Raw genomic sequence first — 144,179 nt, 5'->3', positions numbered from 1 at the left:
TGCACCTTCAGAGTCAGACGCCAGCAGCAGTAAGAGGGGGAGTGAGTGACATGGCCAACGGGGCTGTCACAGGAAGATTTTCAGGAGGATTTTGAAGGCAGGGTAGAGATGTACCAATGTGGATGGGTTTTTTGGGGGGGGGGGGGGGGCGCATGGGGTTATGGGTTCCAGAGCGGGTATAAAATGGCTGAAGGATCCATAGAGAGGGTGCGAGCAGGGAGGTAGAGCTGGAAGAGATTGCAGAAGGTGGGGTGGAGTGAGGGTATGAAGGAATTGTAGACCAGGCTGACCGCTGTGAAGTTGATAGTCCAGGTGAGCAGTGATCAGCGTGATAGGTGAATGGTGCAGGAGAGAATGGGGTCAGTGGGGTTCTGCATAAGTGGAATAGAGTAGGTGAGAGGACAGAGGGAGAAGGCTGCAGAGTGTAATGGGCTTAATGGCATGAATTAAGGTTTTAGTGACAGTGGGATGGGGAAAAGGTGGCCATTGTCTAAGAGGCAAACAACATTGACAATGGAGAGGACATATTTCAGCTCATGGCCAAACAGGACACCCAAGCTGTTTGATTGAGCTGGAGTGAGAATTCAGGAAAGGGGATGGAATTGGCAGCTGAGGTGCAGAGTTTCTGGTGGACACTGCACAAGATGGCTTCAGTCTCGACAGGGCTGAGCTGCAGGAAGTTTGGGTTCAGCCGCACTCCAGCAGGAGGTTGTGCACAGTAATTTGTTCAGGATAAATCCTGCTGAAAGGACAGGGCTCTTGCTGTCATGGTTGAAAGGTCAAGGGCCTTGGTGTCATGGTTGAAAAGTCAAGGGCCTTGGTGTCATGGTTGAAAGGTCAAGGGCCTTGGTGTCATGGTTGAAAGGTCAAGGGCTTTGGTGTCATGGTTGAAAGGTCAAGGGCTTTGGTGTCATGGTTGAAAGGTCAAAGGCTTTTGTGTCATGGTTGAAAGGTCAAGGACCTTGGTGTCATGGTTGAAAGGTCAAAGGCCTTGGTGTCATGGTTGAAGGGCCAAACCCTGCGGTGTCCCAGTGATTAAGCAGAAGATAAGGTAAGTAAGGACACAAATTTGAACCTTTTAAGAGCCTGTGATTGTAGGGAAGACTTATTAAGACTGGGTTAACATTAAGTCCTAATTTAATGTGAATTATTCAATAGAAGTCACTGATATATAAAGGGGTCACAGGTGGCACTGAGTGTTGGTGAAGAATTGTGTGGAGTTGGATCAAAGAAATGACGATATTTTATGTAGAAGCAGAACTCGTGTCTCCTTTACAGCAGCCGAGAGGCTCAAACAAGACTCAGAGAGGTGAAGTGTTCCACAGTGTAGAGAATTGGTATGAGTAGGCACTGCTAATGATTGCAGGACACTGAGCGTTGGTCATTCCTTTCACATGATGGAATTGAATGGGTAGAAAAAATATGGAGGCATGTGTTATGAGGTCCAAGGAGAGCGCTCTTTTACATTGCATGGACGAATAGCCATGATGTGGAGATGTCGGTGTTGGACTGGGGTAAGCACAGTAAGAAGTCTCACATCAGGCTAAAGTCCAACAGGTTTATTTGGTATCACGAGCTTCTGGAGCGCTGCTCCTTCATCAGGTGACTGGAGAGGAAGGAGCAGCACTCCGAAAGCTCGTGATACCAAATAAACCTGTTGGACTTTAACCTGGCGTTGTGAGACTACTTACCATGGACTAATAGGACAGAGATTTGCAGCATCAGTTCCCCAAGCGCTGATTGCAATGCAAACAAAACTGGAACATGATGCCATAGGTTAGGTACTGTGAATGTTTCAAGCTTTGTTCTTGCAGGATGCACGATCCCCAGAACACACTCGCTGACTTCCCTTGTATGTCCACACGATCACTGAGCGATGCCTTTGATTTGCACAGGGCTGGACCAGTCCAGACACTGACTCCACTCGAGACGACCTGGTGTATTTTGATCAGCAGTGGCTCATCTCGGGTGGCGGGAAAGTGAAAGGCGAGGAGGAAATGGAGTTAATGCGGCAGAACAACAACCCTCTGGATTTGGCTGTAACGCGCTTGGCAACATTAGAGTTAAACCTCGAGCGGAGATATTTGAAAGAACCGCTGTGCGTCCCGCTCTCGGGGAAACTGGAGAATGCAGGAACAGTGAATGGTGCCCAGGCAGACGGTGTTAATGATGGAAAACAGCACAGGTAATTTACATTGTCTGTATTCATCACAATATCTAGTTACATTCTCGGCTAAATTTCCTGAGTACGTGTTGGCAGTTTGGGACCCTTTGTGTTGCTAGTCTGTATGAAACGAGAGCCTGGCTGGCAGTTTCTCATAGAATCCCTACAGCACAGAGGGAGGCCATTCAGCCCGTCAAGTCTGGACCGACCACAATCCCACTCAGGCCCTATTCCCGTAACTCCACACATTCACCCTGCTAATGCCCTGACACTAAGGGCAATTTTATCAAGGCCAATCCACCTAACCCGCACATCTTTCGGACTGTGGGAGGAAACCGGAGCACCCGGAGGAAACCCACGGGGAGAACGTGCAAATTCCACACAGACAGTCACCTGAGGCCGGAATTGAACCCGGGTCCCTGGCGCTGTGAGGTCGCAGTGCTAACCACCGTGCCACCGTCCAATAACATCTTTGGAGTGGGGGGGATCATTAACCTGCGTGACCCGTGGATTCTCTGGGTTGGGTCTGTGGCCATTGGCGGTGTTGTGGGCAGCTTTCAGTGAAACTGTTTCTGAGTGGGTAACTTTGTGTCTCTCGCACAGTGATGAAGGTCACATCTCTCCTGGGCTGAGTGTGTGGCGTGAAACTTTACTGAAATGTACAAACGCTGCACAGGTATTCATGTGCATCCAGCAGCTCGAGAGGGCCATTGCCTGGGAGAAATCCATCATGAAAGTGGTAAGTGTGAATCTTCAGTCTTTGGTAAGTGCAGCTTCTAATATCAATCGAATGACACTCTGTATCTATCTTGAATGCTCTGTCATCCGCATGTCTGTCTCTCGCCATTTCGTCTATTGTCTCTCGAACTTGCATCTCTTCATAGAATCATAGACTCCCTGCAGTGCAGAAGGAGGCCATTCGGCCCAGAGTCTACACCGATGACAATCCCACCCAGGCCCTATCCCCATAACCCCGTGCATTTCCCCTAGCTAGTCCCCCTGATACTAAGGGGCAATTTACCATGGCCAATCCACCTAACTCACACGTCTTTCAGACTGTGGGGGGAAACCGGAGCATCCGGAGGAAACCCACGCAGACGGGGAGAACGTGCAAACTCCACACAGTGACCCAAGCCGGGAATCGAACCCGGGTCCCTGGAGCTGTGAGGCAGCCACCGTGCCGCCCTTCACATTCACATCAGCTGGCAACTTATTTTCAGGTCTTTGCCAAGAACAAATACGTGAGCTTTACTTGCTAACCACCCCTCCCTCCACCACCCAAAGAACAATACAGCACAGGAACAGTCCCTTCGGCCCTCCAAGCCCGCGCCGCTCCCTGGTCCAAACTAGACCATTCTTTTGTATCCCTCCATTCCCACTCCGTTCATATGGCTGTCTAGATAAGTCTTAAACGTTCCCAGTGTGTCCGCCTCCACCACCTTGCCCGGCAGCGCATTCCAGGCCCCCACCACCCTCTGTGTAAAATACATCCTTCTGATATCTGTGTTAAACCTCCCCCCCTTCACCTTGAACCTATGACCTCTCGTGAACGTCACCACCGACCTGGGGAAAAGCTTCCCACCGTTCACCCTATCTATGCCTTTCATAATTTTATACACCTCTATTAAGTCTCCCCTCATCCTCCATCTTTCCAGGGACAACAACCCCAGTTTACCCAATCTCTCCTCATAACCAAGCCCCTCCATACCAGGCAACATCCTGGTAAACCTCCTCTGTACTCTCTCCAAAGCCTCCACGTCCTTCTGGTAGTGCGGCGACCAGAACTGGACACAGTATTCCAAATGCGGCCGAACCAACGTTCTATACATCTGCAACATCAGACCCCAACTTTTATACTCTATGTCCCGTCCTATAAAGGCAAGCATGCCATATGCCTTCTTCACCACCATCTCCACCTGTGACATCACCTTCAAGGATCTGTGGACTTGCACACCCAGGTCCCTCTGCGTATCTACACCCTTTATGGTTCTGCCATTTATCGTATAGCTCCTCCCTACATTATTTCTACCAAAATGCATCACTTCGCATTTATCAGGATTGAACTCCATCTGCCATTTCTTTGCCCAAATTTCCAGCCTATCTATATCCTTCTGTAGCTTCTGACAATGCTCCTCACTATCTGCAAGTCCTGCCAATTTTGTGTCGTCCGCAAACTTCCTGATCACCCCAGTTACACCTTCCTCCTGATCGTTTATATAAATCACAAACAGCAGAGGTCCCAATACAGAGCCCTGCGGAACACCACTAGTTCTCTTCCTGTTGGGGAGCACTTCAGCGGTCACGGGCATTCGGCCTCTGATATTCGGGTAAGCGTTCTCCAAGGCGGCCTTCGCGACACACGACAGCGCAGAGTCGCTGAGCAGAAACTGATAGCCAAGTTCCGCACACACGAGGACGGCCTCAACCGGGATATTGGGTTCATGTCACACTATCTGTAACTCCCACAGTTGCGTGGACCTGCAGAGTTTCACTGACTGTCTTGTTTGGAGACAATACACATCTTTTTAGCCTGTCTTGATGCTCTCTCCACTCACATTGTTTTGTTTCTTAAAGACTTGATTAGTTGTAAGTATTCGCATTCCAACCATTATTCATGTAAATTGAGTTTGTGTCTTTATAAGCTCTGTTTGTGAACAGAATTCCCACTCACCTGAAGAAGGGGCTAAGAGCTCCGAAAGCTTGTGTGGCTTTTGCTACCAAATGAACCTGTTGGACTTTAACCTGGTGTTGTTAAACTTCTTACTGTGTTTACCCCAGTCCAACGCCGGCATCTCCACATCATGAACACCACTAGTCACCGGCCTCCAGCCGGAAAAAGACCCTTCCACTACCACCCTCTGTCTTCTGTGACCAAGCCAGTTCTCCACCCATCTAGCCACCTCCCCCTTTATCCCATGAGATCCAACCTTTTTCACCAGCTAACCATGAGGGACCCCCTCTGCCCTCCAAGGCCACACTTCCATTTGGCACCCCCTTCAGCCTGGCTGATAGTTGAGACTGAGTATGCTGGGTACTTGTGACTGGCTGCGATCCCATTACTGTCTACGGGCAGCGAGTCCATATTACCCGTATGGTCACTGCTGCTGTGAATCTGAGTGGTCAGCTGACTGTCCAGTGCAGTGAATGACTTCTCATCATGTGTCATCTGTTGAGAGGTGGGTCTGTTCAGTTGCCTCTTCTGCTGAAGGCTGGAGTATTGTTCTACAGGCACATCCTTCACAGAACCATTGTTTTAAAGTTTATTTATTAGTGTCACAAGTAGGCTTACATTAACACTGCAATGAAGTTACTGTGAAAATCCCTCCAGTCGCCACACTCCGGTGCCTGTTCAGGTACACTGAGGGAGAATTTAGCACGGCCAATGCACCCTAACCAGCACGTCTTTCAGACTGTGGGAGGAAACCGGAGCACCCGGAGGAAACCCACGGAGACACGGGGAGAACGTGCAGACTCCGCACCGACAGTGACCCAAGCCGGGAATCGAACCTGGGTCTCTGGCGTTGTGAGGCAGCAGTGCTAACCACCGTGCCGCCTTTTGTATGTGACTTTGGACACAGAGTGATGGTTCTGGGTGGGGGGGTGGGCATTAAATCTGCACCCAATCCTTCTCCCACCCAACACTAATACCTTGTGTTGAGGCTGCAATTGCGACTGGATTGAAGCAGTGAAACTCTATCACGGTGCTATCCTGTCTTTGTCTTGCAGTCATGTCAGATCTGTCGAAAGGGGGACAAAGATGAGTTTTTGCTGCTGTGCGATAATTGTGACCAAGGATGTCACACCTACTGCCTCAAGCCCAAGATTGTTGAGATCCCAGAGGGAGACTGGTTCTGCCCGATCTGCACTGCCGCGGTAAGGAGCTTCTCGTTTGACGGGATTGAGATTCTGAATCAGTTCTTGGTCAGACACAGTCTCTTACTAAATTCCTTTGAAAAAAACACAACGTTACAATGCTCCTCTATTGCAGACAATCCAGTCTGACCCTCCCAACAAGCACGTATTTCTTGCTGGTTTTCTCTCCCTGCCCTCTCCCGAACGTAATGCCCTTTCCCTGTTCCATGGACCCATAATCATCTCCAGTCCCTTGAGCAAGGACCCATTCTTCCATCAGAAAAATGGACAGTGAGAGTCAGTGGGCAGTGTGGGCACAGAGGCCTCACACTGTCCTCTTCCAAAACATCACATGCACATTTTCCAACGGGAGCCAGAGGGCTAGGGAGGAAGAGGGCCGTCCGATTGTGTTCCAGCTAAACCACCCCAAACAACTGTAACGGGGCTGCGGGGGCTCTGTAACGGGGCTGCGGGGGCTCTGTAACGGGGCTGCGGGGGCTCTGTAACGGGGCTGCGGGGGCTCTGTAACGGGGCTGCGGGGACAGTGTAACGGGGCTGCGGGGGCTCTGTAACGGGGCTGCGGGGGCTCTGTAACGGGGCTGCGGGGGCTCTGTAACGGGGCTGCGGGGGCTCTGTAACGGGGCTGCGGGGGCTCTGTAACGGGGCTGCGGGGGCTCTGTAACGGGGCTGCGGGGGCTCTGTAACGGGGCTGCGGGGGCTCTGTAACGGGGCTGCGGGGGCTCTGTAACGGGGCTGCAGAGACTGTGACCAGGTTTGTTTCTGTTTCTAGGCAAGCAGCCAGTCGGGCAGGAGTGGAGCACCCCAGAGACAAAGCAAACGCAGGAGAGACAGAAGGCATTTCATTAATAAAGCCAGTGACTTTGAGTATTTTGACCCGCACTGTCCCAGAAAATACCTGAAAAAACGGAGAAGGAAGTGCCCAATGCGAGGAGGATCGCCGGGTGTCAAAAGGAAGAAATTATCAAGCAGAGACCAATCCAGTGACCTCATGCTGTGCGAGTAAGGGCCAGGAGAGTGTGTCCCTGTTTCATTACTGACACTTTGAATCAATCCCATCATTCTGTTCCTGAGTAGCTGTGAAAGCATGTTAATTTGGCCGTCTTTGTTGGCCCTCAGGTCCATAGCAGCTCACATCCTCCATTGCCTGACTTGATGGTCATTCTTCATGGGCTCAGACCACAAAGGCCACTGGCCTATTGAACTGTGGGAGGCATCATCACCATGTCCCAGCTGCCACCAGTAAGTAGTCTCACAACACCAGGTTAAAGTCCAACAGGTTTATTTGGTAGCAAACGCCACTAGCTTTCGGAGCACTGCTCCTTCATCAGGTGGAGTGGGAATCTGCAGATATCCACTCCATCTGACGAAGGGGCAGCGCTCCGAAAGCTAATGGTATTTGCTACCAAATAAACCTGTTGGACTTTAACCTGGTGTTGTGAGACTCCTTGCTGTGATTCATTCAGCCCATGTCAGGACTGAACTGATAATTTCAAGTGCTGATCTTTTATGAAGATTTTACCAAAGTCATGGACTGGCCGACCCCCCACTGCCAAGATCTCGAATTGACTGTTGTATGCCTGCCTCTCATTGTCACGCTGTGTGTCTAGTCGGGGGCAAATCCAACTCCCCAATTTGAGATTAAAGTAAAGTTTATGTATTCGTGTCAACGCTTACATTAACACTGCAATGAAATTACTGTGAAAATCCCCTAGTCGCCCACATATTCACCCTGCTAATCTCCCTGACACTAAGGGTTAATTTAGCATAGCCAATCAACCTAACCAGCACGTCTTTCAGACTGTGGGAGAAAACCGGAGCACCCGGAGGAAACCCACGCAGACACGGGGAGAATGTGCAGACTCCGCACAGACAGTGACCCAAGGCCGGAATTGAACCCGGGCCCCTGGCGCTGTGAGGCAGCAGTGCTAACCACTGTGCCACCGTGCCGTCCCATTAATGGTGAAAATTGTTTTCCGCAGGGTTATCCTTATGGAAATGGAAGCTCACAATGATGCCTGGCCGTTCCTGCATCCTGTGAACCCACGGCTGGTGCCTGGCTACAGGAAGATCATCAAGAGGCCTATGGACTTCTCCACCATCAGGGGAAAGCTGATTAGTGGGAAGTAAGTGTCATCGCCTCATTGATCGCTGGAGGTTAAAGGGAGAAACAGTCAAATATAACAGAGTCTGGGTGGTGTTTAACAGGACAAAGCCTCCTGCCTCCTGCCGCCTGTGTTTGTGGGTGGGAATTGATCAGGAGGTGAGGAGCAGCCCCAATCGTGAAATGTCATTCGGAGTCCTCAAGGTTTCCGTTCCCATCGTCAAACCGGCCCCAGAAAAACAGGAGTAAAAATCCCGACCTGTGTGTGTGTGTGAACCGGTCTGTGGGTGTGTGTGAGTGTGCGTGTCCGTGTGGACCAGTCTGTGCGTGTCCGTGTGTGTCAGTGTGAACCGATCACTGTGCGTGCATTAACCGATCTGTGCGTGTCCGTGTGTGTCAGTATGAACCGGTCTGTGTGTGTGAGAGCGTTAACTGGTCTGTGCGTGTCTGTGTGAACCAGTCTGTGTGCGTGCATGTGTGTGTGTGTGTGAGCGTTAACTGGTCTGTGCGGTGTCTGTGTGAACTGGTCTGTGTGTGTGTGTCTGTGTGAACTGATCTGTGTCTGTGTGAACCGGTCTGTGTGCGTGCGTGTGTGTGTGTGTGAGCGTTAACTGGTCTGTGCGGTGTCCGTGTGAACTGGTCTGTGTGTGTGTGTCTGTGTGAACTGATCTGTGTCTGTGTGAACTGGTCTGTGTGCGTGCGTGTGTGAGCATTAACCGATCTGTGCGTGTCTGTGTCAACCAGTCTGTGTGTGTGTGTGTCTGTGTGAACTGATCTATGTCTGTGTGAACCGGTCTGTGTGTGTGTGCGTGTGTGTGTGAGCATTAACCGGTCTGTCCGTGTGTGTGTGAACCGGTCTGTGTCTGTGTGAACCAGCCCCATTGAACCAATATATGAGCGGCGCTGTCTCAAAGGCTTGTTCCTCAATGTCTGCTATCTTTGCTAATCTCAGCTGTCCTCTTGCATTTGGCGTTGGCATTTCTGTACGAGCAAAGGGTTAAAATCCACTGCCAATCTCACTCCATGATGTGGAGATGTCGGCGTTGGACTGGGCTGGGCACAGTAAGAAGTCTCACAACACCAGGTTAAAGTCCAACAGGTTTATTTGGAATCACGAGCTTTCGGAGCACTGCTCCTTCATCAGGTGAGTGACTCACTCACCTGGTGTGGTGAGACTTCTTACTATTCTCACTCTAGATCACTACACAACTCTCCAGAATTTCTTGTGCGTCGCCATCCGATGCGGACATGATTATGTTTGATGTGATGCCTCTGTGGTCGACTGGCCATCTGCTGCTCACTGTCTCGGTCTAGACATGAATGGTCCTATGGGTACAGTACACATACAGCAGATTCCAGCAGGGATTATTGAACATAGATCTCACTTTTCCTTCTCTCCCTGACTTGGTGACCTTGAGGCGAGCCTTTCTTTCAGGATGCAGCTAACCCCGGCTTTGACCAGGGTTTGAACTGCTGCTCTCCTGGTCTGTGTGGCTCTTGGTACCACACTGGGCAGTGGTCTCGCCAGCTGAGCTGCAAAATACACAGCGCCGTCGAGAGGAATATCAAGATCAATTCACTAAACCTTTTTGAAATTGTTTCCCTGGACAGATACTTGAGCTGTGAGGAGTTTGCTGAAGACACTACCTTGGTATTCGATAACTGCATGACCTTTAATGAGGACGAATCAGAGGTCGGACGGGCCGGACACACGATGAGGAAATTCTTTGAGAGTCGATGGGCCGAGTTTTACCATTCCAGCTAGAGAATCACCAGGAAACTGGGGCAAAAAAAAAGAATTCAAGATGAGACCCAGCAACATTGCCCCTCACCGCTGGAGCTCAGTCACAATCTGAGCTTGGTGTGAATTGATAAAACTCACCTCCGGCTGTTGGCTGCTCAGCACTGAAAACGTAATAAGTTTTGGCAGTTTCCAATGGCTGGATGGTGGATCTGAATCCACAGTATTTAAAAAAAAAAATAACCCTATCCTTAATGTGTCAGTCTTAGCTTTTAGATGCCAAGGTTGAATATGTGGGGAATGGACATCACAACCAAGAGGTGCTCTATAGACTGCTTGATACCATTAGAATTTGCTGCCAATCACTGCACTTCATCATTCATTTCAAGAGGGGTGGAGGTAAGCCATTTCAAACTGGGAAAGGCACAGGTTAATTATCTCCCATCAATTTGTGGAGAGTGGGATTTAAACCTGCATTCTCATGCTCCCACTGTGACACCTTGAGAGCTTTCACTGAATTATTTTAAGTACTCATGTGCCCCCCTCCCCCGCACCCCAAGAGAGTCACTTATTTCCCCATCGTAACGTTTGCTATGCTGCCTCGTGACGTGTCTATATTAGGAACATGGCAGCTCAGCACTTGTCTGACCGGGCTTTTCAATTGGCTGGGACGAAGCTTTCTCCTTTCAGTAAATGCTGGGGCTGAGAGAGGCGAGGGCTACATGCCACAGACTTGACTCTGACCTGGTGTTGCCCAAGGTCGTGCAGGAAGCATTCCATCTCTGTGGAACGGAGTAGCTGCAGAAACCCATCTTCAATCCAGCATTCCAGACATTCTCTGAATCTTTCTTGTGCTCTGACCCTCTCTCCTGGCCCCAGCCTCCCTCCCTCCAACGCAGCGAACATCAGCACACACAAGTGATGTCAACAGTACAAAGAGCTGTGCCTGTCAAGGACATAGTTACCTATCATGTCCAAATTTCACTAATATCTATTTATATGTGACATTTAGTAAATATTATTTATGTTTTTTAATTTTGCACTGAGCTACAGTACTGTACTACATGCTCAAGGTGTTGGAGGGGGTTGTATCTGGAGTGATAAATTTCCAGTACAGACATTACAATGACCACCAATAATTCCAGTTCTATTGAAATCCTGGGCCAACCGTAACCATTCCTGGAAAGGTAGTTACAGATTTAACAAAGTGTCATCTGCAGCAATATAGCAATAATTTTTTTTTTGCCAGGGATGCATATGAATGTCATAGCTCATTGCTCAAAGTTGGATACATACAGTCAGAGTGAAATCCATATGGTCTTTCGCTACATCTCCAATTCTCCTCCCCTACCCCCATCCCACTTACAAAATGAAACAAAAGCAAGCCGGATGAGAGAATGATGCAGTAACGCAGCAGTGGGACCCATCTACCGAGTCGCAACACAGGTTGCGGTAAAGTTCAAACTGGCTACATTCCGAACACAGCATTCAGATGGTGGGGTCTCAGCCAGAGTATCATTTGCTGGCAATCACATCGTGTGGGACTTAACTGGATGTCGGGAATAGTGAACATGCGTAGTAAACTTCAAACCAGTTTTACAGACTGCTCTGGGTATGGTTAAACACTGCCTGACATATGTTACAAAATAGATGTGATTGTGCTTTCTGCTTTTGAGTAGGTGTGTTTTTAGTGAACAATTCTATGATTCTATCTGAATTATGCTCGTGTCTGACACACTTGTGACAATAGATGGTGATTGAAACTGGTTTAAGACGGGGACAAGGAAAACAATCATCTTTGCGGTTGTACGTGCTGTACTGCAACTGATAAATATTTTTTTAAAGTGCCAAGTCATTCTAAGAGCTAAGATCAGCTTTCTGCAGCAGTGATTGATCTGGGTTAAAGGAAGAGAGCAGTCTGGTCAACCTCTAGCTTTCCACCTCTCATGTGCAAACCTGGACAAAGATACCTGCTGGAAAGATCCAGGGGGAAAAAAATGAGTTTCCATCGCTTCAGCTGAGTTTCCAACAGATAAGGGCCCGGAATTGGCAATCTCATTGCAAAAGGCCACAATAGCCTGTGTGGACAATGGGAAAAAAACCCTCCTGGGGCAGTATGGAGTATTCCTCTGAGGTTGGGTTAAGATGCGTTGGCCAGGATTTTCCATGTTCCCACTGGAAATCTAGCCCGATCTTAGTGGATAATGATGGAATATTCTGTTGGTGGGATGGACCATCACTGCACCATCCTAACTGGGATTTCAGTCCTTTCCACCCACCGCACACACACGCTGAACTAAGGTCCCTGTCTCCATTGAATTTCCCTCCCATCTGCTTACCTCTTCCCAGAGGTGCCATAGGGAGTGCCGATGGGCCCTAGGAAATATCGGTAACACCCTTATGGATGGATCCAGCCTGGTTTCCCTCCGGTCTGACTCCAAACACTTATCAGCTAATGGGCCCCATCTCAGCTGAGATCTGCAGTGGTTCCAATCTTTGGAGTACTCATGACGTTGCTGACACTCGTACAGTCCTGAAGGAGAGCTGCATATTCAGACATTTAGCTAAAGCACGATGTAGTTATTCCTTTCTTTCTCTGTGAGGTCAGAGTAGAAGGGACTGGCAGAGTGTTTCATTTTTCAGAACTACAATCCCTCAACTTGATGGGCACAGAATTCACCAAAAATAAGTGCGGTTACGAACAGTTTTTAGAATTTATGAATTATTTGTCAAGGAGGAAACTTTACCCGGTGTGATACAGCCCTAGAAAGGCCAAAATAATTTGAAATGTTAAACCGGACATAGCGTTGTAAGATGTATGCGCAGTAACAGTGGAAGCTTTATTCCCATTCTAGAGCAGGTATTATGGACAATGAGAGTACAGCCTCCAGAAACACTGTCTCGAATTTTAAGAAGAGTACAAGGAACATTCTCTTCGCCTCCCACTCCCATATGTGTATGTAGCTATTGATGAAAGCTCAGAATTTTATAAGTAGTATCAGGTAGTATACAAGAAGCATTAAAACCCTGCTCCAGAGTATTGTTGGAAGTGGCAGTCATGGACAGGGCCCCCAGATGAACTTATCAACGTGTGTAAAACTTTGGGATCTGTTGAATCCTTGACTAGTGTTTTCAGGAATAGAAGTACACCACACATAGACCCACCTCTACACATATATATACATATTACACACACACACACACACTGGGCGGAATTTTACCGCCACACCCGCCCCGGAATTGGGGCAGGCGAGGCTCGCAGAACGGATTTTGTGAGCCTCTCCTGAGCGAGATCGTAAAATACCAGCCACTTTCTCACACAATCAGCCACCTCTGAACGTACACAACACTTGTTAAACACAGAGTGGGAGGGGGCAAGAGAAGGGAGGGAAAATATCCCATCATCAAACACTACCAACCTTCACAAAAAAAAACTCATCAGAAAACAATATTCGAAAACAATAATTTGATTCAATGTGGAAATGAGGTCAGAGGATCAGTCCCACAGAAACTGGATTGGTCCGCATATGGAAGAACCCATTCCTTATTCCTTTTACATAAAGGAACACCCTTTTATATGACCACCTTTGCCGTTGAGAACTGTTTTATAATGTACAGTTTTTTTTGTGACTGAAAGTTCATTTGTTTCTATATATTTTTAGGACCAACAACCTTTCTAAAAAGAAGCTATTAAAAGAGATGACCTCTCTGAATCATGCTGTGACGGGTGTTGTAATGCAAGTGCAACTGTAGAATATATTGTGAGTTCAATAAAGGCACATTATACTGAGAAACACGTGGAATCTGAGACTCAACGTTTTGAATGTTATTCTCATCATTTATTCATTTATCTCTGTAATCTACACAGGTATAAATCGCTTTGACAAAGGGTCATCTGGACTTGAAACATCAGCTCTTTTCTCTCCTTACAGATGCTGCCAGACCTGCTGAGATTATCCAGCATTTTCTCTTTTGGTTATAAATCGATTGTTTTTGGTGGGGAAGGTTGGTTGGCACATTAGGTTTGGATGTGTCAGTGGATAGCACTGACACAGCTTCATCATTAGGGTAGCATTAAAACTAAGTATTCTTTTTGTAAAATAATTGTAAAAGGGGTTCTTGAGCCTTTCTGCCCTGTCATCTTTATAAACCACAACTTGTCCTATACATTTCTCAGGGCTGACCCTGTTCTTTTCTAATTACTGAGTGGATGTGCAAAGCAGTTGATGTGTGTGTGTTGCTGCCAGCTTAAAAAAACACTGACTGATGATAAATCATTCTCAAGCTCATTGGAATTCCCTTTTCGGTGTCTGAAAAGCAGGATATGTGAACTTCAAATTAAATCCTATTCTGAAGGAAGGCTCTGAGGTGGGTTTTGTTAAAATTCATTTAAGGGATATGGGTGTCCCTGGCTAGGCCAGCCTTTATTGCCCATTCCCATTTGCCCTTGAAAAAGTGGTGGTGAGCCGCCTTCTTGAACCGCTGCTGCCCATGTGGTGTAGGTACACACACGGTGCTGTTAGGAAGGGAGTTCCAGGGTTTTGCGATTGAGAAAACTCACGAATGTGTGTGAATGAGGTGCCAATCAAGCGGACTGCTGTGTCCTGGATGGTGTTGAGCTTCTTAAGTGTTCTTGGAGCCACACCCAGGCAACTGGAGAGTATTTCATTACACTCCTGACTTGTGCCTTCCAAAAGGTGGACAGGCTGGTGGGTGGGGGTGGGGGGGGTGGTGGTCAGGAGGTGAGTTACTCGCCACAGTATTCCTAGCCTCTGACTTACTCTTGTAGCAAGTGTTTTAACAACACCAGGTTAAAGTCCAACAGGTTTATTTGGTAGCAAATACCATTAGCAAATATCATGCTACCAAATAAACCTGTTGGACTTTAACCTGGTGTTGTTAAAACTCTTACTGTGTTCACCCCAGTCCAACGCCGGCATCTCCACATCATGGATACTCTTGTAGCCACAGCATTTATACAGCTAGTTAGTCCAGTTCAATTTCAGGTCAATGGTAACCCCCCCCCAGGATGTTGATAGTGGGAGATTCAGCGATGGTAACTTCATGGGCAATAGTTAGATTCTCTCATATAGAGATGGTTATTGCCTGGCACTTGGTGTGGCATTAATGTTACTTGCCACTTGTCAGCCCAAGCCTGGATATTGTCCGGATCTTGCTGCATCTGGACATGGACTGCTTCAGTATCTGAGATGATTCCTGCTATTGTTCTCCAAGACCATTGTTACTTCTTTCTCCCTTGTCCAGAGCAACTTTTAGGAATCTGACATGAGCACAATCCATACCACTAATTAAATGTCAAAAAATGTAGGCCAGAATTCTCCAATGTCATTCGCCCTGTCACCGCTGCCAGTGAGAATGGAGAATTTGGCACTCAGCCTAAACAACATTCACAGCAGCGGGACAAGAGAATCCCGGCCGTAGTATATTTCTCTCCACAGAACTAATTCATTTAAAGCCTATCTGTGTAGCACATTCTTTTCCAACCAGCTTTTCCAAACATCTGTTAGGTCAAACCTTAACAATCGCACCATGGGTTTGTTCCTAGCTGGACTAATCTGTCATTGGTAACAACCCTTCTAACCATGACTGATAAGAGGCCTTGGCAAATAGAAAAATTATTTAGAAGCATTTTCGAACATTAGCATGGAAATAAATTGATTAAAAAACATTTAAAGTATTCTTTACACTGTTGATCCTGAAAACAAAGACTTTATTTATCAGAAATGCCCCCATCTCTCATTTGGGATTATCATCTGTCAGAGTGTGTTTCGATATAGCTGGAGATAAGTTTTCATTTATATAGTGCTTTTAACATAAGAAAATGGCACGGTAGCACAGTGGTTAGCACTGCTACTTCACAGCTCTAAGGACCTGGGTTCGATTCCCGGCTTGGGTCACTGTCTGTGTGGAGTTTGCACATTCTCCTCGTGTCTGTGTGGGTTTTCTCCGGGTGCTCCGGTTTCCTCCCACAGTCCAAAGATGTGCGGGTTAGGTTGATTGGCCATGCTAAAAATTGCCCCTTAGTGTCCTGAGATGCGTAGGTTAGAGGGATTAGCGGGTAAAATATGTAGGGATATGGGGGTAGGGCCTGGGTGGGATTGTGGTCGGTGCAGACTCGATGGGCCAAATGGCCTCTTTTTGCCCTGTAGGGTTTCTGTGATATGAAAATGTTTCACAGCAGTTATATTGTGAAATAGTTGTAATCTCTTTAACCAGTTAAAGAGATTACAGCTATTTCACAGTATATATAGTTTGGCCACCTCAGAATGGAAGTGACAATTGCACAGAAACAGGCTATTCGGCCCCTCAGATTATGCCTGTGTTTAAGAACCTTCTTCCACCCCTACTTCAATTAACCCTATCAGCATAGCCAATATCTGTTGTGTTATTTTGTACTTTTCAGAGAGATATCATGGACAGGCTGGTGAGAGTGTGAAGAGACTCTTTATCAGAATCATAGAATCCCTACAGTGCAGAAGGAGGCCATTTGGCCCATCGAGTCTTCATGCACTGACTCTGACAGAGCATCTTACCCTACTGCACTATCCTCATTACCCATGTATTTACCCCACGAATTCCCCAAACCTGCACATCCTTGGACACTAAGGGGCAATTTTTAGCATGGCCAATTCATCTAACCCGACATCTTTGGAGCGTGGGAGGAAACCCACACGGACACGGGGAGAATGTGCAGACTCCGCACAGATGGTGACCCGAGGCCGGAACTGAACCCGGGTCCCTGGCGCTGTGAGGCAGCTGTGCTAGCCACCGTGGGATGTGGGCATCACTGGCTGGGCCCCGCATTTATTGCCCGTTCTAATTGCCCCTTGAGGTGGTGAGCCGCTGCCATCTGGAAGCTGCTGCGGTCTGTGTGCTTTATCTGAGATAAAGAAAAACACACAGAAAATGCTGGAAAAGCAGTGGAGAAGAACCCCTGGAGTTAACTTTGGGGAGAGAGTTGGAGAGCGTTAAAATTGGGCCTTAGGCCCGTGACCTTTACCCCGTGACCTTTGCCCCCTGAGCCTGTTGTTCGCTTTACCTCAGCGGGAAGTCGGTGAGTAATGGCGGAGCTTCTCCTCTTTCTGAAGCGGAATCCGGGTTAAAGCCGATACTTTCCCGGCTCCGGGCCGCAGGAGCAGCGGCTGCCAGCTGTCCTAGTGCCGGGGAAGCGGGGCCTGGAACCGGCCCCAAGCCCGGGGCTCGGCTCAGAAACGTCGCCCGTTTATCCAGAGAGATCGGAGCGGCTTTCATCTGCTGCCGGGCCTCGCTCAGAGTGACTTTATAAAAAAAACCCTCCACCGGGCCTAGCAGGCCCGGAAAAGCCCCGGCCCGGGTTAGACACTCGGCCCCGGGTCAGACACTCCGGGCCCGGGTCAGACACTCCGCTCAGCACTGCATTGGCCTCAGTGCCCCTCACTGAATAGTCTGGCTTTGCTGATGCTCCCTCGCCGTTACAATGAGGTGATGGTGGGGAAGGGAATGTTCGGCTCAGGCTGCCCTGGTTTTGATTCGAGATTTTTGGTTTGATTTGATTTATTATTGTCACACGTATTGGGATACAGTGAAAAGTATTGTTTCCTGCGCGCTATACAGACCAAAGCATACCGTTCATAGAGAAGGAAAGGAGAGGGTGCAGAATGGAGTGTTACAGTCACAGCTAGGGTGTAGAGAAAGATCAACTTAATATTTGATTTGATTATTGTCACACGTATTGGGATACAGTGAAAAGTATTGTTTCTTGCGCGCTATATAGACAAAGCATACCGTTCATAGAGAAGGAAAGGAGAGGGTGCAGAATGGAGTGTTACAGTCACAGCTAGGGTGTAGAGAAAGATCAACTTAATATTTGATTTGATTATTGTCACACGTATTGGGATACAGTGAAAAGTATTGTTTCTTGCGCGCTATATAGACAAAGCATACCGTTCATAGAGAAGGAAAGGAGAGGGTGCAGAATGGAGTGTTACAGTCACAGCTAGGGTGTAGAGATTACCCCAAATAGATCATAGAATCATAGAAACCCTACAGTGCAGAAGGAGGCCATTCGGCCCATCGAGTCTGCACCGACCACAATCCCACCCAGGCCCTACCCCCACATATTTTCCCTCTAACCTACACATCTCAGGACTCTAAGGGGCAATTTTTTTTTTTTAACCTGGCCAATCAACCTAACCCGCACATCTTTGGACTGTGGGAGGAAACCGGAGCACCTGGAGGAAACCCATGCAGACACGAGGAGAATGTGCAAACTCCACACAGACAGTGATCCGAGCCGGGAATCGAACCCAGGACCCTGGAGCTGTGAAGCAGCAGTGCTAACCACTGTGCTACCGTGCCGCCCCACGGAGCAGGAGGAGACCATTCGGCCCCTCGAGCCTGCTCTGCCGTTCAATATGATCACGGCTGATCGTCCAACTCAATATTCCTGATCCCCACCCATATCTGTTGATCCCCTTCACTTCAAGAGCAATGTCTAACTCCTCCTTGTAATCGGACAATGTTTTGGCCTCAACTGTTTTCTGTGGTCGTGAATTCCACACTGTGAAGAAATTTCTTCTCACCTCTGTCCTAAACGGTTTACTCCTTATCCTCAGACTGTAACCCCTGGTTCTGGTCACCCCCACCATCGGGAACATCCTTCCTGCATCTACCCTGTCTAGTCCTGTTAGAATTTTATAGGTTTCTGTGAGACCACTTTCTCTTTCACCCCCCCCCCCCCCCCCCCCCCCCCCCCCCCCCCGCCCGCCTTTCTTCTAAACTCCAGCAAATATAATCCTACCTGGCTCGATCTCTCCTCATACATCAGTCCTGCCATCCCAAGAAACAGTCTGGTGAACCTTCTCTGCACTCCCTCTAGAGCAAGAACATCCTTCCTCAGATAAGAAGACCAAAACTGCACACACTATTCCAGGTGTGGCCTCACCAAGGCCCTGTATAATTGCATCAAGACATCCCCGTTTCTGTTGAAACCTCTCGCTATGAAGGCCAACATACCATTTGCCTTTTTTACCGCCTGTTGCACCTGCATGCTCAGCTTCAGCGACTGATGTACGAGGACATCCAGGTCTCATTGCACATTCCCCTTTCTCAATCTATAGCCATTCAGATAATCTGCCTTCCTGCTTTTGCTATCAAAGTCGATAACCTCACACTTATCCACTCAAGAACAGCTTCGTCCCTGCTGCTATCACTTTTGAATGGGCCTACCTCATATTAAGTTGATCTTTCTCTACACCCTAGCTATGACTGTAACACTACATTCTGCATTCTCTCCTTTCCTTCTCTATGTACGGTATGCTTTGTGTGTATGGCATGCAAGAAACAATACTTTTCACTATACTAATATTTGTGACAAATCAAATCAAAAACATTATACTGCATCTGCCATGCATTTGCCCACTCAGCTTATCCAAATCACACTTGAAGCATCTTTGCATCCTCCTCACAGCTCACCCTCCCACCCAGCTTTGTGTCATCTGCAAATTTGGATCCATTTCATTTGGCTTAATCATTAATTATAATGTGAAAAGCTGGGGTCCTAACACTGATCCTGACAGTACCTCACTAGTCTCTGCTTGGGCTTTTGGAAAAAGACCTGTTTATTCCGACTCTTTATTTCCTGTCTGACAACCATTTTTCTATCCATCTCAATACACTACCCCCAATGCCATGCTCTTTAATTTTACACGTTAATCTCTTATGTGGGACTTTGTCCAAAGCCACCTGAAAGTCCAAATAAACTACATCCACTGGCTCCCCCTCTTCAACTCTAATAGTTACATCCTCAAAGAATTCCAGTAGATTTGTCAAGCATTATTTCCCTTTTGTAAATCCATGCTGAATCGGTCTGATCCTGCCATTGTTTTCCAAGTTCTCTGCAATAAAATCCTTGATAATTGACTCTAGAATTTTCCCCACTACTGATGTCAGGCTGACTGATCAATAATTCTGTTTTCTCGCTACCTCCCTTTTTAAATAGTGGGGCTACATTTGCTACCCTCCAATGCGTAGGAACTGTTCCAGAATCTATAGAATCTTGGAAGATGAGCACCAATGCATCCACAATTTCTAGGGCCATTTCCTTAAGTACTCTGATGTTGATTATCAGGCACTGCGGCTTTATCAGCCTTCAATCCCACAATTTCCCAATATAACTTCTCTACTAATACTGATTTCCTTCAGTTCCTCCCTCTCACTAAATCCTGTGTTCCCCAACGTTTCTGATACATGTTATCATTATTAAAGTCAAGATTAATTTTAGATATCCATCCTCGCCAGTGTGTGTGGGTTTTATCATTGCACTGTAGATTTATATGTACAATTTCTTACTTGGGATACGGTGGTATTCAGTGGACTTAGGCGGCCCGGTGGCACAGTGGTTAGCACTGCTGTCTCACAGACCAGGGACCCGGGTTCAATTCCTGGCTTGGATCACTGTCTGCGCAGAGTTTGCATGTTCTCCCCGTGTCTGCGTGCGTTTCCTCCCACAGTCCGAAAGACGTACTGGTTAGGTGGATTGGCCATGCTAAATTCTCCCTCGGTGTACCCGAACAGGTGCCAGAGTGTGGCGACTAGGGGATTTTCATAGTAACTTCATTGCAGTGTTAATGTAAGCCTACTTGTGACACTAATAAACTTTAAAACATGAAGTGCAGTCCCGATAAGGAGCAGACAATTGAAAAAAGAAATGAATATACCAGCAACTCTTACCCACCTGAAAAAAATATTCCTTGAGCAAGCAGGAGAGTAATAAGGTTGGATATGGGACGGTGTGAGGTGGGTGGTGGTGGTAACAGCTTTGTCCTAGTTTGCTTCTAGTGCTTTTTCTCCACAGTAGTGTCAATCATGGCTCAGTTTGTTGCACTGTTGCCCAAGTCAGAAATCTGTGGGTTCATGTACTAGGACCTGAACAGAAAGATCAAGGCTGAACCTCCAGTACAGTACTGACGGAGTGCGACATTGTTAAAGGTGCCAACTCTTGGATGAGATATTAAACCAAGGCTCCATCTGCCTTTCCTGAATGTCAAGGATCCCATGGCACTATTTCAAAGAAGGGCAGGAGAATTATCCCTATTGACCTAGCAATTTTTATTGTAGAATTGTTAACAGTGCGGAGGAGGCCAGTTGGCCCTTCATGTCTGCATTGGCTCTCCAAATGAGCAATTCACCGAGTGCCGCTCCCACGCCTTCTCCCTGTAACCCAGTACAATCTTCCTTTTCAGGTAACAGTCTATCCATCACACTCTCAGGCAGCATATTCCAGAACTCAACTACTTGCTGTGTGTAAAAAAAAAAAAATCCTCATAGCATCATTGCTTCACCAATGGGAATAGTTTCTCCATTGACTCTATCTAGATCCCTCATGACCATCTCAAAGAACAATACAGCACAGGAACAGGCCCTTCGGCCCTCCAAGCCAGTGCCGCTCCCTGGTCCAAACTAGACCACTCTTTTGTATCCCTCCATTCCCACTCCGTTCATGTGGCTATCTAGATAAGTCTTAAACGTTCCCAGTGTGTCCGCCTCCACCACCTTGCCCGGCAGCGCATTCCAGGCCCCCACCACCCTCTGTGTAAAATATGTCCTTCTGATATCTGTGTTAAATCTCCCCCCTTTCACCTATGACCCCTCGTGAACGTCACCACCGATCTGGGAAAAAGCTTCCCACCGTTCACCCTGTCTATGCCTTTCATAATTTTATACACCTCTATTAAGTCTCCCCTCATCCTCCGTCTTTCCAGGGACAACAACCCCAGTTTACCCAATCTCTCCTCATAACTAAGCCCCTCCATACCAGGCAACATCCTGGTAAACCTCCTCTGTACTCTCTCCAAAGCCTCCACGTCCTTCTGGTAGTGTGGCGACCAGAACTGGACGCAGTATTCCAAATGCGGCCGAACCAACGTTCTATACATCTGCAACATCAGACCCCAACTTTTATACTCTATGCCCCGTCCTATAAAGGCAAGCATGCCATATGCCTTCTTCACCACCTTCTCCACCTGTGACGTCACCTTCAAGGATCTGTGGACTTGCACCCCCAGGTCCCTCTGCGTATCTACACCCTTTATGGTTCTGCCATTTATCGTATAGCTCCTCCCTACATTATTTCTACCAAAATGCATCACTTCGCATTTATCAGGATTGAACTCCATCTGCCATTTCTTTGCCCAAATTTCCAGCCTATCTATATCCTTCTGTAGCCTCTGACAATGTTCCTCACTATCTGCAAGTCCTGCCAATTTTGTGTCGTCCACAAACTTACTGATCACCCCAGTTACTCCTTCTTCCAGATCATTTATATAAATCACAAACAGCAGAGGTCCCAATACAGAGCCCTGCGGAATAACCACTAGTCACAGGCCTCCAGCCGGAAAAAGACCCTTCCACTACCACCCTCTGTCTTCTGTGACCAAGCCAGTTCTCCACCCATCTAGCCACCTCCCCCTTTATCCCATGAGATCCAACCTTTTGCACCAGCTAACCATGAGGGACTTTGTCAAACGCTTTACTAAAGTCCATATAGACAACATCCACGGCCCTTCCCTCGTCAACCATTTTGGTCACTTCTTCAAAAAACTCCACCAGGTTAGTGAGGCATGACCTCCCTCTCACAAAACCATGCTGACTATCGTTAATGAGTTTATTCCTTTCTAAATGCGCATACATCCTATTTCTAAGAATCTTCTCCAACAACTTCCCCACCACGGACGTCAAGTTCACCGGCCTATAATTACCCGGGTTATCCTTCCTACCCTTCTTAAATAACGGGACCACATTAGCTATCCTCCAATCCTCTGGGACCTTACCTGTGTCCAGTGACGAGACAAAGATTTGCATCAGAGGCCCAGCGATTTCATCTCTCGTCTCCCTGAGTAGCCTTGGATAGATTCCATCAGGCCCTGGGGATTTGTCAGTCTTTATATTCTCTAACAAACCTAACACTTCCTCCCTTGTAATGAAGATTTTCTCCAACGGTTCAACACTCCCCTCCGAGACACTCCCAGTCAACACATCCCTCTCCTTTGTGAATACTGACGCAAAGTATTCATTTAGGATCTCCCCTACTTCTTTGGGCTCCAAGCATAATTCCCCACTTTTGTCCCTGAGAGGTCCGATTTTTTAAAATCCTGTCTGCCAAGGACATTTCGTGACCCCTTTTTGCCCTTCGAATTCCCCGTTTGAGTTCTTTCCTGCTTTCTTTGTACTCCTCCAGAGCTCCCTCCGTTTTTAGCTGCCTGGACCTAACATACGCCTCTCTTTTCTTTTTGACCAGTCCCTCAATTTCCCTGGTTATCCACGGTTCTCGAATCCTACCCTTCCTATCCCTTTTTACAGGCACATGCCTGTCCTGTAGCCCTAACAGCTGTTCCTTAAAAGACTCCCACATGCCAGATGTGGATTTACCCTCAAACAGCCTCTCCCAATCAAGAGCTGCCAATTTCTGCCTAATCCCACTAAAGTTAGCCTTCCCCCAATCCAACACCTTACCCTTGGGACACCACTCATCCTTTTCCATCACTATCCTAAAGCTAACAGAATTGTGGTCACTATTTGCCACATGTTCCTCTACCGAAACTTTGAAGACCTGACCGGGCTCATTCCCCAGTACGAGGTCCAGTATAGCCCCCTCTCTAGTCGGGCTATCTACATATTGTTCCAAAGAACCCTCCTGTACGCATTTTACAAATTCCTCCCCATTCAGAGTCCCAGCTCTCAGCGATTTCCAGTCTATACCAGGGAAATTGAAGTCTCCCACTACAACAACCCTATTTTTCCTGCACCTATCCAGTATCTCCTGACATATCCGTTCTTCCACTTCCCTTGGGCTGTTGGGGGGCCTGTAGTATACCCCCAACATAGTGACTGCGCCCTTCCTGTTTCTAAGCTCCACCCAGAGTGACTCGTTACACGACCCCTCTGAATTGTCCTCTCTCTGCACCGCTGTAATATCCTCTCCAACTAATACTGCTACTCCCCCACCTCTTTTGGCCCCTCCTCTGTCTCGCCTAAAACACTTGTACCCCGGAATATTCAGCTGCCAGTCCTGTCCCTCTTTCAACCAAGTCTCTGTCACCGCAACCACCTCCAAATTCCTCGTGAGCATTAAGAACATAAGAAATAGGAGCAGGAGTAGGCCATCTGGCCCTTCGAGCCTGCCCCGCCATTCAACAAGATCATGGCTGATCTGAAGCGAATCAGTCCCACTTACCCGCCTGCTCCCCATATCCCCTAATTCCCTTATCGATCAGAAAACTATCTACCCGTGATTTAAACATATTCAACGAGGAAGCCTCCACCACTTCAATGGGCAGAGAATTCCAGAGATTCACTACCCTCTGAGAGAAGAAGTTCCCCCTCAACTCTGTTCTGAACCGGCCCCCCCTTATTTTGAGACTGTGCCCTCTAGTTCTGGTTTCCCTTCTAAGTGGAAAGAATCTCTCCACCTCTACCCTATCCAGCCCCTTCATTATCTTATATGTCTCTATAAGATCACCCCTCAGCCTTCTAAACTCCAACGAGTACAGACCCAATCTGTTTAATCTCTCCTCATAAGCTACACCCCTCATCTCCGGTATCAACCTGGTGAACCTTCTCTGCACTCCCTCCAAGGCCAATATATCCTTTCGCAAATAAGGGGACCAAAACTGCACACAGTACTCCAGTTGCGGCCTCACCAGTGCCTTCTACAGTTGCAGCAAGACCTCCCTGCTTTTATATTCTATCCTCCTCGCAATAAAGACCAACATTCCATTCGCCTTCTTGATCACCTGCTGCACCTGCAGACTGAGCTTTTGCGATTCGTGCACAAGGACCCCCAGGTCCCTCTGCACAGTCGCACGATGTAATTTTTCTCCATTTAAATAATATTCCAATTTACTATTATTTCTTCCAAAGTGGATAACCTCACATTTGCTAACGTTATATTCCATCTGCCAGATCCTCGCCCACTCGCTCAGCCTATCCAAATCTCTCTGCAGACTTTCCGCGTCCTCCACGCAATTCGCTTTCCCACTCACCTTCGTGTCATCAGCAAACTTGAATACCCTACACTCAGTCCCCTCCTCCAGATCATCTATGTAAATGGTAAACAATTGAGGCCCCAGCACCGATCCCTGCGGCACGCCACTGGTCACCAACTGCCAACCAGAAAAGCACCCATTTATCCCAACTCTCTGCTTCCTGTTAGATAGCCAATCCCCAATCCACGCCAACACCTTACCCCTAACTCCGTGTACCCCAATCTTCTGCAGCAACCTTTTGTGAGGCACCTTATCGAACGCCTCCTGGAAATCTAAAAACACCACATCCACCGGTTCCCCTCTGTCAACCGCACTAGTCACATCTTCATAAAAATCCAGTAAATTCGTCAAACACGACTTTCCCTTCATGAATCCATGCTGCGTCTGCTTGATCGAACCATTCTTATTCAGGTGCTCTGTAATTTCCTCTTTAATAATGGACTCTAGCATCTTCCCAACTACGGACGTTAAGCTAACCGGCCTGTAGTTACCCGCCTTTTGTCTACTTCCTTTTTTAAACAGTGGCGTAACAGTAGCTGTTTTCCAGTCAGCCGGCACTACCCCAGAGTCCAGCGAATTTTGATAAATTACTACTAACGCATCTGCTATTACCTCAGCCATTTCTTTCAGTACCCTGGGATGCATTCCATCCGGGCCCGGGGACTTGTCCACCTTCAGTCCTATTAGTCTACCAAGCACCACCTCCTTAGTAACAATTAAGGCCCTAAGTTCGTCTGTCTTACCTGCTACGCTCCTTGCATTGAAGTATAAGCACTCCAGACCTCCAGGCCCAGTGAGGTCATCCTCCCCCAGAGTGCTCTTCTTCTTTGCCAGCCTTGTCCCAGCCCCAAGCTCGTCCCCAGCCTCTACACTTGTAGACCTAATATTTTGATCCCCACCCCCCTGCCATACTAGTTTAAATCCCCCCGAACTGCACTAGCAAAACTCCCAGCCAGGATATTCGTGCCCTTCCAACTTAGTTGTGACCCGTCCTTCTTGTACAGGTGCCATCCTCTCCTGAAAACTTCCCATTGATCTGGGAAAATGAAGCCCTCCCTCCTGGACCAGTCCTTTAGCCAAGCATTCAATTGTACTAACTCCCTATTCTTAGCCTCACTGGCACGAGGCATTGGGAGCAGCCCAGAGATGGCCACCCTGGAGGCCCTACTTTTTAGTCTATTTCCCAACTCCCTGAATTGCTCTCGTAGGATCCCCCTGCTCTTCCTATCTACGCCATTTGCACCAATGTGTACAATGACATCCGTTTCTATATCTTCCCCTTTTAATATGCCTCCTGTCCGCTTGGAGACATCCATTACCCCAGCACCAAGTAGGCAGACTACCATCCTGGAGTCCCGTTTGCACCCAGAGAATTGCCTGTCCGTGCCTCTAACCGACGCATCCCCCACCACTATTGCTCTCCTAACCCCGCTCTTTCCTTTCCAGGCCACAGAGCCTGACTCTGTGCCAGTGACCTGGTCACTGTGGCTTACCCATGGAGAGTCATCCTCCCCCACACTATCCAAAACAATATACTTGTTTTGGAGTGGGACAACCACAGGTGACCCCTCCTCTAATTGCTCACTCCCCTCGCCTCTCACACCTGTCGCCGAGCCCTTCCTATTATGAGAGACAGCCACTGGAATACTCTCTGGTACATTACCCTTCTGACCTTTACTCCTCCTAACTGTGACCCACGTGTCTTCCTCCCGATGCCCCGGTGTAACTAGTTCCCTATAACTCATGTCAATTATTCTCTCATTCTCCCTGACTAGACCAAGGTTATCTCGATCAAGTCTCCTCCCAACCTTCTCCAAAGTCTCCGTAACTGAAATTCCTCATTCCTGGAACCATTTTCGTGAACCATTTCTGCACTCTGTCTAAAGTCTTCACATCTTTCCTAAAGTGCAGCACCCAGAATTGGACACCAGACTCCAACTGAGGCTGAACTAAAGTTTCATACAAGTTTAACATATTGTACTCTGTGCCTCTATTAATAACACTTAGAATATGGTACACTTTATTAAATGTGCTCTCAATCAAGCCTGCCACTTTCAATGACTTATGCAGGCAACAAAATGTAATATCTCAAAGTTTGCAGATGATACCAAGTTGGGTGAGAGAGTGAACTGTGACGAGGATGCAGAGATCCTTCAGAATGATCTGCTCAGGTTGGGTGAATGGGCTAATCAGTGGCAGATGCAGTATAATTTGTATAAATGTGAGGTTATTCACTTTGGAAGCAAAAACAAAGCGGCAGATTACTACTTGAATGGGTGTAAATTGGGAGAGGGGAGTGTGCAGCGGGACCTGGGTGTCCTTGTGCACCAGTCACTGAAGGTAAGCATGCAGGTGCAGCAGGTGGTAAAGGAGGCAAATGGCATGTTGGCCTTCATTGCGAGAGGTTTTGAGTACAGGAGCAGGGATTGTTGTTGCAATTATACAGGGCCTTGGTGAGGCCACACCTAGAGTACTGTGTGCAGTTTTGGTCTCCTTTTCTGAGGAAGGATGTTCTTGCTCTCGAGAGACTGCAGCGAAGGTTTAGCAAGTTGATTCCGGGGATGGTGGACTGATGTATATGAGGAGAGATTGACATGGTTAGGATTGTTTTCGCTGGAGTTCAGACGAATCGAATGGGATGGGGGGGCGGGGGGGGAGGGGGGTGCAGATCTTATAGAGACTTATAAAATTCTAACAGGACTAGACAGGATTGATGCAGGGAGGGTATTCCCAATGGTGGGGGAGTCCAGAACCAGGGGTCACAGTCTGAGATTCAGGGCGGAGGTGAGGAGACATTTCTTCACCCAAAGAGTGGTGAGCCTGTGGAATTCATTACCACAGGAAGTGGTTGATGCCAAAACATTGAATGTATTCAAGAGGCGGCTGAATATAGCACTTGTGGAAAATGGGATCAAAGGTTATGGGGAAAAAGCAGTATTAGGCTTTAGAGTTGGATGATCAGCCATGATCGTAATGAATGGTGGAGCAGGCTCGAAGGGCCAAATGGCCTCCTCCTGCTATGTTTCTATTTATACACTTGCTCCTGCACCCGTTTAGAATAGTAACCTTTATTGTCACTGTGTCCTTCCCATGAATTACTTCACTTCTCATTGAACTTCATCCGCCACTTTTGTCCTCCCATTCCACCAACTTGTCCATGTCCTTTATACACCACTTTCCTCATTGTTCATAATACTTCCAAGTGTCGTATTCCCTGCACATTTTGGAACTGTGCCCTGTACATCAAGGTCTAGATCATTAAATATAGGAAGAGCACCGACCCCTGGGAACTCCATTACAAGCCTTCCTCCAGCCTGAAAAACATCCATTAACCACGACTGTTTCCTATCACTTGGCTAATTTTGTTTCCATATTGTGACTTTCCCTTTTATTTCCTGAACTTTACCCAAGTCTGTTGTATCAAATGCCTTTTGGAAGTCCACATACATCACGTCAACAGCATCTATTACCTCTTCAAAACACTCCAAGTTAATTAAACACAATTTCCCCTTAATGCTGGTTTTCTTTCATAAGCTGCATTTGCCCAAGTCACAATTCATTTTTTTCCAGAAGCTTTCCCCACCAGCGAGGTTCTTGGGCTTACCTTTAAACCTTTTAAACAAGGGTGCAACATTTGCAATTTTCCAGACCTCTGGCTGTATCCCAGGGTCGATGGTGAATGCCTGTGCAGTTTCCCTCAATATCCTTGGAGGCATCTCATCCAGTCCTGGTGCTTATCAACCTTAAGTGCAGACAGCCCATCCATTGATTCCTCCATCCCTCAGTCAGCATCAAAAAACAGTTCTCTCATTGGCCAAACTCCCCCAATGTGAAGGCAATGAGCTGTCATGTTTCCTACATTACAGCACTGATATTGGCTGCAAAGTATTTAGAGACATCCTGCAATCATAAAAAATACTATAGAGATGCAAGTCTTTGTATCTAAAACTGTGTATTTCAGATCTGCCACAATGGTGTCCGCCAAGAGGCTCGCCGACCTTGGCTACAGGATGTTCTCTGGATCGATGATACTACTGACAGTGTATGGTGGTTACCTGTGCAGTGCCCGTGCGTACCGTTTCTTCCAGAGACAAAAGACCTTAAAGGCAGCGGCTGAAGGACAAGTCAATGAAATTATAAAGGATTAAGCTGTCCCTACCCTGGGGAGTAAAAGCCTCGATTTCCATCATGTGACAAAAATGAGAGAGATTTATCGTTATGTAATGACCAGAAGTAACATTTTTAAACCTGTACATTAGAAAAATTAAGATGTGGATAAAAAGCTATGTTTGAAAATTATTTTCTGCTGACTTGTGTGTGGTGTGACTTTGGCTGTTAGTTTAAGTTTTGACAGGTTAGCTGGCATCTTTCTTTGACCAGAAAACTGAATTGCAGTCACTATTCCTCACACTTAAGCTAAATATTTCCATAAACATTCAATTAAAACAAATTTTTTATTCATTTACAGGCTGTGGGTAGTGCTGGCTAGGCCAAAATTTATTGCCCACACATTATTGCCCCTTGAAGGTGGTGGTGAGTTGGCTTCTTGAACCGCTGCAGTCCATGTGGTGTAGTTAGACCCACAGTGCTGTTAGGGAGGGTGTTCCAGGATTTTGACCCAGCGATAGCGAAGGAACAGCACTATATTTCCAAGTCAGGATGGTGAGAGGCTTGGATGGAAACCGCCAGGGGTGTTCCCATGACTCAAGGTGGCTGTTGTTTGAGACGGTATTTTGAATGAGTGAAATAATGGCAATTATAGTTCAGTCAAGATTGTGCAAGATATGGAGAGGTACTTGCAAATAACTTGTTTTAGAAACATAGAACAACTACAGCACAAACAGGCCCTGCGGCCCACAAGTTGTGCCGAACATATCCCTACCTTCTAGACCTACCTATAACCCTCCATCCTATTAAGCTCCATGTACTCATCCAGGACCCTCTTAAAAGACCCTATTGAGTTTGCCTCCACCACCACTGACGGCAGCCGATTCCACTCGCCCACCACCGTGTGTGAAAAACTTACCCCTAACATCTCCTCTGTACCTACCCCCCAGCACCTTAAACCTGTGTCCTCTTGTAGCAGACATTTCCACCCTGGGAAAAAGCCTCAGAGTCCACCCGATCTATGCCTCTCAACATCTTACACACCTCTATTAGGTCTCCTCTCATCCTTCGTCTCTCCAAGGAGAAAAGACCGAGCTCCCTCAGCCTATCCTCATAAGGCATGCCACTCAATCCAGGCAACATCCTTGTAAATCTCTGCACCCTTTCAATCTTTTCCCCATCCTTCCTATAATGAGACGACCAGAACTGAGCACAGTACTCCAAGTGGGGTCTGACGAGGGTCTTATATAGCTGCATCATTATCCCCGCACTCATAAACTCAATCCCTCAATTGATAAAGGCCAGCACACCATATGCCTTCTTAACCACCTCCTCCACCTGCGGGGCCGATTTTAGAGTCCTATGGACCCGGACCCCAAGGTCCTTCTGATCCTGTACAGTACTAAGAGTCTTTCCCTTTATATTGTACTCCTTCATCCCATTTGACTGTTAATGTTTAATGGTAGCGGGTACCAAACATTGTAGCCTCCTCCCCCAGTGCTTATTATTGCTCTTGTACAAACACATGGACAATAGTGTATGTCAAACTGCACAATACTACAAGGTGAGGGACGTGGATAGTCAGAAGTTTTTCCCCAGGGTGGAGGGTGCCTGGAACTCGTTGCCGGGGGAGGTAGTGGAAGCAGATACGGTAGTGACTTTTAAGGGGCATCTTAACAAACACATGAATAGGATGGGAATAGAGGGATACGGTCCCTGGAATGGTAGGGGGTTTTAGTTCACACGGGTAGCATGGTCGGTGCAGGCTTGGAGGGCCGAAGGGCCTGTTCCTGTGCTGTAATTCTCTTTGATTGCATCCAGAAATGTACAATTGGAGCAGAGTCCCTCCCCATCCTCAAAAGCCAATACTGGATGCAGTTCTGTAGGCCTGAAGATCTATTTTTCATACAGGCCCGAATCAACTAAAATTTAAAGTAGTCTTTAAAGCATACATAGCCAAAATATTAACCGGATGCTTTAATAACACAAACTTGACCTGCTGTGCATTGTCAGGATTTTGTTTCTGTAACAATTGATTGCAGCTACTCTCAAAAGAAACATTCAGGGAGTTTAAGGACCTGAAAAGTGAAACAGGAAATGAACCAAATCCTAACGAGCACAACTCGAATCGAAGGATTGAGTCACGCCCACCAGATATCAATGTGACAAATCACTGATAGTTAAACTTAAGGAATAAGAACAGGACTTGCTTTTTGCACAAAGTAAATGTTAAATTTGAACAATTTGTCACTCATTTCAAAGGCAAGGTCACAAAATCCCATTTTGTGCCTAACCTACCTCAATGACTGAGCAATCCCGATTCGGAAATGACAACTTCGGAAAGGGCTATACACCGACATCTATCCCGATCAACTGGCGACTTGGCCATCAAACATACAGAATCTCTCTAGAATGAGGTTTCAGTTCAGATTCAAATCAATTGAGAGAAAATAAAATGGCAATATGCAATTTAAAATATTTAATGACACTTTTATTGCAGTGTATCCAGTAAAAAAAACACATTGAATTAACAAGAACAAACAGAAGAACCTCCACCAACACATCCACAGCTTGTTGTCTTGCAAACATTAGTCTGTATTGACAGAAATTTTGATGCATTGATTTAAAATGCAAGACAATATTTATTTTGGTAATTATTAAAGTTGTCCTTCCCCAAATCACTCCCATCGCTAAAGCCACTCTGATCTAATTACTGGAGTGCTTGTGACTCGATGCTTCTTTCAGTGATAGGCTGGCTAGGGCTCAAGAACGCAGCAACCATGCTGCAGGGTTTGAAAAAAGGCACAGTAAAACTGAAAAGTAATATTAAACAGTTCAACATGAAAACAAACCAAAACAGTTGGTGCCACATCCGACAAAGACCGAATTGGCTTTTCCTTCCCAGTTCAGGCATCCATTATAGTCGATTAACTATCTATTTCCACTACAAAGGTATATTCTACATGCTGTCAACAATTAGAACCTCCCCCACAAAATGGAAACACTCAAGGGTGATGGTGGGTGTTCTCACCTCCCAATGATCACAACTCTTGCTGGGGTACAGTTTTTCCACACACTCTCCACACCTTACACTACAAAGCCATTCCTCGCACCCAGGAATTTCAATAACCTGGAAATTCTGACTGTTTTCCTGTCTACCAGTTGTGCTCCTTTCCCCCTCTCCTCCAACACTATGTTGAGATTGGCTAACCCACTGATTGGGCCTGGCTCCATTCCACAGCAGGTAGTAATATCACTGATGAGTCTTTAGGTTAAAAAAAATAAAGTAATTACATTCCATTTTGGACCAATTAATTTTTTTTCTTTAAATTTCTGGCCGCCTTATGGCAAACTCCAAATGGCTGATAGTGTGGGGCATCACAGATGTTATGATACTAGGACAGGAAAAAAAACAATCACTGCTGAACCGTTCGCCTCAATGAAACAGCGCAACCAGAATTAACCATGACATAGCACGTCCAGTTATTGCTCATACTTTTACAAGTTCCATCACTGTATTATGACTGGTCCAGATGGCATTACAAAAATTAAAAGAGACCAGTCCATTCAAAAGATTGATTTAAATTGTAAATCTTTTAATAAAGTAAGCAATGTTACATAGACAAAGTCACTTTATTTAAAATGATATCCAGTTTGCAATTTTGAAATCAATGCTATTGTATTTCCGGGATCTCCAGCACAGCCAGAGGATCCATTGGTCCCAACTCCATCCCAGCTTTTCCAGGCTGCACACATCGTATTACACAGCTAACGTCTGAGTCAGTGTTATCTCGAAACACCCAAATCAAATTATGCATCGAATAATGACTTGGATGGTAACAATGTAGGCACAAGAGTGGCATAGCACTAGTGCTAGGTCTTGCCCAGAATTAGAACATGGCTATCGTGAACCCCCCCCACCCCCTTTTCCCTTCAACAAAGTTAAAGAAAAACCAAAAAGGAGTCACATGAGAAATGACCAGACAGCAGGGCAACACATTGTTATTCTGTCACCAATTCATGCCAGTCATGGAAACTGGAGAATATACAATGCAGCGAGAAGCTCAGGATCTCACTGTAAATGTTAAAGTATCCTCACATTTGATCAGTCATGTGATGCAAGAACAATTGCATCTGCTTCGGTCACAACACAGACACACTTGCTGACATCATTCGTATCAATGAGCTTGACAAATCTTCCAGAGAAAGGGTGCCTGAAATCCAGAAATTTCCATGAACACAACTTCCACAGACAAAAACTGACACAACATGCAGAATAATAAAAAGCTGGCAGAGAATTACGAGGCTAAAGTTCAAATGTGGCTCAGGTGAAATCCAAAACAGAGAGCAAAAGGGAGACAATAATTCAAATTTGGGTTTTCTTCCCCATCGCCTGATTGGTAGAACTCAGACTTAATCATTTCCTTCAGCTCAGGCTTTTTTTAAAAAAAAAGTTTTATAAAAACACAAATAACACTCAGAACCAGAAAAGGGACTAAAAAAGTGCCAGCAACATTCTGTATACACAAATACAAAAAGAGAAAAGGATTCGACAGGAAACATTGTTTGGTAGTAGGCAGGCTGGAGGGAAGGAATAAAAAAGATAATTCTTCTTCCCAGAAGAATGCTTGGGCTATTTTCTCTTTTTCCTCAGGAGAGGAGGCGTTTAGTTGCTCTCACCTAAAGTCAGGCCTGCTACCGCAGGCTTCCTGGCCAGACTGCATTATGTATTTAATGGATTTACTTAAAAAGCTTAGCACCAGCTAGGATTAAACGCGAGCTGTAGCCAGCCTCAAATTAGATGGACAATACACGCTTGGAATCTCCGCTGGCTGAATTTTAAAAACTGACAAGGCATTTTACAAGCCTGTTTTTGCACTGAGGAAACATAATTTGGTATCTATTTTGTCTGCAAAGAAATAAAGGAGGGATTTGAATAGATTACTTCACACAAAGTATTTTTTGCTCTCCGTTAAAACAACATTGCCCCCTCAGTCCACAGCTTTTCAGGGGGACTAGTGCACCATTTCAGCCAAGTGGTGGTGTGATTTGCCACAATTTAGTTCTGGTGATGTTTCATCAGTGCCAACATAAATATTAAAAAGTAAAAACACATACTTTATTACAGAAATCAAATGTCCTGCACCACATGTCCTGATTGTAAACTCCCTTCCACCTCTCCACTAAGCAGGCCCAGCAGCATCACTTCTATTTATAATCCAACTCAGAAAGCGTGGGTTTGTTATATTATAACCCAAAGCCACATTATACTGCTGCCCCCAGAAAGCTGAAAACTGGAGAATGGATTATGGAATCTCAACATCACAGGCTGTATATTTCAAGGAACTTCAGTGCTTTACAGGACCCCCCATGTATTGATGATTAGTTAAGAACCGTTTTGTGAACTTAGCTGATAGAAGACCATGCTATGTGGGAAAAAAAAAACAGATCACCTTGTTTACATGGGGAGGGAAGGGCAGGTTATAAATGTGCGCTTTAATAATGAGCGTGTCCCCTCAGGTCAAAACCATTTGAAGTGCAGCCTTCAACAGAAATGCAAGTGGAACCAAGTTCTGGTTTCCAGTCATCTCCCATTATTCTCTGGAGTTTGTCAGCAAGAGCACTGCCAGATGAGAAGGAGTTTCAGAATCAATTGTTTATTGGGTGAAATCACATGGAACTCCGTGTATTCTGTACATTTCCTGCACAAATTGTAAGGGTCCAGAGAGGCATCTTTTGTGGTCATTCCACATTAGGGACCTTAACACAGACTTCAGATTCCAGAAATTAACACAAATTGGATGCAGAGGTCACATCCTTTAAAGAACATCCCTGTCTATAGGGTTTAAATACAGCACAACTCATGAGAAATTTGACTTACAAACACCATTCCTTTGTTACCCCAATATATAAACCCGTTGATGCTGTATAAACTAGATTCTAAAAACAAAAAATAAAATCTCTCCTTGACACTATCTATAATCCTTGAACCTAATAGCCAAAATGTATTGCGTTAATGCTTAATGGGGGCTCGGTGGTTAACAATTCAAGTCTCTAGATCAGGGGGTATTGTGAGATACTTAGGATAACTTGCAGCTAACACACAATGCATAATTTTACATCCAGTATACACAGAGCAATGTTGAGCCAGAAATTTAGTCTATCCCCTTCCCAGCAGCACCAGAAAAGCCTCACTTTCTACGTGGCAAACCTAATTTTTCTGGTTGTGTTTAGCAGTGCTGTGTATGTAAAAATATATTAGGTACAAGTGATTCTGATGAAACGGATCTGAACTCAAATGACAAGAACCACAAGTAAACACCAAGGGTTTCAGATTACCCATGCAATATGGATAATTACACCCCCTTCAGCAAACATCAGTACTTGAAACTGTCAGTTTAATTCAGACTTTTACACAGCTCTTTGCCTCAGACCCCGTTTTCAAACAGTGAGCAGTAATGCATTGCACCAGGTTAGAGATTTGATCCACCAGTCAGCCTTCATCAAATTAAGTGCCATTAAACAAGTAAGTCATCAGGCTGTAGTGTCACTCTGCCCGAGGGTGCGTCGGGTGAAATGTATTGAGGGAATAGTACTCCAGCAGCCAATGGCATTGATGCTGGTTGCAAACGGTTACTCAAAAGGTCTCCAATTTTCATATGATGGAACTGATGGGGGGGTGGGGTGAAATGAGGAGAAGATAGAAGAAAAAGCACGAGGCAGCATGGCAACAATCCCTTACAGACTTCATACACCATCCATGCGCGCAAACTGGCCCAAAATGATGGGCTTGGTGGTTGAATAACTTGGACCTTACATTTGGTTAGAAGAGTCACCAGCTTTATGCTATCCTGATAAAGATCAGGCTGACAATAGAGTGCAGGGGAGGTTAATGAACAAGTATTCACATAGAAATACCAAAACCCTTCCATCTCATTCTTGAACACTGACTTACTGACCCTGTACATTAGCTGTTCGACTGGCCATCTTGAAACCGTGCTTCCAAACGCTCAGTAAACAAGATGCAATCTGTTACCATAAAGAACATTATGACCAACACTACAGTGACAGAAACCTGAAAGCTTACTTAAGACCTAACCCTCATGGAGGGGAATGTTTCGCTGGCAACAGAAAGGTCTCGAGAAGGTGGGCGAGTCAGATTGCAGTCTGACAGTCAAAACAGGTACCGGAGCCATGAAAATCAAAGCAGGCCCCAGTTTGATCCCTGGTCTGTGTGGAGTTAGCTCATCTCAGCCAGATTAGCAATGTGACTGACTTCAGTTTCCAGGCTACAGGGGAAAGCAGTTCTCCTTGCTCACCATCTTTCTTCCAGTGACCTCTGCGTGTGGACAGCAGGCAAGTGGAGGAGAACAATCCAGCCAAACCCAAAAGCCCAGGCAAGAAATAGGACACCATGGGCAACATCCAAAGAGCTGCTGGCACCTTTTGAACAACCCTCCAGCAAGAGTCAGCAGCCCCAGGAGAGAATAAATGGTGGGGGAAGAAACAAGGAATGCTGCTCGGAATGTCAGCTACAGACTGAATATTTGAATATGGACTTCATCCCCTTGCCAAAACATAGCAGCAGTGCTCAGAGTGCTGGGCACAATTCCACTCGCCCTCCCGCTCTCTTGGCTGCAGCCCAACAGATGTTGGGGTGGGGGAGAGGAGGAGTGGCGGATAGTTCAAAAAAGGACTTTAGCCTCACAAAAATTTAATACTTGAAAAAGGAAAAAAATCTAAACAATCTAAAGCTGCAAGGGGGATAGAGGACATCAAATTCAAAAACTGCTTCCAGGGCCAGATACTGAATTTTAAAAAGAAAAATACACCAAAATGACGCTGTACTGTGTATTTGCTTCACATCAATATAATTTACGTCTTCACTTGAAATACAAAAAAGCAAATCAGGGCTCAGAAATTCAACTTGCTTAAACAACTCTCATCTCCCTTGAACCAGTACTTCCACAGACCCTGCATTGCCACAGAACCGCAAGGAAAGACAAATCTTTTTTCTTTTTCAAGAAAACAGGTTGCTGCAACTGCTGCATTTTTTTTTAAAGTTTAAAAAGATGAACTCTGTAACTTGCAAACAAACTGATCAGAACGGCTTTCACACAAATGCTCATTTCGCGGCAACCTTGCCTGGAGTGAGACACATTAACAGCTATTTGCAGCAAGTATGGAAACGTCTAAAAGCAGTCTTATCTTGAGGAATACACCAAGGGTCAGTAAGCCCAAGAGCAAGTTCAAGCAACATCCAAACACCACCCCTTAGAAAAAAAAAATCAGACATTTGGGGTGGATTATTTTTCAAAGACAATTAAAAAAGAAAATCAGCATAATTTTTTTTTAAAATGTTCCATTCATCGAGATGTGATTTGACCAGAATCCAAAAAATATAACCCCCGCTTTAGTACAAGACAGCACTGAAATCTTTATAACCATGAGCCATCACTAGTTGGGGAGAAATTAGTTTCCAATCCAATCCAATCAATAAAAATTAAATGAAAACATAGTTCAGAGGATTGCCTGCTTTTTGTGACTGAAAACACATAGGAATCATCATCATCATCCCTCCAATACGCTGCTGTAACACCAGGGCGACTGGCTTTAGCTCTTCCAATGAAATGTGGCAGCTGGGGACTGCCCAGCATCAGCAATGTGATAGTTGTCTTTTGGTTCCGCAAACCACACAAGTGGAATTACTTTGTATTAAACGGAAACAAAATTAACTGACCGCTCTAAATACTACATAGGAGGCCAAGCGGAAAGTTCCCTCCCTCAGCATCCAATTTATCAAGAGGGTTCGCAGTGTGCATTCACACACACACTCTCACACACACACAGCTGCTCACCAGAATCTAGTGTTTTAATACAAAGCTGTGCTTCAATATTTGGATCAACAGTGAAATGACAAAAATGACAATTTGGACCCGTGCCCATAACTCCGGATTCTTTGGATTTATAGATTACTCAATTCCTTTATACAAAATACCCAACATAGCAGGGACGGTGAGAATTCAAGCACCAATGCAACATCTGGAGTGACCTGCTTTGAAGCCCCACCAGTAAAGACTGATCACACAATCCTCTTGGTTTTTCTATCAGTTTTCTGGCTCTCTCTCGACTCAACTTGTCTCTTTGCACCAACAAGTTACAAAATATAGGATGAGGAAATACAACAATAACAGGCCTGAAATGTAAACCATACCTTTAGCAATTCGACAAATTGCACAAAACCCATTTAAAGCACTGCAGGTTGTTAAATGGGATCAGCTGGAGGGATAGAATCCTCAGTCTAGCTCCAGCCACTCCCATTTAAAAGCTGCATTTCAATTCCTCATATTGCTAAAGAACAATGAACGAGAATAAAGGGAAGATGCCTGTATGCTTTGCAGGTGTAAGTTACTGAACAGGCAGCCTGTCTCAGATCCCACGCAGCAACACCCAGTTTTTTAAATTAAAAAATAAAACTGTCCAGTGCTTGGTTGTTTTCCGTGAGGCTGTCCCATCTGCGCCTAACCCATGTTCCACAGTTCATGGAGACTAATGGTCTCCTGCCCATGACCCAGTGGTGAGGTGACCATTGGTTCCATTGGTGCTGTTGGCTCCTTTGGAGGGATTGTGGTGATGGAGTTTTGTGCCGTTAGTCATGGAATCGTCATCGTCAGAGCTGCTCTCAATGTCGCTGCGATCATCCTTCGAGACCTGCATTGAAGAGAAGATTTGAATGATATTTATGCATCATCAGGTCGTTACGCAGTTTGCCTCCTCATCGATCAAAATCATTTTCAAAAGCTGGAATCGTACAACTAAAAAAAAATACAAGTTGTCATCTGGGTCAAACTCCCACCTCTCCATTTGTGTTAGTTACCCGCTGCAGCACCACAGAGGTTCAGGTTTGTGGTCTGGACCAATTCTCTAACTAGGCAAGCTTCTCATTACATTGGATCCATGCTGAGAAGGTGCTGAGCCAAGCTTGAAGCAAAGTGCTACCCACCCCCCTCATAACAAAGAGAAAGAAAGAGGACACTTCCATGCAACCAGTGGTTGACATTCAACTTTGGGAATGGTGCACAACATCAAAGCTCGAGGAGGATTAACATAAAGCACAATTCAAAAGATAAGAACTTTGCAACACCCCAATTGTCCCGCTTCCAAAAATTTCACAAATGCAAAGTGTGGCTAAATTTGGAAGATAGGAATTGTCAAATTTAACTCCTGTTAAATCTTCAATGGGTTTCTGCAGAATTGTGCTTTTCCTGGGCTGTGTACTGAGCGGGCAGCAGACAAGGAGTTGCCCTATTCCTCGGCCTCCAGTGTTCTTTGGCCCATCAGCCAATTTGAGCTGGGTGGCAGTGGTGATTCCCTACGAAGGAAGATTTGGCCTCAGGCAGTGGCAGCGTGACTGAGATCAGGAGCTCAGTGGAGCGAAAGGGAGATTTGAAGCTGTATCCACTCGCTCTTTGATGCCCTCTATTAGCTCCAGACCACCACCCGCAGATTAATAAAAATACAACAGCATCCCGTCAACAAATCACTGAATAAATTTGAGTGTTAGGAGTCTGCAAAAGGTTAGGTATGTAAGGTGTGAAGTGGTTAAAGACAAGGAAATACGGTTGCCCTTGGGCAGGGATGAAATGCCTTTGCACTCAATTGTATAAAGAAATCTTATCAGAAGTTATGAAATGGCAAAACTACACAAGTCAATTACAGCCTTGCCATCAGGACCGTTTATAAATGTTGCACAAGTGAAAACCAAGATTATTCAACTGGGATTGTTCTGTTGGAATTTGCAAGCACTGACAAGGAAAGGGAAGCTTGTAGAAGTTACTGAGTCTAACTTGCAAGGGAATTGGCAATTCCCACAGCATTAATTCAGCCCCGTTCACTGTAGCTGGCCTCAAACAAAACAAATAATGCATTGAACCAGGCAAAACATTCAAGAAATTAAATTAAACTTATGTGCAAATATTGCACTCTAGAAAGTAAAGCCCATAGCAAGACTGTCTTGGAAATAAGCTAGTAGTTGGACCAGCAAACACTTGCATACAATGCTAAAGCTCTCTTTAAAAATACGTTTCCGCTACGTTTGGGTGTCAAGGGCAAGTTAACTCTGGGGTGCTTACAGACACTTTTTAAAGTCATTCCTAAAAGTTACGTGTGGGGAGATACTGCTGCCAGACTTTGCAACTCTCTGTTGCAAAGAGGATTTTGCTCTTCAACAGTTGCTCCCATTTTATATTTTGGCTTTGCTTTTCATCCGGCCCTCAAGAACAATGATCCTGAGCCAAGATTGCTTGTCACCTAGCAACCATGTCACAACAGAAAGGCCTGACACGATGATGCTCTCTCCCAAAAGGGGCCGGGGTGTCACCGCTGCCCACACACCCTGCGGCATTCCCAAGGGGATGCCTCATTCCCCAAGCTCCTACAAGTGGCTACAAAGTCCCAACATTATATTGCCCCCAGGCAATATGCCCCAGGGATATTTCTCTTTCCTTGTGGAGAGCATGGGGCACCGAATGGTTTGCAACTCAAAATTCCCATTAATTCAGGTCACCAGGGCTGAAAGGACAAACACTAACCATAGCTAATTGTCATAACCCACCTCCTACTGTGTGGTAATTTTTCCATAATTATTGCAATTCCCAAATAACTCAGCAGGTGGCACCATAACCCCAAAAACAAAAGAAGCTCTAGACTTGACCCCTGCAGGGGTGCTTTAAATAAAACTAGGCACTACAACAATAAAATGCTGGCAATTGGAAATACCCACCCTACCTGGTGATAGTTCAAACACTGCTCTTGGTAGTCTCGCCACCGAGAACAAGTGCTTCTGATTTGTTGGCGATCGAACCAAAATTATTTGCAGCACGAGTTATAAGCCATTAGAAAACAGACCAAAAAGAATGTCTTGGTTTGCACAAGTTTCCCAGGAATGAATACTTAATTTTTTTTAAAAATAGCGAAACAAAGCGATAGCGGTGCAACTTCCAACACCTCAGGGGAACAGAACTTATCGGAAATGCTTCAGAGAAAAAAAGGCTGAGAGCAGAGAGAAAAGCTGCCATTTGCAGGCAGAAATATTCACGATTTGCATTAAGTGTGTAAGAGTGTGCAGCGTGTGTCTAACAATGCCGGGAATGTGGCTTGTAAAACAGCACCACCAATTTGCCAAAAGGCTTCCCGCACACCATCTAGTTTTGGATGAACAACAAAGAACAAAGAACAGTACAGCACAGGAAACAGGCCCTTCGGCCCTCCAAGCCTGTGCCGCTCCTTGGTCCAACGAGACCAATCGTTTGTATCCCTCCATTCCCAGGCTGCTCATGTGACTATCCAGGAAGTCTTAAACGATGTCAGCGTGCCTGCCTCCACCACCCTACTTGGCAGCGCATTCCAGGCCCCCACCACCCTCTGTGTAAAAAACATCCCTCTAATATCTGAGTTATACTTCGCCCCTCTCACCTTGAGCCCGTGACCCCTCATGATCGTCACCTCCGACCTGGGAAAAAGCTTCCCACTGTTCACCCTATCTATACCCTTCATAATCTTGTACACCTCTATTAGATCTCCCCTCATGAACAGGGTTTTGAGATGTAGGCTTCAAGTGCTAAACTGTTCGGATTTGAAAATGAGGGGAGGACGGGGGGGAAAAAGTGACGCATAAAACATTACTGAAGAGAGGAGACAACAGCTGTGATCGAACCGGCTGTTGGAAAGCTTGATCCTTTTAGAAGGAGGAGTTCAATTCATGAATATACTGTTTTTTTTAAGTTTCAGAAATGCAGGTCAACATTTAGAAGGGTAAAAAGTTTAAAAAGGTAAAAGGAATGTGACAGATGAGGAGGAGGAGGAACTGGATTGACTTGCAAACTGTTGTACGTCCCACCCATGAGACTCTGGCAGTCAAGTTCCACCCGAAACCGGGGGGTATTGCCCTCCCCTAGATTATACCTGGATTAGACAACCCGATAAGGGGGCCAGCGACCGTCCAGGTACATTACTGTAGAAAAGTACCACCCCCTCTCTCTCTTTCTCCACCTCAGTCAGTAAATATTTGTACTGGCACATTAGATTGCGCAGTGCAGAATAAATAAACTTATCGTTCTTCTTTTTTAAAAAAAAGCAGCCTAGTTACATTTGTTCGAAATAACATGAGCAGATACCAGAGAAAGCATATTTACACATGAATGTACTCATGTCGATGCCAAAAAAAAAAGAGAAAGCCACTCGAGGAAAGGTTCGAAACCTCGAGACTTTCACTTTTCTCTGGAACTTTCTTTAGTCGAGATTAAAAGCAGCTGGCCACCTCAGGTCCATTAATCCACAATGATGGTGGCAGCATAATACAAACAGTTCAACATTTTTTTAAAAACCCCACTAACTGAAAGAGCAGCTGAGAGAGAAATGGTGTGCATGTCTCAATAGAGGAGGTACCCTTTCCATTGGAAACGAAAATCACATGAAAACCCCTCTTAAATATTCCTTCACAAGATGGGGGCGTCTCTGGCTAGCCTAGCTTTTATTGCCCATCCCTAATTGCCCCTTAAGAATGTGGCGATGGGCTGCCTTCTTGAACCACTGCAGTCCATGTGGTGTAGGTACACCCACAGCGCTGTTAGGGAGGGAATTCCAGGGTTTTGACCCAACGATAGCGAAGGAACGGCTGATATATTTCCAAGTCAGGGTGGCGAGTGGCTTGGAGGGGAACTTGCAGGTGGTGGTGTTTGTGTGTATCTGCTGGCCCTTGTCCTTCTAGATGGCAGTGGTCGTGGAGTTGGAAGGTGCTGTCCACATGCACAGCAGTGCGATAAGCATTGGGGCAAGAGGCGGGACAGAGGGAATGAATTGCTCAGTTGTGGTTGTAAGAACTAAGAAGAAGATAGAACAAAGTCTTACTGATTGTTTGTCTTTACAGACCGGAGGGTAGTTCTGTACCACCCCAACAGCACTTTCTCCAGGAATCATCCTGCCAGATGTGGCCTTCAGGGTTAATGACCTGTATATGCGCACATCTTTCCCACATTCACTTGTAACAGATCCGCTCAAATGTGAAAGTTCTGTTCTTTTGTTCTACTTGTTTTTTTTTAAAAAGAGTGACGCATCATTCTCTCATTGAGCCAGTCAATTCCTGACATTTCAAATGCCACAATTAGATCACCTCTTAACTTCCTCATCTTCAGCAATATCAATGTAACTCAGTGCCTTTGGCTCACTGGGGATCAGCTAACAGCATCAAATAGGCCTCCAATCTGTGGAACAAGCCAGGAAGTTCAATTTCTCCTATCGCTTGCAGTTAAAGCCCGGGTTTGACAGTATATTGACAGTGATGCAAATGCCTTTCACAGCTTCGGGCTGGTTAAGGCAGCAGATGGGGGAGAGCAGCACGTTATTGAGTGGCAATAATCACAGCCTTTTATTGTACAGTATATTGGTAACTATTATCTCAGGCTGTTAAGACCATGCAAAGCAAAGGGAGCAATGGCACAGTAGAGCATTCCAATTAGGATACCATGCAAAGCAGAAAGAGTTGCAGAGAGAAATAATCAGGGAAAGGGTTGGATTACTGACTCCAACAGTTGCAACACTTACAAGCAAAAGGTCCCACTTCCCGGCGTACAGAGACAGAAAGTACGAAACACAAGGGAGGAAAAAAAACAGAAACAAAATGAAACCAAATCCTGTACCACAGAAAAGCTCGACAAGAAACTCTTCTTCAGTTTCGACTGTTTGAGACACAGAGGAGAAAGAGAACACCAACAACAGCTGTGGCTACAGCACCACCTGCAAACACAGCTGCCACATTATTCATTCACTCACCATCACAATCACTTTCTTACAGCTTCCACTCTTCCCACATTTCACTGTGAAAACTCTTACCTTCCAGGGACTGAAAACAAATTCTGTAACTGACGCCGACTCTGGCCACATCAAAACATAACCCATGGTCACCCAAAATTGTAATCGAAAGTCATTAAGCAAAAACAAGCCCTCCAAATAGTTAGAGGGGGAAGAGTGGCACGCAAGTGAGACAGACATGCACACATATATACACACAGACAGACACAAGACGCGCGCAACACAGACACGATGTGCGCACGCACACACACATGCACACAGACACAAGACGCGGGCACACAGGCACACACAGACCCTCTGACCATTTCAATACAGCTCAGAGACTTCCAATCCCATCTTTGATGCCATTGGAATGCAAGAAAATTTGGGCATCTGTGTTTGTGTAATGGATTCAACACCACCACACAAAAAGACTTGATCCACTTGGCAGATTTAAAAGCAGAATGAAGAAAGAATAGTGGAATAGAGTAAACAGATGTGGAACAGTCAATGTGGCTGTGGTGCTCTGCTGTGAATTGTGACGGGGAAGATTTGAGGGGTCAGATCCAGGTTCATGTTACCAGAGAGCTGGTGTCTTTCCTCTCATCTCTCCTGAAGGAAGACACAGGTCAGGAATGGGTAAAACAGTTCTCCAGGATCGAGACACAAAAAGTATCTTGCAGATTTCCAGCAGTTGAAGAAATTTTTAAAAAAGCTGCCAAAACCCAGCAGGTCTGGCAGCATCTGTGGAGAGAAATTATTAATGCTTCAGGGCAACGGGCTTTCATTAGGAATATGATGTTGTGATGAAGGGGCATCGACCCGAGGTGTTTACTCAGTTTCTCTCACCACAGATGCCATCAGATCTGCTGAGCATTTCCAGCTTTTGTTTTGTTCTCTTTCCAGTATCGCAGCTTTGTGGCAGGAATCAGATCACAAATGCGACTCCGAAGAACAAGACGAGGCTTGGCTAACTTTGTTAGAGCGTCTGACTGTCTCGCATGGAGGCATAGGGTGGCACAGTGGTTAGCACTGCTGCCTCAGTGCCAGGGACCCGGGTTCGATTCCCGACTTGGGTCACTGTCTGTGTGGAGTCTGCAAATTCTCCCCGTGTCTGCGTGGGTTTCCTCCGGGTGCTCCGGTTTCCTCCCACAGTCCGAAAGACGTGCTGGTTAGGTGGATTGGCCATGCTAAATTCTCCCTCAGTGTACCCGAACAGGAGTGTGGCAACTAGGGGATTTTCACAGCAACTTCATTGCAGTGTTAATGCAAGCCCACTTGTGACACTAATGGAGAGTATGCCCTCAAGTTGCAGACTGGTTTCAATGAGGAATTCACCCCTCCCAAAATAAAACAAGGTGCAGTTTCTCAGTCATGTGACGCAGCTGCTAAAGGCCGAGTTTGTATCAAAATACCGGAAAACACTTGATCATAAAGCCCAAAGCCTCCAACATTTAAATCCGTATCAGAATTGGGTCACATGATTCCAGGAGGGCAGATTTCACCCAGAAATGCACAAAGGCAGGTTCGCATCACCTCAAACAGGGGAAAGATTTCACAAATGACGTTACCACTGAAAATTAATTGACTTTTTGGTCATTAAAGGCCAGTGTTCTTAACCTTCATAATGCAATATACCCTCAAAACATTCAGTTTATAATCAGGCTACCATTACTCTGGTTCAAAGTTTATTGGTTTGGCTATGAGTGGAGAAAGTGGAAAAGTCCACAGCCAGTGCATTTCAAAAGAAATGCTTGCAGTGAAAACCAACGCAAACACATTTTTTTTGTTCTTCCTCCTTTCTCACCACCTGGGAGTTTGATTCACCGATTCTCGCAACTGGCAGCTGAACATTGTCAATTTGTAAGGGTTTTAAAATTACCTTTCCCTTGACGATAGCTTTATATGCGATGCATATAATGAGGTATGACCAGATACAGTGTAGAACCTGTAGTGTTAGTAACAGCAGATTGAAGAACCACCAGCTTGGATATGGCCCAATGATCTCCCAACTTTCAAACAGCGTTGTGTTTAAAATCCTGAAATTGAAAAGAAAAACAGAAATCAACCTTCATTTTTATAAACACTCTCCAGCGTACAAGGAAGAGCTTTTCCCTCAGCAGACGGTTTGACCGGGATCTTGACCATATCCACTCCACCTCCCCACATTCCTTCCACCCCCTCCCTCTCCCAGAACTAAGATAGGGTCCCCTTGTCCTCCCTTCCCATCCCAATAACTTCTGTATTCAAACAATCATCCTCCACTATAATCCCACCTCCAAACACATCACCCCTGCCAGCATTCGGGACCATTCTCTCCATGACACTCTGGCTATCCCAATCAGCCTCTCCCATTCCAACACAAGCACTGGTGATGCAGCGCCTTCCCTGTTACCTCCTCTCTTTGCAATGTCCCAGGTCCCCAAACATTCAGAGATAAAAAAAAGTGATTTACAGGAATAGGGGAGACCAAATGCAGACGAGGTGACCGCTTGGTGGAACGCCTCCACTCCGTCTGCAAGCCTGACCCCCCTAATGGTGCTGGACATTTTAAATCTCTGCTGTACTGACACCTCTGTCCTCGGCCTTCTGCTGTGTTAGGTACAGCACCTCATCTTGCTATTGGGCACCATACAGCCTTCCAGACTCAGAGCTCAACAATGTCAAGTCATAACCAGCCTATTATTTTTTCAGACAAGTTTTGTGATGACTCCACTTTCCCTATTCACACCTCCTCCAGACCCATCCTTGGTCTCTACTCGCCTGTTACAACCCTTTTTCTTTGCATGATCATCCAGTATCATTTAATCTCTCTGAACATCCACCCCACCTTTTGTTCTGTTCCCTCCTCCTCCTCACCCCCTCTCCCTGCCTCTGTACTTGCTAAAAACACACCCAATTCTGACGGAAAGTCATGGATCGGAAATATTAACTGCCCTTCTCTCTCCACAGATGCTGTCTAACTGGCTTGAGTATTTCTAGCATCTTTTGGTTTGAAATTTCAGATTTCCAGCAGTGTTTGTAATGGAGGCTAATGTTCCAGCTGTTTGGAGAGACCTTAACACTCCCAGGGTCCCTTTAAAGTCACAAAGGGTCTGCCTGTCTGTTTACCATTTGCAGAGGCCCGGAATTGAATGAATGCTGGAAATTACGTTACAGGCTAGGAACTCAGCACTGCCAACCCTGCCAGGTCGTTCCCAGCTAGTCAGCTCTGAGACTCGGTTGAAGTTCACCCCAGTTGTTTGGATTCCAGGACACACAAGAATGATCCCTATTTAGGGCTGGACTTACACAAGCATCTTTGAAGCGTTGGTAAAGTGTATTTATCAGTGTCACAAGTCAGCTTACATTAACACTTCAATGAAGTTACTGTGAAAATCCCCACACTCCGGCGCCTGTTCAGGTACACTGAGGGAGAATTTAGCACGGCCAATCCACCTAACCAGCATGTCTTTCAGACTGTGGGAGGAAACTGGAGCACCCGGAGGAAACCCACACACAGACACAGAGAACACGTGCAGACTCCACACAGACAGTAACCCGAGCCGGGAATCGAGCCCGGGTCCCTGGCGCTGTGAGGCAGCAGTGCTAACCCACTGCGCCACCGTGCCGCCCCAGGGGTTGAAGTTTCTTTTAAAATATAAAAAAACACCTGGCAACAGCATCACTTCCTTTCATTTGAAGGACAATTCCAACTTTAAAAAGTCCGATCTTTTCAGGAATAAACAGGATGTCAGAGACATTTCCAGAGAATAACTCAAAGTGCTGCCATATTTAAATGCAGCCAAAACCAATCGGGACTAGAACCAGCCAGATTAACAAGTCAAAAAACCAGCAGAGAATGTTATTTGTTGCCAAAGCTGCAATTGCTAAAAGGGTTCAGGATTGTTCACCTGCGTATTCCTCAAAGCCCGTAAATCCCAAGTGCTGCATTGAAGAAAACATGAAGACGTGTTGGCACAGGAGAGGCAAGGTGTGGGCTCAAGTCTCCATTCCAAGCTCCTCAGCATTACACGTCACTTATCCATCCAGCAACACATCTCAGCAGGATAACACAATAGGAGAAACTGAATGAAGCATCCAGAACTCATGATGCAGGCACTTTGACCCTCCCTTTTTACTTGCACGGTATAAATGAGCCATTGTTTGGATGATATGCAAATGGTCATTTCCTTCCTTGTACCCATCTGGATTGTTGGTGTGAACATATGCAAGCTTATTTTTATAGATACAAAACAATGCCTGTGGGAACAGAGTTCTATCACCCATGCCAATGAACTATTAGTTCCATCGGTCGCAAACAATCCAAACGTCAGAGTTAATTTTCACCAATTTCTCAGTCAAATCTTTAGTTTGCGTATCTTGCCATTTCGCAATTGCATGCCTGCAGCTGGTCAGGAGTGAGGCTGTGGAGGTATGTGAAAACAAGATTGAGAATTTTTAAAAAGAGATATTGCTTAATTTGGAGCCAAGTCAGCAAGTACGGGTACAATAGAGTACAGGGTGGACAGAGAGAGTTAGGGTGGACGGTAGGACAAGTCAGCAAGTACGGGTATGGTCCGAGTACAGGGTGGACAGCAGAATATTAGACAACAGCAAGTTTACGGAGAGTGGAAAGCCAGCCAGAAGCAGGTTCGAATAGCCAAGTCTAGAGCTTACAGTAGGTTTCAGCAGCAGCAGAGGCGCTGAGACAGGGTGGAATCAGGTGAAGGTCTCTGGGCCAATTGCTGTGTTGGACTGTGTTAAGAGTCAGTTTTCCTATCTAAATGATGGCATTAAACAATACAGATCCGAGATGTCAGCCGGGATTTTACTAGCTCACCCAGGCGAGGCTCGTAAAATCCCGCCCGAGGCCAACGGAGAATTCCGTTCGGAGCCTCACCCACCTCATTTCCCAGGCAGGCGAGGCAAGAAAATTCCGGCTATCAGCTTTGATTCACAGTCTGTACTAGCTGACTGCAGCTAGACTAACAATGAGGGGCAGGTGTTACTGTTCCTGACAGCTATTTGTGACCTACTGTATGTGGGCGAACAATGAGACACCACCCTTATGATGTCTTCCACAGTTGAAAAGTCCAACAACACTCACTTGCTTGGCCCACACTTGGCTGCTGAGTAATTTTAGGCTTTTCAACCTTGGAATAGCCACTTGGGGCAGTGCCTCAAATTCACCGAGGCACACATACAGCATTCAAATTAAACAGAAATTAAGATGGACGAGCAACTTGCTGCAAAGCTACAACATCAAACCACAAAGAAAAAAAGCTTACATACAGTTATACACAGTTCATGGCCTGCCTGCCTGCAGCACAGCACACACTGGCTTGTTTCAATTAACAGTTGCTTTTTGTTGGTTACAGTGTAGACAGCTGCTGGACGCAGGTCAATCCATAGCATGTGTTGTATAGCCTGAAGGGGGGGGAATCTAGTACATCCAGCTTGGTCAGGAAACTGGCTTTGCCTTCAGTGTCCACCATAGTCAGGTAAACGTTACTGACATTTGCAAACCCAAAGGGGCTGTGTGGACACCCAGTTGTTGAGCAAGTTAAAAATAAGCAGCGGCACACATTTCAGCGATGCTGTACTCCATGGCTACGCTATGCAGCAGGTAAAGACTGAGATTCTGATAAGAATCCTCTACGCCACCAGTAAAGATCATTTTTAAGAGACTGGGAAATCCTGAGGGGAAGCTGCCCTGAATTAGGTCAACAGCGACTTTCTGCCAGTGAAGACTTCTGTAGTGATTTGCCTCAAATACACATATGTACATAGGAATAAGGAGCAGAAGTAGGCCATTCAGCCCTTCGAGCCTATCCCGCCATTCAGTCAGATCACAGCTGATCTCTCCCGGTTCTCAAATCCACCTTCCCACCTGTTCCCCACATCCCTTTTTTAAAAATGAGAAGATATATCTATGTCCTTCTTGAAACCATTCAATGATTCAGACTCCACTGTGCCATGGGGAGTGAATTCCACAAACTCACCACCCTCTGCCAGAAGTAGTTCCTCCCCATCTCAGTTTTACATCTACCGCCTCTCAACCTACAATCTTTTGTTCTAGATTGGCCCATAAGAGGAAAAATTTGGGGCGGGATTTTCCGGCTATGCTCGCCCCAAGACCGGGAAATCCTGCCCGAGGTCGACAGACCTTTCCATGGTCTGTGTTCCCCCCCCACCGGCTATGATTCCCATAGGGAGTGGGACGGGAAAATTCCACCCTTGATCGACGTTTATTTTATCAATCCCTTTTAGTATTTTATATACTTTGATCAGATCCCCTCTCATACTCGCTGGAGTTCAGAAGGATAAGCCCAAACTGTTTAATCCTTTCCTCGTACGTCAATCCTTTCATCCCCGGAATCGATCTGGTGAACTTCCTCTGAACTGCCTCCAATGCCGCCACATCCTTCCTCAAATAAGGAGACCAAAACTGGACACAATACTCCAGATGTGGTCTCACCAACACCCTATACAATAGCAACAACACTTCTCTACTTTTATACCCCAGTCCCTTCGCAATAAATGCCAACATCCCATTTCTTTTTTATTACATGCTGTACCTGCATACTGACTTTCTGCGATTCATGAACACAGACACCCAGATCCCTCTGCCCGGACACATTTTGAATCTGCTTTCCATTTAGGTAATAATTTGCCTATTTTTTCTGCCAAAATGGATAACCTCACACTTCCCCACATTAAACTCCATCTGCCAAATTTTGGCCCATTCTCCTAGCCTATCCATATCCGTCTGTAAACTCTTTATACCCTCTTCACTGCCTGCTTTCCCACCTATTTTAGTATCATCCACGAATTTACACTAACCGCAATGTTACACTCTGTCCCTGCTTGCAGATCATTTATATAGATTGTAAACAGTTGAGGTCCGAGATCTGACCCCTGCGGCACCCCGATAATTAGATTTCGCCAGCCAGAGAAGGACCCATTTATCCCGACCCTCTTCTTTCTGTCAGTCAGCCAATCCTCAATCCAAGCCAGTTCTCTACCCCCAATCGCCTGCGATCTCACCTTCTGGATCAGCCTTTTATGCGGCACCTTGTCAAACACCTTCTGGAAGTCCAGATATATCACATCCACAGGTTCCCCACTATCCACCGTGCTGGTTATGTCCTCAAAGAACTCAAGCAAGTTTGTCAAGCATGACTTACCCTTCATAAAACCATGCGGACAATGGTGGATTGAGCTTAGTCTTTCCAAATGTTCAGTCATCTCCTCCTCAATGATTGATTCCAGTAACTTCCCCACCAGAGGTCAAGTTAACTGGCCTATAGTTTCCTTTGCCTCTCTCCCTTTTTGAATAAGGGCGTCACATAAACGTGTTTCCAATCCACCGGGACTTACCAGAATCCAAGGAATTTTGAAATATCACAACCATAAGACATAGGAGCAGAATGAGGCCACTCGGCCCATCGAGTCTGCTCCGCCATTCAATCATGGCTGATATTTTTCTCATCCCTATTCTCCTGCCTTTTCCCCATAATCCCTGATCCCCTTATTAATCAAGAACATATCTATCTCTGTCTTAAAGACACTCAATGACCCGGCCTCCACAGCCTTCTGCGGCAAAGAGTTCCACAGATTCACCACTCTCTGGCTGAAGAAATTCCTCCTCATCCGTTTTAAAGGATCGAGGTTGTGCCCTCTGGTTCTAGTTTTTCCCACTAGTGGAAACATCCTCCCCATGTTCACTCTATCCAGGCCCTCGCAGTATCCTCGAAGTTTCAATAAGATCCCCCCTCATCCTTCTAAACTCCAACGAGTACAGACCCAGAGTCCTCAACCGTTCCTCATACGACAAGCTCTTCATTCCAGGGATCATTCTTGTGAACCTCCTCTGGATCCTTTCTAAGGCCAGCACATCCTTCCTTAGATATGGGGCCCAAAACTGCTCACAATACTCCAAATGGGGTCTGACCAGAGCCTTATACAGCCTCAGAAGTGCATCCCTGCTCTTGTATTATAGCCCTCTCGACATGAATGCTAACATTGCATTTGCCTTCCTAACTGCCAACTGAACCTGCACATTAACCTCAAGAGAATCTTGAACAATGACTCCCAAGTCCCTTTGTGTTTCTGATTTCCTAAGCATTTTTCCATTTAGAAAAGAGTCTGTGCCTCCATTCCTCCTTCCAAAGTGCATAACCTCACACTTTTCCACATTGTATTCCATCTGCCACTTCTTTGCCCACTCTCCTAACCTGTCCAAATCTTTCTGCAGCCCCCCTGCTTCCCCAATATGACCAATGAGTCCACTATTTCTGCTGCCATCTCGTTTAATACCCTAGGTCCCAGAGATGACTTCATTTTACAGAGAATTGGAGCCCTCTGCAGTTCTAGAGGGCGATCATTGATGAAGAGGCAGCCTTGGCAGCATTTCCCTGTATTGTCACACATTTAGTACTCTAGAACAAAAACTTTCTCCCAGATCCTCCCAGATCTTTACTGGACTAATTCACAAGATGGGCACAGTTCTCAACCATTTCTTTTCAGTTATGATGTCCCTTGGATATAAAAATTGAAGTCAGCCATATAAGTTTTTTAAAAAAAGATCCAGGTAAACAAATATGGAATTCACACTAAGCCAGTAGCTTTTCAAACTTCTGTCAAGCTACCCAGCAAGGGAAACAACACTGGAAATGCAAGAAATCACTATTCAGCATAAGAAATACTGAAGAGGCGGCACAGTGGTTAGCACTGCTGCCTCACAACACTAGGGACCCGGGTTCGATTCCCAGCTTGGATCACTGTCTGTGTGGAGTTTGCACCTTCTCCCCGTGTCTGAGTGGGTTTCCTCCGGATGCTCCGATTTCCTCCCACAGTCCGAAAGATGTGCGGGTTAGGTGGATTGGCCGTGGTAAATTGCCCCTTAGTATCAGGGGGACTAGCTAGGGTAAATGCATGGGGTTATGGGGATAGGGTCTGGGTGGGATCGTGGTCGGTGCAGACTCGATGGGCCGAATAGCCTCCTTCTGCATTGTAGGGATTCTATGATGAAATACAGTACCACGCTTGCAAGACAAATGTAGAAAAGCAGAATATCCAAGACCTTCCCCCAGCCACCACCCCACCTTGCCCGTCACCAGCCCACCCCACCCATCGCCAGCTTGCCCATCACCAGTCACCACCCCGCCCGTCAGTGTCCAATTTTGAGATCCACTGCCGTTTGTGGCTTTTACTCACCAGAACGGGTAAAGTCCAAGTCTACTGCCGACGAAGACAAAACCAAATATCACAAATAATGAGTCGCAAAGTCTTTGATACTTGGCATAATTGGCTAATTTAGCAGCCTGTAAGGAGAAACAGCAAAAGAGCTCATGTGAAGAAAGAGATGAAATCAAGACCATCTTAGAAAATCATCACAACAAAAATAAAAATCAATCCAGCTTCTCCAACCGTTGAAATAACGTTACCCTCTTTTCTGTTTACTAGATGTGGAGATGCTGGCGTTGGACTGGGGTGGGCACAGTAAGAAGTCTCACAACCCCAGGTTAAAGTCCGACAGGTTTATTTGGTAGCACGAGCTTTCGGAGCACTGCCCCTTCATCAGGTGAGTGGCGAGTTGTGTTCACAAACAGGGTATATATAGACACAGACTCAATTTACAAGATAATGGTTGGAATGCGAGTCTTTACAGGTAATCCAGTCTTAAAGGTACAGACAATGTGAGTGGAGAGAGGGTTAAGCACAGGTTAAAGAGATGTGTATTGTCTCCAGCCAGGACAGTTAGTGAGATTTTGCAACCCCAGGCAAGTCATGGGGGTTACAGATAGTGTGACATGAGTGTCTGGGGTTGCAAAATCTCACTAACTGTCCTGGCTTGAGACAATTCACATCTCTTTAACCTGTGCTTAATCCTCTCTCCAGGGTACTGTCTGTACGAAGTCTGCACGTTCGCCCTGTGTCTGCGTGGGTTTCCTCCCACACTCCAAAGATGTGCGGGTTAGGTGGATTGACCATGTTAATTGCCCCTTAGTGTCAGGGGGACTAGCTCGGGTAAACGCACGGGGGTAGGGCCTGGGTGGGATTGTGGTCGGTGCAGACTCAATGGGCCGAATGGCCTCCTTCTGCACTGTAGGATTCTATGATTCTAAGGGTGGGTGGGGGAAGAAAGGCAGCAAGACATTTTAACACCATCGCGACCATCTTCCAAAGGCAAGTTTGATGAATGATGCTAAAAATTTAAACCTCAAGAAAGCAAGTCAGGAGCTTCCCACAAATATTGCGATTTTCCGGATTCAGGAGATGTGAACCTCGAGGGGCGAGCGAGAGGGAAAACTACCTCACCTCTTCAGCCTACAGCAATGCGAGTCTCTGCAAGGCAACATCTTGGCAGAGGGGAAGCGATTCTTTCTCTGTCTGATCTCTGCATCAAGCAGCTGCACAAGCGCTCAAAGTCCAACAGTCACAGTTAAGGCAAATCACTAATAACCTCATCAACACAGCAAATTGCCAAAAAAAGATTCAATTGTGGACCTGTCGGTGTTGCAACAAATGGAACAGTGCTAACTACAAACACCTTGGGACACACCATTCACCCACACAAACTACACCATTTCCAGCCTCAAAATTGGAATGCCTTAATGGTCTCGCCTCTCCCCAGCCCTGCAGTGTTGGACCAAATCGATACTTCCCCAGCCCCTGTGCAGCGATCCCACCAATCTTCAGCCACTTGTCTAATGCACATTCATAGAATCCCTACAGTGCAGAAGGAGGCCATTCGGCCCATCAAGCCTGCACAGACCACAATCCCACCCAGGCCCTATTCCCGTAACCCCACATATTTACCCTGTTAATCCCCCTGACACTAAGGGTCAATTTAGTATGGCCGATCCACCTAACCGGAACATCTTTGGACTGTGGGACGAAACCCACACAGACACGGGGAGAATGTGCAAACTCCATACAGACAGTGACCTGAGGCCGGAATTGAACCCAGGCCCCTGGCGCTGAGGCACAGCAGTGCTAACCACTGTGCCACCCTGCTGCCCATGCCCAAGATAAATGGAGGAGTGGGGGCAGAATGTTCAATCTGCTTGCTGTTGTAGATTTTCCACTCTGGATTCAAGTTAGGCAGCAGTCCTTCATACCTGCACCAAGCCTGGCACAGCAGTGACAGAGCAGGAATACCCTTCAGTAACACTGGCGTTTAGCGAGAGTAAGAAGTTTAACAACACCAGGTTAAAGTCCAACAGGTTTATTTGGTAGCAAAAGCCACACAAGCTTTCGAGGCTCTGAGCCCCTTCTTCAGGTGAGTGGGAATTCAAATAATCCTGTTGGACTTTAACCTGGTGTTGTTAAACTTCTTACTGTGTTTACCCCAGTCCAACGCCGGCATCTCCACATCATGTTTAGCGAGACAGCCAATGATGATTTCTGGAAGAATGCCAGCCCTCACTGGTGTGTGTGTTATTTAACCCTTTGAGCTCAGTTACCCATCATTTCATCAATGAAATGAAAAGAAGCTAAACGGAAACTGTTTATACTCATACAGAAAGGATGGGTTACACCTTAACTGAAAGGGAGCAAATATCCTGGCTGGGAGCTTTGCTAGAGTGTTTCGGCAGGATTTAAACTAGTGTGGCAGGAGGGTGGGGAACAAAACAGTAGGTCAGTAAATACTGAGGCTGGGGTTGAGCTGGGGGCCAGGGCAAGGCTAGCTAAGAAGAGGAGCACTCTGGAGGAGGATGACCCGAGTGGGCCTGGAGGTCTGGAGTGCATCTGCTTCAATGCGAGGAGCGTAACGGGTAAAACAGATGAACTTAGGGCCTTAATGCTTATGCGGAATTTGGATGTGGTTGCGGTGACGGAAACTTGGTTAAAAGGACAGGACTGGCAGCTGAATATTCCGGGGTATAAGTGTTTTAGGCGAGACAGAGGAGGGGCTAAAAAAGGTGGGGGAGTAGCGATATTAGTTAAGGAGCATATTACCGCGGTGCAGAGGGTAGACAACTTAGAGGGGTCATGTACTGAGTCGCTGTGGGTGGAACTCAGAAACAGGAAGGGTGCAGTCACTATGCTGGGGGTGTACTACAGACCACCCAACAGCCCACGGGAAGTGGAGGAAAGGATATGTCAGGAGATTCTGGATAGGTGCAGAAAAAATAGGGTTGTTGTAGTGGGGGACTTTAATTTCCCTGGCACAGACTGGAAAGTGCTTAGAGCTGGGGGTCCGGACGGGGAGGAATTTGTAAAATGCGTACTGGAAGGTTCTTTGGAACAGTATGTAGATAGCCCGACTAGAGAGGGGGCTATACTGGACCTAGTTCTGGGAAATGAGCCCGGTCAGGTCGTCAAAGTTTCGGTAGGGGAACATGTGGCAAATAGTGACCACAACTCTGTTAACTTTAGGATAGTAATGGACAAGGATGAGTGCTGTCCTATGGGCAGGGTGCTAAATTGGGGGAAGGCTGACTATAGCCGGATTAGGCAGGAATTGGTGGATGTTGATTGGGAGAGGATGTTCGAGGGTAAGTCCGCGTCTGGCATGTGGGAGTCTTTTAAGGAACTATTGATAAGGCTGCAGGATAGGCATGTGCCTGTAAAAAGGAAAGATAGGAAAGGTAGGATTCGAGAGCCGTGGATAACCAGGGAAATTGAGGATCTGATTAAAATGAAAAGGGAGGCGTACGTTAAGTCCAGGCAACAGAAAACAGATGGAGCTCTGGAGGAATACAGAGAGAGTAGGAAAGAACTCAAACGGGGAGTTAGAAGGGCAAAAAGAGGTCACGAGATGTTCTTGGCAGGCAGGATTAAGGAGAATCCTAAGGCATTCTATTCATACGTTAGGAACAAAATAGTTGTCAGGGAGAAAATCGGACCTCTCAGGGACAAAGGAGGGGAATTATGCTTAGAACCCAAGGGAATAGGGGAGATCCTAAATGAATACTTTGCATCGGTATTCACGAAGGAGAGGGGCGTGTTAACCGGGAGTGTCTCGGAGGGAGGTGTTGACCCGTTAGAGAAAATCTCCATTACAAGAGAGGAAGTGTTAGGTTTTTTAGGGAACATTAAAACTGACAAAGCCCCAGGGCCTGATGGCATCTATCCTCGACTGCTCAGGGAGACGAGAGATGAAATTGCTGGGCCTCTGATGGAAATCTTTGTCGCTTCTTTGGACACGGGTGAGGTCCCTGAGGATTGGAGGATAGTGAATGTGGTCCCGTTGTTTAAGAAGGGTAGCAGAGATAACCCAGGAAATTATAGGCCGGTGAGATTGACGTCCATGGTAGGGAAGTTGTTGGAGAGGATTCTTAGAGACAGGATGTATGTGCATTTAGAAAGGAACAATCTCATTAGTGACAGACAGCATGGTTTTGTAAGAGGGAGGTCGTGCTTTACAAATTTGGTGGAGTTTTTTGAGGAAGTAACAAAAACGGTTGATGAAGGAAGGGCCGTGGATGTCGTCTATATGGATTTCAGTAAGGCATTTGACAAAGTCCCACATGGCAGGTTGGTTAAGAAGGTTAAGGCTCATGGGATACAAGGAGAAGTGGCTAGATGGGTGGAGAACTGGCTTGGCCATAGGAGACAGAGGGTAGTGGTCGAAGGGTCTTTTTCCGGCTGGAGGTCTGTGACCAGTGGTGTTCCGCAGGGCTCTGTACTGGGGCCTCTGCTATTTGTGATATATATAAATGATTTGGAAGAAGGTGTAACTGGTGTAATCAGCAAGTTTGCGGATGACACGAAGATGGCTGGACTTGCGGATAGCGAAGAGCATTGTCGGGCAATACAGCAGGATATAGATAGGCTGGAAAATTGGGCGGAGAGGTGGCAGATGGAGTTTAATCCGGATAAATGCGAAGTGATGCATTTTGGAAGAAATAATGTAGGGAGGAGTTATACAATAAATGGCAGAGTCATCAGGAGTATAGAAACACAGAGGGACCTAGGTGTGCAAGTCCACAAATCCTTGAAGGTGGCAACACAGGTGGAGAAGGTGGTGAAGAAGGCATATGGTATGCTTGCCTTTATAGGACAGGGTATAGAGTATAAAAGCTGGAGTCTGATGATGCAGCTGTATAGAACGCTGGTTAGGCCACATTTGGAGTACTGCGTCCAGTTTTGGTCGCCGCACTACCAGAAGGACGTGGAGGCATTAGAGAGAGTACAGAGAAGGTTTACCAGGATGTTGCCTGGTATGGAGGGTCTCAGCTATGAGGAGAGATTGGGTAAACTGGGGTTGTTCTCCCTGGAAAGATGGAGAATGAGGGGAGATCTAATAGAGGTGTACAAGATTATGAAGGGGATAGATAGGGTGAACAGTGGGAAGCTTTTTCCCAGATCAGAAGTGACGTTCACGAGGGGTCACGGGCTCAAGCTGAGAGGGGCGAAGTATAACTCAGACATCAGAGGGACGTTTTTTACACAGAGGGTGGTGGGGGCCTGGAATGCGCTGCCAAGTAGGGTGGTGGAGGCAGACACGCTGACATCGTTTAAGACTTACCTGGATAGTCACATGAGCAGCCTGGGAACGGAGGGATACAAACAATTGGTCTAGTTGGACCAAGGAGCGGCACAGGCTTGGAGGGCCGAAGGGCCTGTTTCCTGTGCTGTACTGTTCTTTGTTCTTGTTCTTTGTATCCTATTTAGAGCTCACCAGGGCACGGTTAAAAAGAATCTCAACCTCGGGGCACAGAGCTGAAAGGACCTTGAAAAGTAGAGTGAGAATGTTCAATGTCAAGCATTGGCTGGTTGCTGCTTTCTCCAGCACGGCCCACGCCAAGGTCCATCAGAAGGGATTATTTCAAGCTGTCGTGTACTCTGCCTCAAAACAGGCTCTGCCAATTGGCATTTGCAACCCCACAAGATCTCAGTCACATCACCACAAAAAGGCAGAGAGCAAAGGCTCCTGCCACAGTCCCACATCAGGCTTGGACAAAGAACAAAGAAAAGTACAGCACAGGAACAGGCCCTTCGGCCCTCCAAGCCTGCACTGATCATGATGGTTGCCTGAACTAAAACCTCATGCACTTACATGCACTGTATCCTACCATTCCCATCCTATTCATGGTGGCACAGTGGTTAGCACTGCTGCCTCACAGCGCCAGGGACCCGGGTTCAATTCCTGGCTTGGGTCACTGTCTGTGTGGAGTTTACACGTTCACCCCATGTCTGCGTGGGTTTCCTCCGGGTGCTCCGGTTTCCTCCCACAGTCTAAAGACGTGCTGGTTAGGTGCATTGGCCATGCTAAATTCTCCCTCAGTGTACCCGAACAGGCGCCAGAGTGTGGTGGCTGGGGGATTTTCACAGTAACTTCATTACAGTGTGAATGCAAGCTTACTTGTGACTAATCAATAAACTTTTTATTCATGTATTCATCTAGATGCCCCTTAAATGCCGCTATTGTACTTGCCTCCCCAGGCAGCGCATTCCAGACATTCACCACCCTCTGTGTAAAAAACCTGCCTCACACATCTCCTCTAAACTTTCCCCCATGCACCTTAAACCTATGCCCTCCAGTACTTAACTTGTCTACCCTTGGAAAGAGCATCTGACTATCCACTCTGTCCATGCCACTCATAATCTTGTAAACCTCTATCAGGTCGCCCCTCAACCTCCGCCATTCCAGTGAGAACAAATCGAATTTACCCAACCTCTCCTCATAGCTAATACCCTCCAGACCAGGCAACATCCTGGTAAACCTCTTCTGTACCCTCAAAGCATCCACATCCTTCTGGTAGTGTGGCGACCAGAATTGTACACAATATTGCAAATGGGGCCTAAGGTTCTGTACAGCTGCAACATGACTTGCCAATTTTTAAACTCAATGCCGTGACCCATGAAGCCAAGCATGCCGTATGCCTTCTTGACTACCTTATCCACCTGCACTGCCACTTTCAGTGATCAGTGGACATGTACGCCCAGATCCCTCTACCTGTCAATACTCCTAAGGATTCTACCATTTACTGTATAATTCCTACATGCATCGGACCTTCCAAAATGAATTCTCTCACACTTGTCTGGATTAAACTCCATCTGCCATTTCTCCACCCAAGTCTCTAACTGGTCTATATCCTGCTGTATCCTCTGACAATCCACTTCACTATCCGCAACTCAACCAATTTTTGTGTCGTCTGGGAACTTACTAATCAGACCAGCTACATTGTCCTCCAAATCATACGAGAGAGGGGGGGGGGGGCGCGCACAGGGACGACAAGGGTCATAGTTATTTATACCGGCAAAGTTTAGTCGATTCTGGCACACAGTAAACAAGTCTCAAAATCAGACCGAGGCGAGTGGAAACTTTAAATCAGGTCCCGCAGTGTAAGATGCTAACAGGCCAAATCCAAACTTTTCGTCAAGTCCAAGATGCTCATTTTACAAAGATTTAACGCACAACTGAAATCTCTCACCTACATTCAACAGGTTATTAATATTGGAAAAGGTGGCAGCGGAGGGGTTTTAAAAAGAGTGGGCAAAATCAGAGGCTGCTATTCACACACAATCGCGTGTCAAGCAGCTTATAACCATTATCTGAATTATGAAATGAGATTTCACACTGATGGGGCTTCTCTTCCTTCGATAATTTACAGCTTTACACTTTCACTTGGGGGTTTCCTTTGCAATTTTTTTGTTTTGCGCTGTGCTGACAACTGTCAGAACAACTGTCAGTGCTTCCCACACCCCTCCGCCCAAAAGCACTCCGATTGCTACTGTAAATTTATTAAAAACCAAACGTCATTGATGCAAGGAGGCTTTATAGCCAGTGTCATTTATATGGAGAATTACGAATACCCAGAAGGGATTATCAGACAATAACTCCCGCTGCACTCTGCAATCAAATCGTCTCACCTCTAAAAATAAATCAGATGCGTCATGAAGGCACATGACGAGTGTCCCAACTCGCACCATGTTGTTGGCATAGGAAAATGTAATTAATCCAACTGTCGCAAGGTGATGGAGAAACATAATAAGAAAGTCCTGCAAAAGGTAAAAAAAGTGAGTATCAAATTAATGAGCAACTGAACACTTTGTGCAGGTACCATACCAGGTCTGACCTACACTCGCTGCTGGGTTCTCTCTCTCCCTCCTGCTGTACCTTTACTCTGGACATCAACATAACACACCGTGGAGTCATGGCAGAGGGTGGGCGAGAGGAGTATGATTCTCTCCATGCAGCATTTCAGACATGTCACACAAGCACAATCAGGATTCTTACTACACACCTTTTCGAGGCTGGTTACTGACAGTCTGGGACCAGCTGACTAACTGGTTCTATTTGGCAGAGAGAATATAGCACACAATAAATGAGGGATTACAACCAGATTCATCCCACAGTGGAGAGTCTGTCCCAAGATGTATCCCAGTGCAAACCATGTGGACCATATAGCGTACAAGGGTAACTTGATTCACTCCAACAGTAGAACCCATATAGTATCATGCACATGCAAGCATACTCAATAAAAGCTGCTGACATTTACATGGTTCAAGATCAGAAAGATTAAACCAAGCAGCAGCAGCAATGCTAAAATCTTAAATCGCTATCAACTTAAAAACCAAATCTGGGGCCAAAATGTTTTACTAAAACTCCTGGCTTCCTAGCTCGAGCTAAAACAACCCATCAAAATTATGGCAAGAGCCTCAACAAAAAGAAAGCACAGGGAAATGTGGTAACTCAGCATTTATGGAACCGCTAGTCTCAATAGCATTATTCTGTATTGATGGATTCTAACAGCCAGCTGACGTAGACTAAGGGAAGCAAAACAAGGACCATTTTCTCACTACTCCTCGCTGCGAGAAGGCTTCTACGATGGGCCAAATGGCCTCCTCTTGCACTGCAACAATTCTGTGATTCTGCGAAAAGAATCTACAGCATGGCTAGTTTCATTTCCAGCTTTCACGCAATTCTTTTCAACTCAGATGACAAAACACATTCCCTCAGAGTTTGTCTTTGTTTTTTCAAATCACAGTTCTATTCAGATGAGCAATAATGGCACCATGTGCAATTAGAACCACAAGACTGCAGGGGAGGTTTAGTCAATCTTTTGATGAAAAACGATTAAGACTCTGATTAAAAATGCTTTCATTTTTTCCAAAACAAAATATGAACTTGACTCTAGGAACTAGTGCCACTTTGCAACAGGAAGCCATGAAGCAGAGCTGGAGGGCTTGGAAATAGCAAGAAGACTTCTCTTGGCTTACACAAAGAGAGGGCTGGAGGTAACTTTCACCAGTCTGTATTTTTTCTCGCCACAGTCCAATTTACACAGAGCCTCTGAATTTGTACCGTGGCTTACTGGCACAAGAAATGTTTGCCCAAAATTTCTCCATCTATTTTAGCAAAGGCGTTAACCACTTAAAATAGAGGCAGAGCAGTTTAAAAGCATTGTCTGAACCAGATCCCCCCGGATGTAGGGGAGAGCTAACCTACAAATTACCTTTCCCTGGGTCTTTGCAATGCTGCCTGGGAGATGGTGGAGAGAGCCAGCGCCTATTTGACACCTCCCACTGATGGCAATGCCACGAACTGAACAAATACATAACCTCCAACTCAATACACACACTAACCTCCCATCCATCGATTCAGTCTACACTTCCCGCTGCCTTGGAAAAGCAGCCGGCATAATCAAGGACCCCACGTACCCCAGACATTCTCTCTTCCACCTTCTTCTGTCAGGAAAACCGACTCGAGAACAGCTTCTTCCCTGCTGCCATCAGACTTTTGAATATCCTATGATAAGCTGATCTTTCTCCTCACCCTATCTGTAACTGTAATACTACATTCTGCAGCCTCTCCTTTCCTTCTCCCCTATGTACTCTATGAACGATATGCTTTGTCTGTATAGCCCACAAGAAACAATACTTTTCACTGTATCCCAATACATGTGACAAATCAATTCAAAAATATGCTGACTGCTCCAGTCCGTACAAAAAAGGAAAATGCCTCTCCCAGGTATGCAACTTCAGAAAATGTAAATGAAAATACAAACGTGCTGCAGTCAAAGTTCAAATAGCCATTGTCAATCGCGTAATGATTGGTTTCAGCTTCCAGGCAGCTGAATACGATAAGAAATCTAAGCTTTTCACAGTTGAGAGAGGCCCTTATATCATGATAAGATGAAAAGAGGAAGGTAATTAAGCTAAATATAAAATAAATAGGGGAACACCATGAATGGGAAGAATGCTGGACAAAGCTCTGAGCACACTGCAGAAACCCTGACTCCTAAACCAGCTGTCAGGCACAGCACGGTTACTGCAGGCAACCATGGCTGCCAGCAGTGAATGGACAGAAATGGAAAAAAATGTCGGCAATAAAGAAAACAAGAGGAAGCAGTTCAGTCAACTGCAGATGAAACAGTCAGTCAGCATGAAATGGCAGCAGCTTGCAGAAATGGTGAGGTACAATAGGTACAAGACAGAAATAGCAGGGATCGGAATGTGACCAGCCACAAGGTACCTGCGACAAAAAGGGGATTTTTTCTGTCTGCATTTTAAGTGCAGCTTATTAGTCAGAAGGTGGAAATAGTAAGAGTTTGTCAGCAGTTTAAAACAATCTACAACATGTACACTTTTGCACGCCATCCAATATGTCCCATCTGATCTGTACTATTAGTGAGGACTTTCTTTTAAGATTATACAAGACTAGTTCATCTCAGAAGCTCCTTTTCCTCAATAAAGGCAGCGAGACACCCTCTCTAGAATCACCTACAGTCTGCCTCGTTGGGCTCTCCTACATTATCACATTTTTTTCTACTATTATTTTTCTTAAATGAAGCCTTGTTTCCCCAGTCAGAAGAGTGGTTAACCTGGTCTTCAAATATTCACCAATGTTTCTCTTCATCATTTCTCCATCTTGGCTTTAGAGCAAGAGGTGAGCAAAGGCAAGTTTGGTGGGTGAAAAAATAAGTTTCTCTGTCTTGGGAGCACTCACCCAACACCCCTTCACAGCACAGGGTGGCGGGGAGCAAAACTGCTGTATTGCCATGTTATGATGTGGAGATGCCGGCGTTGGATTGGGGTAAGCACAGTAAGAAGTCTCACAACACCAGGTTAAAGTCCAACAGGTTTATTTGGTACCAAAAGCCACTAGCTTTTGGAACACTGCTCCTTCGTCAGGTAAAGACGAAGGAGCAGCGCTCCGAAAGCTAGTGGCTTTTGCTACCAAATAAACCGGTTGGACTTTAACCTGGTGTTGTGAGACTTCTTACTGTATTGCCATGTGCCAGATTCCCCCCCCCCCGCCCCATTTCAAGGATAACCCAGATCGCAGCAACTCACACTGTTAGTGCAATATAAGCTACCAGATACAAGCAATCACTGGGAGATCATCTCACCCCACACTTCATCCCGTATAGCACATTGGGTCACACTTGTAACTGCAAACAACATATTGTCTGTGGGGAGGAAGGCAGGAACCAGACACATTCAAGAGTTGGAGGTGGAAAAAGAGGGAAGAGTTGAAGAGGAGACTGGGATTAAAAGGAATAAAGAGACACTCCCTGTGCTGGCTGCCAGGATTCAGACTCTGTGGGGGTAGCTTTCGTTACCAGAGAACCAGCAGAGAACTTGGGACAGCCCTGGGAAATTCAAGGAGTGAGAAATTATTTTAAAAAGGACAGAAATAAAATATTAACAAAGGATCAGTTTTTAGATGCACGTCACTTGTAATCAAGCTCTATGAACTTTTGGTTTTACACGTTAAATTCATCTGCTTTGGAAACATAAAATTCACACCGCACCAAAATTAGAAATATTAACTGATTACAACACTTTCAATCGAGAGGATTTCGACTCGAGCCAAGTTTGGATACATCAGCTTAATTTGACAGCAACTAGCACTAATTAGATGTTAAACGACACCCAGGTACTTTTCAAAGGACACAACCAGCTTGAAGCTAAGAACAGCAGAAGGTTACACACTTGATGATTTTGGAGCAGAGATCACTTGGCTTGCATATGGTCTTCAATTTTGAGCCAAGATAATTAATTTAATCAAATATTAAATTCATATGACCTGCAGCTGACTGGTCACAAGACTATTCCAAACCAAAAGCTGCTAGTTTTTTTTTCATTTAACCACTTCCATTATTGGTTGAGACACAAATGCAAATTACCCATTTCAATCAATATCCTTTTGTGGTTTCATTTGCTCTGCCTCGTTTCCATATCACCTGCCAAAAGGTCCATCTCAAAATCATTGATGTACACCATGAACCAAAGCAGCCCCAGAACTGAACCTTAAATCACTCTAGTACCTACCACCTCCAACCATTGAAAATTTGTCTTAAGATCTACGGTGGTTCTCCCTTTTTAAAAATGTCATTTCCCTCAAGATTGTAATCCTTGCTCTAATTCTATAGGCCTTAATCTTCTATAATAATCTCCCCACGTGGAACCTCGTCTTCCTAAAAAGCTCATGGGCACTGCGTTCATTGCATTTTGCTTCATGTTTGTTACCTCACAAAAAGGTTTGTCAAGCGCATATATCTTTGCAGAGATCAACAAATTCAGTGCAGGCTAGGTGTCAAAGAACAAAGAACAGTACAGCACAGGAAGAGGCCCTTCGGCCCTCCAAGTCTGCGCCGATCACGTTGTCCTATCTAGACCAACCGCCTGTATCCCTCTATTCCCCACCTGTTCACGTGGCTATCCAGATAAATCTTATGTCGCTAACGTATCTGACTCAGCCACCTCACTTGGCAGCACATTCCAGGCCCCCACCACCCTCTGTAAAAAACTTCCCCCACACATCTCCACTGAATCTTTCCCCTCTTACCTTTAACTTGTGCCCCCTTGTAATTGTCATTTCTGCCCTGGGAAAAAGTTTCCAACTGTTCACCCTATCGATACCCCTCCATTTTATAAACTTCTATCGGGTCGCCCCTCATCCTCCATCTTTCCAGGGAGAACAATCCCAGTTTATTCAATCTCTCCTCAAAGCTAATACCCTCCATACCAGACAACATCCTGGTAAACCTCCTCTGCACTCTCTCCAAAGCCTCCACGTCCTTCTGGTAGTGTGGTGACCAGAATTGGACACAGTATTCCAAATGTGGCCGAACCAACATTCTATACAACTGTAACATAATCTGCCAACTTTTATACTCGATGCCCCGGCCGATGAAGGCAAGCATGCCATATGCCTTCACCACCTGTGCTGCCACTTTGAAGAATCTGTACTCCCAGATCTCTGTGTGTCTGCGCTCCTGATGGTTCTGCCATTTATTTTATAGCTCCCACCCGAATTGGATTTACCAAAATGCATCACCTTGCACTTGTCCGGATCAAACCAGAGGCCTTCCCGGCAAACACGACTCACCAAGTCACTGGTTAAACTGGAGTCATCAGGGAATTTCATCAAACATTTTTAATCAGGAAAAGGGCTTTCAAAGTTTAACATCCACAGGAGTACATATATTGGGGAATTAATTTACAATCGAGTTACAGACTCCAAACCATCCTCTTCCTAGAATTTATTTACTGAACGTTGTATTCAAAAACACCACTAATTTCCTCAAGTGAGCCTCATAGCTAACGACAAAACTCAAGAGTATGCCACTGCTGATTTTAACCTGAACTGCATCGCTGCTTGTTGCATTGTGCAGAAAAGAGTCATTTTGATTCAGGGCCAGACAATAAAGTGAGAAAAATACATTTGTTTGGAATTTAAGCTGTCAAACCAGAGTTTGCGCACACACTTGTTAAGGGAGTGCAGTGTCCAACACTTTAACTACATTTTATTTTTGTTCTGAAGTTTCCAGAGATTCTGTTTACTTTGACGCAGCATCCCCTTTAAGGAACTGCATTTTTAATCCACACCACAAGTTCATTGCTTTAGTTTATTTGGTTAACCAAAAGAAGCACATTTGCCAAGAGCGCATACCATCTACGGTTCACGCTCAGAACAGCAAAACTTGTAGGAAAAACCCCCCCAGCAATATTTCCATGCTTTAACTAGGAAGCAATCCTTTCAAATCTAGAGCAGAGTAGGGTGCTTTGACACAGCATAGCTTGCTGTGCACAGGAGTTTGGATTAGGGATGGGATATTTATTAGCTAGTTAAAAGCATAGCTGTATTGCAGAGCAGACAGTTCAAGAGAGAACAAAATAGAAAGCCTCGGGAAATGACAGTCCACAGCTCAATCCTAAAAATGCACAAATGCAACTAGAGGTATCCCAGCCAGCCTAGTCAAACTAGCCTGCTACATTCGGGGTTTGGAGACAAAAGCCCAAATCAAATTTAATCTGTTATAGCGATAGAGAAGCCACCTCAATCTGGCTACGTTACAGCAGTGGTTATTGTTGAACTAATAACTCAGCCATCTGGAATAATAATCCAGATGACAGGAGTTCAAATCCCACCATAGCAGTTAAGAGAATTAGTTAATTTAGTAGATTTTATTTAAACGTAGCCACAAAGCTATCAGACTGTAATAAAAAGGAAACCTGCCTGATCTGGCCTATGTGTGATTCCAGCCCCACACCAAAGCAACTGGCACTTAATGCCTTCTGAAGCAGTCTATCATCCCAGAGAAATAATAATTTTTTAAAAAAGTATGGTTTAAAATTCTTTCCAGTACCACAGCAATCCTAAAGAAATCATACACAGCCATTAAAACTTGTATTTTATGAAGCACCTTTGGATGTTTTATTACACAAGAATGTTATATGCAAAATTTGCCACACGAGGTGAAATCAGGACATATGGTTGCAAGCTTGGTCAAACAGATTGGTTTTAAGCAGCATCTTAAAGGGGGTTGGTAGCAGAGAGGTTGAAGCAGGGACTCCAGAGCTCGGGGCCGAGGCAGCTGAAGGCACAGCCGCCAATGGTAGAACAATTAGAATCAGGGATGCTCAAGAGACCAGAATGAGAAGGGACCAGATATCTTCAGAGGATTGTGAGGCAGGAGGAGATTACAGAGATAGGAAGGGGCTGAGGCCATGGAGGGATTTCAAAACATAGCATCCCTACAGAGCAGAAAGAGGCCATTCAGCCCATCAAGTCTGTACCAACAACAATCCCACCCAGGCCCCATCCCCATAACCCCACATATTCACCTTGCTAATCTCCCTGACACTAAGAGTCAATTTAGCATGGCCAATCAACCTAACCTGCACATCTTTGGACTGTGGGAGGAAACCGGAGCACCCGAAGGAAACTCACGCAGACACAGGAAGAATGTGCAAACTCCACACAGACAGTGACCCAAGGCCAGATTTGAACCCGGGTCCCTGGCGCTCTGAGACAGCAGTGCTAACCACTGTGCTACCGTGCCGCCACAAGGGTGAAAATTTTAAACCCGAGGCACTGCTTTAACCAGAAAGCACTGTAGGTCAGCAAGCACAGGGATGTGATGGATGGAACAGGAGTCAGTGCAACTAAGGACGCAGGCAGAGTTTTGGATGATCAAGTTTACAGAGTAGACTGTGGGAGGCCGTTCAGGAGCGCATTGGAACAGTCAAGTCTAGAGGAAAGATCAACATGAAGGTTTCAGCAGATGAGCTGAAGCAGGGCAGAATGGTTATGGAAGTGGAAATATAAGGTCTTAGTGATGGCGCCAATATGTGGCCAAATTCAACACACAAGTTACGAGCAGTCTGTTTCAGCCTCAGACAGTTTACAAAGAGCAGGATGAAGTCAGTAACAAAACAAAGAACAGTACAGCACAGGAAACAGGCCCTTCGGCCCTCCAAGCCTGTGCCGTTTCTTGGTCCAACTAGACCATTTGTTTGTATCCCTCCATTCCCAGACTGCTCATGTGACTATCCAGGTAAGTCTTAAACGATGCCAGCGTGCCTGCCTCCACCACCCTACTTGGCAGCGCATTCCAGGCCCCCATCACTCTCTGTGTAAAAAACATCCCTCTGATATCTGAGTTATACCTCGCCCCTCTCACCTTGAGCCCGTGACCCCTTGTGATCGTCACCTCCGACCTGGGAAAAAGCTTCCCACTGTTCACCCTATCTATACCCTTCATAGATAGGGAACAGTAGATAGGGAATGGATCTTGCAGCAGGAACCAAAGACAATGGGCTCAGTCTTCCCAATATTTAATCAACGGGGTTATGAGCAAGTAATGTGGGGTGCTCTGCTGAAACAGCTGGACACAAATGCAGAAAAAGAATCAATTCCGTAAAAAATATATTGAAATATAGAAGTTCGAGAAAAGGGACATTAGTGTTAAGGAACGGAAAAATATACAAACAGTATTTAAATAGTTAACTATAGCACATTAAAAAAAAGTGCAAGGTACAGTCCCCTTAAAGGTGCCTTCTATTTCTAACAGTCAGGCTTTGAGAATCAGAACAGTGCAAGACAGAGGGGCCACTCGGCCCATCAACTCTGTACCAGCTCTTTCAAAGAAAGGACCACAAAGAAAATGTGCATGCCCGTGCTTAGTTTAGAAGTAGCTTTATGGTGGGGATTCATCGCAAGACTGTGCACATCAGGCCCACTGTGAGACTTCTTGATCGGTTTTGCAACCATTCTACATAGGGTTATTTTGAAACGAATATAGCACTCAGGTTTGTTTCAGCATGCCTAACTTGGCTATCCAACTCTGGTTCTGTTAACATGCAGTTTAAACAGTTTTTTAAATAAACTCTGAATGGGAGCAGGATTTACAACCTGGCCAATTTGGGAAATACATCACCAATGGCTGGAACTCAATCATATGGCACTGCTTACCTTTCTTTTAATATCTGTAAACTGTGAAAACATCAATGACCAATAGAACGACAACTCCATTATGTAATAATAATACATGTCAAACATCAGTTTCTGCAAGGAAGAACAGAAAAACCTAGTTAATTATCAATGTATAATTAGTATAAATAGTGCAAATATCATAAGATAACAAACACTAAAAATGATACAGTGGCACAGTGGTTAGCACGCTCTTTTGGCAAATTGGCGCAGACTCAATGGGCTGAATGGCCTCCTTCTGCACTGTAGGGATTCTATGATACAACTGATTATAAATTATTATTATAAAATAATGAGGGGCATAGATCAGCTGGATAGTCAATATCTTTTCCCAAAGGCAGGGGAGTCTAAAACTAGAGGGCACAGGTTTAAGGTGAGAGGGGAGAGACACAAAAGTGTCCAGAGGGGAAATTTTTTCATAGAGGATGGTGAGAGTCTGGAACAAGCTGCCAGAGGTAGTAGTAGAGGCGGGTACAATGTTATCTTTTAAAAAGCATTTAGACAGTTACATGGGTATAGAGGAATATGGGCCAAATGCAGGCAATTGGGATTAGTTTAGGGGTTTTAAGAAAAAAAGGGCGGCATGGACAAGTTGGGCCGAAGGGCCTGTTTCCATGCTGTAAACCTCTATAACTGAATGAATCTTGTTCAGGCTTCCCCACTCTTCAAAAATACATATTTGATCTACTCTGTTCTACCCAAAAACAAAAAAAATGTAATTGTAAATGTAAACGTAATTTAAGGATGGCACAGTGGTTAGCACCTGTGCCTCACAGCGCCAGGGTCCCAGGTTGAGTTCTGGCCTCGGGTCAGTGTGTGGAGTTTGAACATTCTCCCCATGTCTGCGTGGGTTTCCTTCGGGTGTTCCGGTTTCCTCCCACAGTCCAAAGATGTGCAAGGTTAGGTTGATTGGCCATGGTAAATTAACCCTGGTGACAGTGGGGTTAGCAGGGTAAGTGTGTGGGGTTGCAGGAATAGGCCCTGGGTGAGATTGTGGTCGGTACAGACTCGGTGGGCCAAATGGCCTCCTTCTGCACGGTGGGGATTCTATGTAATTACAGAGCGACTTTATCAGGTGAAATAGTACAACAATTGGGGAATACATTTCCCAATTTGCCCACATACACCTGCTTAGAAATTGAGGCCTTTGAAATAATCACCTGCTCGAAGCACGTGTGAAGTGCTCCTTTCACAATGGGTGAAACTAGACACTCAAATCCTAATGAGGGGTTTTGTTTACATAGATTTATATATATATCTTTCAGACCATATAAAAAAGGAAACATTACAAACTCATTTCCTGAAAATTACAGGGAGCTCCAACAAAACGCAAGTTAGGTTCTACTGCACAAAACAGAATGTGTTTACGTCCAAAAGAAAAACCAGCAAATACAAATCAGCATTGTTCAGCTCTCACCTGATATGGGTAGTTATACCAGCAGCGTCGTGTGTCCCAGAACCAGGGAGCCTAGAAGAAAGCAGAAGCAGAGTTACAGACGGCAGTGACCCCAACACCAGATTGGTGTTTCGTAGAAAACATTTCAAAATGCTTCTTTTTCCCCCCCCCCAACCATCCGATCACCTCCCGCAACATTCTTTTTCCTCAAAAAGATGGCAACTCACAGGTTAGGGTCCTGCTCCACAGCCACTGAAGGCTCTCAGCACCTTAACCACCAGTCATTCCTTTTGCCAATAGTCTGAGCAGCAGGCTGGGTGACCATGGGTGGCATTGCAACCTAGGCTGATTCATCATTGGACGGTCTATTTGCAGCTGTCCAATGATCAGGAGTGTGGACCTTGGCCCGTTCCTCTCTTGACCTTTCGGGGCACCGTTCAAGTCCCATTGAGAGCCATTAGCTCAGCACGTGTCATTAGCGGAATTGGGCCATCCTCCTTTCTTTGTATTACGTACTCCCATTCCACATGGTGGGTTCACCCTCTGAACCAGAGCAGCGAGATTTACACACTTGTCTTAGGATCAGAATCTCAAAAAAAGGGCGAAACACAGTGAGTTAGCACTGCTGCCTCACAGCGCCAGGAACCCCGGGTTCGATTCCGGGCTTGGGTCACTGTCTGTGTGGAGTCTGCACATTCTCCCAGTGTCTGCGTGGGTTTCCTCCGGGTGCCCCGGTTTCCTCACACAGTCTGAAAGACGTGCTGGTTAGGTTTATTGGCCGTGCTAAATTCTCCCTCAGTGTATTCAAACAGGCGCTGGAGTGTGGTGACTGCGGGGGGGTGATTTTCACAGTAACTTCATTGCAGTGTTAATGTAAGCCTATTTGTGACACTAAAATAACTGTTGTGTTTAGAAACAAAGAACAATGCTCAAACTTTCAGATTTGTGTACACCCAGCTCATTGCAGAGCTAAGAGCAAATCAGAAGCTCTAGAAACTACAGCAAGTGTTGGTTTCACATATCTGCAGAAAGATTAAAAAGAGAACAAACACAAACAGCCTCTGTGCTCCATTGAAAAAAACCCAAATTGAACTTGCACACCCTCAGAGTCATGAATCATAGAATCCTACAGTGCAGAGAGAGGCCATTCGGCCCATCGAGTCTACACCAACCACAATCCCACCCAGGCCCCATCCCCATATCCCTACACATTTATCCACTAACCCCTCTAACCTATGCATCCCGGGACACTAAGGGGCAATTTAGAATGGCCAATCAACCTAACCCGCACATCTTTGGACTGTGGGAGGAAACCGGAGCACCCGGAGGAAACCCACGCAGACACGGGGAGAATGTGCAAACTCCACACAGACAGTGACCCGAGCCGGGATTCGAACCTGGGTCCCTGGAGCTGTGAAGGTCAGACTAGTTCCCGGTGGTTCAGCTGGGGCTTAGAGAGGGGCTTAGAGAGGTCCATCTTGTCCAGATCAAGCTCTTGGCTAACACTTTAGCACCATCTCGATCAAAAATAGCAGTGCACGTTAGCAAGTGAACACCAGATACAGCAACTTAGCACACTCATTATCAGATAAAGTTTGACACCAAACCACATGAGGAGATATTCGGTCAGTTACAAATGTTTGAGAAGTCTTAAAAGGAGGAAAACATGACAGTGAGGTGGACAGCTGTAGGGAGGGAATTCCAGCACAGCCACCAATGGCACAGTCATTAAAATCAGGACTGCACAAGAATTTAAAGTACAGATATCATGGGAGAGTCAAGGTTGGGGATAGGGAAGACGGAGGGAGGAGAGAGGGGCAAGGCCATGGAGGGATCAGAGAACAGGTAGGGATTTAAAAAATATATATATTCATTCGTGGGACATGGGCGTCACTGGCTGGCCAGCATTTATTGCCCATCCCGAGTTGCCCTTGAGAAGGTGGTGGTGAGCCGCCTTCTTGAATCGCTGCAGTCCACATGCTGTGGGTTGACCCACAATGCCGTTAGGAAAGGATTTCCAGGATTTTGACCCAGCGACTGTGAAGGAACGGCGATATATTTCCAAGTCAGTTCAAAGATAAGTATTTTAAAATCAGGACATTGAGCAAAGGAGTGATGGGAGAGCAGGGCTTGCTGCGAGTTCACACCTAGGCAGAGTTGTGGATGACCGAGCTTACGGAAGGTAAAATGTGGCAGGCTAGCCAGAATACAGCAGAGATAGGTCACAGTTACCCTTGTATTTTAGGAGTGTAGCTGACAGCAGGCTCTGGGGTCTCCCGTACTCACCTCGACATCACTGTATCTGCCAATGTACGCCAAAACCAAAAGTATTGCAGAGCCACACTGAGGCACCAAGCTCATCACGAGGGCAGTGTTTCATGTTTCAAGCCCTCCACATTTCTATAGAAATCCACAGACCCACACCCGATGGAGACGATTAAAAAGGCAGCTGGCAAAGCAGCTGCTGTCCCAAAACAGCAATTAATTCAGTCAATGCCAACGTGCCCAACTGCCACAGGAAGCCGCATAGTGGCTGAACGTTCTGCATGTGTAACACCCACAGCGAATCCACTGGAAATTTGGGGGGGGGGGGGGGGGGAGAAGGAGCAGGAAGCAGCAGCACGTGATAAACCCAAAGTGAAGGAAGGGATGCAAGATAAATTCCCATTTCCTGATCCAAACCAAACTCCCTCCCACTGGAGCGAGCTGGCAAACCAATTGGAACGATAATGGTCACTGAACCACATCAGGCAGCTGGGAAATCGGGAGCAGGTTGCCTGCACGCCTACCTTCCCAGTGATTAGAGATGGACAGATCAGCCAATCTACAGATCCTGCTGCCTCACAGCTCCAGGGACCCGGGTTCGATTCCCACCTCGGGTCACTGTCTGTGTGGAGTTTGCACGTTCTCCCCGTGTCTGTGTGGGTTTCCTCCGGGAGCTCCGGTTTCCTCCCACACTCCAAAGACGTGTGGGTTAGGCGAATTGGCCACGCTAAATTGCCCCTTAGTGTCAGGGGGACTAGCAGGATAAATACGAGGGGTTATGGAGATAGGGCCTGGGTGGGATTGCTGTTGGTGCAGGCTTGATGGGCTAAATGGCCTCCTGCTGCACTGTCGGGATTCTAAGTGGCCATTTGGTCCATCAAGCCCATGTCAGCACTTGATAGAGCAATCCAATCAGTCCCATTCCCTGGGCCTCTCTCATTTCCTGCAAGTGCCAGCCAAGGCCCTTTTGAGGAATCATCCATTGTCTTTGCTTCCACTACCCCCATAAACACAGATCCGCTGAGTGATAAGGAGCTGGTTGCAGTTCTCCCGCATCCTTGTCCAAAATCTTAAAACGTATCCCCTAGTCTTTGGACCATCTGTTAATGGGAACTATTTTTCCAATCTCACCCCAGCTTCTCCAACCTACCCCTGCAGCCAAAGATCCCTCATGCCCAGAACCATTCTGGTGAACCCCCTCTGCCCATATCCAAATCCGAGCAGAGCAGCAGACGGGACGCTAGAATTGGCCTCTGGGTTATTTGGGCTGGCAGAATAGGGTGACGAAGCCCAACTGCTATTCAGTGACCCACTGCTAGAGCACTGCGTTCAATTCTCTCCCTTCTTCTGCTCTTCCACTTGAATGGGTGGCTCACAGTGGTTAGCACTGCTGCCTCTCAGCGCCAGGGACCCGGGTTCGATTCCGGCCCTCGGGTCACTGTGTATGAAGTCTGCACGTGCTCCCCGTGTCTGGCCAAATGGCCTCCTTCTGCACTGTAGGGATTCTATGGACAATCACAGTTTAGCTTACTTGCTAAAAATGGTAGCAAGTGTCTGCATAATTGTACTCCGTACTCCAGCAAGGGGAAAAGCAGCTGTAGAGGAGCAAGAGGGGAGTGAAGAGAACAAAAATGCATGCACGCAGAGATTCAAATGTGTCTTGCTCCTGTACTTAAGACAGAGCAGAAAAGCATTATGTTGAATTTTTACACTCTGCTCTTAGGCGTGCAAAGAATTTTAACTCGTGGCAGTTGCACATTCAGGTCTTGCAGTACATGCCTACCCCAGTCAGTGCAGAATTAAAATCAGTCAAAAGATTTCCAATATAACTTGCATAGCCAATTCTGGCTCACTGCAAAAGATGATTTACTGATGAAAAATATCTTGTGTGTAAACCTCAAACTGCAATGTTTGCGCACAAGCTTTCTTTTACTGAAACAAAGGCGATAAATAATAGGAGGTAGGGCGTGGGATAAAACTGGTCATTTTATCACGCAGACCTGGAAAGATCTTGGGCACAAGCTCTGGTCAGTGCAAGTTAGCCGACATCAGACATAGCAACCATACATATGCGCCCTGGCCTGCATGCCAGAGTTAGATAATAAAAGGCCATCCAGGTCTCCATTATCCATCATAAGGATGCATTTTGCTAATATGGATGACACTTGGATTTGTTGCCCTTTCCCAGTTGCCCCAAGGCACAGTGGCCATGGCCATTCTCCTTGAACTTGTGCCAATGGTTTTCCTTGCGTTGGCAGAGAATGCTGACCCAGCAACAAAGGAAATGGCAACATGTACCCAAATTAGGATTGTGGGCAACTGGATGTAATGAGTTCCTGTTCTTCTCCTTGGGCACGGTAGAGTTTACAGGCGAGGGAGGTGATGTTGAAGTTTAGTGAGTACAGTTCATTGCTACAGTCATAGTCCAACCGTGATGGAAAGGATGGAAGACATGCTCATTGAGCCAAGAGAGAGCGTCATTGTAGCTATACCAATCCAGGCAAATGGTGAGTACGCCATCAGATCCCTTCCTCAAGTCTTGTAGATCATGGAAAACTGGAAGGAAGACAAGACGATAGCGCAGACTCTGTCCACACGGTGTTGAAATGCTCTCCAGCGGTCCCTCAAAGCGAAGAGGGTGGTTGCCACCAAGCCTGTGGAGTCTTAGAAACACAAGGAGGCGATTACACTGCAGCTACGTGGTTTCGGCTGATCAAGAAACTCTCCCGCTCTCACTGCCTGCTATAGGCGCATCGGAAGGATTTACAGGTCGACAGTCCACCTGCTTGGCCATCAATTCCTAGAGACTCAAACCCTGAGCTTCTGGCTCAGGAGGTGGGTAGACACGTCACCTACTGCATTGCAAGAGCCCTCAGTGTGTTGACACGACTGGTACAGCAAAGCTTCTGATGAATGGTGATTGGGGCTCTCATGCTGGAAGTGATCATCAGCTGGCACTCAGATAGCACAAAATTTACTTAACACTGTCCATTCCCAAGTACTGGCAGTGCCCACCCCAACAGAGGGAAAAGGTCACTGATCAAACAGCCAGGCAGAGTCAGTACCTGAAGGGGTGGGAGAAATTATTTTTTAAACCACATTTCTCTTTGCTGCAATGTACAGTGCACAAAATGTTCAGAATCATAACCTTTCCAGAGTTCAGCCACAAAATTAGTAGGGAGAGAGAAGCAAATTAGTTAGTTGCAACCACGCGACACCACTAACAACTGCTCAAAATTGACAAATTATGGCTTCCAATGCCTGCAAGGGTATTTGGCAGGCTGTTGAAAATGTTTTGTAACCACCTTGTCCTTACACAAAATAATTTGGAGGTAATTTGGCTATTTACGGTCTTGTAATGCAAACTGATGACTGCCACCAATACTGAAAAACCCTTATTTACATACAAGAGTCGTGAAAAACGCAGGCTGCCCAGACTTGCTCCACAAGGCTGATGAGAGCTTGGCTTTTAAATTCTTTCATGGAGTGTGGGTGGCTAGACCAGCATTTATTGCCAATCCCTCATTGCCCTCGAGAAAGTAGTGGTGAGCTGCCTTCTTGAACCGCTGTGGACAGGCATTTCTGTGGCCGCAATCGAGACTCCAGGATGGTGTGTTGCCTCCCTGGTGCCAGGGTCAAGGACGTCTCTGAGCGATTGCAGCACATTCTTAAGGGTGAGGGTGAGCAGCCAGAGGTCGTTGTACATATTGGTACCAACGGCATAGGTGGGAAAAGGGATGAGGTCCTGAAATGTGAATACAGAGAGTTAGGCAGAAGGCTAACGTGCAGGACCTCAAAGATAGTAATTTCAAGACTACTATCGGTACCACGTGCTAGTGAGAGTAGGAATAGGAAGATTAGGCAGATGAATGCCTGGCTTGAGAGCTGGTGCAGGGGGCAGGGATTTAGATTTTTGGATCATCGGGATCTTTTCTGGGGAGGGGCTGATCTGTTCAAGAGGGACGGGTTACATTTGAACTGGAGGGGGACTAACATCCGGGCGGGGAGATTTGCTAGAGCCACTCGGGAGGGTTTAAACTAGTTTGGCAGGGGGGTGGGATCCAAAGCAGTAGGGAGACAGAAGAGAAGCTTGAGGACAGCACGGAAATTGAAGCGCGCACATTAATTAGTAAAGTAATCCTAGTACCAGACAGAAGCAAGACAGAGAGCAAGGGAAGTCCAGATTAAACTGCATTTATTTCAATGCAAGAAGCCTGACGGGCAAGGCAGATGAACTCAGGGCTTTGATGGGTATGTGGGACTGGGATATTATAGCAATTACTGAAACATGGCTAAGGGAAGGACAGGACTGGCAGCTCAATGTTCCAGGGTACAGATGCTATAGGAAAGATAGAGCAGGAGGTAAGAGAGGAGGGGAAGTTGCACTTTTGATTAGGGAAAACATCACAGCTGTACCGAGAGGGGATATATCCGAGGGTTCATCCACTGAGTCTATATGGGTAGAACTGAGAAATAAGAAGGGGGAAATCACTTTGATAGGGTTGTACTATAGGCCCCCAAATAGTCAGCGGGAAATTGAGGAACAAATACGCAAGGAGATTACAGATAGCTCCAAGAAAAAGAGGGTAGTAATAGTAGGGGATTTTAACTTTCCCAACATTGACTGGGACAGCCACAGTATTAGAGGGTTGGATGGAGAGAAATTTGTTGAGTGTATTCAGGAGGAATTTCTCATTCAGTATGTGGATGGCCCGACTAGAGAGGGGGCAAAACTTGACCTCCTCTTGGGAAATAAGGAAGGGCAGGTGACAGAAGTGTTAGTGAGGGATCACTTTGGGACCAGTGACCATAATTCTATTAGTTTTAAGATAGCTGTGGAGAATGATAGGTCTGGCCCAGAAGTTAATATTCTAAATTGGGGCAAGGCCAATTTTGATGGTATCAGGCAGGAACTTTCAAACGTTAATTGGGGGAGTCTGTGGGAAGGCAAAGGGACGTCTGGTAAGTGGCACGCTTTCAAAAGTGTGTTAACCAGGGTTCAGGGTAAACACATTTCTCTTCAAGTGAAGGGCAAGGCTGGCAGAAGTCGGGAACCCTGGATGACACGGGATATTGAGGCCCTGGTCAAGAAGAAGAAAGAGGCACGTGACATGCATAGGCAGCTGGGATCAAGTGAATCCCTTGAAGAGTATAGGGAGTGTAGGAGTAGAGTTAAGAGAGAAATCAGGAGGGCAAAAAGGGGACACGAAATTGTTTTGACAGATAAGGCAAAGGAGAATCCAAAGAGCTTCTACAAATACATAAAGAGCAAAAGAGTAACAAGGAAGAGAGTAGGGCCTCTTAAGGATCAACAAGGTCATCTATGTGCGGATCCACAAAAGATGGGCGAGATCCTAAATGAATATTTCTCATCAGTATTTACTGTTGAGAAAAGCATGGATGTTAGGGAACCTGGGGAATTAAATATTGATGTCTTGAAGAGTGTACATATTACAGAGAAGGAGGTGCTGGAAGTCTTAAAGCGCATCAAGGTAGATAAATCCCCGGGACCCGATGAAGTCTATCCCAGGACGTTGTGGGAGGCTCGGGAGGAAATTGCGGGTCCCCTAGCTGAGATATTTGAATCATCGATAGTCACGGGTGAGGTGCCTGAAGATTGGAGAGTGGCAAATGTTGTGCCTTTGTTTAAAAAGGGCTGCAGGGAAAAGCCTGGGAACTACAGGCCAGTGAGCCTCACATCTGTGGTGGGTAAGTTGTTGGAAGGTATTTTGAGAGACAGGATCTACAGGCATTTAGAAATGCAAGGACTGATTAGGGACAGTCAGCATGGCTTTGTGAGTGGAAAATCATGTCTCAGAAATTTGATTGAGTTTTTTTGAAGGGGTAACCAAGAAGGTAGATGAGGGCAGTGCAGTTGATGTTGTCCACATGGACTTTAGTAAGGCCTTTGACAAGGTACCACATGGTAGGTTGTTGCAGAAAGTTAAATCTCATGGGATCCAGGGTGAGGTATCTAAATGGATACAAAATTGGCTTCTTGACGGAAGCCAAAGTGGTTGTAGAGGGTTGTTTTTCAAACTGGAGACCTGTGACCAGCGGTGTGCCTCTGGGATCAGTGCTGGGCCCACTGTTATTTGTCATTTATATTAATGATTTGGATGAGAATATAGGGGGCATGGTTAGTAAGTTTGCAGATGACACTAAGATTGGTGGCATGGTGGACAGTGAGGAAGGTTATCTCCAATTGCAACAGGATCTTGATCAATTGGGCCAGTGGGCTGACGAATGGCAGATGGAGTTTAATTTAGACAAATGCGAGGTGATGCATTTTTGGTAGATTGAATCAGGGCAGGACTTACTCAGTTAATGGTAGGGCGTTGGGGAGAGTTACAGAACAAAGAGATCTAGGGGTACATGTTCATAGCTCCTTGAAAGTGGAGTCACAGGTGGACAGAGTGGTGAAGAAGGCATTTGGCATGCTTGGTTTCATCGGTCAGAACATTGAATACAGGAGTTGGGACGTCTTGTTGAAGTCGTACAAGACATTGGTACGGCCACACTTGGAATACCGTGTGGAATTCTGGTCACCCTATTATAGAAAGGATATTATTAAACTAGAAAGAGTGCAGAAAAGATTTACTAGGATGCTACCGGGACTTGATGGATTGAGTTATAAGGAGAGGCTGAATAGACTGGGACTTTTTTCTCTGGAGCGTAGGAGGCTGAGGGGTGACCTTACAGAGGTCTAAAAAATAATGAGGGGCATAGACAAGGTAGATAGTCAATATCTTTTCCCAAAGGTAGGGGAGTCTAAAACTAGAGGGCATAGGTTTAAGGGGAGAGATACAAAAGTGTCCAGAGGGGCAGTTTTTTCACACACAGGGTGGCGAGTGTCTGGAACAAGCTGCCAGAGGTAGTAGTTGAGGCGGGTACAATTTTATCTTTTAAAAAGCATTTAGATAGTTACACGGGTACGATGGGTATAGAGGGATATGGGCCAAATGCAGGCAATTGGGATTAGCTTAGGGGTTTTTAAAAAAAAAAATAAGGGTGGCATGGACAAGTTGGGCCGAAGGGCCTGTTTCCCTGCTGTAAACCTCTATGACTCTATGGTCCATGTGGCGCAGGTACTCTCAGTGCTGTTAGGAAAAGAATTCCAGGATTTTGACCCAGCAAGCGAAGGAACGGTGATGCACTTCCAATTCAGGATGGTGTGTTGTTTCTCCAGGTGGTGTTCCCATCCACCTACTGTTCCATCCTAGGTGGTAGAGGTTGTGGGCTTGGAAGGTACTGTCAAAAGGAGCCTTGGTGAGTTCCTGCAGTACATCTTGCAGAGACTGTATGTCAGTGGTGGAGGGAGTGAATGTTTATGGTGATGTATGGGCTGCTAATCAAGCAGGCGGCTGTCTCCTGGATGGTGCTGAGCTTCGAGTGTGGTTGGAACGGTACCCATTCAGGCAAGTGGAGAATATTTGATCACACTCCTGACTTGTGCCCTGTCTTGTCGCCACTGTATTTATGTGGCTGGCCCAGTTCCATTTCTGGTCAATTGATATTGGAGGATTCAGTGATGGCCATTGAATGTCGAGGGGCGATGGTTAAATCCTCTCTTGTTGGAGATGGTCATTGCCTGGCACTTCATTTGCCTCATCAGCTCAAGCCGGTATGTTTTTGAGGTCTTGCTGTATTTGGACATGAACTGTTTCTGCATGTGAGGAGGGGACCTCATAGAAAATTATAAAATTCTAACAGGGTTAGACAGGGTAGATTCAGAAAGAATGTTCCCAATGGTGGGGGGAGTCCAGAACTACAGGTCATAGTTTGAGGATAAGGGGGTAAACCTTTTAGAACTGGGGCGAGGAGAAATTTCTTCACCCATAAAGTGGTGAATGTGCGGAATTCACTACCACAGAATGCAGTGGAGGCTAAACTGTTGTCTGATTTCAAGAAATTAATTATAGCTCTAGGGACTAAAGGGATCAAGGGATTGGGGGGTGGGGGGAGAAAAATCAGAATTTAATGATCAGCCATGATCAAAATGAATGGCAGAGCAAGCTTGAAGGGCCGAATGGCCTATTCTGCTTCTATTTTCTATGAGTCACGAATGGTGCTGAACATTATTCACTGATTGCACACCCCCACTTCTGATCTTATGATAGAGGGCAGGTCATCGATGAAATAGCTGAAGATCATTGGGTCTAGGACACAGCCCTGAGGGCAAGTCCCAAGATGGAGATGATTGCCCTTCAACCATCATCATTTGTGCAACTCTTGTCCATGTTTGAACCAAGGCTGTAATGAGGTCAGGAGCTGTATGACCCTGGTGGAACCCAAACTAAGCATCAGTCAGCAGGTTATTGCTGAGTAAGTGCTGCTGATGTCCCCTTCCATCATTTCACTGATGGTCAAGAGTAGACTGACTGACCACATCGGATTTGTCCTGTTGTGTACAGGAGATACCTGGACAGTTTTCCACACTGCCAGGTAGATGCTAGTGTTCTCGCTGTACTGGAACAGCTCGGCTAGGGTTGTTGCAAGTTCTGGAGCACAAGTCTTCAGTACTATTGCCGGAATGTTATCAGGGCCCATTGCCTTTGCATTATCCAGCGCCTTCAGCCATTTCTTGATATTACATGTAGTGAATCGAATTGGCTGAAGCCTGACATCTGTGATGTTGGGGACCTCCGGCACTTCTGGCTAAAGATTGTTGCAAATGCTTCAGTCTTATCAGCCTTATCCTTTGCACTGATGTGCTGGGCTCCTCCATCATGGAGGATGGGGATATTTGTGGAGCCTCCTCCTCCAGCGAGTTGTTTAATTGTCCACCACCACCACTCACAACTGGCAGGACTGCAGAGCCTTGATTTGATCTGTTGGTTGTGGGATCGCTTAGCTCTGTCTATCGCATACAAGGAGTCCTGTGTTGTAGCTTCACCAGGTTGACACCTCATTTTTGGGTACGCCTGGTGCTGCTCCTGGCATGCCCTCCTGCACTCAAGCCAGGAGATCAACCCTGGTTCAGTGTAATGGCAGAGTGGTGGAATGTCCTGGGCCATGAGGTTACAGATTGTGGTCGAGTACAATTCTGCTGCAACTGACGGCCCACAGCACCTCGAGTTGCTAGATTTGTTCAAAATCTATCCCATTTAGCATGGTGGTAATGCCACACAACATGATGGAGGGTGCCTTCAATGTGAAGATGGAACTGTGTTTTCACAAGGACTGTGTGGCGGTCACTCCTACCAATACTCTCACGGACAAATGCATTTACAGCAGGCAGGTTGGTGAGGATAAGGTCAACTATGTTTTTCCTTCACCTGCCGCAGTCCTAGTCTAGCAGTTATATCCTTTAGGACCCGTTACATTCTGTGCCCTTACCGCTTCAGTACTTCCTCCAATTGGTATTCAACATGGAAGAGTACAGATTCACCAACTATGGGGAATGTGGTGATCAGGAGATTTTCTTGCCCATCTTTGATTTTGTGGCAACAGACTTCATGGAGTCCAGAGACGATGTTGAGGACTCCCAGGGCAACTCCCTCCTGACTGTGTACCCACCTCTACTGGTTCTGTCCTGTCAGTGAGACAGAACATACCCAGGAACTGTGATAATCTGGGACGAATTACAGGATTCCCCAGTCTTGTCCATGGTGGGATCTGTTGCGAGCGGGAACAGAAAACTTGGCATTCCAGCCAAGGCTCCGTTCAATGTCACCAGCACCAGGCATTCCCAGCCGCGAACAAGGACAGAAGATTTTGGTCATTATATGGTATGATTCTGTGAGTAAGACTACATCAGGATGTTGCTGTGAAACAACTCTCCCAATCTGGACACAAACCCCCAGATGTCAGTAAGGAAGGGTCGATATAGTGTTGGGTTTGCCATTGTCCTTTCTGGTGCCTAGGTCGATGCTGGGGGTCTGTCTGGTTTCACTTTTTTTAGACTCTAGTGATTTGATACAACCGAGTGTCTCGCTAGGCCATTTAAGAGTCAACCACATTGCTGTGGCTCTGGAGTCACACATAAGCCACACCAGGTAAGGATGACAGTTTTGTGGTCACCACTAGGCTAGCTTTTAATTTCAGATTTATCGAATTTAAATTTCCCCAGCTGCCGTGGTGAGATTTGAACCAGGGTCCTTGGAGCATGAGCCTCAGTCTAGTGATGTTACCAATATGCCATCCATCCCTGCAGTTCAGTTTGAAACAGTAACTTTTAATAATTACTGGAGGGCAGGGGGAGGGAAGATAAAGATTCGTTACAACGATACCACATGTCAATGATATATTTACTGCAACATGAAATGCGCTGCCGTGCTGCAGAACTTGGCAAGCTCAAAGAAAGTTGGTTAAACACATTTGCTGTAAAAGTAGGTGCCCATTTAAATACGCTTATTGACAGTGGCCACAGCAGTCAATGTAAATCAGAAGACTTGGATGTCGGAAATAAAAAATGATCCCAGTTGCTTAGCAACAGACCACGAGGTCTGGAAACGGTCCATCCAGTTATTAAAAACTTGAGAGATATCAGATAATAGCAAATACCCTGGAGCCTAATTTCTATGCCAAAAGGTCTTCACTGCAAAAGCAGATCAGTTAAATCTGCTTCCATAACAAACTCAGCACCAACATTCCACTTTCTCACAATACACCAGTCCAACGGCAACGCAGGGTCACATTTCACTTTTTGTACTCCGAATAATACATTATCGTCCTCCGCCCCAATCATTTTGCTATGATTGACATTGAACTGTCTATCCAATGAACAGCTTTAAAAATTCATTCGTGGGACATGGGCATCGCTGGCTGACCAACATTTATTGCCCATCCCTAGTTGCCCTTGAACTGAGGGTAGTTGAGAGTCAACCACATTGCTGTAGCTCTGGAGTCACATGTAGGCCAGACCAGGTAAGGACAGCAGATTTCCTTCCCTAAAGGGACATTGGTGAACCAGATGTGTTTTTCCGACAATCGACAATGGTTTCATGGTCATCAGTAGATTCTTAATTCCAGATTTTTTTTATTGAATTCCACCATTTGCCGCAGTGGGATTCAAACCCGGGTCCCCAGAACATTAGCTGAGTGTCTGGATTAATAGTCTAGTGATAATACCACTAGCCCATCACCTCCCTTTGCTTGCTCAGAAGAGGCTGGATAAATGAGACAAACATATAGAAATGAATTGGGGTGTAGATAAAGCCCCAAAACTCCAATAACCATCAACAAATGACACCCACCTTTAATTAGTTAGATTTGCCCGTATTCATTTATCTGCCATATGTTGGATGGCCAAGTTGCTTGAACTGGGAGATTGGAATCTGGGATCTGAGTAAAGAAGGTAAGCAACTGTACCTCCTTAACTTATCCACTTTGGCAGGGAGATTGGAAAAGCAATATACTATTATACCCTGGGGCAGCACGGTGGCACAGTGTTTCACACTGCTACCTCACAGTGCCAGGGACCCAGGTTCAATTCCTGGCTTGGGTCACTGTCTGTGCGGAGTTTGCACATTCTCCCCGTGCGGGTTTCCTCCGGTTCCTCCCACAGTCCGAAAGACGTGCTGGTTAGGGTGCATTGGCCATGCTAAATTTTCCCTCCATGTACCTGAACAGGCGCCTAGTGTGGCGACTAGGGGATTTTCACAGTAACTTCACTGCAGTATTAATGTAAGCCTACTTGTGACACTAATAAATAAACTTTTTAAAAATGATTTAAATTGAGAGAGACTGCAGAACCCTGCGGTACAGAGGGATCTGGGTATCCTGGCACATGAATCTCAAAAGTGAGTCTGCAGGTACAGCAAGTGATTCGGAAGGCAAATGGAATATTGGTGTTTATTGCAGGGGGAATATAGAAATAGGGTTCATTGCAGGGGGAATATAGAGTATAGGAGTAGGGAAGTGTACAGGGCTCTAGTGAGACTATATCTGGAAATACTGTGTACAGTTTTGGTCTCCTTACTGAAGGAAGGATATAATTGCATTGAAGGCAGTTCAGAGAAGGTTTACCGGACTGATTCTTGGAATGAAGGTGCTGTCTTAAGGAGGAAAGCTTGAGCAGGTTGGGCTTATATCCATTGGAGTTTAGGGAGAATAAAAGGTGATCTTATTGAAACATACAAGATCCTGAGGGGACTGGAGAGGGTGGATGTTGAGAGGATGCTTCTTCTTGTGGGGGAGTCTAAAACCAGGAGACAGTTTAAAAAAAAAGGGGCCTCACATTTTAGACAGAGATAAGGAGAAACGTTTTTTTTACAAAAGGTCATTAATTGGTAGAATTCTCTTCCCTAGGGAGCAGTAGAGGGCGAGTCAGTGAATATATTCAAGGTTGAGTTAGAGCGATTCTTGATTGACAAGGGGGTCAAAGGTAGATAGGAAAGGAGTTGAAGCCACAATCAAATCAGCCATGACTTTATTGAATGGCGGAGCAGGCTAAAGGGGCTGAATGGCCTATTGTGTTGTGTTTAACCAGATTGAGCGATTGTGAAGTCAAAAGCATACGTTCTGAATTAGGAAATACAAGTTCGAGTGGCTGAATTCAATGTCAAATCAGCTACAGGGAGAGGCAAGCTACAGTCTGTGAAAATCTCCTAGTCGCCACACTCCGGTGCCTGTTCAGGTACACTGGGAGGAAACTGGAGCACCCAGAGGAATCCCTTGCAGACGCGGGGACAGCATGTAAACTCCGCACAGACAGTGAAAATTCAATGTCAAATCCAGGGAGAGGTGGAAAAATACTGGACTTAGAGTAGAGGCCAGAGTTCAAAAATACTGACTTCACCAATTTTTAAACCCCAAGGAATGAGGCACCACACTTGAAATGGGTAACTTTCAGTGTCAGAGAAATTGTCTGGCCAGAATTAACACATCATCCCCTTAAATAAAAGTATTTTGACTTGAAGTGACAACTTGACTTTCTGCAGCAAGTTTACTTTATATTGACAGTTTTAGTACTGGAATTTCACACCATTCAATGCGCTTGTATAATGAGAAGCCATTTTCACAAAGCTAATGACAGCAGCAAAATCCCAGACAGAAACATTGATTTTTGTGCATCTGCCCTCAATTGAAGTTGCTGGGACATTTGCATGTGACTAATGACAAATGCAATTAGCCTCACTGTCCTTTTGACAGCAACCTTTGGGCTAATATACAGCTTTGTTCTTCCCACTCCCGAATCAAAGCCGATAGGTCAGTACAATGGCGCCTGCCATGTCATGAATTCTGGAATGACTCCAAGAGTTAAAAAAATACAGAAGCCAGGTTCAATGAAACCATGAAAGCCCTGGGTAACGATGGAAGATCCTCTTCCGAAGTGAAGCTGTCATTTTGTGGAGGTGGGGGCGTTTGCCACTCAGTGCTTTGCTGCACAAGCCAGTTGGCACCAAGGGCAGGGCATACAAAGCTCACAACAGGAAGCCCATTAGAAACAGGTGCCCATGGGAGTTGCATTGGCAAAGATTTATGCACCACTCACTCGGTACAAATACACTTTAGTCACTCTTCACATTATGGCACAAAAGCTAGAGGAAGTCCAAACACGACCAGTGTTAAAATGTATAGGTGGTATTACTCGCAGCTCCAGTCTGTGGGTTTTTTTTAAAAAAACGCTCCCACACTGATTCCAGATACTTTTTTAGTGGGCAGGTATGGAGTATGGCCTGACCAGCCCTTATAGATACACCAAGCATAATCGTTCAGTCAGTTAAAGGAATTAAAGATAATTTAGTCCAAAACAACAACCGGCATCGGCACGGATACTCAAAATAGAGAATAACTTCAAGTGCAGCAAAACACAACCTCTACTGCTCGAACACAATAGAAGCTGGCTGGCATTGCGTCGTAAGGAGTCTAACAACACCAGGTTAAAGTCCAACAGGTTTATTTGGTTGCAAACGCCACTAGCTTTCAGAGCGCTGCTCCTTCGTCAGGTGAGTGGGAGATCACTCACCTGACGAAGGAGCAGTGTTCCGAAAGCTAGCGGCGTTTGCTACCAAATAAACCTGTTGGACTTTAACCTGCTGTTGTTAAGACTCCTTACTGTGTTTACCCCAGTCCAACGCCGGCATCTCCACATCATGGCATTGCGTCACCATTCCCATCAACTGCCACTTTAACTAACCAGTTTAACTGCTCAGTCAGGAGGTCAATCGGGTCAAACCCTACTCCAGAGACTCGAGCACAACAGGACACTCCAGACACCAAATCAAAGCTGTGCCTGGCCTCCCAGGCAAGATCCTGTTGCGCTTTGACACGCAGACATCCTGACTAACATTTATAATCCAATCTGTATCATTAGAAAAAGACTAGCTGGTTATTTGTCTCACTCTGTGGGAGCCTGCTGTGCATAAATTGGTTACTGTGCTTTCCTGCATTACAACGGTGATTACACTTCAAGAGTAATTCATTGGCCGCAAAACTTTGGAACGTCCGGAGGTAGTGAGCAGTGGTCTAATAATGAAAGCACTTTCTCGGCCTCCATTGATATGTAAACCACCTTGCCCCACCCCATCCCAGTGAACCAAACACTAAAAGATACTTCATTACAGACGGTCACCTACACTGCACATTTGATAACTCCACATCAGCACCTTGTGGCACCATTGCTGCCGTGAAAAGAATGGCCAACAATCTCGGACTAAGAAAAAATTTAAAGAATGCTTTTTTTTTGGGTGGGAGGGGGGGGCGGATGCCGATATACAGACAAACATTCACGTACATCACTTACCTTCCATAGAAATCTCACTCCATAGAAGAATATATAGAAATAAAATACAAGTCTCCACCTGCAAATAAAAAACACTTGAAATCAGAAAAATGGGAGGGGGGGGGGGGGAGGGAGCGAGTGGGAAAGGCTAACCCCATCAAATCTAAAAAAAAAGGAGCTCAGTCGACCAGTCTGAATTCTAATCAAAAAATTAAAAAAGGTTTTTAAATAGAGAGAAAATAATAAAACACTCTTTCTCCCCGACCCACACCTATTCTATTCTGGCTGTGAGGAAGTTCACAAGGACAGCCCAGAATAACTCTTTTGGTCAGTTTTCCCCTCCCATTAGCAAGACTCCAGCCTTGCTTTATGCCCTTCAGAACACTGCTGCATTTAATGACTCAATAGATGAAGGGTCATTGGCCACAAACTTCCCCGATTGGAAAAAAAAGCCACGTCACAAAACACTGGGGGCAAGAATTGAAGAGAAAAACAGCTACGCTTATTCTCCCTGTCACTGTGGCCGCACAGCCTTTCACAAGAAGTTAGTGATTACAGAATAAAGCCAGCTTGCAAGCAGTCACACAGCCACTGCCATTAACAAGTGAATATTAGGAGCCCCTCACCAGCACCTCTCATGGTGCTGTACTTGGTCAGATTCCTTGAGGTTTCCCTGCACAATCTGCAGCACTATCTTTTACACATGCGTAATACACAATGAACACAGCCTCACAGGGTGAGCCTAGTTCACAAGCGACTCGGCCATATATCTGGATCACATTAAATGCTTCCGACCTGCCAAATCTTTCTACTTGGGAGCTTTTTAAGTGAAGTCATGAAACGTAGACACAGTGAGGAGCTTTTGACCCTAAAACTTCATCCAACAGAATTTCACGCAGGAAAGCTTAAAGTCAATTTCAATTTCTTTCTCAGGCGAGCCTAGAAAGGCCAAATTCCTGTCGGCCGTAACAAGCAAAGAGTCATTTTGGGATAGTTTAATCCTTTTCACTGGGTCAAAGCCAGATTTTAGTTAGGACAACCTGGCCATGGTGCTATTGATTCACATCTAGCAAGGCAACAGGGGCGAAGCCAAAATGCAAATGATTGAAAGTTAAAGATCAAGGATTAATGATCTCATTCACCACCCCTTCCTTTCCAGCAGTGCAGTCAATCGTTTGGGGGGTTGGGGGGGGGGGGGGGGGGGGGGGGGGTGGGGGGGGGGGAAGAGGGGAGAAGAGGCTGAAGATGCTGAGGACACGGTGTGGAGGAGTCATCGTCCAATAGTAAGAATTAACAATCTCTGAAGCAACAAAACCGTTGTAAGCCCAAATAAAAACCATATTTTTGGTTTCTTTTTAACCTTCAAAACCTGTGGCTCTTTGCCATGGAGGTGAATTTAGGTCCTTTGTAACGCAAGAGGTGCACTGTCGTTCCAGGAAGTGAGTCACTGTTTGTACAAAAATTAACCGCAGAATGAAAATGCCAAACCAAAAAATGCTGGTCAAACAAAGCAACTTCATTCACATCTAGGGAAAATATATGAGAATAAAAAGGGAAATACATGAGAATGTTAACCCGTTTTCCCTCTTTCAAAGACTGGCTGATCCGCTGTTCACATTTCCAGTGTTTGCACAAAAAAAATCTAAATGGTTCATGAACAATTTAGAGTAGTGCAATTGGCAAGTCTCAGTGCTGTGGAGGTGATCAGCAAGGCGGTTCGATTCTGCAGGGACATATTTTTTGAAAACTGGAGTCTTTTGGAATCAAATTTAAATTGTTGCTATATTTCAAGAGCAACAAACTTATTCCAGATTCTGCAAATGGAAGCCACCTAGTGCAGAGTGTGCTTGCATGTTGATGCACTCAGCACCGATTAGTGCCTGCAAACCTCCACAAAAAAGTAAAAGCAGATGGGCTGGGGAGGAGGGGAAAAAACTTCATCTGGGAACAATTCAATCGAGGCCGTAGTTTCTTCCAGCGGGGAGAGGCTGCTTACATGAATCTCAACAGCTTCCCCAGAGGAGGGCCTGCATGGGATCTCTGCAAATTGGGAAATTTCTAAACAAATGTCTAAACATTTGAAATGCACAGAAAGAGTACTACAGAACTCAGCAGGAAGGCCAACGTTTTTACACAAATCAGCATGTGAAAGTCAACCTATGGTCCCACTATAGTTGTGGACCAGTATCCTGCCCCATCATCTTTCCTCCTTTGTCACTGGCTCTCAACACAATATTTAGGAAGTGGGACAGACTCTGTTCAGAGAAAAAAAAAAGTGCACATGAGAATAAGAGAAATTGTTTTTCCAGGAAAGGCTGGACCACAAACCCATTTGGAATTCTTCGAGGATAGGCTCGGTCAAATAAAATGCCAAACTAGGGAAAATAACTGGTGCAGCATTTCAGAGCTGGCCAGTGATATCAGCAGCTGGGGCTTAGTAAGAAATGCAGTCTTCTGTTGGACAATACATTATTCGAACATGTAGCAAGTGAATGTCTGAAATAGTCTCTCAGTTCCCTTATATTCAACTGCATCATTTAAATATTTCCCTCCCCTTCTAAGCCAAGTGGAAAGCTCTCTGAAAAAGATTTAATTTTTTTTTTTGAGTACCATCGAGTCATAGAGGTTTACAGCATGGAAACAGGCCCTTCGGCCCAACTTGTCCATGCCGCCTTTTTTTTTAAAACCCCCAAGCTAATCCCAATTGCCCGCATTTGGCCCATATCCCTCTATACCCATCGTACCCACGTAACTATCTAAATGCTTTTTCAAAGATAAAATTGTACCCGCCTCTACTACTACCTCTGGCAGCTTGTTCCAGACACTCACCACTGTCTGTGAAAAAATTGCCCCTCTGGACACTTTTGTATCTCTCCCCTCTCACCTTAAACCTATGCCCTCTACTTTTAGACTCCCCTACCTTTGGGAAAAGATATTGACTATCTACCTTGTCTATGCCCCTCATTATTTTATAGACCTCTGTAAGGTCACCCCTCAGCCTCCGACGCTCCAGAGAAAAAGTCCCAGTCTATCCAACCTCTCCTTATAACTCAATCCATCAAGTCCCGGTAGCATCCTAGTAAATCTTTTCTGCACTCTTTCTAGTTTAATAATATCCTTTCTATAATAGGGCGACCAGAATTGCACACAGTATTCCAAGTGTGGCCTTCCAATGTCTTGTACAACTTCAACAAGACGTCCCAACTCCTGTATTCAATGTTCTGACCAATGAAACCAAGCATGCTGAATGCCTTCTTCACCACCCTATCCACCTGTGACGCCACCTTCAAGGAGCTATGAACATGTACCCCTAGATCCCTTTGTTCTGTAACTCTCCCCAACGCCCTACCATTAACTGAGTAAGTCCTGCCCTGGTTCAATCTACCAAAATGCATCATCTCACATTTGTCTAAATTAAACTCCATCTGCCATTCGTCAGCCCACTGGCCTAATCATGATCCCGTTGCAATTGGAGATAACTTTCTTCATTGTCCACTATGCCACCAGTCCTGGTGTCATCTGCAAACTTACTAACCATGCCCCCTATATTCTCATCCAAATCATTAATATAAATGACAAACAACAGTGGACCCAGCACTGATCCCTGAGGCACACCGCTGGTCACAGGTCTCCAGTTTGAAAAACAACTCTCTACAACCACCCTCTGGCTTCTGTCAAGAAGCCAATTTTGTATCCATTTAGATACCTCACCCTGGACCCCGTGAGATTTAACTTTCTGCAACAACCTACCATGCGGTACCTTGTCAAAGGCCTTGCTAAAGTCCATGTAGACAACATCAACTGCACTGCCCTCATCTACCTTCTTGGTTACCCCTTCTAAAAAAACTCAATCAAATTTGAGAGACATGATTTTCCACTCACAAAGCCATGCTGACTGTCCCTAATCAGTCCTTGCATCTCTAAATGCCTGTAGATCCTGTCTCTCAAAATACCTTCCAACAATTTACCCACCACAGATGTGAGGCTCACTGGCCTGTAGTTCCCAGGCTTTTCCCTGCAGCCCTTTTTAAACAAAGGCACAACATTTGCCACTCTCCAATCTTCAGACACCTCACCCGTGACTATTGATGATTCAAATATCTCGGCTAGGGGACCCGCAATTTCCTCCCTAGCCTCCCACAATGTCCTGGAATATACTTCATCAGGTCCTTCAGATTTATCTACCTTGATGTGCTTGAAGACTTCCAGCACCTCCTTCTCTGTAATATGTACACTCCTCAAGACATCAATATTTAATTCCCCAGGTTCCCTAACATCCATGCTTTTCTCAACAGTAAATACTGATGAGAAATATTCATTTAGGATCTCACCCATCTCTTGTGGATCCGCACATAGATGACCTTGTTGATCCTTAAGAGGTCCTACTCTCTCCCTTGTTACTCTTTTGCCCTTTATGTATTTGTAGAAGCTCTTTGGATTCTCCTTTGCCTTATCTGCCAAAACAATCTCGTGTCCCCTTTTTGCCCTCCTGATTTCTCTCTTAACTCTACTCCTACACCCCCTATACTCTTCAAGAGATTCACTTGATCCCAGCTGCCTATGCACGTCATGTGCCTCCTTCTTCTTCTTGACCAGGGCCTCAATATCCCGAGTCATCCAGGGTTCCCTACTTCTGCCAGCCTTGCCCTTCACTCTAAGAGGAATGCGTTTACCCTGAACCCTGGTTAACACACTTTTGAAAGCCTCCCACTTACCAGACGTCCCTTTGCCTTCCCACAGACTCCCCCAATTAAAGAGAATGAAATGTCATCTACCTAAAGAACACATTTGTTCCGTCACCTCCTGCTCACCTGTCAATTCAAAAGGAAAGCACATGGGCGGATGGAGGCAAGCTTCATTCAGAAAGTCTTGGACTGCCACAGAAAACACCGGGCCACAAACCCGCTCACTTAGCTTCCTGAGGGTGTTGACTTCACTGCAGTGGAGCTCAGTGGCTGCCAGTACTTTGCCCAAGTGGCTACAATGAAGGCCACCGATTTACATGATTGAGCAAGGCAAATCCCATTACCTTCTGGGGTTTCACTACTGTTTTGGGAGGGGAATCCAATTCCACTATTGCAATCAGGGCCATTGGTTCACAGTGACTGAGTAAATACATTTCCAATTTTTGTTACATGGATCTCCAGGATTTCCACTGACATTTTGGAAATCAACCTGCCCACTGTTGTGCCTACCATAAATCAGTGACCTGGGTCATTGTTCACGTGCAAGGCAGCAAGCACCAGCCAGCTATGTGACTACACAGGACACGTACCCGAGCCGAATCCCACATGCGCACACACACATTGCAACAGACGTGCACAGGACACGTACCAGAGTCGAATTCCACATGCACACACACAGCATCTGACTACACAGGACATTTACCAGAACCGAATCGCACGCGCGCGCACACACACGTGTGTGAACAGCCCTCGCAGGACATTAAGGAGCCCTCACCACTATTTTGACACAGATCTGGAAATTGATCCCAGGATCTTTCCAGTCTGCATTTCCAAACATACGAATCAGGAGCAGGAGTAGGCCACTCGGCCCCTCGAACTTGCTCCGCCATTCAGTAAAACCATGGCTGATCTGATTGTGGCCTCAGCTCCACTTTCCTTTCTATTCCCCGTACCCGCAGATTCTCGATTGAAGAGAGTGAGCCAATGCAACTCAGCCTTAAAAATATTCAATGACGTTGCCTCCCCTGCTCTCTGAGGAAGACAGTGTTCCACCAACTCAGGACCGTCAAAAGATTTATCCTCATCTCCATTCTAAATGGAAGACCCCTTATTTTTAAACCGTGTCTCCCTAGTTCTAGTCTCTGCCACAAGGGGAAACATCCTCAACATCAAACTTACCAACCCCCCTGCCACCAGAATCCTGCATGTTTCAATAAGATCACCTCTCATTCTTCTAATCATCAATAGGTATAAACCCAACCTGTCCAAGCTTTCCTCACACGATAAACCTTCATCCCAGGAATCAGTCGAGTGAACCTTCTCCAAACTGTTTCCAATGCAATTGCCTCCGAAGAGTGCAAAACTGCACACACTATTCCAGATGTGGTCTCACCAAGGCCCTGGACAATTGTAACAAAACATCCCTACACCCCCGCTATAACTTTCAATTTACCTTCCTAATCACTTGCTGTACCAACATATAAACATTTTGCGATTCACGTACCGGGACACCCTCTGTACTACCGTTCCGCAATCTCGCCCAATTTACAAAAAAAAAAGGACGTTCAGGAGTTGGAGGATTTTACTTCCCAAGTCTTCATAATTGCCATGATTATCTTATCAATGCCATCATTAAATCAATGGGCTCCAATAGAAAACTCCAGAACAGCGAGAATGCTTAACTCTCAACACTCACGAGACACTAAACATCCATTTCCAGGGATAAAGTGCTGAAAATACTCAGCAAATCTGGCAGCATCTGAGGAGTGTTAACATAGAGTCCACGGCTCTGTTTTGGCCTTGAGGCACTAGCTTGGTTTCTCTTTCCACAGATGTGGCCAGACATGGAGTTTTACCAGCGTTTTCTGTTTTTTGGTTTAAACCTCCAGCATCTGCAGAATCTTGCTTCTACACCCATTTCCAGGGACTGTACTTGCAGGCCATAAGATCAAACTACTGAATGTGAAGGCAGATCAGCTGGTTTGTGCCTCTGGAACATTTGTGGCAATCCAAGACTTCCCCCACAGTGCTTCCTTGTTTTTTTTCGGTCTGTAGCCAGCGGGGAGTAGGTTAATACTCACAGGTTTCCCTATACTCATCTTCAGCTAGAGGCTAGGATTTGGCAGTCATAGTCACGAGCTGGACCAGAAAATCCCACCCAGAGGTGGAGCTTTCACAAAGTTACTAGGTTTTATTATACTGATCAATTAGATTGTAGTAAACACAGTGGCTACACTTTTGTTGTTTTCTCTCCTTGTACAATTTCAGGGGAGCACAGGCCAGGGAAAAAGGGCAAACACATGGCAGATGGACACAAAAAGTGCAACAGTGACTTATTTCAATAGGAGGAGCAAGAAGCAAACCAAAATTGATAAGAATATTTCAGCGGGGGGGGGTTCGATCACACACAAATCTTGGCAAAGACAGAGGAGGCTGCTTACAAAAAAAGTACATGTGATTCTGAACTTCAGCAGAATGATACGAAAAAGAGTCTCGGGATGGTTGAGGGAGCTTTGAAGGAGTTGGTTTAAAAAAAAAAATCAAGGAGGATTTTGAGAGAACAAGTCAGGAGAAACTGCTCCAACTGGGCAGAGAGTGGGTAAACAGAGGGCAAATATTTAGTCACATGCCAAGAGGCAACATGAGGAGAGCACTTTTTAATAAACACAAACAAGTTATAATCTGGAACCATACTGGCCAAAAAAGGATGGTGGAAGCAGATTTAATAACTTTCAAATGGGTAAAATATGCAGAGCTATGGGGAAGATGATCAGGCAAACGAGATTAATTTAATGGTTCTTTCAAAAAGAGCTGGCACAGACATTATGGGCTCAATAGCCTCCTCGTATTGTATGAAAATAATTTTAACCCTAAACGCATCAAATCAAACTAAAGGGACAAAGTTTATGAATACTGGTCAGCAAGAATGAAATTGCTCCAAAGGTCACTCGAGCTGTGGAACATGGGCTAAGCCACTCCGTCACAAAAAAAACAGGCAAAATGCAGTGGGCTGTGCACAAGTTTGAATTTGGCGCTAGTGGGTTACTCAAGTCTTGCAGGAGCGAGACGTCTTCGTTTTCACCAAAAGAAACAATAAGCCAACTGTAAAGGCGGATAGTACGACTGTTGTCATTCATGCTGCTGCCGCCCTAGGCCAGTCCGCCATTGCCGCCCACGCTCTGCCGCCTTTGCCGCTGCTCTAGCTCAGCCGCCTTTGCTGTTTATGCTCTGCCGCCGCTGCCTTAGGCTTGTCCATCATTGGTGCCCTGTGCCCTGCTGCCATTCTCGTTGGCACGTGCCACTTGTGTCATCGCCTCTTCTAAAATAAGTTGCTGATAAGGTTCGGCAATGCGGTAGAAACACAAAGTGCCGGGCAGGGCCACTGCCAATGGTGACCAGAAACGGCCTTTTCATTTGTTCCTTGGTCATTATGGCTCTTGGGGGTTGAACCTGGAAAATGATTCCCAAACTCAGGCAACAAACCCAGGATCCCAAATTGATTTTCACTTATTCAGTCACCGTAAACCAGTGGCCCAAATTATGGGCAAACTTCATTACAATTTCAGCATGTTAATGCGGTGGAAAATTATATCCAAGAAAAAAAAATGTATAAAACAAACATGCCAACCCAACACCATCCGTTATTCTTTAACGAAACCATCTAGTTATTAAATAGAAGGAATATCTGGGGAAGAAAACACCATTCACTTGCATCTTTGTCCTTCAATTAATTGGTTGCTTTTGCAAAAACGACAACTTTGCTGGGGAAGCAACAAATTGTATAATTTCTCATTTCTAATGAAAGTTACAACTGGTACAAATATTTGTAATCGCATTCATTTTTAGGAGGTGGGGGGGGTGAAGTAAGGACTTTGCACAAAGATTATGCTTTGTGGTTGCCCAATAAAGTTGACCATTTTCAGAAACAGTCGCTTATCCAGGAACTGATGCTGCAGTTACAACGCTGCTACACCAAGACTTTTGCACGATAGGACTAACTCTAACCAGGCACAATTGGAGGCAAAACAGTTTTTTTAAAAATGTAGGCGTACATGCTCTCACAGAATTTTGTGAGGGTGCTGGGTTTATCTTGGTTCCTTCGATGTCGAAACCAACGCTGAATTTTGCGGACATCCCAGTCCAGTTGTTTCGACAGGCCTTCAAGTCTTTTTTCATCAGGCGACTGAGCAAGAAGGAAAGAGAAAATTGGTTATTAACTCGCATTTATGGCTTCCAGCAACAACTCAGCACACAGGCCAAGCCACCCTCCCAGAGTGAGGAAATGAAAGGGGAACTAAGGTGGTTAAAAGGGATATGGGAGTACATTTTACTGTAATATTTCATCACATTTTTTACATATTACTCTTTTAATAGGAAACATCATTAATCCACAGCAATGTTACAGCACAGGAGGCCGCCATTCGTTCCTGCTATGCCTGCACTGGCTCTCGGTTGGAGCAATTTGCAAAGTCCCGCTCCCCATATTCCTCTGTTTCAAATAACAATCCCATTCCCTCCTAAAAAGCTTTGACTGAAGCGGCCTCCACCAGACTCTCAGGCAGCACTTCCAGATCCTAACCACTCGCCGTGTGAAAAAGTTTTTCCCTCACACGCCACCATTACTACTCTGCAGCTCACTCTTTAGTCTTTCAGCTTCTACTCCTTGGTCTTCCATTGTTGCTCTTCATATGTACACAAAGGGAGACAGACAAAAAAAAACAGGTAAAGTTAGCTTAACGTCTGTAATTGGGAAAATGTTAAGAGTCCATTGTAAAAGATGTAAAGCAGAGCATTTAGAAATACAAAATATCAAGTAGAGTCAACATGGCTTCATGAAGGAGAAATTATATCTGACAAATTTATTGGAATTCTTTGAGGTGGTAACGTGTAGGATAGATAGAGGGGAACCAGTAGATGTAATATACTTGGATTTCAAAAAAAAAAGAGTTTGATAAGGTGCCACACAAAAGGCTACTTAAGATCTCATGGTGTTGGGGGTAGTATGGATAGAGGATTAGCTAACTAGAGTTGGGATAAAAGAGGGGCATTTTTAGGATGGCAACCCGTGCAATGTCACAGGGATCAGGGCTGGGGCCACAATCATTTACAATTTAGATTACTGACTTGAACAAGGGAAATGAATGTACTATTATCAAGTTTGTGGATGACACAAAAGGCAAGTGCTGAGGATGACAGAGTCTACAAAGGGATATAGACCGCTTAATTGAGTGGGCAAAAAACTTGGCAGATGAAATATAATGTAGCAAAAGGGTGAAATTATGCAATTAGGTCGAAGAATAAAGGAGCTAAATATTATTTAAATGGAGAACAACTGCAGAAAGCTGCGGCACAGGGATTTAGGGATCCTTGTGCATAAATCACAAAAATCTAGCATGGAAGTTCAGCAGGTAATTGGGAAGGCAAATGGAATGTTGGCCTTTATTTCAAAGGGAATGGAGTACAAAAATAGGGAAGTCTTGCTAAAATTATACAAGTTAGACCACACCTGGAATACAGTGAACAGTTTTAGTCTCCTTATTTAAGGAAGAATGTACTGGCATTGGCGGCAGTCCAGAGAAGGTTCACTAGGTTGATCCTGGGTACGGAGGGATTTTCTTATGATGAGAGGATGGGTCTGTACTCATTGGAAAATAGAAGAATGAGAGGTGACCATATTGAGACATATAGGATTCTCAGGGGGCTTGATAGGCTACATGGTGAGAGATAGGGGTGGCGGCAGCCAGTTAGGACAGCATTGGGTTTGCTGTGATGCAGTCTGCAGTTGAATAGCCTTCCAACATTTACTGTCTCGGCAGCCCATTTGGGTGACTACTCAGATCACAACAATATTCTTGTGGAATTGTCACCTTATGAAGCCTCATTTCTTCAGAAGATGGGCCGGGGGGGGGGGGGGTTGTTGTTGGTTGGTGTTATGGGGGAAAATAGGATTTTCAAACGTCAAGGTCAGAGACTGATTTAGACCACACCTGTGAACAGTTTTGGAACCCTTATCTAAGGCAAGGTGTACTGGCATTGGAGGCAGTCGAGAGAAAGTTCATTAGGTTAATCCTAGATAGGGAGGGATTTTCTTATGAGGAGAGGTTGAGTAGGTTGGGTCTGTACTCATTGGAGTTTAGAAGAATGAGTGGTGACCTCACTGAGACACATCAGATTCTCAGGGTGATTGACAGGGTAGATGCTGAGAGGTTGTTTCCCCTTCTGGGAGGGTCCAGGACCAGAGGGCATAATCTCATTTGAGATCTCCGAGGAAGTTCCTCCGAGGGTAGTGAATCTGTGGAATTCTTTAACAACTCATCTTCCATGTGCTGTTTCCTTGCTCTCTGACTGATCTTCCTGCTCCACGTGACATTAGTCTATTTCTGCTTCTTTCAGCCCATGGAGATTGCTGTGCCATTCAATGAGATAATGACTGACCCGATATGATAATCCTCCTCCTCCACTTTCCCACCTTATCTCCATAACCCTTGAATCCCTTACTGATGTAAAATCTGTGGTAAACCGAGATATCCTCTATCAGTAAGGGATTCAAGGGTTATGGAGATAAGATGGGAAAGTGGAGGAGGAGGATTATCATATCGGGTCAGTCATTATCTCATTGAATGGCACAGCAATCTCCATGGGCTGAATGGTCTATTTCTGTTTCTATGTCACGTGGAGCAGGAAGATCAGTCAGAGAGCAAGGAAACAGCACATGGAAGATGAGTGTAAAAGGGCTGAAGATATAATTCCAGCACCAACGGTAAAAATCAAAAGGCAAAGATTCACAACTTGCTTTCATTGTTGATACATCTGCAGCCGTTATCTCAGTTTATATTCCCTTACGCAAAGGTGGTGTGAAACTAAACAGGTGATTCCAATGTTAGATAAAGTTAGTGGGAGAGTGGAACATAAAACATTCCCATTAATTGGCATCGGTATTAGTAAGAGGGACTAAAGTTTCCCTGATGAGAAGGAATTGGCTTAACACACAGTTTAAACTGGGCAGAGTTATTTACAGTAGGGATTAGTAAGAGCATGTCTGACATTAAGTATTAAGAAAGCACAAAGTGGTCTTAGAGCAAGGAGGATCAAATGAGAAAATGAACCATGATATTAAATATCACTCAGTAGATCATGCTAATGTGGACATTCAAGATTCCCCATGAAGGCGGATTCATTTCTAGCCCGAGATACCGGAGAATTACTTTACACGCACTAATGACATGCCAATATCTGCCAGTGAAATTAGTGAAGAAACTCAAGGATGGCACGTTCAGTAAAGTGCTCAATTAGGTCATGAACGGTCAGCCTGAAGGCACACACACACACAAAATGCACAGAATGTAGATGAAGGCTGCCAATGTTTAGAGGCATTATTAGAGGAAGAGTACACAGGAACAGTCTGTATGAAAGCAGTAGCAAGAAACTGTTTTCAGTATCCAAAAAAGGTAGATAGAGATATTGAAGATTTGGTGAAAAGTGTCTCAGAACGAGAATATTCCTGTAATTCCAAGAAAACCAAGGGAACGAGTACATGTTGATATCTCTGCAGGTGGAAGGGAAAGGATACCTTGTTTTGTTTGATTATAGCAAGTGGATAAATGCTGAGCCTATGCCCGACAAGTGCCAAAACTATTAAGCTTTACAATTTATGGGCTACCAGAGATGTTGACTTTACGTCAGAAGAGTTTTTTTAACAATGAGGTCAAACACCAATACCACCACATTATGAGCATCACCAATTGTGGCCCCTTCAGTTCCACAGATTAAAGACCATCTTTAGCCTGTTCTCTTTAGTCACCAATTGAAAGGCTCCATGTTCCTAATATGCCTCTCGCTGAGAAAGTACAAAAAGCCTTATATGGAGATACTGGGGTATCCAAACACGCAGACATACCAAACTGGAACAGCCACAGGGCACCCAAAACCTTGCCTGCCGTGTGTTACACCAATTCGCACTTACCCTTTAATCGCGGACCTGAAATTAGGAGGACTTGGTGGCAGCATGCTCACCTCGGAGTCAGAAGGATGGGGGGAGGAATCCAGGGACTCGCGTACGTAATCTAGGCCACCACTTCAGTGCAGTACCAAGGGAGTGCCACACTGTCAGAGCTATATTTCGGATGAAATGCAATGCAATGCATCCATCTACTCTTAAGTGGTTGATGCAAAAAAGACCCCAAGGCACTACCATAACAACAGGAAACCTCTCCCAAGGGGTGTGGCAAAGGCCATCTCTCAACTAATGTTTCTCGTAATTATTGCTTTGCAGGTTGTGGGATCTCGCTGTACACAAACCCTCTGATGCGTTTTCTATGTTACAACAGTGGCAATCATTTAAAAGTTTCATTGGCTGCAAGTGCTTGGGGCACATGAGAATGATTTCTTTCTGCCCATTTGCTTAGTGCTGAAGGCTCAAATTTGAAATTCTAATCATTGTGTTTTGAGTCCAATCAGGGCTTTGCTCTCCCCATCATCCTTATAACACATTCTCTTCTCCCAAATTTCTCTCTCCCCTTACACCACCATTGACAGCCTTGCCTTCAGCCACCCAGGGGAAAACACAGGGTTGTCAGCAAGGGATTGGAGTAGTGCAGTTTTGCATTACTCCAGCAGAGAACAGGCACAGACACGAGGGGCCAAATGGACTCCTTCTGTTTCCACAGGATAAAAGCGAGAGAGAAAAAAAATCAGGGTTCACTAGGGTCAGGGTTTATAATGGCAAAACAGCAAATTAATCGGAGAAAACCTATTGAACTTTAAGCAGATACGCACTGTAGGCTTTTTAAATTTCAATGCAGGACTTTTTGAAACCATTTCAAATGTTGCGCAGCCTTCTGAAGATTCCCAGCTTTCAATTTATTTTGAACTTTCATCCCTCCACCCCACCTAAACATGCAATACAGACGCAACGGGTCTCAGACTTGGCCTGAATAATCTACAATACAGAAATGGGTCATCCTGCCAGCTCTACCATTTATGATTGCTGTTAAGGAGACATTTACAATGACCACTTTACAATAAAAGCACCATTTCATAAAATGGAAAAATATAGTAGAGAGTCACAGTCAATAAGCCAACTGTTTATGTAGGAGTCAAGATTACTTTTAATTGGTTTTTGTATAGAGCATTGAAAACCATCCCTTTTATCCACACAATTTACCATTTATAGCGTCGGCAGCCCAGCCATTTGTGCATCTCCTCAAAAGGCTCTGGAGCCTTATTGAAAGAAAAACACTCCAAACATGTACAAAAGGAACAATACTAGCTTAACTGTTACTGTTAAACACCTATTCAGATGGTCAGGAGTGTTCTACCCAAGGTCATGGGATTAATATTTTCTAATTCATCCACTGAAAGTGAACAGCATTGGAGAGACCAGAATCTATTGCCCATCCCCAATTGCTCTCAAGAAGGTGATTGTGAGCCACCGTGGTGAACCGCTGCAGCAAGGAACTACAAAAGGTAGTGAATGTAGCCCAATCCATCACGCAAACCAGCCTCCCATCCATTGACTCTGTCTACACTTCCCGCTGCCTCGGGAAAAGCAGCCAGCATAATTAAGGACCCCATGCACCCCGGACATTCTCTCTTCCACCTTCTTCCGTCGGGAAAAAGGTACAAAAGTACCAACCGACTCGAGAACAGCTTCTTCCCTGCTGCCATCAGACTTTTGAATGGACCTACCTCGCACTAAGTTGATCTTCCTCCACATCCTATCTGTGACTGTAACACTACATTCTGCATTCTCTCAAAGAACAAAGAACAAAGAACAGTACAGCACAGGAAACAGGCCCTTCGGCCCTCCAAGCCTGTGCCGCTCCTTGGTCCAACTAGACCAATCGTTTGTATCCCTCCATTCCCAGGCTGCTCATGTGACTATCCAGGTAAGTCTTAAACGATGTCAGCGTGCCTGCCTCCACCACCCTACTTGGCAGCGCATTCCAGGCCCCCACCACCCTCTGTGTAAAAAACATCCCTCTGAGAATAATAATCTCCTTTCCTTCTCTATGAACGGTATGCTTTGACTGTATAACATGCAAGAAACAATACTTTTCATTGCATGCTAATACATGTGACAATAATAAATCAAATCAAAATCATCCTAGTTCATGCATCAACAAAAGGCCTACATTTCCCTACATATCACCCCCCACATCCAACCTTTGCTTAAATAACTCGTGGCTTTTGATACCCACTACCAGAGCTTTGATCCATGCCTTGGATCACTTGAAGGGCAAAATATTTTCCAGTCTCGGATCAAAATCTGCCTTTAATTAGTCTGTGCCTGCAACCACTTGTCCCGTCACTGCTTTATTTGGAGTACATCCTTTCTATCCTGTTTGGAATCACTGCGTGGCATCACAGATTAGATGAGCATCTAAGCCACCAAAATCTCCCAGAGTCTCTCTTTCCCTCTCTCTCCCCCACCCCCACCCCACACACATGGAATTTCACATTAAAAGTAGTCCGACATGTCACAGTAATGGAAGCAATGCATGAGCCACTATTTTTAAAATAACCTGATCAATCCTCGGGATCAGTCACTAAGGCTGTCCTGAAGTCTCCCATTACATATTTATGTGCCCGTTAAGAATTCAATTTCAGCCGCTTTTAATCTTTGCAACAATCTGTAGATCCTCCTCTGAGAATGAGAATGTTTTGGCCTTTCTGGAACAAGGGGTGGAAGTCTTACACATTTCTTTCCCAGTGAAAGACTTTCTCAAATGATGATGAACCTGCAGTATTATATATTTGCATACCAGGCAGCTTTCAATCTCCATTTCAAGACTTGCTTGGAGTAGCTGATAGTATCTTACACGCTGCAGATATTGTTACTGCAGTTACACCAAGAATATTATCAAGTTTCTCAGGTTAGTGCCACTTGTAGGGTTTCATATAACCATTGCTTCTTGGTGTCAGTTTAGCTCAGTACTCTCAGAAGATTGAGGGTTCAAGCGCCACTCTGAATATAAACCTATAATCCAGCGCATTACTGAAGGAGTGTTGGATTGCTTGACATGCCGTCCTTTAGATGAGATTTCAACGGAGGCGTAACACAGCCTGCTCCAGTGGGACCGAGATCAGATGGCACCATCTGAAGAGTAGCAGAGTGCTTTAGTCATAGAATCCCTACAGTGCAGAAGAGACCATTCAGCCCATTGACACGGCACCGACTCTCCGAAAGAGCATCTTACACAGGCCCATTGGCCCGCCCTATCCCCGTATCCCCAAAAATTTACCATGGCTAATCCAGCTAACCTGCACATCTTTGGACACCAAGGAGCAATTTACCATGGCCAATCCACCCTAACCTGCACATCATTGGACACTAAGGGGCAATGTAGCATGACCAATTCACCCAACTTGCATATCTTTGGGACTGTGGGAGGAAACTGGAGTACCCGGAGGAAACCCCCACAGGCATGGGGAGAAAGTGCAAAGTCCAGACAGTCACCCAAGGCCAGAATCAAACCTGGGACCCTGGTGCTGCGAGGCAGCAGTGCTAACCACCATATCCTTGCCCACATTATCCCTCAAAAATTAACACTACACTAAAGACCAAAATAGATTGTCCAGTCATTCACGGAGCGCAAATTTAGCCGCTGTGTTTGCCTCCATAATAACAGACTACACTTCAAAAATAACTCATCCACTGGATGTAAAGGCACTTTCTAGACGGCACCAAAAAGGGTAAGGGGCTAATTATTGACACAAGCTTTCATTCCATTTATTGCTGGAGTTATTGCAATTTTGGGAAATTATTAAACCTTTTAAAATGATCATACATTCAACTTAAAAATTTTCTTTTAGCGCAGGTCTGAATGGCCTCCTCCTGGTCAGTATTGTTCTATGATTCCAGATAGCAATTATATCTTTTTCCCCCAAAAGGTTAATCTCAAAATTTCACAAGAAGATCTCCTGGGAGAAAGGTCACAGATCTTTCACTCTTGAACCTGTGTAACAGAACATTGTTGAGAGAATTAAAGCTTCTGAAAAAGAGATTGAAAAGAGCACAGATTAATGAGCGCCCTCAATCATTGGCAGAATCAACCTACGTACAATCCTAGTACGCCCACATACATTGGATACCAACCCCTCCCCCCCCAACATATTATGTTACAAGAGAGGAATTTTAAGCCATTTATCACACAATGTATTCTGCTGCCAAAGGTGGAGCTGGCCAAGTTTAATTGCTGTAATTAATCATAGAATTGGTAGTGCAGGAGGCCATTCAGCCCATCGTGTTAGCACCGGCTCTCCGAATGAGCAACTCCTAGTTGCATTCTCCCCATAGCCCTGCACATTCTTCCTTTTCAGATAACAGTCCAATTCCCTTTTGAACGCTTTGACTGAACCATGAGGCAGAGCATTCCAAATCCCAACCACTCACTGCATGAAAACATTTTTCCTCATATCATGATCGCTTGTTACCAATTATTTAATATTTGCACCCTCTGGTTCTCAACCCCATCACGAGTGAGAACAGTTTCTCTCTATCTACTCCGTCCAGATACCACCTGATCAAATACCTCCTCATCAAATCGCCTCTCATTTTTTCTTCGAGAAAAGGCATCAAAGCTGAATTAATGACTGATTACGTGACTAAGAAGTTTTAACTGTGCGAATCCCGAACAAGGTCAGAAGAAACGGCACGGTGGCACAGTGGTTAGTACTGCTGTCTCACAGCGCCAGGGAGCCGGGTTCAATTCCCGACTTGGGTCACTGTCTGTGTGGAGTTTGCACATTCTCCTCGTGTCTGCGTGGGTTTCCTCCGGGTGCTCCGGTTTCCTCCCACAGTCCAAAGATGTGTGGGCTAGGTTGATTGGCCTTGCTAAAATTGCCGCTTAGTGTCAGGGGGACTAGCTAGGGTAAATGCATGGGGTTATGGGGATAGGGCCTGGGTGGGATTGTGGTTGGTGCAGACTCGAATGACCTCCTTCTGCACTATAGGATTCTATGTTCTATAGACCAATAGGAAATAATGACATTTTAAAGATAGTATGTCTTCACGGATATCTGTTCAGTTGCAACTTGTAGCTGTTTGGAGTGATATTTGAATCAATCAAGTCCAAACCCACGATCACTTCCATCTAGAAGGACAGGGGCAGCAGATACCTGGGAACACCCACCACCTGGAAGTTTGCCTCCAATTCACTAACCATCCTATAAATCGCTGTTCCTTTGCAGTCGCTGGGTCAAAATCCTGAACTCCCTCCGTGTCAGCACTGTGGGTGTACCTACTCTTCACAGACTGCAGCGGTTCAAGGTGGTAGCTCACCACCTTTAAGGGCGATAAGTACCGGCCTGGCCAGTGAAGCCCAGAACCCAAGAATGAACAAAAATAAGTGCAACATGACAACTATACCGGACACAAGATCTTCTTGCATGTAAAAAGACTTAGGAAAATAGAAAGGGAAAACAGGAACAACATTTGGGAGGGCAGCATGAAACTGCGACCGAAGTATCACCATTTAATATCCTCAGTTACTTCAACCCACTCACTCAGAGAATCGGGTGCACTACAAGAAAGGGTGTTTTATGGAGGAAGGTCCTGACTATAGAAAGTCAGCACTTTCTGTAAAATCACAAAAACCAGTGAAGTCCCAAGATGACAGCACGCACCTTAGTAATTGATGTAAAGACTTTTTCTAGAATAGCGTTGGGCTGTGCTCGGCGAGGTCCATTCGCCTGAATTCGAAGGCTCAGGGCACATGGTTTGGCAATGAACCTGTTCAAAAAAGAACACACACTTCAGTTTCACTCCAAGCTATTTGGATTGTAGACATGGTTTAAAACTACAAGGTGCAGTATCTCCTTTGCCAATCCTTCACCAGTTTCCAATATGTTGAAAATCAGAGTAGTTACAGCACAGAAGGCAGCCATTCAGCCCATTGTCTGTGCTGCGTCTCTGCAACAGCAATTCATTGGTCCCCTTCAAATTTCTCTATACAGATGCTTATCCAATTCCCCTTTGAAAGCCTCGACCACACTCAGACCGTGCATTCCAGATCCTAACCATTCGTCAGGTGAAAAGGTTTTTCCCCCATGACCCCATTGCTTCTTTTGCTAATCACCTTGAGTTGGTATCCCTTGGTTCTCAAGCCTTCTGCCAACAGAAGCAATTGTTCCCCGATCTACTCTTTCACGACCCTTCATGGTTAACACCTCTGTCAAATCTCCTCTGCCTTCTCCAATCTATCCAGCATCTGAAGTCACTCATTGCTGGAATCCTTCTTGTAGATCGTATCTCCAAATCCCAGTCTTTGGTGCCCAAGAACTGGGCATCGTACTCCAGTGGAGGTCAAACTGGCGGCTTGCCTAAAGAGCTAGTTGCACAAATGAGTACAGGCAGGCTGTTCAACTGGAGGACACAACAGACTTCTCTGCTCCCTCTACCTGTACTTTCCAGCATGGGTCAATAGATAGGAATCAGAAATGGGGATCGGGGCCGATTCTCTCCTCCCTTGCCTAGGGGAATTCCCCCACTATATCTAGTTGGGGTCAGCAAAAAAAAAGGAAATCAAAGCTGGAAGCTTCTAATTTGTATGGCTCAGTTACCTGTTGGCTTCCCCACTCTCGATCTCTCCCTTATAAAGAAGCATTTTAAAATCCACTTCTTACTTTTGGGTCGCCTGTTCAAATAAATTGCCTTGTATGGCTCATGAGTCAAATTTTGTTTGGTAAAGCTCCTTGGGATGTTTTACTACATGAAAGGTGCTATATAAATGCAGGCTGGCATTTACCAATTGAAGCCAGGAAGATTTTAGTTCAGCATTCTTGTACAATTGCGTAACACAATCCAGAGCATAAACAGACTGGTCGTATCTGCAATAAAGTGCCTCACCCTCTGGATAAGGAAAGTTTCTCCTGGATTCATATCTTATATTTATGGCCCCCATTTCTGGTCCTTCCCACAACTTTATTGCAACAGTTATTATTTTAATTTTGAATTTTTAGAGACAAGTATCCATGAGCTGGCTCCGGTGTTTCCATTTTCCTTCTCCCAAATCAAATATCAAGCAAGAAGGTTAAAGCACTATTAAGGAAGGCTCCTTTGACAGCACCTTCCAAACTCTCTACTACCTCGAAGATGCACAGGAACATCCCCACCTGCAAGTTCCCCTCCAAACCACACAGCATCCAGACTCGGAAATATATCACTGGCCCTGGGTCAAAATGCTGAAACCCCCTCCCCTAGCAGCATTGTGGGTGTACTTACGTCACAGGGACCACAGCAGTTCAAGGAGGCAGCTCACCACCACTCTCAAGGGTAATTAAAGATGGGCCAAAAAAAAAGGCTGGCCCAGCCAATTTCACCCTCATCCGTGAAAGAATAAAAAAGGATGATCTTTAGTGGACTCCTCTTGCTCCAAAACGAAAAGACCTTTTGTTCCACCAGCCCTGCACCATGATTTTCCCCCACAAGCCACCTAGTCTAATGCTCACTTAATATTGACTGTCTGCTCTTGGGAATTCAAAGTTGTTTTTGCACTAGAAAATATCAATTTCCCAGAGTGGGAATTTGGTGTTTTTAATGAAAACAATGACGATTTAAGAATAAATAGCCTGGAATGACCTACTATAGCTGCACAAAGCTCCCTCTGTTCTTCGATTCTATTTCAAACTCATTAGTTGGATTTGTGTGTTAGAGGCAGGAGACCTGCAGAACTGTTTCAAACCAGTTGAGTGACTCCTGCTGCAGTGTGAGCATGCGCGCGGCTGTCAGGCAAGGACAGTGTCAGACACAATGATGATATTCCAGTGGAATAGCTGATTCCGCGAGATATTCCTAAAGAGCGGTTGCATCATTCCTCTGACCCATTGCTCAGAGAAAAGAGTAAGCCATAGTCAGTGTTTGTAAAAACAGCTGCCCAAACGACGCAGGAATTGCTGGGATGAGGCAGTGTCAGAACTCGAGGAACAACTTCCCACAGGAAAAGTACACGCTCACACGTTACACAATAATGCTTTACTGAAGTTTGAAATTACAAAACGCTGCTTTCCGTCTTGATTAAATATATTGGCTGTTCCTTCACTGTCGCTGGGTCAAAATCCTGGAACTCCCTCCCCACACTATGGATGTATCTACACCGCCGGAACTGCAGCTGTTCGAGCCGGCAGTTCACCGCCTTCTCAAGGCCAATTCGGGATGGGGAATTAAATGTTGGCCTAGCCAGCGATGCCCACATCCCATAAATGAATAAATAAATCTCCATTACAGGTGCACGATACAATCCAAAGGCCTATGCTCCGGGCAACTCTATTTCACAAGAGATAATAACTTGCAAAACAAGCTTCCTCTGGTTACATATGTTGAAATTTTACAGGACTTATAATTTTGTAGCCCAGAGTATAATCTTCACACGGCACGGTAGCAGTGGTTAGCACTGCTGCTTCACAGCTCCAGGGTCCCGGGTTCGATTCCCGGCTCGGGTCACTGTCTGTGTGGAGTTTGCACATTCTCCTCGTGTCTGCGTGGGTTTCCTCCGGGTGCTCCGGTTTCCTCCCACAGTCCAAAGATGTGCGGGTTAGGTTGATTGGCCAGGTTAAAAATTGCCCCTTAGAGTCCTGAGATGCGTAGGTTAGTGGGATTAGCGGGTAAATATGTGGGGGTAGGGCCTGGGTGGGATTGTGGTCGGTGCAGACTCAATGGGCCGAATGGCCTCCTTCTGCACTGTAGGGTTTCTATGATGATTTACAAATGTTAATGCTTGGAATACCACAAACTAGTTAGCAACACCCAGTCACCCTTGAATTCTTCCATGGGATGAGAGTGCCGCTGGCTAGGCCAGCATTTATTGCCCTTGAAGGTGGGGAACCACCTTCTTGAATTGCTGCAGTCCATGTGGTGTAGGTACAGTGCTGTTAGGGAGGGAAGGCACTTGATGGGGATGCGAGCATCCACAAGTCTGATAATAAAATGGGCTGCTTTAGAATTTTTCAGGAATGTCACATTTCAAATGTATTTTTATTTCCCCTGTGTCAGTATTTCTCCCCGCCTCATTTCTTTTTCTGTACCTGATTTGACATGGAATTTACCCCCTCTCGCCCAATCGCTACATCTCATTGGTTAGGGAGGTACCCTGTTGGATCACCCGGTTTACCCATGTCCCAGATGCTTGGTTGCCCTCACTGCATTATTACCAACTCTCGCTTACAACAATATTGTGGGAAAAAGCGTCTTTGACCTGGAGTGTGTAGGGGTAACTTTTCCATCGATGGTAGTTGTTGTTAGGTGGCCTGCTAAATCCATTCCTGAATACACCATCAGCTGTGAAAATTCCTCCCCTCGCATTAAAAAAAAAGTGCAGGTAAAAATTTTAAATTATACTTACAGGAGTAAGAAAGGAGATGAAAGGAATGCACTCATTTTAAAAAGATCCACGTCGTAACTTTAAAATTAAAAGCAGTGCATTCGGTTAACAGATCAGTTCTCTCTCCACAGATGCTGTCAGACCTACTGAGAGTTTCCAGCATTTTCTGTAGATGTGGGCCTTGGCTGGAGAATTTGGAACTAGGGGGTCACAGTCTCAGGATAAAAGGATCAGCCAATTAGGACTGAGATCAGGAAACATTTCTTCAGCCCAGAGGGCTGTGAGTCTTTGAAACTCTCCACCCAAGAGGACTGTGGATACTGCAGGTTGCAAGATTTTCAGATACCAAGGAAATCCAGAGATATGGGGATAGGTGGGAAGGAGTTGAGGAAGAACTACAGCCCATGATCTTATTAAATGATGGAGCAGATTAGAGGGGCTGTGTGGCCTATTCCCGCAGGTAATTTGTGAGGTCTGAAATTTACCAAGTCATATAAATCAGAAGGTCTGCATTCGATCCTCGATTCACACCAGCTTAGCTGGTCTCAAAGGAGCACCAGTTGACCAGTGTTCCCAATCCCATTGCGTGCATCATTCCTTCCCAAAAGGAGCTCGAGCAATGGTCCCTTCGGTGCCAGTGATAGGCAGGGTTAACAAGCTGGGTTTCTCTAATAAAAAGACGTGCATTTATAAAGCACTTCCACGGCCACCAGACAATGAAGCATTTTTGAAGTACAGTCACTGTCTTAATGAAGAGCCATGATGTGGAGATGCCGGCGTTGGACTGGAGTGAACACAGTAAGAGTTTTAACAACACCAGGTTAAAGTCCAACAGGTTTATTTGGTAGCAAATACCATTAGCTTTCAGAGCGCTGCTCCTTCGTCAGATGGAGTGGAAATGTGTTGTTAAAACTCTTAATGAAGAGCCAACAGCTGATGTTTCTGATATAAAAAACACAGTTGCCCTTTTAAATGGAATCCTGCAGTGGTGCATTTTCCAGATGTGCCAAATGGGGTTCTGTATTTAAAGAGATGTTTGATATTTTAATATTGGATTGGCAGAATCAGAAAACAACCTTTAATACACGGAGGAAAAGAATTACACTTCAACCCCACAAGGAGATGGTGGTTTGAATTTGTGCTGCTATTTACAGAGTGGGAAAAGCTCAACTGCTGCTCCCATTGGTTTTTGCAAAAGAAAATTAGATGCAACTTTTTAAACCCTCAAAACGTCCCCAATCCATTGATTCATTTTGTTTTGAGGATTTCATGTTCTGAGATGGCAAGTTTCTCTCCAAATACCACGTGCCAAATTCTGACCCAACACCTGGCAAAGAAACGAGTGCCAATTTGGTTAAAGTAGCCTTTCAGTATCACCGGTATCTTCACTCTGTGCTGAGACCCCATCAAATCTTCAAGGCTCAAGGACACAACCTCATTCAAGTAGAAAAGAAAGGGGATATCTTCTATAAAAACCCAGTGGGCATCAGAAGCTCTTTTGAAGAGAGATCGCTACACGCTGTGCAGTACAATGAGAACGCACCGTTCCTTCCACTAGGCAGTTCAATAACTCACTGTTATCAGGCATTTCAATCTCAACTTTAATGGAAAGGTAAATCTTTCCTTAACCACAAAGTGAGAAGAGGTGGAATTCCACTGTCTGTACTGTTTAGTTCAATGGCGTAGACATGATGTAGTGATGCCGGCGTTGGACTGGGGCAAACACAGTAAGAAGTGTTGGGAGACTTCTTACTGTAGTTCAATGGCTCCAGATTACTAAGTGAAAAAAACATTCTTGGAGGTTTTAAACCTTTTACAGTGTGCACCAAGGAAATAGGTGAACATCATAATTATTCCAAAGATCAACTGTGTTTATGATGAAAGATAACATCACAGGGCTCATCTCCACCTCTTGATCTTTCAGAGAGCAATGTTCCCAGCATCATCACATACTCGGGAAAGATACCACATACAACTCAAATTGGGTATTGTACATCGTTCCTGCTATGCTCCATCATCTTCCATTGTTTTTTTAGTATCACCATTTAAGATGCTGATTTTCAAGGGCTTTTAAAAGAATATTTCATCGGATATGGATGTCACTGGCTCGGACAGCAAGCATGTGTTGTCCATCCCCAAATACTCCATGAAAACGTATACAAACAAGGAGCAGGAGTAGGCCATTCTGTCCTCTGCCTGCTCCGCCATTTAATACGATAAGACCATAAGATATAGGAGCAGAATTAGGCCATTTAGCCCATCAAGTCTGCTCTGCCATTCCATCACGGTTGATATGATTCTCATCCCCATTCTCCTGCCTTCTCCCCATAACCCTTGATCCCCTTATTGATCAAGAACGTATCTATGTTAAAGACACTCAATGACTTGGCCTCCATAGCCCTCTGTGGCAATGAGTTCCACAGATTCGCCTCCCTCTGGCTGAAGAAAGTCCTCATCTCAGTTTTAAAAGAGCGTCCCTTCTGAGGTTGTGCCCTCGGGTTCTAGTCTCTCCCACTAGTGGAAACATCCTCTCCATCCAGGCCTCTCAGTATCCTGTAAGTTTCAATTAGATCCCCGTTCATCCTTCTAAACTCCATCGAGTGTAGACCCAGACTCCTCATATGACAAACCTTTCATTCATGGGATCATTCTTGTGAACGTCCTCTGGACCCCCTCCAAGGCCAGTACATCCTTCCTTAGGTATGGGGCCCAAAACTGCTCACGATATTCCAAATGGGGTCTGACCTGAGCCTCATGCAGCCTCAGCAGTACATCCCTGCCCTTGTATTCTAGCCCACTAGAAATGAATGCTAGCATTGAATTTGCCTTCCTCACTGCCAACTGAACCTGCATGTTAACCTTGAGAGTCCTGAACCAGGACTCCCAAGTCCCTTTGTGCTTCAGATTTCTGAAGCCTTTCCCCATTTAGAAAATAGCCTTTCCCCATTTAGAAAATAGCTTCTATTCTTCCTACCAAAGTGCAAACCTCACACTCTCCCACGTTGTATTCCATCTGCCACTTCTTTGCCCACTCTCCTAACCTGTCCAAGTCATTCTGCAGCCTCCCCACTTCCTCAACACTGCCTGTCCCTCTACATATCTTTGTATCATCCGCAAATTTAGCAACCATGCCCTCAGTTCCATTTTCCAGATCATTAATGTATATAGTGAAAAGTTGTGGTCCCAACACTGACCCCTGTGGAACACCACTAGTCACCAGTTGCCATCCTGAAAAGGACCCCCTTTTCCCCACTGCCTTCTGTCTGTCAGCCAATCCTCTTTCCATGCCAGTACCTTGCCTCTTAGCTTATTTAGCAGCCTCCTGTAAAGCACCTTGTCAAAGGCTTTCTGGGAATCCAAATAAATCACGTCCACTGGCTCTCCTTTGTCTAACTTCTTCATTACCCCCTCAAAAGAATTCTAACAGATTTGTCAGACATGACCTCCCTTTGATGAAGCCGCGCTTACTCAGCCCTATTTTACCATGCATTTCCAAGTACTCCGCAATTTCATCCTGAATAATGGACTGCAAGATCTTACCCACGACCGAGATCAGGCTAACTGGCCTATAATTTCCCATCTTCTGCCTCCCTCCCTTCTTAAACAGGGGTGTTTCATTAGCCTTTTTCCCAGTTCTTAGAGACCTTCCCTGACAGATCACCACCAATGCCTCCACAATCTCCTGGGGTGCAGTCCATCTAGTCCGGGTGATTTATCCACCTTCAGACCTTTCAGCTTCCTTAGCACCTTCTCCTTAGTGATGGCCACTACATTGACCTCTGCCCCCTGACTCTCGAAGTTCTGGCATCTTCCACTCTGAAGACTGATACAAAGTACCTATTCAGTTCCTCTGCCAGTGAAGGAATGGCCGATATATATTTGCAAATCAGGATGGTGCACTTGGAGGGGAACTTGCAGATAATGGTGTTCCAAGATTGATGATTGCCCAATTACAATACAAAAAAAAACTTGGCATGTTGTGGCAAATTGCTCTTCAGAATACACAGGAGCAGGTGCCAAGCACACTCATTTCTTGGAATAGGGTCCTCCACGAGACTAAACTTCAATTGACACAACCCCTGCCACAGTGCCAATGGATATACATCCAAGTGGAGGTCAGCTAATTCAGCATAAAAGGGGACCACCGCAGAATTTCCTCTGGTTTCCACAGCCCAATTATAAACTTCAGTAACAGCGATTTTAGGAGAACTTACACAATCAATTCTGAAATCAGGAAGGGTTTTCTTTCCCCCCCTGCAGGAAAAAAAGGTCAAGTAAACCAAATGGATAACATTTATGATGCAACATGATTCACACTCCTTTGTATTCAAACAGTGCAAAGCTCTTGAAAAACCTCTCGTCATGGTAACAGTGCTCTTTAGGCCAAGCAAAAGGTCATTCAAAAGATGAACAATCATACGTGGTAGCTACAGAGGTCTGAGCAACTGAAATAAGGCTGCACAACAGAGTCCTACCTTTCAAAAGGAAGAGAATTCAAACATGAAAGCCACTGCATTATAACCAGGAACCACAGGAACACTACGAGAACCTCCTATTAAGAGTTGCAATGAAGCAAATAAAGCCTATTGCTTTCATCCACGCCGCTTTCACATCAAACAGCTCACAAAGATGATCAACACGAGATCGAATTCAGGGTGAATTAGAAAAGCAACATCATTTTAAACAGCTGCATGGATTTTGTCCAGAATTGAGTCACTTGTATAACTCTCAGGCTTACAGCGAGCCAATGTGGGTTCTCTCAACCAGGGGTAGCTGGTCAATGAATTACAATCTCAATTGGAAAGATTTGGTTTTACGGCAGATCTGTCAGTATTTGGTGGGAAGGAGAGAAGAAAAAGGGAAAGAATGTAGAATTTTCAGATAATGGAAACAAGGGGGAGGAAGAAAAGCAGGCTTTAGTCTATAGTATCCAAACATCACACATTCAATGTTTGATTCCAGGCCAAGAGGTTTATCAGCAATCTAGTCCAAGTGTCTTTAACCATTAATTTGTTCTCCTGCTGAATACCAGAAGATGATTCAGAACAAGGGCCCCATTGTCCTGCGTGGAGGTTATTATAAAGGCTTATTCCCCTCTACAGAACTTTAAAACCCACCTTTTCATTTTGCCTTCCCACCTCCGAGAACACAAGATTCTCCATTCAGCATTCTTGCTATCCCCTGCCACTTCCAGCGATTGCACCCAATAGCTTTGGGAATGCAAGCATAACTTGTAACAGTCGATCAATAGACAGCATCCCATAGTCATTACACAAACTTACAATGTGCCCATTGGAGCAATGCACAGACAATAATGTACAGGGGCTCTGGGAGGTAGAAAAAAAACTGACAGCTGTAGGAGTAACAATACCTAGTCTGAGCTTCAAATGAAGACTCAGGAGGGGTGGGAAGTAGTAAACTAGAAGAGGCAACAAGGTTCTACAGTAGCATAGTAATCCAGAGACCCAGGATAATGCTCTGGAGACAAGGGTTCAAAGCTCACCACAGCAGCTGATGGAATTTAAATTCAATTAATAAATCTAGTCTCAGTAATGGTGACCATGACAACGATCAACTACTGGAAAAACCCATCTGGTTCACTAATGTCCTTTAGGGAAGGGAATCTGCCGTCCTTACCCGGTCTGGCCTACATGTGACTCTGGCAATGTGGTTAACTCTTCACTGACCTCCGAAATTACCTGGCAAGATACTTAACACAAGAGCAATTAGAGATGGGCAATAAATGCTGGCCTCGCCATGAAATAACAAAAACAAAGGCTTGTTAAATCGCACTTTAACCAGAGGTTTTTGTTTTGCTTTTTCTTGCTGTTTATAGACACAACTCTATAACGTGCAGGTACAAAGGATAGGTACTGTATCTTGGTGGGATAGGTTTTGTTATTGGGCTTGGATAGTTAAGTTTGTTTGGAAGTGGAAATTGTTAATTTTGCGTTTAGTTCACAGTCCTCCGTATCTCTCCTATAGCTGTGAATTCAATTAACTTTTATTTTGGGGGGCGGGGTGGGGAGGAGAAAGTAGTTTAAAATAAAGAGGGGATCACATTTTATAATTGCATCTCCCATTTCATAAAACAGAAAGCAAGAGGCCTATCTTTTTTTTTTAATTCACGGGATGTGGGCGTTGTTGGCAAGGATTGTCAAATTCAATCCTTTTTGGAATTCCAGGATTTCCACCCGTTATAGGAAACCCAAGGTCAGCGGCTCCCTTGGTTTTCTATTAAACTGAACTGCGCAAAATGAGCGGATCTGCTCTTGCAATCAGGGTCAGTAAGTGACACAAAGTCACAAGCTAGATAGGAAATGGTTTGTAAAGATAGGAGACCGTGCCAAGTTCACAGACAAAAAAAAAAACTTCACATTCACTAGACGGATTCACTTCATACAGGAACTGTAAAAGATAAGCTGACTTTCATCCCAGTCCGAGTTGGACTTCAATCAAATCCTCAAGTCAAAAGGCCAGTCAACTAATCCACTGCAGCAAGCCAGTCCCACGCTCAAACGAGCGGAACAAAACTCCATCCCATTTTTTTTTTTAAAATCAATGAAGTGTGTTTCAAGTATCGTGTGCCAAGTACCAAAAGCTAGTTTCTATCCAACTGTCAAAGATCAACCAGTTTCCCTTTTCCAGATCTCTGTACAACAACATTTCACAGTAATCACAAAACCTCAAGATGTGGGGAGGGGCAATCCGATTACCTCTTCCCCTCCCCACTCCCCTTTACTGTCCTGCTCTCTATTCTTTGGTAGAGTACAGCCTGCAGGGTCAATATCTCAGCAAAAAACTAAAAGGTCTGGCAACATTTACTTCAACTGTTAACTCTGTAGGATGGGAAGAGAAGTGCACAAGAAGAGGCCAGCGTAGTGGGCAGCTTTTGAATGTTCAAAGGATAGGCGAGTCATATTCCTACATTCTATTATTCATAGACCAAACAAATCACTTGGATTCGAGAACAATTTCCCCTCCTGCCGTGGAGGCCATTTGTCCCCCTCGCCATCTAAATAACCCGAGCTGCCTCACCAAGAGCTGGGGTAGCTCAGACAGCAGCTTTGCGCCATTGGGCAACTGGCTCAAGTGTGCGGAAATCGAGAGAGAGAAAGCCACTCTCTCTGCACCAGTATTAAAGTCAAATCCCAGCCTGGATATTTCTCAACCAGCTCCAAACACTGCAAATTTGCAGATCTTCTGGTGAAGCCACTCACCAATGACAAACAGCTTGCATTTGTCCAGCATCAATTGTCCCAAGGTACTTGGACAAACTTAGACAGAGTCACATGCAGGAGATCAGACCAAATGACCAAGTTTGAGTATCTCAAGAGGAGGAGAGAGCCACAGGTGGGGAATTCCAGAGACTAGGGCCTTGACAGCTGAAGACATGGCTGCCAATAGCAGAGCAATTTAAAAATTAATAAGCCAAAATTGGTAAATCAGAGATCTCAAAGGGTTTTGGGGCTGGAGGAGATTAGAAAGAGAGAGAGATAGGGAAGAGCAAGGCTATGGAGGAATTTAAAAACAAAAATGAGAACGCGATCAGCAAGGAGGGAGGAGATCTTTAAAAAAAACAGGGGGAGATTAAAATTTAAACAGAGCATTTCTCACCTCCTGTTTTCTGTGGCAGAAGGTGCGCGCAGTTTACGTTGCAAAGTATTTCTTCAGCTACCACTGTACAATTTAAGCGACTCGGTGTAAAGATTCTGGCCTTTCAGAGCTGCAACCAAGCTCAGTCAGTTGCACGAATCCATACTGGTCCACAGCACAAGTTCAGCTCAAAAAAGTTAGAAACAACGTGAGCGCGCGGGGAACAGAAATAGCAAAACGTTTGTGTCTTGTACTCACCAGAACACACAAGAACACCAGCTTTCAAAGGGAACAACCTTTATCCTGTACGAGAATCATAGAATCTTACGGGGCAGAAGGAGGCCATTTGGGCCATTAAGTCTGCACTGACCACAATCCCACCCAGACCGTCTCCCCATAACCCAATGCATTTAGAATCATAGAATCTATCCCAGCTTGTCCCCTTGACACGAAGGGACAATTTAGCATGACCAATCCACCTAACCCACACATCTTTGGACTGTGGGAGGAAACCAGAGCATCCAGAGGAATCCCACACAGATACAGGGAGAACGTGCAAACTCCACACAAAAAAAAGTGACCCGAGGCTGGAATTGAACCTGGGTCCCTGGCGCTTTTAGACAGCAGTGCTAACCACTGTGCCACTGACAAGAGGGTGCAGGCCTGTTGGCAAGTCAATGCTGATCAAGCCTGGTACTGATGTGACCCACACAGTTCTGTAACGGTTTACAATTGTTAAAAGAAATAATGATTCACATATTCCTAACACATTGCGAGTGAATAACGTCAATTAAGGACCTGCTTGAGCCGAGCAAACTTGTTCCAAAAATAGTTGAAGCATTCACCCCACCCACTTGTACATAACACAGAATGACAATCAGGAGGGTCAGGTCATGTTGAATAACATCCAAGCATTGTATAATGCAATCCAGAGTGCCAGGTATAACTGGCCATAAAAAGCAAGGCACTGTCTAAACACCGACGCTTGGAGAAAGAGCAAAACAGCTTGTTCCGACAAAATATCCAGGCTCAATCCACCACCAGTTACGAATGCCAAACTGCTGGACTATGCCTACCATTAGCCCAGCAAAAATGACAACTCGCTGTCAGCCTCATGGGGAGTTAAGAAATTATTACACTTGTGTTGTGGAGGCTTTGGAGAGAGAGTACAGAGGAGGTTTACCAGGATGTTGCCTGGTATGGAGGGGCTTAGTTATGAGGAGAGATTGGGTAGACTGGGGTTGTTCTCCCTGGAAAGACGGAGGATGAGGGGAGACTTAATAGAGATGTATAAAATTATGAAAGGCATAGATAGGGTGAACGGTGGGAAGCTTTTCCCCAGGTCGGTGGTGACGTTCACGAGGGGTCATAGGTTCAAGGTGAAGGGGGGGGGGGGGGGGAGGGGGGCTTAAACACAGATATCAGAAGGACATATTTTACACAGAGGGTGGTGGGGGCCTGGAATGCGCTGCCAGGCAAGGTGGTGGAGGCAGACACACTGGGAACGTTTAAGACTTATCTAGATAGCCACATGAACGGAGTGGGAATGGAGGGATACAAAAGAATGGTCTAGTTTGGACCAGGGAGCGGCACGGACTTGGAGGGCCGAAGGGCCTGTTCCTGTGCTGTATTGTTCTTTGTTAAAGCAAATCAAACACACCCCAGAAAGTTAGGGCTGATATTCTTTTAATGGCAAGATTTACAGCCTTGTAAAGTTATTCAAACTCCCCTCCCAGGATGGGGGGACATTTGAAACAGTAGATTCTCATTCTTGCAGATGGTCAAATTGATCGTTCTTTTGTCTCTCCTCTTTTAATCCATCCTTTCCTTTGGTATCTGATTCACCCCATTTCCATCTAAGGCAACCCCATTATCAGCTTCCAGCAAGTTGCTACAATAAATATTTGTGCTGAAAGGGAGAGGAAAAAACTAACATGGCACACTGCAAGATGCCCATTCCAGCAAATCCTGGGCCAATAACATTTAAAAAAGGGGTTGAGATAGTCTGGACCCAAGAGCACAGCTTAAAGTGAATAAATGAAGTGGAAACAAATCATATTTTAGCAATATTTGACAAAACAAAACACTTCAAACACTGTGCCAACACACAAAATGGCTTCCAATTCAACAAATATTTACTATCACCTTTGACAATCTCAGGACATCCCAAAGCGCTTGTAAAGTGTGGTCACTGTTGTAATGTAGGAAATGTAGTTGCCAATTTGCACACAGCATGAAACTGCAATGAAATAACATCCAGGTAAACAAGACAAACATTGGCTGGACATCAGGCTGAACCTCCACTGTTGTTCTTCCAGACAGCATCATGGCATCTTTTAACAGCCAACATAGCAACGTGGCAGCTGTCCCTATTTTGGGCTGTTACCTTCGTGTCCAGGTTTGAGCACAGTGGATTGTTACAGGCTCAGATCCTGCTGCAATGGGATTACACCGGAGAGCCACTTGCTTACACTGTGCTTTATTCCAATGTTTTCCACCAGAAATCAAACAGCTGCCCACAATTATCTTTTGAACATCAAATGTTCATCCATTCAGACCAAAAACCAAGTTTTTCAGGTAAACAAAGTCAACAACCCATAATTAGGCTTTGGCAAAAAATATTTACGCAACATTTAATCTGTTTTCAAAGTAGTTCAGGAATCATGTAACTGCACAGAAGATGGGTAGGTAAATTCTAACAGCGTACGTCATTGCAGCCTTTAATCGTAAATAAACAAAAAGGTTAAAAGATTTTGAATTCTAACGGAACAAAGTAAGTTATTGGTGAGTACACAATGACATCAATGACTACTTCTGTCACAACTCCAATCATTGTGAGGAATAAGTAGCTAGGTTTTTAATCCAACTTGTTGTGGATAGAGCACACCTGGGCAAAATTACACATTGCCAACTAGATGGCAGTGCCACAGCTGCACGGCTAGCTCTGACACAAATTACTGCATAACAGCCAGGGTATCATCAGGACCCACAGCCTGTGAGTCCAGTGCACTCAACCGTTTCTTATATCACATGGAATGAGCCAAATTGGTTGGGCATGTGATATCTGCTACAATAAATATTACAAGGAGGCCAAATAAATTGATTCAGTTGGCAGTTTTGCCTGAACACTTCAGATACCTCTCTTTCACTCCGGTGCTGGGATTCACCACAATGGGAATGTTTGTGGAGCTCCATCTTTCCTGCCAGTTGCCAGGTTCTCCACCACAAATTCCTCATCTGGATGTGGTAGGACCACAGAACCATGTTCTGGTCAGTTTGTTATGGAGAACTCAAGCCTGCTGCTTTCAGTGTTTAGCATGCAGGTCGCCTCGAGCAATCATTTCAATAGATTCAGATCTCATTCCAAGTATGCCTGGTGCTGCTCCTGGCGTGCTCTGCTGCAATCTACAAGAAGCCAGGATTAATCACCATACTGGATGATGACAGAGGAGAGAGAATTTCCTCCAGTGGTGGTCAGTATGAAGGCACACTGGGTTGGATGTGGTGATCAGTAGCAGACTCCTGTGACCTTACTTCATCCAAAGGCAGAAGGCTTCATGAAGCTCAGAGCCACTCCCACCCAACTGTTAACCTCATCGTCAAATAACTGGGCTGTCCAAAACCATCTTTCCAACAGCATGAAGGAATCATCACCAGGGCAGGACAACAATAGTTCTCACCATGTATCACTGTGGCTGCGTGCAGGCAATCCATCCAGTGAAAAAGCTCTCCATTTATAAGAAGAGAACTTATTTTCCTTTTAAGGGTCAACAGCAAGACCGACATTCAAAGCACGTGCTGATTTGCAGTCATCGTGCACACAAAACCCCAGGGGGAAAGAAAAACATGTCTAAAGCAGCAAAAGTATTTTTTTTAATTATACATATATTAGAACAAAGCAAGGTAAAGTTTTGAACTAATGTTTTTTTGAGGGCACTATTGGAGAAAGACAAGTTCATCCACTATATTCAAGGGAATTCTTATTTAGCAAGCACAGCACATTGCAAGTGCAGAACTTCACACTTTTGATATTCCTGATCCAAGGATATTCTGGAAAGCAGGAATAACTCCTGTTCTCCACAATCAGGTCATCCATCCACACTTCAAAACACCAAATGCGAGGAGCTCCTAAATTTTTCTTCCAGGGTCCAAAAGTCCAAGGACATATTCATTTCTATCTCTGACTAGTGACTTGCTATTACTCACTTCACTACGCCCCCCCCCCCCCCCTTTCCAGGCATCACTTGTGCAAATCTCTCCTGTCTCAATCCTCCAACCCTAAAATTAGTTCTTCCATTCAGTTGCTTGTCCCCTGCCAGCCAGCTCATAACCACTCACCCTCTACTCCCAGTCTGTAGAGAAGAACAACCTGTACTTTATCCTAGTGTCTGGCTCCCACATCTTTCAAAACTAAGATCATTGGTTAAAAGTAGAAGTCAGGAGGTTAATACAGGTGAAGCATTCCATCCGGTTGAAGCAGGCTTGCAAGGTGCATTATACCGCTTTCTAAAAAGGTTAGGTCCCAGAGAAGTGATAGATTGAAAGCAACATAGAACAAGTGCGGATAAAACACAAGAGTTTGATTGAGCTGGAACGAGAAGGCAGCAAACGAAGAACAAAGATAACATTTGTGGACTGTGGCTTGCATGCTATTGCACCTTGCCACGTGTACAGGCTAAGCTACATATTAACACCCCAAATATACATTGAATGTGCACTATAAATCTAACCTTGCTAAATCAGAGGTGAACTTGGGACATCCAAGTACTATTTGAAAGCAACCAATACTGCAAATACAGTATCTGTAATGATTTAAATGGTTTAGAACTTCTCCCCAACAACCTATTGTAATTCTTGATATTTAACTAGGTGGTGTTATTCATACAGATGCAGTAAAGTAGGATCAGTTGATGCACTTTTATGTTCAAAGTCATTGATGTTGATGAAATGCTAGAAAATTGAACTTAATTATGATACTCATTGGATCCACAACTTTAGATTTTAAAATTGACATTCTCGGCATCTATAGACCTTGATGCATATAATCGAAATCCTATCCAGTCTGTATTTGTGCTGTCAAAGGATAATAGTTGGTTCTGCTACCTCAAGTTTTTTTGGCTAAAATTTGGGGGGTTGCATACCATTGATGTGGTGTATATGGATTTCAGTAAAGTATTTGATAAAGTTCCCCATGGTGAGCTATTGCAGAAAATATGGACGCATGGGATTGAGGGTGATTTAGCGGTTTGGATCAGGAATTGGCTAGCTGTAAAAAGACAGAGGGTGGTGGTTGATGGGAAATGTCCATCCTGGAGTTCAGTTACTAGGGTGTACCGCAAGGATCTGTTTTGGAGCCACTGCTGTTTGTCATTTTTATAAATGACCTGGATGAGGGCATAGAAGGATGGGTTAGTAAATTTGTGGATGACACTAAAGTCGGTGGAGTTGTGGACAGTGCGGAAGGATGTTGCAGGTTACAGAGGGACATAGATAAGCTGCAGAGCTGGGCTGAAAGGTGGCAAATGGAGTTTAATGCGGAAAAGTGTGAGGTGATTCACTTTGGAAGGAGTAACAGGAATACAGAGTACTGGGCTAATGGTAAGATACTTGGTAGTGTGGATGAGCAGAGAGATCTTGGTGTCCATGTGCATAGATCCCTGAAAGTTGGCACCCAGGTTGATAGGGTTGTTAAGAAGGCGTACGGTGTGTTAGCTTTTATTGGTAGAGGGATTGAGTTTCAGAGCCATGAGGTTATGTTGCAGCTGTACAAAACTCTGGTGCGGCCGCATTTGGAGTATTGCGTACAGTTCTGGTCACCGCATTATAGGAAGGATGTGGAAGCATTGGAAACGGTGCAGAGGAGATTTACCAGGATGTTGCCTGGTATGGTGGGAAGGTCTTATGGAGGAAAGGCTGAGGGACTTGAGGCTGTTTTCGTTAAAGAGAAGGTTAAGAGGTGACTTAATAGAGGCACACAAGATGATCAGAGGATTAGATAGGGTGGACAGCGAGAGCCTTTTTCCTTGGATGGTGATGGCTAGCACGAGGGGACATAGCTTTAAATTGAGGGGTGATAGATATCGGACAGATGTTAGAGGTAGGTTCTTTACTCAGAGAGTAGTAAGGGCGTGGAATGCCCTGCCTGCAGCAGTAGTGGACTCGCCAACATTAAGGGCATTTAAAGGGTCATTGAATAAACATATGGATGATATTGGAATAGTGTAGGTTAGATGGGCTTTAGATTGGTTTCACAGATCGGCGCAACATCGAGGGCCGAAGGGCCTGTACTGCGCTGTAATGTTCTATGTTCTATTATTGACAGATGGAGAGATCTCCAACTGTTTCCTCAGATAATAAAAAGGAGCCCATGCCCAAGTGCAGCAAGAATTGGACAAAATGCTGGCTTGTGCTGATGTGTGATGAATGTGACACAAGAGTTTACCTCAGAACTCAAGTATACAGTCGCACCCTAATGGATAAGGGGAAAAGCCTTAAATACAACACCCACATCCTACTATGGGGGTGCACCTCAACAAGGCTTCAACCCTTGCACTGTATTGCTCGCTAAAGCATACTCCAATACAAGCTAATCGTTTGATGTTCATAGATCACTAAATATTTACTTGTTCAACACAGCAGTGTTTGAGATTGGTTGACCTCTGTACTTGCAGTTCTTCAAGATATGAAAATTATAACCCAACCCTTCTGTACTGCCAGTTACAGTTCAAGGACTTAAAATGAATGTAACATATTCCACATTATCTCCTTTGATAGTATAAAGCACTCTTGTTATTGTGCTATAATCACAAGGCTATTCGGTTGTTACTCTCTCCTTTTATGGTGACAATATGGCACATTTATTATTGCACGTATCTTGTTTACAATGCATGCACAGCTCATACATCATTTTAAATGGAGAACGTTGGGGACAGCAATTAGTTATTTCTCTAGCAATAACAGAAAGTGCTGGAAATAAGCAGCAGGTCAGGCAGCATCTGTGGAGAGAGAAACAGAGTTAATGTTTCAGGTCGATGACCTTTCATCTGAACTCTGGCACCTTTTGTTACTCCAGAGCACATCAACCCCGAGTCTCAACTCCCCACACCCAGTCTTGCAGTTACTGCTTAACAAATAAAAATTAAATGTTTCCATTTACGCTCATCTGACGACAACCAAAAATAAATTGCCGTTTTGCCTCTTGCTCTCAGTTTTGTACTGGTTCAATTGACAAGGAATGACAGACAGCTCCAGTCCATCCAGTCTGTGCCACATACACTCTCCACCCCAGCCAGAACCATACGATCAATCACCTGGGAAAAGCAAACAGGCAGGTTAAAACCGAGACCAATTGGGAAGGGAGGGGAAAAAAAATGGAGAGATGTAATTTGGGTGCTTGGTGAAATGGACAATTCAGTATCATTTCCAAAACAAATTCATGACTCATTTCAAACTGGAGATGACTCAACCGCTTCATCCAGAACTCAAACTATTCCACGCTCCCCAATCAGCCAGAAACTCTGGGACTGCCTAACATTCGAATCCGTGCTGAAGAGTTTGGTCAGCAGTCACTCAAGCAGCTAGATGAAACATCAGGTCACTGCATGAAAGGCCACTGCGGAAAGCTTTACACAACCCACGTCAACTGGCTATTTCAAAGTGAAGTGTACAAGCAACCGCCATGATTTCACAAGGGCCGAGAACAACAGTTTCAGCCAGATGGAAAGAGAGCCAGCAAGAAAACGACAGATTGACTTTTTGCACTGTGAACATTGGCAGCTGGAACGAGGAAATATTACAGACTGCTCAATTAGGTTTATTCTTAAAGCAATACATAAATTCAGTCAAACGCTGACATTGAAGGGATGAAATAAAAAAGGAAGGGGTGGGTAGCTCAAAACAAGTTTGATGGCAGGCTGACAACATGGGTAGTGTTCCATTCGCACATGCCCAACACAAAATAAAATCTTGTACAGGCTCCTGGAAAAAAGACATATTTCAGTCCTGGAAAAACATGTTCCTGAAAATGAGAGAACCTTATCAGCCACTCCGATGGAACACAAGATTTCATTTCCGAGTGCTGATCAGGCTATTCAACTTGCAACCTTCTGACAAAGAAGTTACAGTTCCCTGCATAAACAGCCAGTAATTCAAAGTCACTAAGATTCAAAACCGGAAACACTGGGTTGGTAAATAGTGTCTGGTGTAACACAAGTGCAGGAAGATTCAAGGCTCAACCACTGGTCTATGTTGTCATTTTATCTCAGCTAGCAAGATGGTGTGGGCAAGGCAATTTCCCTCCCCATACCTGGGTGAGGAAGGAAGGTGGGGAAACCCAGCCAGGATTCCCCTTCATTCTGATGACCCATTGCTCAAAAGTGCATCTATGGGAGTCAGAACGAGTGGAGCTGACTCAGCTGCAATGCCTTCACAGGTAAGAATATTCGCCAACATACAGCTTGCACCACCATGGAACCACTTGGCTTACAGTTCGCCATTTTTAGACCCCCCCCCCCCAAACCGATCTCAACACCCACATTCTACATACAGTGGTCACTCCATTGTCAACAGAAGGTGCATTTTGCAAGGTTAGTAGGTTGGTAGTCATTCTCTCGTTCCCTATTTGATGAAGACAGACAAGAATGAGTAGAATTCTCTCTCGGCCACCTTCCCCTCCCCTCGGAAAAAAAGAGAGAATCTCAACATCAGTCACAGATGGGACCTAAACTCCTCTAAAACGGGAGCTCCAACATCCTAAAGCTGGAGAGTTCTGATCATCAGAGAACTGCTTCAGTACACTGCCTGTATTCCAATTACGGCAAGCCAACATGGACACTACCAAATTGAATGAATTGTGTATCTGGGGATATGCTTACTTTATAAATAGAAGTCAGTCTAGACGCATTTAGACATTGATTGTGCCCCCAAGTCTAGGTTCCTACCCATTATATAGCTAGACAAACACTCAAATCACACCCTCTTAAAAAAAACTTACACCCTTTCACTTTGCTCTGTTGAAGGAGTCAACCCATTCTATGATATTAGGTGCTTGCCTAGATTGTAAATATTGACAAGCCGTGCCAATTGTGGGTACATCAAAAGCCCAATCCTGTGCTTGCCAAACATGCATTTTGTGGTCGAGCTCTCTGAAAAGTGATCAAGAGTTGACCATTTTCCTCGTTTTATTCTCCCTAGCCTGGGGACAATAAAGCCAACTGTAGCCCTCACCACAGTGCCTTGGTAACTTTGCACAAACTAGGGATCCAACCTACAGCCTTCCATTGTACATGGCTCAGTACCACAACACGCAATTCACTTTCCCACTGAGCCACCTAGGAAACGGTTGGATGTAATGGGAATAACAAGGTTTTGGTGGTGGTGGTGGTGGTTTGGGGGGCGGGGGGGAAAGAGAGAGCGAGAGAGAGAGAGTCTGTGCTAACACAGATGCCGCTCTAATCTAATATTTTCTTGCTTCTACCTGGTCCATATCACTCTATTCATGTATCTATCCAGATGCCTCTTGAAGGTTACTATAGAATCTGCTTCCACCACCTCCTCCAGCAGCGCGTTCCAGGCATTCACCACTCTGTGAAAAACTTGCCCCTTACATCTCTTTTAAACTTCCCCCCCCTCACTTTCAATCTTTGCCCCCTAGTAATTGACCCTTCGACCCTGGGAAAAAGACTCTATCCACCCTATCCAAGCCTGTCATAATCTTGTAAACCTCTATCAGGTCCCCCCTCATCCTCCAACACTCTAATGAAAACAATCCAAGTTTGTTCAACCTTTCTTCATAGTTTATATCCTCCAAACCAGGCGACATCCTGGTAAATCTCTTCTGCACCCTTGCCAATGTATCAACATCCTTCCGGTAGTTTGGCGACCAGAATTGTACACAATACTCCAAATGCAGCCTAACCAAAGTCTTATACAGCTGCAACATGATTTTCCAATTCCTATACTCAACACCCCGACCGATGAAGGCCAGCATGCCATATGCCTTCTTGACCACCTGAGTTGTCACCTACAGGGAACTGTGGATCTGCATGTCTAGATCCCTCTGTATGCGAATATTTCTAAGAGCTCTGCCATTTACTGTATAGTTTCCTTCTACAGTAGACCTTCCAAATCACATCACCCCACATTTACTATTGTGACATGCTGTTGCTTAAACAGAAAACTTACGAAACATTCCAGTATTCAAAGAGGCTTCATGAGCACGACACTCAAATAGAAACCAAAGACCTCCACATGCCAGTCTCCCCATCACTCTGAAATCAAAGCTGGTTGGAGATCGCATTTGATAACTAAACAGGAACGTAATCTGACTCCTGTGCATTTAGATGCAAGTGGATACCAGATGGCAGCAAAGGTACCACAGGCCTCTCATAATCCGCATACCTTCAATGTAACTGGCACTTGCTGAGGAAAGCAAAATGCACAAGCACTGGTGTACAGCCGACCAACATCCTGTCCTGCAGACCACCAAGACAATGGCTTTGTCAGCAATTGCACAGCATGTTCTTAACGTTAGTCAGGGATTAGAGGCCACATCACTCCAGGCCATCCTCTCGCACCGGTGAACATAAAAGCTCTGAGAGCAGGAAGGTGGGTGGCCCCAAAAAAGAGAATTATTTCCAGACAGATGCCATACTACCTGTTCTAAAATATTATTCAGATTAATTAATCCATTTTGAAATAAAAGTTGACATTGGAACGACTGCCTGAACTTTTGGCCTGTTGGACAAGCATTTGCCAAAAAAAGCACATTTGGCTGCAGATTGTTGGAAAGAATCCTGCTTCAAGAATCACAGCACTTTGCAGACACACTTCCTCCTCGAGCCCGCCCACTCCTCACTGACAGAGCCCCCTTTAATGATTGACAGCCCAAGGGGGCGAATGGGAACGCCAGAACAGCGCGCGGCTGACAACCAGGGACCCCAGACAAGCCAATCAACGACTCCCCCGCCCCACAAAAGGGGCGGGGACCGCAGGACGGCTCGAGCAGCGTGCGCTTGACCCAAAGGCGCCCCTGTCAGTCACGGGCGCCATCTCCCTCCCCCCCAACCACCATTCCTCCCTCCCCCTCCTCTTTTCCCTCACCTCTCGAACGCCAGGCGGATGAGAAAGATGCCGAACGCCAGCGGGAAGGCGAAGAGCAAGTCGCCGGCTTGCGGGTACTCGGCGTCGTCCGTGTTCTTCAGGTCGGCCCAAGTGACGTTGTGAGGGAGCCAGAATCTCTCGTTCCAGAACCAGGCGGAGAAGCCGGCCATGTTTGAGTGGACGAAGCGGGTTTAGCCTCCTCTTCTTCTTCTCCTTCTCGCACTCCGTTTCTCTCAGGCGGGGCGGCGCTGAACTGCCTAATAACCAGGGACTGACGTCACCGAGACAGGGCACTGCCCTTTTTTCTTAACGTCATCCGAGGAAAAGTACTCAGAGGCGCTGGAAATGAAGCTGCCTGCATCTGGACACAATGTATACTCTAATAAGGCATTATTCAGGCACCTCGAACAGTCCCAGCCACACTTTAAAACATCAGCCATCAATAAGCCGTCGAGACAAGAGCGTTCTCGAGGCTGCCCTGGCAACTGTGTCTGGCATACATTATTCAAACCTGCACAACCCTATTAACTCAGCCACCAATTGAATCTATCTGTTAACATGGCAAGCTACACTGTACTCAGAAGTGTAGCTTGGAAGGGGATGTTGGAAGTTACTGAGTTAACTGATTTTTGAGGTGGGCAGCTGTGAAATGTTCAGAAAAATGTGAGATTTTTCCCTCTCTTACAATGGGCTGCACGGTGGCACAGTACTACTGCCTCACAGCGCCAGGGTCCCAGGTTCGATTCTCGGCTTGGGTCACTGTCTGTGTGGAGTTTGCACGTTCTCCCCGTGTGTTTCCTCTGGGTGCTCCGTTTCCTCCCACAGTCCAAAGGTGTGCTGGTTAGGTGCATCGACCCAAACAGGTGCCGGAATGTGGCGACTAGGGGAATTTCACAGTAACTTCATTGCAGTGTTAATGTAAGCCTTACTTGTGACTAATAAATAAACTTCCTAAAAAGAGGTCAAACCATGTACCAAATTAAACAGTACACCATTGACAATTCATGAAGCGTTCGTGTCTGTAAAATACTCTATTGATTGATTTGTCACATGTATTGGGAAACAGACAAAGCATATCATACATAGAATAGATAAGGGAGAAGGAAAGGATAAATAGGGTGTAGAATATAGTGTTTGAAGAGATTTAAAAAGAGCATTATTAGTTCCTGTGACTTTGAGTCTTCCACACTTGTGAAAGAACTTCCCACAATGTCACCACGATCAACAAAAGATCAGCCAATTCAAAGTAATAACTCCAACCTCCCTTTCCTCTTCAAAGTCATGGAACTCCATGGGTGGGATTTTACGTCCTCGCTCAACTCGAGAGTGGAAAATCCCGCCCGAGGTCAACGGACCTTCCCACTGTCTGCCCCTTACCTGTTCTGATTCTTGTGGCAGGAGGGGGGTAGAATTCTGGCGCATGTTTGAAGATCCCCATTCAGGTTTCTATCCTTGTCACAATACTGAAATGGCCCCAATCAAAGTTAAAAATTCCACGCTCCGTGACCGTAGTAAGATGTCCTTTCACATTCTTCATGACCTGCCTTTGACATGGCTTGTAACACTATCTTCCTCTTCTGTTATCCAGTAGGATTACCTTCATCTGGTTTTCACTCCCAGGCGCCGGAGTGTGGTGACTCAGGGATTTTCACAGTAACTTCATTGCAGTGTTAATGTAAGCCTACTTGTGGTACTAATAAATAAACTTTTGAATCATTTCTAGAATCATAGAATCCCTACAGTACAAGGAGGCCGTTCGGCCCATTGAGTCTGCACCGACCACAATCGCTATCCAGGCCATATCCGCATAACCCCATGTATTTACCCTGCTAATCCCCCTGACACAAGGGTTAATTTAGCATGGCCGATCCACCTAACCAGTATACCTTTGGAGTGTGGGAGGAAACCCTCGCAGACACAGAGAGAACATGCTAACCACTGTGTCACCGTATGGGAAAGTTGTGAAGTAGACCTACTTAATCTGATTTATTTTGGATTACTGCAAATGACAGCTTCCATGGGAAGCCCATATTTATGATGAACTAAAAATTGAAGTTATGTACAAAATATATGGGAAAGTGTACCTCCAAGATGCACAATGAGCCTCTACCATTTAGCCATGCACCAGAAATATTGTTTGTCCATGTCATGCTCAGTTTTTTCTGAACTGGTGGAAAACACCATGCTGACAGACTAGAAAGCTCATGGTAAAACTGTTCATTATTATTTATTAAACATGAGTAAAATTATGCAGAACTGAAGATAAATCCATTCAAAAGAACAGTGCCTCATTCTCACTTTTTCTTGAACCCAAATGGAGTGTTTTTTAAATAAACACCAACATTACACAGTGTCTTGCATCAGCACCCAGAGGAATTCACACTTCCATCACTTACATGTGATGGAAGTGTGAATTAAACTAATGAAATCTTACCATATTTATCCCCAAATGGAGACAGCTTATGCCTACCAAACTGTTGATCAAGATAGATTGGAAAGGTACAAGGGTAGTCTCTACCTGACTAAAGCAAATTGCATATCATCAGGACAAAGCAAGACTGACAGCAGGGCTTCCCGGTAGGACTGCTATTATAAATAATGTCCTAGTCTCCCAATGGTATGTATTAACTATTTCTATCCTGTGGAGGTGCTTTGGGTCTTCTAACAATTGTCAGCCAATACAAAGAGCTCAGTTGTATTGTCTGTTGGAAATTAGAGATTAACAATTTCCAAAAATATTCTCTTGATTAGTTGTTATTGAAAGGACTACTAAAACAATCACACAGTCATTAAGGAACAAATTCAATTAAACATTCTAACGATCAGATAGAACTGCATATCCTAGTCACACCTGTGTATTCATATTCACATAGAAGAGCAGTTGTAAATACCTTTGAGCTGGTGGCTTACAGAAACCCCACCCATACTACTCATGAGAAATACTATGGGAGATCCATAATACCATTGGAGTGAAGGCCTTGTGGTGCAGTGGAAATGCCCCTACTGCTGGACCAGAAGCTTCAGTTCGAGTCCAATGCCAGGACTTGTTGGCCACGGAAGGAGTGTTCAATGCGGTTCAAAGGGCTGATAATTAGTTCAGAAGTCCTTCTACCCCTTCCCCCACTATTCACCAAAGGGTGAAAAAAGCAGTGTGGGTGTGAAGACATGCTATCAACAACAATGATGTGGAGATGCCGGCGTTGGACTGGGGTAAACACAGTAAGAAGTTTAACAACACAAGGTTAAAGTCCAACAGGTTTATTTGGTAGCAAAAGCCACAAAGCTTGTGTGGCTTTTGCTACCAAATAAACCTGTTGGACTTTAACCTGGTGTTGTTAAACTTCTTACTGTATCAACAACAATACCATTGAAGAAAAATGGTAGGGCAAAAGTGTGCCAGGTTTTGCTGATCATACCCATTTACATTACTATTCTGTGTTCCTATTTTTACTGAGGGGTACATTCGCAGAACAAAGCAACACTGAAGCAGTGACAATTTTGTGAGCATTTGTACCCCTCCAGCACTGCACCTAAATAGCCACTTTTCATGTGTGAAGCTGGACAACAAATGATGAAAAGGGTCTACAATCAATCCCTTTCATGTCAGGAACATAATCTCTAAACAATGACACCAGCAAATCCAAATCACAGAGATGGAACTTCAGAAAATGCAGAGATATAAAGCACTTTATATACTATATACAGAGAGTTGAAACTGTCACACCTCAGGGATTCTGATGCTGTCATAAGTAATCATTAGAATCCAGAGTTTGTATCACAGTACATTCACTGTCAACTGCCATTATGTATAAGAAAATAAATCTTCCAAAGAAATGTCATTGCTTTTCTTTGAAACATCTCAAAACACTTCACAGACAATGAGGTTGAATTACACTGTCTTCACCTGCTGTTAATGAGGACTCAAATAGAGTTGGTAACTATACCGCCTTATTAACTGGTGATGCAATCAACTCCACTTTGAAAGCGACCTGCTGCCTGCCAGTATCAGGTGATAAGTTCCTTTTACTGTGGAAGCCGGGATCCCATGACATAAATAGAATCCTGATGGTCATAATTGGTCAGAACTGATCAGGGACTAATAGCAACTCAACCAGTTCCATGGGCATTAAAGAGGCCTGCCTACCAAAGTGTTGAATTATTTTGCGGGTTCCTCTAGTGAAATAATTTGGACCACTGTTGCCTCAAGGCCACTACTCTGTGAGTTTCCGACCCCCGCCCAAGCTGTAATTTACTAACAGCCATCCCTGTATCCTGTCTCAATCCAGTGAGCTGCTTCAGGAGTCTGGTTTGGCATGCTGCCTTCCAAATTTAAATTAGGCTGCAGCCACAGGATTGGGCAGTCAGTCAGTATGCACCACCATTCAGATCACCCAAAGGACAAAACAGATCCCAGTAAATTACATTTGAAGTGCACTGACTATTGTTATGTATGATGTGGAGATGCCAGCGTTGGACTGGGGTAAACACAGTAAGAAGTCTAACAACACCAGGTTTATTTGGTCTCAAAAGCCACTAGCTTTCGGAACGCTGTTCCTTCGTCAGGTGGGTGGGAGTTCTGATCACAAACACGGCACAAAGACACAAACTCAATTTACATGAATAATGATTGGAATGTGAGTCTTTACAGCTAATCAAGTCTTAAATGTACAGACAATGTGAGTGGAGGGAGCATTAAGCACAGGTTAAAGAGATGTGTATTGTCTCCAGACAGGACAGCTAGTGAGATTTTGCACATCCAGGCAAGTTGTGGGGGTTACAGATAGTGTGACATGAACCCAATATCCCGGTTGAGGCCGTCCTCATGTGTGCGGAACCTGGCTATCAGTCTCTGCTCAGCGACTCTGCGCTGTCGTGTGTCGTGAAGGCCGCCTTGGAGAACGCTTACCCGAAGATCAGAGGCTGAATGCCCGTGACCGCTGAAGTGCTCCCCAACAGGAAGAGAACAGTCTTGCCTGGTGATTGTTGAGCGGTGTTCATTCATCCGTTGTCGTAGCGTCTGCATGATTTCCCCAATGTACCATGCCTCGGGACATCCTTTCCTGCAGCGTATCAGGTAGACAACGTTGGCCGAGTTGCAAGAGTATGTACCGTGTGATGCGCTATCAATAAGGCGAAAGACTACCGATATGCCAATATAAGTGTAGGCTTTTATTCACAACAGAATCAGGAGCAGATCCCAACAAATAACCGACCTGGACTGAACAAGGGGGAGGAGACAGCCACCTTTATACTAGGTGCTGAGGGGAGGACCCAAACTGGAAGGGGATGTGTCCAGGTATGACAAGCACACACAACGGTGGTCCATATAGGACAAAGGCACAACTGAGGTCCACCACACCAGGTTTCTGTGGCAGGGTTGTGTGGTGCTGTTGAATGAACACCGCTCGACAATCACCAGGCAAGACTGTTCTCTTCCTGTTGGGGAGCACTTCAGCGGTCACGGGCATTCAGCCTCTGATCTTCGGGTAAGCGTTCTCCAAGGCGGCCTTCACGACACACGACAGCGCAGAGTCGCTGAGCAGAGACTGATAGCCAGGTTCCGCACACATGAGGACGGCCTCAACCGGGATATTGGGTTCATGTCACACTATCTGTAACCCCCACGACTTGCCTGGATGTGCAAAATCTCACTAACTGTCCTGTCTGGAGACAATACACATCTTTTTAACCTGTGCCTAATGCTCTCTCCACTCACATTGTCTGTACCTTTAAGACTTGATTGGCTGTAAAGACTCACATTCCAATCATTATTCATGTAAATTGAGTTTGTGTCTTTGTGCCGTGTTTGTGATCAGAACTCCCACCCACCTGACGAAGGAACAGCGTTCCGAAAGCTAGTGGCTTTCGCGACCAAATAAACCTGTTGGACTTTAACCTGGTGTTGTTAGACTTCTTACTATTGTTATGTAGGCAGACACAGCAGCTATTTTAGTGCACAGCAAGATCTCTCAAACAGCAATGACTTATTTTTCCGTAAGAGGAATGCAGGTCAGAATACTAAGAGAACTCTGTACTGATTATCAACTTGTTTACTTGAATCATTAGAACTGGCAGGCAGAGCCTCAGTTACCTGATCCAAAGGATGATACCTCCAACACTGCAACACTCCCTCAGTGCTACACTAAAGTGTCAGCCTAAATTAAGCGCTCAGGTCTCTGGTGTGGGATTTAAACCCACGACCTTCTGATTCGGAGGCAAGATTGCCACCCACAAAGCCAATCTGACACATCTATCGACATGTCATATGTTGATGAATAGCTCTGAATTGGCCAGTAAGTTATTTCTCCAGGTCTGTTTTCTCATTCCCTTCAGCAAACTGAAGTTTGATGTTGAAATACAAATCAACCAGCTTGGAATGCAAATCCAAGCAGCATTGATGCTGACAAACCCTCTCCTGCATGATAATCATCCTCGTCCAACCCAGTTCACCCCAGGCCAACGCCGGCATCTCCACATCATGATAATCATGTGACAGGGAGGGCCCGTAATAGCTTGCATAATGTTCAAAAATATTCTAAAAAGGACAACACCCTGCAAGGTATTAGTCGAGTGAAAGATTTTGGTCTTGCCATAAATGACAAGCAAGCAGCCTGACCAATTTATTGATAATTTTGGAAATGAAAAATCTGCTATGAACCTGAACTACACTCCTATAGTGTTTCTATGGTGTATACAATACAAGAGTTAAACTTTTTTTTGTTCTTCCCTCCCAAAGACATTGACTAATGCTGCAATACACTCCCAGCTGTGCTGGCACTTCACCTCACTCAAGCATCAATTCTTCATGTGTAGACCTAGACAACAATGGCCAGGAGCTATTAGATCACAGGATGAGTCAAATTTGTCTGTAACTAATGTCTACAGACACAGTTCACTAGCAGGGGCTCAATGGATAACAATCAGGAATGGGCCAAATATCCCTTCCAAACCTCAGGAGTAATTATATCACACTGATTACGACTCAAGCTAACTCAGCAAAGAGCAGGGATAGAACCTGCGTCCTTCAAAGCTCATCTACTCACTGGCTAAACTCATTGATGTGGAGATGCTGGCGTTGGACTGGGGTGAACACAGTAAGAGTTTTAACAACACCAGGTTAAAGTCCAACAGGTTTATTTGGTAGCAAATACCATTAGCTTTCGGAGCGCTGCTCCTTCGTCAGATGGAGAGGAAATGTGCTCTCATTTCCACTCCATCTGACGAAGGAGCAGCGCTCCGAAAGCTAAAGGTATTTGCTACCAAATAAACCTGTTGGACTTTAACCTGGTGTTGTTAAAACTCTTACCAAACTCATTGAGCCATCTTGGATGAAGTAGTTCACGATTTGATGGCGGAAAATGCAACGTCTGGGGGATGTGTTGGCATCTAATTTTCTTGTTTCCACTCATTTTCAAAGATTGGAGTGAATTCCCTTAATCTGTTAATTTCCCCGTCCCTCCCAAACATATACACGTTATTTGCCAAAAATAGAATTATGATAGGCTCCTTCCCTCACACCTTTGGAAGGTACAACAAGTAAAATAGACTAGAATGAATATAATGAATCTGGCATTTGAGGTTAGAATTTTGACCAGTGTTTCCAGACGTGAGATAAAATAATCATTATCATTATTTTTCTTGTGACTCATCAGAAAGCATTGTGAGTCTTCAGGAAGTGAGATCATGGGTAATTTTTTTAAAAACTAAACCAAATAATTAATTCCTTGCTCCACACATGTCACAGTCAGAGCTGTTTTGCTTTATTCTTCCTGTTTGGTGTCCTGAAAGCAGTATGATTTGCTAGATTTATGTAGTATGTAGATTACTGTAGACATGCAGATTTTGGCTGGTTAATCTTTTATGTCATTAATTAACTATATTAAAGCTGTTGTTTGGTTATTAACTATAAATAGTGATTCCAAATCAATGCTTTCTGCCATGCTATCTTACAAAGCCAAGAACAGGAAGTGTTTTGACATATGAAGAAGACCAGTGCCCTCTAATGGTTGTTAAAATGGAGAGATCATCTGTGCTGTTCTTTGGTTCTATTCCAACAGTATAAGGTCCTGTACAGTATTTGGATCAGAGGCTGTTAAGGTCTCCAGATGGTAACAGAGAAACACAAAAGACTGCCCAAAGATTAAAAAAAGCATTGCATTGATTGATTCCCAAACTTTGGGGTAATCACTGTTCTGAATAGTACACACAAATTGGATGTTGAAAGTCCTTGTTTTTATTGCATGCCATCAGATTTGATGGTGCGAGTGGGTGATGTTTATCACACTCAGCAATTTTTCCCCAACATAAAGCCCTTATGTTATCAACTGTTTCTCTGCGTTTACAGAAAAATTGAGAAAACTGACAGCTCCCTCTTCCCCTTCCTCTGAAGGTATTGATTCGCACTGAGATACAATTCTGGGGATTTTGAAAACCCTCCAGTCTCTCACACAAAGAGTTATTCCTCATGTACGAGCCTCAGCAAGCTATTCAATTGTGAGGAGCAGGAGCTGAATCACAGCTGAGTTCAATTGTGTCCTCACATACACTTTCCAGCAGGGGTCACCTGCACATGTATATAGACGTCAGATCAAACAGAATCAGGCTCAGCCTGTGATTTCATTCCTTGTTTTAGCTTTAATTGTTCTCTCAATAAGATGTTGAGTCATGCTCAAGTCAGGTTACATGGGTCTGGGTTCACCTAATTCCTTAGTCAACCGATTGTTCTCACTAAAATTGGTGTCACTTGGAAATTTCTGACAAAAATGCATTGCGATAGTTGGTGTGAGAGTGGAACCATTCCCATTAGTATAATAGGAGATGGTCTTGTGAGGTTAAGGTGAAGATTGTAGCAAAATGGTGGGAGCTTCACTTTGTAGCTGGATATGCTGTTTCTGAACTGAGAACCCTTGATACTGGGAGCCAAAGGTTCTTATCAATCTTCAACTTGAAGAGGATGAAGTTCACCACTTATAAATTAGATAACCTAAAGACAAATGAAAAATCATATTTCAGCATTTGTTTTCTAATTATGTTATAGTGGGCAGTATTAACCACTTTCTATAGCACTGGTTTTGAACCCAGATAGATCTACAGAATCATTCCGTTTCTATGTTCATTGGTTCAATCTAGTATTGTCAAATCGCAGGCAATTGACATTTTCAGATATTTCCCCTTGTATGCCTCCAGAGTGAACATGAATCAGTAAGTACTTGGCCAGTGAGTGGTAACAAGAGGACAAAATGTTTCATATTTTTCAAATAGCAAAGAAACGATAATTCAACCAGCCACTTTACACTGGGCTACTTTTGTTAAAGCTGCACATGTCCTGCCTGTTGTGTGTTACACTTTCTGTAATGTCCTAGTTTTATATAAGAACATAAGAAATAGGAGCAGGAGTAGGCCATCTAGCCCCTCGAGCCTGCCCCGCCATTCAATAAGGTCATGGCTGATCTGATAGTGGCTTAGTTCCACTTACCTGCCCGCTAACCCTTAATTCCCTTATTGATCAGAAATCTATCTACCTGTGACTTAAACATATTTAACGAGGTAGCCTCCACTGCTTCAATGGGCAGAGAATTCCAGAGATTCACTACCCTCTGAGAGAAGAAGTTCCTCCTCAACTCTGTCCTAAACTGACTCCCCCTTATTTTGAGGCTGTGTCCTCTAGTTCTTGTTTCCTTTCTAAGTGGAAAGAATCTCTCTGCCTCTACCCTGTCTAGCCCCTTCATTATCTTATAAGTCATATCACAGTCTCACAGTCATATCACAAGAATCTGTTAATAAGCTGTTAATATAAAACCAGAAATATCATAGAAATAAAACATAGAAACATAGAAACATATCGTTTTTTCATTTCTCTTCTTTCCTTGTAGATTACCAATATTATCTTTCCCCTCCCTGTATTTATTTTTATCCAGGAATTCCCAAAGAACTGAGATCATTGCCAACCACATTATTTCATCAGTTCACTCTCGTGAGTCTCTGCACAAAAGGTCCCTAATCACTGGCCTATCAGGAGGAAGTTCCAAGTGAAAACATCTCCCCACATGGAGAAACCAGGAGAGCTGCCTGTTTGTCCTCCCATCGAGGAGAATAATACATGACCTGAAAGCAATGAATAAAGCTAAGGGATAAAATTGATTAAGTTTTGATTAATTTTGTTGATTATACAAGGGTAAGTGAATCAACCAGCAAAAAAAGTCTTGGGTTCCAATTCATTTTCTCGCTAGTTATTAATTCAGTTGAGGGCCCATTGGTTACATCATAAATTTAGAGAGAAAAACTTCATCATAAACCAATCCCTGAGATTGCATCACAGGTATTTATTTTTTTAAATATATATGTACAAAAGGAAAAGATGAATCACTGGTGCTTGATTTGATTGTTATAAAAGGAGATGCAACAGGAACTATTTAATTGGGATGCCTCAGTGAAAACCCAATTAACCAATTATCCCACTTCAAAAAAAATCACAACAATCTTCCTCGCATACCTGGCCGAACCACAATGAAAGGATTTGGCTACCTCAGCAGGACAATTCATAGAAATCATGAGGACAATCTGTTCCCTGCACATCAACTGGACACCCCCTTTATCTGTCAAGTTACTGCTGTCTCACAGTCATATTTTCCACTTATGCTTTTAGATCTTCTGGCCAGAAGGAAGCCTAGAAGCAAATGGTTTGTGATTTCTGAAATGTAATGAATGTATTTAATGAATGGCAGGACACTGGGAAGCTCAGAGGAACAGAGGGATCTTGGGGTAATTATTCCCAAATCCCTGAAATCGGCAGAGCACATAACTAGGATAGTTAAGAAGGCATAAGGACACTTTCTTTTATCAGTCTTGGTATAGAGTATAAGAGCAAGGAGGTAATGTTGGAGTTATACAGAGTGTTGGTTAGGCCACAGCTGGAGTACTGTGCGCAGTTCTGGTCACCTCACTAAAGGAAGGATGTGATAGCACTAGAGAGGGTACAGAGGAGGTTCACCAGGATGTTGCCTGGGATGGAGCATTTGAACTATAAGGAGAGACTGGATAGGCTTGGATTGTTTTATTTAGACAGAGAAGGCTAAGAGGGGATATGATTGAGGTGTATGAGATTACGAGGGGTATGGACAGGGTGAATAGGGAGCAGCTGTTCCCCTTGGTTGAAGGGTCAATGACGAGGGGACATAGCTTTAGGGTAAGGAGCAGGAGATTCAGAGGGGATTTGGGAAAAAACTTTTTCACTCAGAGAGTGGTGGGAATCCGAAATGCACTGCCTGTGAAGGTAGTCGAGACAGGAAACCTTATAACCTTTAAAAAATATTTGGATGAGCACTTGAAATATCATAATATTCAAAGATATGGGACAAGTGCAGGAAAATGGGATTAGTGCGCCTTTAGTGGTAGATATTATCAGTGCAGACTCGATGGGCCAAAAGGCCTCTTCTGCACTGTATGACTCTATGACAAAGTTTCAGTTAAATAAAATCATACATGGGAGTGCCATGTATCTCCATTCTTGATGTCACTGAAGTTGGAAATCTACCTAAAGATCTGATCCCAAGCCTCCTCTGAACAGGAATCATAACATATGAAAAATAGAAAGAGAGGCAAAATGAGAAATATGTGTAAGTGTGCTGAAAACTCCCCTTATAATATTTGGAGTTATGTGACAAGCTAGATAAATAAGGTTTCCTTTTAAAGGATGCAATAGCCCTTACCTTGATTGTTCATTTGTAAAAACAATCCTGGGTTTTTGCAATTATTATTTACAAGTAAATATTGTTAGCAAGCAGCTTTGATGGTTTAGTGAGTGAATGCATCACATGCTCTACTAATGAGTCATATCAATCAAGAAGGTCCCATATTCAAACTCTTGTCCGTGCTGAGTTAACTAATCTCATAGGCCATGGAAGGTGATGCTAATGCAATTATTGATCTAAATATTCCCAGACTAGGATGGGATAGATCATGAAACATAATCTTAAATTCCTTAGTGTAACCCCTGCTTTGTATTGAAAGCAATGAAGAATGCAGGACAAGATGCTACCACTTGGGGCCCAGTAATTATGGCAGAATTTGGGGTGGGGGGTTGGCAGGAGGGAAAGGAATCTGGTTCCCTAGAGGGACCTGGGATTTAACACCATTTACTGAGTTGTGGGACCGGGAAGCACCCATGGGAACCTGGAATCTGGCAGCGGCCTGGGCCAGTTTGCAACCTGATGTTATTAGGGATGATTCAGAAGCACTCATCAAAATAAGTCTTCGTGCCATCTCTAAGAATGCCAATTTCTACCTTTGTAACATCATTCGACTTCGCCCCTGTTTCGGCTCATCTGCTGCCGAAACCTTCGTCATGCCTTCGTTACCTCTATACTCGACTATTCAACTCATTATTTGCCAGTCTTCCATATTCTACCCTCCGTAAACCTTGAGGTCATCCAAATGGATAAAAGCAAATTACTGCGGAAGCTGGAATCTGAAACAAAAAGAGAAAATGCTGGAAAATCTCAGCAGGCCGGGCAGCATCTATAAGGAGAGAAACGAGCTGACTTTTCAAATCCAGATGACCCTTTGTCAAAGCTAAGGGTCATCTGGACTCGAAACGTCAGCTCTTTTCTCTCCTTACAGATGCTGCCAGACCTGCTGAGATTTTCCAGCATTTTCTCTTTTGGTTTAAGGTCATCCAAAGCTCTGCTGCCTGTATCTGGATTCGGAGCAAGTCCCGTTCCCCTATCATTCCTCTGCTCGCTGACCTATTTTGGCCCCCTTATTTTGATGAGTGCTGCTGGATCATCCCTGATAATATCAGGTTGCAAACTGGCCCCGACCTCTGCCAAATTCCAGGTTGTGATGTGGAGATGCCGGTGTTGGACTGGGGTAAGCACAGTAAGAAGTCTCACAACACCAGTACCTTTAAGACCTGGCTGGCTGTAGAGATTTGCATTCGTACCTTTAAGACCTGGCTGGCTGTAGAGATTTGCATTCTAATTAGCATTCTGTAACTTGATTTCTGTGTCTCTGTGCGCTGTTGGAGAACAGATTTTCACTCCATCTGACGAAGGGGCAGCGCTCCGAAAGCTTATGGTATTTGCTACCAAATAAACCTGTTGGACTTTAACCTGGTGTTGTGAAACTTCTTACTAAATTCCAGGTTCCCATGAGTGGCTCCCTGTCCCACAACTCAGTAAATGGTGTTGAATCCCAGATCCCTCTGGGGATTTTAAATTCTCATCCTTGTTTTCAAATCCGTGCATGATCTTGCCCCTTCCCTCTCTGTGTAATCTCCTCCAATCCCACAACCCTCCCAAGATTTCTGTGCTCCTCTAATTCTGGCCTCTTGTGTGTTCCCAGTCATAATTGCTCCACTATTGTGGCCATGTCTTTAATTGCCTAGGTCCCTATGCTCTGGAATTCCCTCCCTACACCTCTCCGCCTCTCTACCATGCTTTCCCCCTTTAAGATATTTCTTAAAACCTACCACTTTTGGCCATGTATGTGATTTGGTGTCATTCATTATTTCATAATGCTGCTGTGAAGCACCTTGGGACATTTTATTCCATTAAAGGCGCTATATAAATATAAGTTGTTGCTGTTGAGGGGCTGAAGGCATCACTTGGGAGGGTGCCTGCCAGAATTTGAGGAAACCTGAAGCCTGTTCATTCCTTCTGTCTTTTCTTTTGTGCCTTCTGATTATACCTCTGATTGATGGTAGCCATGATGTGGAGATGCCGGCGTTGGACTGGGGTGGGCACAGTTAGAAATCTCACGACACCAGGTTAAAGTCCAACAGATTTATTTGGAATCACGAGCTTTCGGAGCGCTGCTCCTTCATCAGGTGAGTCACACTCACCTGATGAAGGAGCAGTGCTCTGAAAGCTCATGATTCCAAATAAACCTGTTGGACTTTAACCTGGTGTTGTGAGACTTCTTATTTCTGATTGAAAGTAAGGAGCAAAGAAAACCTTGGACAGGGTACTAGAATGGCACAGGGGTGGGTGACTCCAGTTATGTGAAGAAATTGGAGAAGTTGGGATTGTTCTTAGAGCAGAGAAGATTAAGGGGTGATTCAATAGAAGTGTTCAAAATTGTGAAGGAATAGGAGCATAGGAGCAGAAGGAGACCATTTAACCCCTCAAGGATGTTCTGCCATTCCATAATGTCATGGCTCACCTGTGACCTACCTTCATATACCCACCTTTGCTCCATATCTTTTAATGCCTTTGACTAATAAAAATATAAATTTCAGATTTAAACAAATGGCATGTGTTGCCACTTCCAGAAGAGAGTTTCCAAACATCAACCACCCTTTATGTGTACAAGTGTTTCTTAATTTCACTCCTGGAAGATCAGGCTCTAATCTTTAGACTATTCTGAACTTTCCAACTAGCGGAAATAGGTTCTCTCTATCTACCCTCTCAATTCCCTTTAATATTTTGGAAACTTCAACAAAATATCCTCTTAATTTCTAAATTCCCTCGGGAATACAACCCTAATTTATGTAATTTGTTAATAACTATGTTAAATAATTGAGTCTACAGGATCAGTCACATCCCGCCAGTTCGAGTACCTGCTCATTATCCCTACTCTATTTTTCCTGCTGCTCAGCCTATTTCCTAACTAGGTCAATAATTTGCCTTCAAATACATGGGCTTCAATTTCAGCTAACTGTTTCTGACTGCATCAAATGCCTTCTAGAAGTCCATATAAATAACATCCATTGACATTCCCCTGTCCATTACTTCAGTCATCTCTTCAAAGAATTCAGTTTGCCAGGTATGATGCAGCCTTTAAAATCTATGCTGGCTCTCTCTGATCAACTGAGAAGGTGTTCAGTCACACTATTCCTAATTATACACTCTAGCAATTTCCTGACAACAGACGTTAGGCTAACTGGTTTATAATTCCTGGTTTCTCCCTCTCAACTTTCTTAAATAGCAGAGTGGCATACTCAATTTTCCAATCTGAAGGAACGATTCAGAAATCGAGAGAACTTCAGAAGATAATCATTTGGGCATCAGTAATTTCTAACCTACTTCCTAAAAAATTCTGGGATGGAAATCATCTGGTTCTGAGGATTTGTCACACTTTAGTGCCATTATTTTCTTCCTTACTGTTATTTTGCTTACTTTAATTTTGGTGAGTCCTTATCCCTGATTCCGTTTTTTTTCCCCTTGGGGTGTTCTGGCAGCCGAATCCTCTTTCTCTGCTAACACAAAGTAATTATTCAACATGCTTGCCACTTCCCAATTTACAGTATCACCATTATCAGTTTTCAACAGGCCAATACTGCTCCTTCTTTTTCCTAATACTGTAGAAGAGCGTAGAGAGGGAGAAGTTGTTTCCGCAGGTAGGAAGATTGGTCCCCAGAGGACACAGATTGAAGGTAATTGGTGAAATAGTCAGTGGAAATACAAGGAATAAAATGAAAGGAGTTGTTGCGATCTGGAATGCACTGTCTGAAAAGGTGTTGGAGGCAGATCCAATAGTAACTTTCAAAAGGAAATTGCTTGTATAATTGAAAAGGAAAATATTGCAGGGTTATGGGACTAAGATGGGGAGTTGGGGGCAAGGCAGAGCCCCTCCATAGGATAGTCTATGCCTGCGGCTGAACCCAGGCA

The 144,179-nt window shown here is 45.0% G+C and overlaps 3 protein-coding genes across 4 annotated transcripts in view; 2 read left to right on the top strand and 1 right to left on the bottom strand.

Annotated features, from left to right (window-relative positions):
• LOC144481853 (bromodomain adjacent to zinc finger domain protein 2A-like) overlaps positions 1 to 10,278 on the top strand; it is an 11,247-nt gene extending 969 nt beyond the window's left edge. The window contains exons 3-8 of the mRNA XM_078201003.1: positions 1,896 to 2,185; positions 2,768 to 2,903; positions 5,891 to 6,037; positions 6,807 to 7,036; positions 8,017 to 8,160; positions 9,750 to 10,278. Of these exons, the coding sequence (XP_078057129.1) occupies positions 1,896 to 2,185; positions 2,768 to 2,903; positions 5,891 to 6,037; positions 6,807 to 7,036; positions 8,017 to 8,160; positions 9,750 to 9,903 (1,101 nt within the window). The 3' untranslated portion in view covers positions 9,904 to 10,278. The remainder of the gene's footprint in view (positions 1 to 1,895; positions 2,186 to 2,767; positions 2,904 to 5,890; positions 6,038 to 6,806; positions 7,037 to 8,016; positions 8,161 to 9,749) is intronic.
• A 6,611-nt stretch (positions 10,279 to 16,889) lies between these two features.
• cox14 (cytochrome c oxidase assembly factor COX14) lies at positions 16,890 to 29,222 on the top strand. The gene is made up of 2 exons (XM_078200985.1): positions 16,890 to 16,954; positions 28,885 to 29,222. The coding sequence occupies exon 2, from the start codon at positions 28,895 to 28,897 to the stop codon at positions 29,069 to 29,071; it is 177 nt and encodes a 58-aa protein (XP_078057111.1). The 5' UTR covers positions 16,890 to 16,954; positions 28,885 to 28,894; the 3' UTR covers positions 29,072 to 29,222.
• Positions 29,223 to 31,502: 2,280 nt separating this feature from the next.
• On the bottom strand, positions 31,503 to 128,806 carry LOC144481817 (ceramide synthase 6-like). 2 transcript variants are annotated; one of them, XM_078200969.1, is made up of 10 exons: positions 128,572 to 128,806; positions 106,184 to 106,289; positions 96,610 to 96,740; positions 87,894 to 87,951; positions 70,961 to 71,011; positions 69,526 to 69,618; positions 60,690 to 60,818; positions 53,079 to 53,185; positions 45,760 to 45,916; positions 31,503 to 38,741 (listed from the first exon to the last, which is right to left on the bottom strand). In XM_078200969.1, the coding sequence occupies exons 1-10, from the start codon at positions 128,739 to 128,741 to the stop codon at positions 38,580 to 38,582; spliced, it is 1,164 nt and encodes a 387-aa protein (XP_078057095.1). In that variant the 5' UTR covers positions 128,742 to 128,806; the 3' UTR covers positions 31,503 to 38,579. The 2 variants fall into 2 exon arrangements, with proteins under 2 accessions (XP_078057095.1, XP_078057096.1); XM_078200970.1 differs by lacking the exon at positions 106,184 to 106,289 and having other exon boundaries at positions 128,572 to 128,773.
• Positions 128,807 to 144,179: the final 15,373 nt, after the last annotated feature.

Source organism: Mustelus asterias, chromosome X, assembly GCF_964213995.1.
Source record: "Mustelus asterias chromosome X, sMusAst1.hap1.1, whole genome shotgun sequence".
NCBI lineage: Eukaryota > Metazoa > Chordata > Chondrichthyes > Carcharhiniformes > Triakidae > Mustelus > Mustelus asterias.
Note: the sequence above shows the minus strand (reverse complement) of the source record. Positions and strands in the feature narration are given on the sequence as shown.

Excerpts from the sequence above, each read along its gene's own strand:
- cox14 (XM_078200985.1), top strand. The coding sequence starts at position 28,895 with ATGGTGTCCGCCAAGAGGCTCGCCGACCTTGGCTACAGGATGTTCTCT.
- LOC144481817 (XM_078200969.1), bottom strand. The coding sequence starts at position 128,741 with ATGGCCGGCTTCTCCGCCTGGTTCTGGAACGAGAGATTCTGGCTCCCT. Across the intron at positions 71,012-87,893 it reads GAGTGAGATTTCTATGGAAG|GCTCCCTGGTTCTGGGACAC; the intron begins GTAAGTGATGTA and ends GCTTTCTTCTAG. Across the intron at positions 60,819-69,525 it reads TTACAGATATTAAAAGAAAG|GACTTTCTTATTATGTTTCT; the intron begins GTAAGCAGTGCC and ends TACCTTTTGCAG.